This window comes from Chiloscyllium punctatum, chromosome 6, assembly GCF_047496795.1.
Source record: "Chiloscyllium punctatum isolate Juve2018m chromosome 6, sChiPun1.3, whole genome shotgun sequence".
Taxonomy (NCBI): domain Eukaryota; kingdom Metazoa; phylum Chordata; class Chondrichthyes; order Orectolobiformes; family Hemiscylliidae; genus Chiloscyllium; species Chiloscyllium punctatum.
Window position 1 is genome coordinate 38,812,663 of NC_092744.1, and position 144,179 is coordinate 38,956,841.

Sequence of the window (144,179 nt, forward strand, 5' to 3'; positions counted from 1 at the left end):
TCTTGGTCCACCGGGGACACTCTGAAGACTGACAGAATAAGGGTACCCAACAAAAAAAAATTAGCATTTTTGCTGTGAATTAGGACTATATTCTGTTGGCTTCGAGTGGTCCTTGGGGACTCAGAGGTGCAGGAACCTGCCGGAGGGTCTCTCCAATCCAAGATCCAAAGGCTAAGGGTAAACTGCTGCTGAAGGAGACGTGGAGAATTGATCGAGAAAACTGCGCAGTGGGTAAGGGGTGAGTAAGAATAAAAAGTAGCAAAAATTCCACATGGTGTATGTAAGACCCTATAGACAGATAGGGCAGAAATATAAGACCCTATAAATAGATAGGGCAGAAATATAAGACCCTATAGATAAATAGGGCAGAATAAAGAAGGGGAAGTTGTTTTATAAGACTCTATAGATATATAGGGCAGAATAAAGAAAGGGAAATTGTTTAATAAGACCCTATAGATAGATAGGGCAGAACAAGTAAGGGGAAATTGTTTTACTGGAAGCGCTGATAGACCTGCTTAGAAAGCTGGCAAATTGGTAGTGGAAAATAGCAGAGAATAGTCATAGTGTTATAGTGTTATTAGACTGTTAAATGTTTTAGATAAGGCCTGTAGGATAATTAGACTTTTGGAAATGAACAAAGAGTCTGTTTAAGTAAGGCTCTGGCTGACAGTAATTGATTTACAGCAGAGTTTTTGGCTGTTAGCTGCAAACCTCTGTGTGTGTGAGAGAGGGAGAGAGTTTATAGTTTCATCATTGTGATCCGATTTGTATGCATAATTGTTTGTTGGTGGTTAAATGTTTGTGTTTTGTTTCCCTGGAGCTCAGGATCCAGGAGTATTTTGATTTTATCTTGCACTATAAGAATTTAAGACAGTTTTTTTTTGAGAGAGAAATTTCTCAAGAAACCGTTAGTGATTGATGCATTTGAAGGTGCAGTGTTAGATTAGTTTAGGCTGAATGAATGAGAATAGGTTGTTTGTATTAACTAGCTGCAATTGAGGACATTTAGAAATTGATAGATTGGTAAGGGACAATTGCAAGTTATCAAGTTAGGAATTGCTTATATTATTGAACAAAGCACTATCGGACTTTAATGGTATGAGGAAGTGATTTATGAGAGCAAAGATAATACATTAGTTGGACTGAAATATATTGTAGGATGGATAAAGGGAATGCAATTGAGATACTGAGTAAGAAATTTCCAGTGGCAAGAAATGATATTGTAAAAATTTCTAAGAAATGGGAAAAAGAACGAAGGATTTATTGACTAAATGGCCAAAAGAAGGTACCTTTGATATACATATGTGCAATGAGATGGAAGGACTAATTAAGAACTATAAGCCGGAAGATAACTCTAAAAATAGAAACCAAAAAAGGGATCAGGAGATGGAAATACTGAAACTTTTCAGGAAATAGAGTGAGGAACTGAAGGTAGCTTGTCAGACACCTGTGGTGACTAGGAAAGCTGCAAAAGAACAAGCTGAGCAGTTACGGGAAACAGAAAAGCAGGAATCGCCTCCCCCCCCCCCCCCACCATACCCAGATGTGGAGGAGTTGAATAGACCTCCTCCCTACTCAAATGAAGAGGCATTGAAGCAATGTCCAGTAATAAAGGGAACAGTAGAAATAGAGGGACAGTTAGGATGGGATAGAAGTGCGGAAGACAAAAATGAACTGAGGGAAAGAAGGGAAAGAAGAGAAAGAGAGAAAAGGGACAGGCGGGAGCAAATAGAAGCCATACAATGAGAACAAGAAATATGAGATTAGTGTGCTGCGTGGGCTAAGGGATCAAAAAGCAATTGAGGAATACTCATTGCGACATGAAAGAAGGGCTGAAAAGAAAAGCAGTGAAAGTGACAGAGAGCAAGCAGAAAGGGATGATGAGAAACAAGGAAAGAAAAAGGCCCCAGTACCTAAAGAATGGGAGGAATTAGAAATAGCATTGGACTAAGAGCCCGAGGGGCATTTATTGAGAAGTAGTGTCAGTAAAGGGGAAAAGGGCCAAAACGGAAGGATGCTACCACTCCTTATAAAAGGGGAGAAACCCACAATACATTCCTTGGGGAACTCTGGATCAGGAAGGGCTGAAGAATGCGCTCCCAGTTTACATGAGGGAGTGGGAAAGTGGATCAGGGCTTTTGAAGACAAAACCACAGTGCAATTGCTGGCTATAGGAGACATGAAGGCACTGCTGGTGAGGTTGGTAGGGCTCCTGAAGTTAAAAGAAATAATGGTCCGAGCCCATTTGAAAAATGTGGCAGACAATCCAATGATTGATGGGGTCGGGTTTGATTGAGTGAGACAGAATGTATGGCAGGCCTTAAGAGACTGTTATCCACCCAAAATGGACCCCCAGGCTCTGGGAGAGGATCCACTGGGAGAAAGTGAAAACCCAGCTGCCTACTTGGAGAAACAATTAAAGAAGAGGAGACTGGAAACAGAGCAAGACATAGAGACTAATCAGTTGCTGACCACAATGTTCCAAAATTCCATCATTGAGGCAATGCCCTCCCAAGTCAGGTCAAGGTTGGAGGAAGTGGTGGGTCTGATATCATCGATGAGCCGCCAGGAATTTAGAGACCATGTAGCTCATGCAGTTGAAAGTTTTCGAAAAGACAAAGAGAAACGTTCTGAACAACAGGAGGAGGTGCAAAGGAAGCTGGCGCAAATGCAGCTCGAAGAGCTTAAAAAGAAAGAAAAAAGAGAAGGCTAAAAAGGTGTTGCCAGTAAGAACCGACACAGTAATCAACACTGGCGTGAACCAAGTGCTGGCTCAAGGGGGGTCCTATCAGGTAGTCAGACAGGGGACAGAAAGTCCCATGCCAGCAATGGAGGTTTTTAGAGAAGCTTTCCCGCAGGTGATGTATCTGGGGCAGGGCAGATTTAAACAACAGCCTAAACAGAACTGGGGTCCCCAAGGACAGGGACGTAGGAATGAGGGACTAAGATACATGATAAATAATCAGGCTCAAGGGGGGCCAGAAATGATATGTTCGGGATGCCCTGAGAACCTGGGTGGGAAGGGGCACTACCCTGTAGTAGCATGGGAGGCTGATCAAAAACCAGTAATACAAATTAATATAGAAGGGCCTCAGATACAGGTGGTGATAGATACTGGAGCTACATACACTTGTGTACAGCCGCGGAATGCCTCTCACTTTCCCACGTCAAACAAATTTGTTAAAACTGTAGGTTTCTCAGGGAAATCATAGTTAACCCGATTTACAGCTCTAGTAAGATTAGAAATGGAGATAGTTCTGCCAATATTAGTATCTAAAGAGACGCCAATTAACTTGTTAGGTAGGGATGCTTTACTACAGTCAGAGGTAAGATTGGAGTGCACACAGCAGGGCTTGGTCATAGAAAAGGCCAATACACAATTAGTGATGCAAGAAGTTAAAGATGTTAATGTTTATTGGATAGGGGATATAGCAAGTGATAATCAAGACATTTAGGGGATGTGGGAAGCAGAAGTGTTGATGATATTGACTTAAGCAAGACCACCTAAGTCTGAGCTGCACTGTAAAGTGATATTTGATGAGTTTCAGGATGAGGTGTTAGAGAGGCAGTGGCAGCAGGAACTCACTATTCCATAACATTTGAGAAGTAAAGCAATAGTATTAGGGGAGCAGGGAGTGATCCTGCAAATACATGGCTTTGAAAAGGTGGATGCTAGAAAATTGTTTCTGTTAGGCGAGGAGACTAGGACCCATGGACACAGCCTTAGAATTAGAGGGGGTCATTTCAGAATGGAAATGCGGAGACATTTCTTCAGCCAGAGAGTGGTGGGCCTGTGGAATTCATTGCCACGGAGTGCAGTGGAAGCCGGGACGCTAAATGTCTTCAAGGCCGAGATTGATAGGTTCTTGTTGTCTAGAGGAATTAAGGGCTACGGGGAGAACGTTGGCAAGTGGAGCTGAAATGCGCATCAGCCATGATTGAATGGCAGAGTGGACTCGATGGGCCGAATGGCCTTCCTTCCACTCCTATGTCTTATGGTCTTAAATAGAGAGAAATGCGTTCCTGGAAAAGTGGTATAGAGTACCAGGCGCCGCACCACATGTAACCTTACTGGTAAATAAGGGATATCAATCTAAAGATTTAGGACCTATGGCCAGGCATGTAGAAACAGTCAGGGAATGGCATATCCTCATGACAGGGGTTTGTGAATCCAGGGATGGCAGCTATATTAAAATCCTACCATGCTGCAACTTTAAAGGTATCCGAAGGAAGTCAAGGTAACACCCCAGTGGAGCATGCCAGTGACAGTGGAGGAAGGTGATCAATATGGTAATGATCAATTGGATACCTTACCAGCTACTTTATGGTCATAGCATGATACGGATCTGGGGAGAGTGAAATCAGTTAGCCCAGTGGAAATAAGGTTGAAACCAGGAGCTGGGACAGTAGTGAAATTTCTGACAAATGAAGTTATCCCAAGGTTTGGTATACCGTCAGAAATTAGTTCAGACAATGGGTCTGCCTTCATTCAGAAAGTAGTTAAGTTGGTGCTGCAGTCTTTGAGAATCAAACAGAGGTTTGGGTGCATGTATCACCCCGTCACAGGGTTTGGTGGAAAGGATTAATGGGATATTGAAAGCCAAATTAAACAAGATCTGCGCAAGCACCAACCTTAATTGGGTTGATGTGCTGCTGCTGGCACTAATGAGTTATCGCATGCAGACTAATCACATGACCAACCTAACACTGCATGAGATGCTCACAGGTAGACCTATGCCAGTACCCAGGTGGAGAGGCCCATTTGAAGGGCCTAGCTTGGAGCGGTTAAACTTAGAACTTTAGCAATATATTCAGCAGCTAACTGTGATACATGAGACTATCCACCTGCAGGAAACACAAAGGATACCGCCACCTGTTAATGAGGAAGGACCGATTACACCTGGGGATTGGGCTTACGTGCGGGTTTTTCGAAGACGCTGAAATGAGCCGAGGAGAGACAGAGACCTTTCGTAGTGACTAAGGCATCACCTACCGCCATCCAAGTGGAAGGACGAGACATATGTTACCACCTTAATCATTGTACTAAAGCTCTCCCACCAGCACAAACTAACTCTAACACAGGTAAGTGGAGCTGAGGACAAGGAACTTAGACACGGGCAGGCCACACAGGAGGCAAGTACCCCTTGGCATGGTTCTGAACAAGGTACAGGTGAAGTTCTTGGGGATACTGATCATCCTAGATATGATTGTGATGGAGATGTGGAGCATAGATCTCCTGGCAGTGGGGATGGGGAAGACATGGGGGATGCCCATGATACCCCCTCTCTGATGCCATGCCTGTATATTCAGACTTGGAGACCATTGGATCATTCAGGCTGGGAGGCAAAGACGTATTAGAAGTGCAGCCCTTGCTGCCCTAACATGGGTACGCACCTATGACAATCACTGGTATCAATGGGCAAACTATACGGCTGTAATGATGGCTAGACAGGACTGTTTCTTGTGTACTAAGGCAACGCCCTCATACTATGTTGTCCCTATGCCTTATAACTTGACCACCCGTACTCAATGGCGTTTGCAGCACTCAAGATGATCTCTTAACCCGGGTGATTCATCAACTTCCAGGCAATCCCATTGCCCCTTTTGGTGCCTCTACTTCAGGTCTCTATGTTCTATCAGCAGGATGACAGGATGGGTAGGCAGCAACTCCAACATTGGTGTGGTCCACCAGTAAGACTAACTACACATTCCCCTTGGCTGCTTTCAGGATACAGGAAGGGTTGAGTTTTGAATGCTTTAAGCGAAATGGCTCCACACCAGTAGGCTATTTTAAGGGTCTTTGTGGGAATATGATTGAACTCGAGGTGGAAAGCACATTTGGGGCTGATTTAAATTCTCAACGCATTCCACCGACAGATACTTGATAGCTGTGTGGTAGGAAAGGAGGGTTACGCCCAAAGCTGCCCGCTGACTGGAGTGGCAGCTATGCCCATGTAATGCTCCTACATGAGATAGTTATATCACCACACACGCAGTTTGACTCTACATCACAGTCAGCTTTGCGCCGAGCTAAGCAATGGTATGTCCCTGATCTGACAATTCGGATTGATAGCATAGGACAGCCAAGAGGTATTCCTAATGAGTTTAAGGCCCGCAATGAGATTGCCACGGGCTGGCAAGCTCTCATCCCAGTAATAGGGGTTAGCAAGAATGCTGAATGGATTAATTACATTTATCACAACCAGCAGAGATTTATCAATTTTACTGACGATGCCCTTGTGGCCTTGGGAGAACAATTGGATGCGACTACCAAAATGACATGGCAAAACAGAGTGGATACTGGCAGATAAAGGCCAGGTTTGTGTGATGTTTGGGGAACATTAGCTCTGGGGGATCTTTTACTGAAGCACTGGATAAACTAAACCTAACAACATTAGCTCTGGGGGATCTTTTACTGAAGCAATGGAAAAACTAAAGAATCTAAAATGGGAGCTAAAAGCAGGGTTTGGTCATCAGGCTTTTGATTGGCTGAATAATATATTAGGGTCTTGGGGAGCATGGTTTGTCAAGATTGGTCTGATTGTGGGTGCGGTTTTGCTTGTTGTTGCCTTCATTTTTTGTTGTGCTTTATTTTTTATTAAGTCCTTTTTAGTTCGTGTCACTACACGGCAACTTGTGGTCATTTCAACTACCTCAGGAAGGGCTTACTCCTCTGATGGAACCACACTGCTTTATTATTATGATCTAACAACCACCACAGTGCAAGGAACATATCCACGTGGGGACGTCGATGATACTTCTGAAGAACGCACAGTTCCTAGATTGTGAGGAATCTTGAGTCTTTTTTCCATTCTGGTTATTGGAGGGCAGGTTTTTGGCCCAAGGGACCCAGGAATGGAGGAAGAACCCTTTAAGTCTCAGACTCTGAAAATTATTTAGTCCTTGTTGGGACCTATATTGTTTGTATTGGGCACAAGAGAGGCTGAGTTTATTGTCTTCTTTTTCTGGGTGAGACCAGTAGGTCTCAAAGGGGAGGGGAATATGGAAAATAAAGAGCATGAAAGCATGGGAAGGGTTAAAGCATGAAGACCACTAGCAACCTGTGTTCTGTGGAAGGCAGGGGCAGGATGGGATAACCATAGTGGAATGTTCTTACACCAATTAGCAGAGTAAGGTTAAGGCTGAAAGGTCACCATGGCAAGATGAGATAACACAAGTAATAAAGCAAGTTTCTCTGTTAAGTGTTATTATGACAGGATTGGGACTGTAAATATTTGCGACATGACGTTATAATATCTATTTAATAGTTAGTAGCTTCAGCTTGAGACAGGAGACTATTGTAATAGATGGAATAGCTAAATATCTATCATGACAGGTTAGTCTGGAATGAAAGATCACTGTAGCAGAAGTGATAATAAATATCCAACTGTGGCATTAGAATAACGTTAAGTAGAATGTACAACTAAAGAGATAATGGGAACTAACATCACTGGTTTATTGTGTAGCTAGAGTGAGGTACTTTGATTAATATAGTTGGACATGCTGATAAGCTAACAGAAACATGATTAAAAAAATATAAAAGTCCACAGACCCTGAGGTTCGTGGGCATTCGAGAATCAGCTTTCTCACTGGCATGGTTTTTTGTTTGCAAATAAAAGACCTTTTTCTTGCAGAACTCTGTGTCTCCTGGTGGTTCTCTATATTTTTTCCACAACAACCTGCTGTGTTTTTCCAGCACCACACTCTTGACTCTGACCTCCAGCTTCTGCAGATCTCATTTTCTCCCAATGAAATCAATCGGTATGTAATTATCACGTTAATTTTTAGGGAACCAGATAGAAGTTTTGAAAGAGTAAACTAGATGGTCTATGCTCTTCTCCTGTCCAAAATGTTATTGTGTTACAATTTTCTGGAACTCCCTTCTTAGCAGCACTGCTGGAGTCCCTACACCCCAAAGACTGCAGCAGTTCAAGAAGGCAGGTCAGTACCGCCTTCTCCCGGGCAATTAGGGAGGGACAATAAATGCTGGCCAAATCAGTGATGCTCACATGTGGTGAATGCATTAAAACATTACCTTGGCCTAAAATTCCAATTTAAATTTGGCAATCAGATGAATTTGTATACTAAAACCTACTGTGGAGACTTTCTTTCACATTTCTAAATTCACATTGTTACTGTCGCTGTAACTTAAGTGCCATCTCAAATTTGGATACGCATATTGAATAAGTGAGTCCATCCCATCCCGGACTGAACTTTCAAAGGACAAGATGATTAGGACCTGTTGTGGGCCAGATTTGAAAATCACAGTCTAAGAGTGAACTTGAGATCCTTATCCCACAAAGGCAGTTTGGATTTTCAAAGGGCTGGCAAGCAATGGGGTTTTGCAGGCAAAGGCCAACTAATACTTCCTTAACCTCTTTGAGGAGCTTGTTAATAGGCCAACGCAGTTCAGAATAGAACTTTCTGTTTAATTTCAGTGACTATGAACAGTTCGGTGTACATTAGAGTACACATGTCAGGTTCACTACAGGGTCAATAGAGATAGTTTATCTGTCTTTGATTTTTCCTGTGCTTTTTTAAAGTGCTGGGATATACCTGTGCTTGTGCTAGAACTTCTCTGTTCCAGTTCAGCCCAGTGGATGATGCTGACATTCATCTGTTCTCTTCAGCAATGTAAAAACAACAACTCCCAATATAGTTACTGCTTGGGGCAGACAGGCATCTTCCATTCATTGGAGGGGCTTGGTGTTGCTGAGCTTGGCCCCCTTGCCAAACTAACCATTTGAATTCATAAACAGCATTGTGTGAGTTACCCTATTGAAGTGTGAGGCTCAATTCTAGACTTGCAACTCTCAAAGTCTGTGGAGTGCCTGAGTGACCCAAAACATTCAACCCATTATATCCTTCTAAAGTCTTAATGTATCTTTTGCCTCCAAGGCCTGTTGTGCTAAGGCTGTTATAAAGACCCCAGGTCAGAGCAACTGGGGAAATAGAATTTAGTCAATTAAATAAATCTGGAATAATGGACTATTATATGTAATGGTGGTCAAGAAACATATTATAATTGTTGTTAAAAAAATTCATCTGGATAATTTATGACTTTGATGGAAGGAAGTCTTCCAACCTTATTTGGTCTGACTTATGTCTGATTCCAGGCACATAAAAATATTCTGAATTTCTCACTGAAATAATCTAGGAAGTTGTTCAGTTTTACCAAGTGGAACAAGCAGTGGTTCACTTCTTTGGCTCTCTTCGTATGTGGCTACACCATATCTGCCTTGACCCTCAGTAATCAAGTAACAAGCGTCAATGCATGCTGAGATTCCATGTGTTCTGGTGTTGCAAGTTGTTACTAACCACTCCCTTCACTTGAACTGTGCAATACCACCTGACCCTCATGGATAACTTTATGCAGAAAATCTTCTTTGACCATAAGTCCATCAGGCAGTGTAATGTCACTGATATCCTGTGGGAAAAGTAGGTAGCAGATCTTGTAAGTTGATTCCCTGAGCAGACTGTCAAAGTCATTTGACAGAATGCCTCATTATCAGAACTTTTAAACAAACAGGAGATGTAACTTCATTGGCGGTGAGAAGGAACATTCCTGTCAGGTCCTTCCTGCTTGCCCGGTGTCTTATGCTCTCTCTCTCTCTCTCTCTCTCTCTCTGAACATTGATTGCAAGACAGCTGAAGTGGACAACAGACTGGCACCCAACTCTTTCTGGAATATACCTTTGCAAAACAGATCTGGAAAGTGGCTTTCATTGAGGTACATTCTGAATGTCTCCAATACTGTGGTGTTCTGTGCTCTACTGATTGATCCCAGGGATCACACCAAGATAAACATCAATGGAATCCACAGAACCTTCAATATAGTGATAAATGCTCTTTGGTCTGCCTAAAACCTACACACTGAGAAACTGGAAACCATGTAAAGTCTCTCAGGCTGCATGGTTGACATGAAATTAATATTGTAAATTTAAACTGTAATTGTAAGTGTACTGATGCAGCTCAGGGTCCCACTTAGAAACTTGTTTTCCTTTGCACTTTATGCAAAGTCAAGAATTGTCACGTGATAGACTTTTATAAATTTTATGAATAAAGTGTGTTTTATAAAAAAAAGACAGCTCACCACCACCTTCTCCATGACAACTAGGGATGGGCAATAAATACCAGCAACCTCAGTGTCCGGGAAAGATGATATTTTAAAAACAGCTCTGTCCAGACTGATGTAATAAAGCAATGCGAGGCTATTCACTTTGGAAGCAAAATCAAAAAGGCAGATTACTACCTGAATGGCTGTACATTGGAAGAGGGGAGTGTACAGCAGGACCTGGGTGTCCTTGTGCACCAGTCACTGAAGGTAAGCATACAGGTACAGCAGGTGGTAAAGAAGGCTAATAGTATGTTGGCCTTCATTGCGAGAGGTTTTAAGTACAGGAGCAGGGATGTGTTGTTGCAGTTATACATGACATTGGTGAGGCCACACCAACAATATTGATTGTAGTTTTGTTTTCCTTTTCTGATGAAGGATGGTCTTGCTCTCAGGAGAGTGCAGTGGAGGTTTACCAGACTGATTCTGCGGATGGCGGGTCTGATGTATGAGGAGAAATTGACAGGTTAGGATTTTTTTTTGCTCGAGTTCAGACAAATGAGAGGGGATCTCATGGATTCTAACAGAACTAGGCAGAGTAGAGGCAGGGAGGATGTTCCAGATGGTGGGTGTGTCCAGAACCAGGGGTCACTATCTGAGGATTCAGGGTAGACCATTTAGGGCAGAGATGAGGAGACATTTCTTTACCAAAAGAGGGTGAGCCTGTGGAATTCATCAGCACAGGAAGTATTTGATGCCAAAACATTGAATGTAATCAAGAGGTGGCTAGATATAGCACTTGGGGCGAATGGGATCAAAGGTTATGGGGAAAAAGCAGGATTAGGTTATCCAGTTGGAGGATGGGCCATGATCGTGATGAATGGTGGAATAAGCTCGAAGGGCCGAATAGCCTCCTCCTACTCCTACCTTTGATGTTTCTATGTTTCTAAATCCTGCAGTGATTGATTGCCTTAATTTTAAAACAACCCAGATCTTGTGTTTTTTTTTAATTTGTGGCCGGAGAGTCACCAAGAGGAGCAGATGAAGTTTTCCACTTTATCTTTCAGCGATGTTTGCATTTTACATTTGAATTTACAATCCAGTCATAGCTTTTACTTAAAAATCAAATAATGTAAACGTTCACACTTATTAGGAGAAGAGTACATTGAAGATTTGATTTAAAATAAATCTGAACACCAAGCACAGGGGTCCTTTCACAAACGTCTTCAGCAATAAGGCCTCAATTCCATAGAGGGCACTACTGCTACATGATGTACTTGCAAACTGCACAGCTTTTCCCTGTGAACTTAGTGATGAATTTAACATCGAGAGAGCTTCAGTCCCAGTGTATTTAATGTAATCGGCTTCAAAGGGTGCTGCAAATGCTAGGCAGCAAAGATTGATTGATGGTGATAGTTTTGTTAGTTTCACTGTAAATCAATTAATATATAGATGGCATAACAGACTGAAGAAAAATAAATCAATTCTACGTCATAACGTGCAGTATTTAACGTTTTAAACACACGTTTGAAATGATGCTCAATTGTAAGCTAACACTTGGATGGATTTGATTACATTATTTGTTGAATTATTAAAGTAAGAATAGTAGTGTCAATAGCCATAATCAATTAATTTTAAAAGGTTATAAATTACCTTGGAGAGCTTTTTTCTGAGTTTCAGAAGTTTAATGTCGATCTAGTGGCAATAAGCTTCAGATGTTCTTTCAGGTAATTTAAAGGTCGAGTGACATCTTTTGATATAGATTTAAAATCTATTTAAATGTTTTACGCAAGCAACATGCAATTAGTTAGTGATATATCAAGGCAAATAACACTCCACCTTCCAAAAAAAACCCACTATTTGTGTTATAAATCACACTTGGATTATGTCAGCATACCAAAGTCAGATTTACGTCATTGCAATCCCATGTTTTTCGAGTATACCGTACACAGAATTCGTAGATGCACTGAGTATCCTCAGAAAGCCTTATACTGCACCTTCAAGCAAGGAAGAAATTCTTCTGTTTACAGAGCATAGACTGTTTCTTGAATCTTCAAATCTCAGGTACCACCTGTATGTAAAATGGTCGCAATGATCTGGATTTGTCTCCGAATTAATTTACAAATAAATTTGAACAGACAGTAAGGGGGCTAATGGGGGCAGCCGCAATGTGAAATAAATCAGGCTGAGAGATGATATCATCTGGTGTCCTTTAGTTGGCAGATGTGATCATAATATGACCAACACCTGCCAGTTCTATAAAAGCCACACTATACCTCAGCCTCGTTACAGTCTTTAATGTCAAATGGAGTTTCCACAATCTCTCTATTACCGAAGAGGAGAGGCAGTGGCATTGTGGTAATGTCCTTGAGTTAGTAATTCAGAACCCCAGGTTAATGTCTCAGGGGTTTGAATCCCCTCATGACAGATCATCATTGTTGTTGATCCTTAACTGTCCTCTCGAGTATATATGATTGCCTTGCCCCGCACCCTGTGAATTTATTTAAAAAGTTAGCTCTTACAACTCAAATTAATTTCCTCCAGTTTGTAAAAATATTTATTTAACATTTAAAAGTAAATTTGTATATAGATTAATTTCCATGTAATATTTCATCATTTATCAGATTCAGTAACCTTACCAATGATAATTTTGGAAGATTTTTCCTTGACTTGTCCATGATTTCTTTGGTAGCAGGGTGATGTAGTTTGATCTCTGTTCCCACCTATCCCTCACAATTCTCTCAAGATCATTGATTCTCTCTTGGCAGTCATTCCTGTGAATTTCAGAGTTACAATCAACTCTTTGAGCAATGATCAACAGCATGAAATGGAGATACTGTAATGGGTGTATATCGATGCAGTTAATTTGTTACACTGAAAAGTTTATTTTTGTCAGCTTTTGATACCTAGTATAAATTTCTATCTCATTCAAGCATGTGTTACTTAATTGTTTCTTGCGTGCCATTTACTACCATTCATCCAATAAAACATTTGATTTGTATACGTGGTGAGCATGGGTACAAGTGTATTTCAATGCGTGTACATATTAAATTTGCACAATATCAACATCTGATTGAATGATTTTAAAACCTGTTTGACAGCGTAAATAAAACCACTGGAGCCAATAATAGAAAAGGATCAACTCAGCAGGAATTGCATCATCCCATAGTTATGATTGTATCACTGTCTGCGCTGCTGTAGTATCTGACATTGTAGCACCAAACGCCACAAATTTAATGTATTTTTAAACCTCCTTATTGTTGCGTCATGTTATTTTTTGTTTTTAAAAATTCTAAATATGATATCAACTAAATTCATATAAGTAATGCTGCCATAGGAAACATCAAAAACTGAACAGACTTTAGAAATTAAACTTAAGTTGAAACCAAAACCAGTGAACTGCACTTACTTGGTGAATGTGTTTACTGTTTACAATATTGTTGCGAGTGTGTTCCATGCACAAATGTGTTCCTTTGAGACAGGCAAGAAGGGGTAAGATAAAGAAACCTTGGATGATGAGAGCGGAGGAGCTTCTCGTCAAAAGAAAGAAGGCAGCTTACGTAAGGTGGAGGAAGCAAGGGTCTTGCTCAGCTCTAGAGGATTACAGGCAGGTGAGGAAGGAGCTCAAAAATGGTCTGAGGAGAGCCAGGAGGGGGCACAAAAAAAGCTTGGCGGGAAGGATTAGGGAGAATCCAAAGGCATTTTACACGTATGTGAGGAATAAAAGAATGATCAAAGAAAGAGTAGGGCCGATCAGGGATAGCATAGGGAACTTGTGTATAGAGTTTGAGGAAGTAGGGGAAGCCCTAAATGAGTTCTTCTGTCTTTACTGAAGAAAAGGACCTTGTAGTGAATGAAACCATTGAGGAGCAGGTAAGCATACTGGGACAGATAGAGATTGAGGAAGCTGATGTGTTGAAAATTTTGACAAACATTAAGATTGACAAGTCACCAGGGCCAGACCAGATTTGTCCTTGGCTGCTTTGGGAAGCGAGAAATGTGATTGCTTCGCCACTTGCAAAGATCTTTGCATCCTCGCCCTTCACCAGAGTCGTACCTGAGGACTGGAGGGAGGCAAATGTAATTCCTCTCTTCAAGAAAGGAAATAGGGAAATCCCCAGCAATTACAGACCAGTCAGTCTCACATCTGTCATCTGCAAGGTGTTAGAAAGGATTCTGAGGGATAGGATTTATGACCATCTGGAAGAGCATGGCTTGATTAAAAGCAGTCAGCACAGCTTTGTGAGGGGCAGGTCATGCCTCGCAAATCTTATTGAGTTCTTTGAGGATGTTACTAGACAAGTTGATGAGTGGTGGATGTTGTGTATATTGACTCAAGTAAGCCATTTGATAAGGTTCCCCATGGTAGGCTCATTCAGAAGGTCAGGAGGAATAGGATACAGGGAAATTTAGCTGTCTGCATACAGAATTGGCTGGTCGACAGAAGACAGTGAGTTATAGTGGAAGGAAAATATTTTGCCTGGAAGTCAGTGGTGAGTGGTGTTCTACAGGGCTCTGTTCTTGGGCCTCTACTCTTTTTAATTTTTGTTAATGACTTGGATGAGGAGATTTAAGGATGGGGTTAGCAAGTTTGCAGACGACACAAAGGTTGGAAGTGTCTTTGACAGTATAGAGGACTGTTGTAGGCTACAGCTTGACATTGACAAGATGCAAAGATGGGCTGAGAGGTGGCAGATGAAGTTCAACCTGGATAAATGCGAAGTGATGCATTTTGGAAGGTCGAACTTGAGTACAGGATTAAAGACAGGATTCTTGGCAGTGTGGAGGAACAGCAGGATCTTAGTGTGCAGGTACATAGATCTCTTAAAATTGCCACCCAGGTGGACAGGGTTGTTAAGAAAGCATATGGTGTTTTGGCTTTCATTAACAGGGGGATTGAGTTTAAGAGCCATGAGATCTTGTTGCAACTCTATAAAACTTTGGTTAGACTGCACTTGGAATACTGTGTCCAGTTCTGGTTGCCCTATTATAGGAAAGAAGTGGATGTTTTGGAGATGGTTCAGAGGAGGTTTACCAGGATGCTGCCTGGAATGGAGGGCTTATCTTATGAAGAGAAGTTGACTGAGCTTGGACATTTTTCATTGGAAAAAAGAAGGAAGAGAGGGGACCTAATTGAGGTGTACAAGATAATGAGAGGCATGGATAGAGTTGATAGCCAGAAACAGGGCAGAAATTGTTAACAGTTTTAAGCTGTTTGGTGGAAAGTATAGAGGGGATGTTAGAGGTGGGTTCTTTACGCAGAGAGTTGTGAGAACATGGAATGTGTTGCCAGCAGCAGTTGTGGAAGCAAGGTCATTGGGGATATTTAGGAGACTACTGGACATGCATATGGTCACAGAAATTTGAGAGTTCGTACATTAGGTTTACCTTACATGAGGATCAATAGTCGGCACAACATCGTGGGCTGAAGGGCCTGTTCTGTACTGTACTGTTCTCTGTTCTATATTAATTGAAAGCATTGTTTAAAAACTCTTGACAATCCTGTTTAAATAAGAATTAATAGAAAGTTTGCAAAAATTATTGTAAATGGGCCCTAATTTAACAAACAAATTTTTAGTTAGTGATTTGTTTCTTATTGGTTTACAGTTGGGAACTTTAGTCATGGGCTGTTTTTGAAAAACATTTATACCCCCTGTATATGGCATGAGTGTATCACCAGCTAGGTTGTACTCATCCCTAATCACCCAGAGGGCAGTTAAGAGTCAGCCACATTTCTGTAGGTCTGGAGTCACACGTGTGCCAGACTGGGTAAGGATGGCAGTTTCCTTACCTAAACAGCATTTGTGATTCAGATAGGCTTTTTCCCCCAACAATGGTTCCATGATCATAATTAAATTCTATGCTTCCAGATTTTTGTGAATTGAAATTCCACCATCTGAGATTGGGATTTGAATGCAGGTCCCACGTATACTATGTGGGTTTCTGGATTAATATCTAATGATAATACCACGAGGCCATCACCTCTCTTATTTTTGCAGTCCATTAAAATATAGGCATTTTCACAGCACAAATCCAACAATCAGAATCAAGATTTGGAGATATCAGTGTTGGACTGGGGTGTACAAAGTTAAAAATCACACAACACCAGGTCATAGTCCAACAGGTTTAATTGGAAGTACTAGCTTTCAGAATGCTGCTCCACAACCACCTGGTGAAGGAGCAGTGCTCCAAAAACTAGTGCTTCCAATTAAATCTCTTGGATTATAACCTGGTGTTGCATGATTTTTAAATTCGAATCAAACGGCGTTGATATTGAGTAATCATTTGTAAATATGAAGTGAGGTTACCACTATACTTTTACTTGGACAGCAGTTCTAAATTTTTGAAGGAATTGTTAGGGAATACATAGCCGACTATCTCTGTTGGTTACATTAATGAGCAACCAATCAGCAGTGGGTGTTCCATGCCGGGCCAGTTTCTGACAGCATTTTATTTAGTATTAAAGTAAGGTGCAGTGGTATTTCTCAGATGGGCATTTAAGCCACTAAAGGAACTGGTGTGCCTGGTCAGATGATGAAGAGATTATTTATTCAGTGTTGCAAATGAAGCGGCTGCCTGCTCAAGGAACTTAAACCAATAAAAAACACTATATCTTCAATTTATTCGGTTTTCCATTTTGCTACAGATTATTCTGCATCCTTTTGCCATGTGTCAGTACAACACAAATAATGTATTTTCTCCATCTGCATGGTGGATTATGTATTCACTGAAAATGCAATGGATATTTAAGTGGGAGGATAAAAAGGCAGGGCTTTGGCATAACTATCTCCTTCCTAAATTCCGATGTTCATCCATTAGGAAGATCAAGAGATTTTTTTTGCCTGTGCTGAATTATCTCACCTTACTAGGACTGTGCCCCAGGTAAAGAAGGAGAAATACCAAAAACTTTCCATTTTGGAAAAGTGCCAGATGATAACTGATAAATGCAGAACTGTATTTGAAATTATTGTCTTAAGGAGAGGAGGGAAAATCTAGCAGTGAAATGCAGTGGAAAATCAATTGTATTTGTTGATATGTGTTGCGTGTATGGGTTACGGTATTCACATTAAAAAGAATATTACAATGAAGTGAAAACAACAAATGCTGGAGATCACAGCGGGTCAGACTGCATCCATGGAAAGAGTGCAAGCTAATGTTTTGAGACTAGATGATTCTTCATCAAGTACAATTAAGTGCCCTAGATTTCCTCTCTCACATGCTTACAGAAAGAAAACAATCTGGGTGGTAATTGAGGCAGCTCTGGCTTCTTGCCTGTTTTTGTTCATCTGAATTTTCTTTGTGTTCGAGACTGTCAGTATATATTTGTTAGAAATGAAGGAAATAAATATGGTATTTCCTCACCATATGCTGGGTGCAAGGGATGGCTGTGGGAAAGGGACACTTATGATTTAAAGTCCTTTTTCCTGTTGTAAACATCACTCTGCTTTAAAATCAGGTTTTTTTTCCTTATTTTTGAAACTGGTGACATAGTCAACCTGCTTACCTTGCCATGAGGTGTGCTGTGCAGTTTCCACACCTGAGGCCAGTGCAGTAGCTCCTGTCCAAAATAAATACATCCTCCTTCCCTAGAATCTAGGCTCAAATATCATGTGTACAGAAGTCAGTTCTCACTGAGGAGTTGTAGCAGAGAATAAATTGGATGCCTGACATTCATCAGCTGGCGCAGGAACTAGCAGGAACCCAATGGAGTAAAGCTAACCTTGTTTATTTTTTGGAATCCACATGACAGTAGATATGAGGCTGCAAAAAGGCAAAACTCTAAGCTATTGTGATATCAAAAACAATGTGGATTATTATATTCTATTTGCAAGGTACAGTGCAGGTCCAGCATTGAATAGTCACCTCTGCTTGATGTGAGAGTGGACCTCTAGATGTTTAGACTGGTCACAATAGAGCAGTACAGAAATTGACATACTGGCGATTTCTACAAGAGGTTAAAACAGTTCTTGTTTGTAATCCATCATCTTGGGGAATATGATGTTAATTGCATTCTGTATTTCATTTCACATGCAAATCCCTTCACAAGAGGTCAGAGCTAATTCCATTCTTGACAATGAAAACATGGGACTCTGACTTTTTGGAGGTGAATATTGGTCAAACTATTAATGTATTTTTTAAAATTCATTTTAAAGCTTTTTTTTTGAGACGGTAGAAGCATTAAGCTATGAATTAACACGATTAACGCAGTGGCCAAAGAAACTTCGTAAGAGCTTGTTAATGCAATCATACGGCTCAATGCTGACAATTATGTTTAAATACAGCTGGATTAATGATGAAAGAGCTTTCACTTTCAACACCACAAAAGTATTGGATAAACTCAAAAGGTCAGGCAGCATCTTTAAAGAGAGAGCGAAGTAGTTAACATTTCGAATATGACTTCTTCAGAGTGTTTATTTTTGTGGTGTCAGACTGTATTTGAGTAACATTCTGCTTCAGGCAATTTTACTGCTGGAACTAGGATCGGTGATAAAAGAGCACAGCTTGAATGCAAGCTTGAGGTTCTGCTAAACTAGAATATTAAGAAGAAACATCTTAACACGACAAAAGAGTGAATAGTAATGTTGCAACAATCTAGGGAGTCCTGGCCACTTCTCGGATGCCACTTTTTCGCTGGGCTTAAAGCGCTCACATCAGAGTCTCCTCTATCTCACTAAAGTGAACCCCTTGGATTCAGTATCCTGGGGTGAAAGGTTTCTGCTGTTGTTACGCGCGGTGAGCCTCTAATCGAGGTTAAGGTTCCACCGCACCTTAAGGAAGTGTTCTATATTCCCCAAATCCCACCAGGAGGCGTTCGAGCACAAAAACGCTGCTGATTTTGAAACTGCAATGTTATGAAGTTGAATAGTTTTTTTTGTCAGCTGTGCTGTGTAAGATAGTCATGGTCATTCAGACTTCTGTTGATTGAATCTGTGCCTGACAGTGGCTTGATTTGGTGCAAACCTAAGAGAGCAGTGATAAATAGCAGCATGGTGGCTCAGTGGGCAACACTGCGGCCTCACAGTGACCCAGGTTCGATTCCAACCTCTGGGAGTTTGTACAGGTTTCCACCCACAGTCCAAAGATGTGCAGATTAGGTGGATTGGCCATGTTAAATTGTCCATAGTGTCCAGGGATGTGCAGGCTAGCTAGATTCGCCATAGGAAATGTAGGGTGACAGGGATGGGTCTGGGTGAGATGCTCTTCGGAGGGTCGGTGTAGACTTATGGGGCGGACTGGCCTGCTTACACTTATAGGAATTCTACAAAATACATTGTAAATAACACGACCCAGGGTGACCACTGGGGCTGTATGTCTCCAACGGACAGGGCAACTGGCTTTTTCAGGGCAAAAGTGAGGACTGCAGATCAGAGTATAGACTAGAATGGTGCTGGAAAAGCACAGCAGGTGAAGCAGCTTCCGAGGAGCAGGAGAATCGACGTTTCGGGCAAAAGCCCTTCATCTGGCTTTTTCAATCGATGGCAGTAATTCAACTCCACACTGCATTAAAGTGCAGCGCCCCTTCCCACATACACTCGGACGGGGAAAAAAGGTTCTATATAATAGTTGGAGGGGGGAGGTTTCTGAGCTCCTCGGCATATCGAATCTTAAACAAAACCGTGCAGGCTGAAATGTCAGAGTTAGATGATGAGTCCTTGCCGATGGGCTCGCTGTGTAGTTTCAGCAGGCCGCCGATAGGGGCTGACTGTCTGTCAGTCGCTGCTTTGTCCAATCCCAGCACAGTGCAGAAGGAGAGAGCTCCCCAGCACCACCGCCCATGAAAGATCACACTGACAGCCTCGGCTGATTCAAGAGTTCGCCGCACCGCTACGTAAAGTGGCGTTTGGTACGTGTCGAACCGATTGTACAAGAGCCAGAACAGACCCAACAGGAGGCGATTGCACCCTCCGTTCATTGCCACTCTTTCAGACCCCGACGCTGCGCATTCATTGCCGGGAAAGCGTTGTGTTCTGATCCTGCGAGTTTCAATTTCCATGAGGTACTGTGGAAATGTTTCCAGTCTGGAACAAGGGTTAATTTTTCACCTAAAAGCGCCGATTATGGGGTGTATAGGCTCCAAAACAACTATTGGTAAGCTTTGCTTTCTTATTGTGGCCAAGAGCAGGGTGTACTCCTGATGCAGTAAATCATGAGCAAAGGGCTTGTAGGCAGCTGCTCCTCGGTTGGGGAAGAGCAGCCGAGCTGGGTCCTGGCTGCAGCCTAGGGTTAAGCGGATCGCTCTGCACGGTTAATGTTCACTGACACGATTGGACACGAGGCTGGGCTTCTAGAAGCAGTATGTTGTTTGTTTGGTGTACATCTTGTTAAACAACCGCACACCGTGAACTGCATGAACCCGCGCGCATTTTAAGTGGTCACTCTAAGTCTGGCTTTGCACGGAATCAATTGGCACGCAAGCCAAATTTCCATTCTCTCAGAGCCTGCGAGTTCTTCCCTGCCCTCCTGCAACGCTGGCGATGGGGTCAGAGTTGCTTTAATTTTAATAAGCACCTCTGAAACAATTTGTCTCAAATCAACCGTTTGCAAGCTTCCATTTCTCAGCAACTGCTTGACCTGGGTCGGCGGTAGCAATGTTCAAATCCGAGAGCGCCCATATTTCAGCATCAGACTGACCACATGGACAGCGAGGGCAAGGCTGTCTTTGACTTTGTTTACCGAAGCTGGGGTTGAAGAAGCGGCGGGATGTCTATCGTCTGAAATACTTCGGCGCAAATCATAGATTGAGAGTCTGGAAGCACGCTGGTGAAAATGAACGAGAGAAAGGGAGCAGGTTCTGCCAACAGGACGGAGTGAAGCCCGTCTCATTTAAATGTTTAAATATCGCTTGCAGTTTCAAAGAAGCATGTCACATTACAGGGTGAGATCATCTTACCCGATCAAGTGTACTTCACATCCCAGCAGTGTTTACACTTGCTTTCTCAAGAAAGGTGCGAGCTAGTAGTAAGATTGTCTGTCTGTGTGCACGATGCTGTGCAATATTGTGATCTGAAGTCAACCCTGGCGTCTGCGGCTAATTTGAGAGGGAATTAGGTGCGGCGGACAAATGAACTTTATCGAACCATCGGTTCCCGGGACTGAACTAGGAATAGCAGGTCAGCCAACCGTGGAGAGAATTGGCGACGGCTACAGCCAGCGACATGTTTCCTTTGGGCGTGGCACATTTTGAAGCGGCTTCACATCTTCCATGGCCGGCACATCTCACAGTGCCCATACCCCCTCCCACACACACACACAGCCGTGCACAGACGCCGCGGATTGGAGAATGATCCAATACAGGCCCGCATCTCTCAGCTTGGCCCAAGCTGACGTTCCTACAAAGGCTAGGCGGAGAATCCCTACGGCGTGGAAGCAGGCCCTTCGGCCCATTGAGTCCAGACCGACCCTCTGAAGAAAATCTCATCCAGAACCACCCCCCCCCCCCCGAGCAAACTCCGCACAGTCACCCAAGGCTGGGATTGAACCCGGGTGTCTGGCACTGAGAGGCAGTTTAGCTAACCATGAGCTACCCAGATGTGGAGCCAAACAAATCCAAATCAATGAAGCCTTGATCAACACATGATAATATATTCTGCCATCGGGAGATGTCTTCACACTAGCTCCGAGTTGTCCAGACTCCTCTTCCTGGCTTGTTCCGTTGCTAATGGCGTTTCTATTTTGTTTTCTTAAAATGTTGTTTCTCACGCATTTAGACCAAGTTAGCTCAATTTTGATACAGCTGTGTGAAAACAATCTAGATTTTTCATCGCCCAGCCTGTGAGATGTTTGCTGTGGGTTACTAGCATAGATTAGGCAGTAAATCACTGAGCTTTAAATGTTGTAGATTTTCCTCACGTTCTGTACGGATAATTCCGGTTTAATCTCAGAATACAGCGGGCAGTAAGAAGCGGCCATTTTCTCTCCAGGGAGCGTTAAGAATTGACATCCATAAAGAGTACGGTTGCCATGAAAACTGCTCACACATAGTTACACCGGAGGCACTCGACCGCCCTTTGTTAGATGGATAAGATCCTGAGGGAATACTTTGGATGCGTCGCTTCGTATTTGTGTGTGTGTGTGTGTGTGGGGGGGGGGGGGGGGGGGTTCTCTTTTGTCTAATTCTGAGAATTGCAGGTTGATTAAGATTGCAGCCAGGAGACGTTGTTATTTGAAGTTCCTACTTTTAATGAAAAGATGTCACCTATGGAACTGCAATCATTTCATTGATAGGATTGAAGAGCCTTCAGACAGCCCAGCGGTGCCGAAAGGACAGCAAATGCTTGACTTTTCCAGATCAACTCATATTCAGTGATCGGAACAAAGCTGTGTGTGTGTGGAAGTGGGTGTGTGCAGGTTAATTTTTCTTGCATCGGTAAATGCCCACGTATAGCTTTTACATTCATAGCTTCTCTGTGTTTTCCCGCCTCCTTTTTGTGTCTGAATAAACCTCAGCTGGTCTTACAGCTGCATGGGGTAAAAACAATGACTGCAGATGCTGGAAAGCAAATCCAACGGATGCTGCCTGAACTGCTGTGCACTTCCAGCACCACTAATCCAGCTGCATGGTCTGAAATGCTCGCCTTGAGGAGTCGCCTGTTCGCTTCCCACTCTCACCTGAACTTCCATCTGCGTGCAGCCAGTGTGTGTCGTGTTGAGGTCTGGGGAGGCAGGCAGTATCATACAGGCCTTTGAGGGACTGTGCCACTGACTTCGGCAAGTGGAAGAATACCTGTTGGTCAGCTTGTATAATTGCGTTGTTGTAGTGACAGATTACAGGAAAGATTTGCTGAAATGACGTGATTGTAAAGGAAAGGATGGTAATAACGCGGAAATATTTGCACGTTGTTAATCAGTAAGAGGAAGATCGGCAGAACATGGTATTATCCAACGCCGAACTTCACCCAAATGTTCTTTTTCTGTTTAACTTTCCGGGGATACGCTTTAACTAGATACAAAGCGTATCTCGGACCAGTAGCCAGATAGAAGGACGATGCCCTGTTTGCGCTATTGACCAGTTAGGAGTCTTTCAGAAATAAGAAAAGTTCAAGCATGGGAGAAAGCAGTGGGTCATTCTGAAATTCTCCCATTTTGGCATTTAGTTGTATCGGAGCAGTTGCATTATGTGTCTCTGTGACACATCAGCCATTCTGATAGAAGAAGCTTCTTCGGGACATCTGTTTCAAAGTTGTTTTTCACTAAATCCCTTCGATGTGGGTTGGCCCTACTTTCCTGATCTACTTTGAGAAAATGTCCTGCCTGTAAATCGCGCAGATAAAGAACGGGCGAGTACTTCCACTGACAAGTAACAAAACGGAGAAAATTCATTTCAATCGATCTGTCTTTCCCAGTGTAATTATGGTGTTGGCATAATCGTTTATTGTAATCGCTCAGGTCAGTCTATTCAATGACAAACATGGGCCTGTTTGTGTTTGACTTATAGAGTATGTTAATCTGGATCGGCGTGGTCTTTTACAAGCGCAAGGTGGTAAAGTGCAGCTGTGCAGAAATTATCTTCATTACAGACAATGCTCCCTCCACATCTTTCACTGACACATTTCCAATTAGAAATGGCGGGGTATGGTGACGGGAGCTGACAAACAATCGATATCTGATTTCTACCTTTACACAGGTTAGGGAAAAAAAACACTTCGGAGGTGTTCCCTTTTAGCGACAGCCTGATTTGTTTAGGTTTGCAAAGTTATAAACATACATCTAATAACAAAGACAGTGTTTATTCGACCATGTTAATTGTCTCACATGACGAGATGAGCAGGAGCAATGCAGTTATTCTTGCTATTTTAGAAACAGGAAAAACAAACCTCAGGCCAGAGGTGTGTTGGAGGAGAGCTGACGGCCCGTGATTAATTATTAAACATTACCTGCGTAACTCCGACCATGTCAATGTGCTCAAAGTGTTGTTTTCAGCCCATTGTGTGGACCCGTTGGAAATTTCAATGAGACGTTACTCTGAGTATCCAGAGTCTGCGTGTTGAGATTGCTTGCTGTGCACCTTGCTTCCTTGATACACTGCCTGTGTGGCAGTTGCAAATAAAATTGCAAATCGATTGGTTTCCTTGGCAACCTGCATTGCCGTGTTCCAGCATTGTGCTAATCTGCCCTGAATCGCAGCACGCTATTGTGTTTTGGAGAGAGCAAGTCAGCAGGGCTGTTTACACCGGCGCACATAAGGCAGAGGAAGATGCTGCGATATCTACCACTGTTTTACAAACACATTGATTCAAATACATCGAATTAATTTGCAAGATACAGGGACTGGAGCAACAAGGCAGTGCTGCTTTCTTAAGTTTGTTTTGAAAACACGTATGTATTTAATCTGTTAAAACATCGAATTTGGAACTTGCTTGGTATTAATCATGGCATGTGGCTTTAATGTTGTGTCAAATTCGGAAGATTCGGGGACCCCCCCACCCCGAAACAACTAGTTGTATATTTCACCTTTGCTAAACACCGATTTTCTCAGTTTCCTGGATGAATGTAGTGTTGCATTCTGTCTTCCACAGTGGCAGTTGATACTACCTTACGCGTGGAGTGGAAGGAAGTGAAGTCAGCGGCAGCTCTCTTACCATTGGGAAACACTACGACTTCTCTAGTACGAAGGCTAGCACACCAGACATCAGTAGAGAGCCCGGAAACTGCTGAGGTGCTGCTTTTTTTTCTTTTGGGGTGTACAATTCTAGAGCAAAAGAAGTAACAATACAGCCGTACAGATTTTAAATTTTTGCCTGACAAATCATAATTTCTCTATAGTCTCTATTGTGGAGGAACTGGAGGAATCAGATGCTTAAATCATTTGAAAAGTTTTTGGAAAGCTTAATTTAAATGTTAAAATTCTAAATAATTGACATCAATCTTTTAGCTAAAAGAGATTTCCTTTTGAAGTATTTTCTAGTTTGACTTTTCTGTTAGGATGCATGGACTGGCAGTTGAACGATAAAATGGATGGTCGTGGATTCTAATTTTGGAATGGAAGACCATCTTTTCAGAATTTTCTATTTATTAATTTAAAGGCATCTCTCTGGATATCAGCAGCCAATCATTATGAGCGTATTTTGAAATACTGAGCCAGTCTGACTAAACTTTCACCTTGTATAGTGAAAAATGTAGACACTGTGTCAAACACAATAATATGTAAAAAGCATGGCAGCAGGGTTTCTCATACAGTTTTACTAGTTGGTTCAGATTATGGCTAATTGAATAACTGGAGATAAATGAACATACTTATCGCAATGTTACTAATAAACCTAATTTTCTAACACTGATATACACATAGTTTGTGAGTTTTATCCATTTAAAAAAAATTCTGAATGTTGCTGTTCTAGAGGTGTCTAATTTTGAGTTTCATAATTGTTCTATGATCTCAATATTTAGATCTAGAAATGCAAATTCATGTGACTAACATCTAACAGATGCGCTGATAATAATCAACATAATAACCTATTATGCAAACTCCCAACATCTCACTCATATGTTCCATTAAGGCTAATTCTTGTTGCCATCCTGTACCTCAGCATTGTTTTTTGTTGAATCAATGTATAATTGATCTTATTCTAAGAGACCAAGCCCAGAACATTTTGGTTTTCTTTGTTTTTCTGTGTAACCCATTATTTACTGTGACACTTCTTTTGTGAATAGAAAAGCCTTCCTGTGTCCTTAGAACTTCAGAGAGTACCTCAGCTAACTTCGGTAATTATTTCAGTTCTAGGTAGCTGTTCTTAATATAGTTTCTATTTATCTTTCCATTTTATAAGTCCAATAGATATCTATAAAGAAGAGACAATTTTCAGCAGGGATTCTTGATTCCTTTGGTAACATACTGATTTGAAGTTACTTTTCATTCTCTCTTAATGCAGTTACTGATCTGCCTAAAATGAATTTTTTTTTACGAGTACATTCTCGACAATTCTTGAAATTCCCAACAAAATCAAGAATTTTGTGTCTGTGTTGATTGAAGAATACCTTGAAAAGGGCGCACATTCTCATTTTCGGGTTTCATCGTTGGCAGACAAGGCAATTCGAGGCACCACCGAACCAATCATAACAATGGCTCAGAAATTGTAGTGGCAAGCGGACAAATGGCACCTGTTTTAATGTGCTTGAGGCCTTAAGGCATAGGAGCAAAAGCAGGCCATTCAATCCATTGAGTTTGTTCTGCCTTTCAATTGATATTTTGGTTGATCTGATAATCTTCAACCCACTTTCTTGTAATATCGCCATATTCCTGATTTTTTTTGACTGATGAAATATCTGTTTTCCTCAGTCTTGAATATTCTTTCTGATCCAGCTTTGACAGCTCTTTGTGGCAAAGGATTCTACAGATTCACTGTCCTCTGAGAGAATAAATTTCTCCTCATTTCCATCTTAAATTTGCAACCCCTACTTAATGATATTTTGCAGGGCTGGTTGCTGCAAGTGCAGGATGGCAATAGTATAGTGTCTGGGATCCAGGAAAGCAAATTTATTTCCATAATCAACAAGATTGAAGGATTATGAAATTAACAGCATAAAGTCTGAACAAGAAAGTGTGAGAATGGTAAATTCAAAGGTACATGGAGTAAAACAACTGGTTGAATTCAAAGAGAACAGAAGAGGCAGAAATGTTTTTTTTAAAGAATTAATAATAAAAATTCTAGCAACAATTAAAACCAGAAAGTAAAAGACTCTGCATATGTAATAGTTCATTTTCAGTGCTCGAAGAGTTGATCTGCAGGAATTAACACGCATCACATTATTAAACTTGTACTTGAAATAAACTTGGCATAAAAATTAAAGGAATTCCATAATATTCAATGCATTTGATTGGAGACTTGGCAGGGTGATGATTTTTCTTGTGATCAAAAGGCACAGCCAGAATAGCTGTGCCATTTGAACCTCAATACGGAGAGCACAATAACTTTGCAGTTAAAGTTGCTATTCTTGACTCATTGTATTTTAGCCCCTCTTCATAAAGCTACTTGAACTGCTGGGTCAAAATGTGACAATTATCAACTTCCTACACCAACTCCAGTGGTTGCATTCAACAAAATTGTTGATTTTTATGCAAAGATAACTTGAGTTAATGTTCTTTTTCACTCTTTGCCAATAAATTTGTGGACTGAATTGACTTCCCATTATAGAATTAGACTAAGTGTCATTCCATTGTGATTATAAAATGAGTTGGAAATATGTTACATTGGTTTATCTCCCCAAGAAGTGATGGTGAGAAATGAACCCCTCTTAGAGTCATTTCTTCTATCTAATGAGCTTTTTTTGTTTAGTTAGAATCAATTGAGCTGAATGAAGAAATGTTTCTTCTTACAATATTAATATCTTTAATTTCTTTATTGTATTTCATGACCAGTTATCAAACTTTAACATTAGAGACAATATGGAATGGTGGGAAAGTGGAAATACTTAACTTTTTTTAATTAACAATTTCTAATAAGGCACAGCAAATAAAAGATGATAAAGGCAATGAGCTGGAAATCTACATAGCAGTAATGTTTTAGTACTTATTGTTTTACATTTTAAAATTTTATTCATGCAATAATACATAACATCATTGGTGTAACTTTGCAGAGTGTGAGGTGATGAGTTTAAAATTGCTCAAGGCGTACAAATTCTTGGAAATGACAGAACTGTAAGAAAGGGTGAATATCTCATATTTCAGCTGGCCATATTAAAAAGACACAATATAATAAAGAAAATCATGGAACCTTTCTCATTGTATTGGACCGTGATATTAACATATCTGCATTACGTGGTTCCTATAAAAATCTATCTGAGATTTAGAAATATCTTGAAAGCCGAGGGGAGTTGGGACTCATGTGGAAAACAGATCCTTTGGGACTGAAAAGATGATTCTTGCAAATGAGCTGCAGAATAAACAAGCGCAGAATGTGTTTAAATGTTGGTGGATTGCATGCAGATGTTAGATTGCAGCACCTTTTAGATTTTTAAAAATAAATTTGTTATCTCTGTAAAATTCAGCTATATTAGAACCGATGATCATGAATGTCTACGGAAAGGAATACATTTTGAATGCATTGCTTTTAATATTCTAAGTGCAGCTTTGATTTAGAAAATCTATAAATTGGATCTATTTTTATATGAAGTCAAGAAATTACTTGTTAGATAACTTGAGGAACAATAATGAAGAAATAAAAATTAAACAGCAATGGAAAAAGTGTTGAATGCATCATCCAGCTAGCTCAGTAATTTACCGTTAAGATATTTCCTCCTCTGAAGTCTGATCACTGTTTGCTTATGATTCGACAGGTCTGGTCCCTTGCACAAATGTTGAACTGAAACACTGGACATTTGTAGGCTGTTTGATCATGATCCCTCATTAGAGTTGAAATCGGATAAGTTCCATGCCCCTCTCACCTGATATACTAGTGTACCATTTCCATAAATAGTCACCGAATACCTTTATTTTAACACATCGTTCTTATCTCTGGTCCGAATCAGGAACAAGTTCTGATTTAGGGTTGCACCAGTTGTCTCTAGCTAAGATCAACTAATTTAGCAGACTGAGATCTATATTATTCAGTTTCATATTGGATAGTACATTTACCCATTGGTTTTGTACTGAGCTGACAAGATTGTAGCATTTTTTCTATGCAGTAGAACTGTTCTGCTATTCATTGCTTAGCCAGTGGGTGGCTCCTTAAACAACAATTTGTGGAGCATCGCAACTGCAACACATTTTACACTAATGCTGGATTATGTCTTACAACATTAGGATTTAGACAAGGTGCTTTTTAAACAGTGCTCGTACCTTCCCTTTCAGTTTTACATTTCAAAAAAGAAGCCAGGGCTAATAAGTAGATGCAATTCACAATTAAATGTCTGAATGGTAAGATCAGAAGACAAGAAAATATAGGAGCAGATTTAGGCCATTTGACCCATAGAGTCTGCTCCATCATTTGATCATGGCTGATATGTTTCTCAATCCCATTCTCCCATCTTTTCCCCCTTCCCACTGCCTTTAAACCCCTTACTATTCAAGAGCCTATCTACCTCTGACTTAAATACACTCCATGAGTTGGGCTCCACAGCTTTCTATGGCAATGAGTTTCATAGAATAGCTACCCTCTGGCTGAAGAGGTTTCTCCTCATCTCAGTTCTAAAGAGTCTCCCTTCACTCTGAGGCTATGCCCTCGAGTGATAGTCTCTCCTACTATTGGAAACACCTTCTTCACATTCATTCTAACCAGGGACCTCAGTATTCCATAAGTTTCACTGAGATTCTTCCTCATTCTTCTAAACTCCATTGAGTACTGTCCGAGAGTCCTGAACTGCTCCTCATATGACAAGCTCTTCATCCCTGGGATCATTCTTGTAAACCTCTCCTGCACTCCCTCCAAGGCCAGCTCATCCTTCCTTAGATACAGGGCCCAAAACTGCTCGCAGTATTCTAAATGTCATCTGATTAGAGCCTTACACAGCCTCAGCAGTGCTTTCCTGCCCTTGCATTCTAGTCCTCGCAAAATGAATGTTAACATTCATTTGCCTTCCTAACTGCCACCTGAACTCGTATTCTAAATCTTAAGGCAATCTTGAACTAGGACTTCTAATGCTTCAGATTTCTGAATCCTTTCCTTGGTTAGAAAATAGACTAAGCCTCTATTCTTCCTACCAAATTGCATAACCCAAAACTTTCCCAGATCTTCCATTTCTTTGCCATCTCCGAAGTCTGTCCAAGCCCTCCTGCAGCCTCCCCACTTCCAAAACACAACCTATCCTTCCCCTATCTTTGTGTCATCTGCAAACTGATCAGTGAGGCTCTCAGTTTCTTTGATCAGATCATTAGTCTTTATCATGAACGGTCCTAACACTGATCACTGTGAACTCCACTAGCCACCAACTGCCATCCTGACAAAGACCCCTTTATTTTAGATCAGTGTTGTGCTGGAAAAGCACAGCAAGTCAGGCAGCATCCGAGGAGCAGGAAAATGGATGTTTTGGGCAAAAGCCCTTCATCAGGAATAGACTGTATTCCATTAGGAATAGTGTATTCCTGATGAAGGGCTTTTGCCCGATTGGTCGATTTTCCTGCTTCTCGGATGCTGCCGGACCTGCTGTGCTTTTCCAGCACCATGCTGATCTAAACTCTGGTTTTCACTATCTGCAGCCCTCACCTTTGCCTAGTTGATTTCAACCTTACTGCGAATCCTCTTGCAAGGCTGCCTGTATTCCTGATGAAGGGCTTTTGCCCAATATGTCGATTTTCCTGCTTCTCGGATGCTGCCGGACCTGATGTGCTTTTCCAGCACCACGCTGATCAAATTCTGGTTTTCACTATCTGCAGCCCTCACCTTTGCCTAGTTGATTTCAACCTTACTGCGAATCCTCTTGCAAAGATGCCTCTATTCCCGATGAAGGGCTTTTGCCCGAAACGTCGATTTTCCTGCTCCTCAGATGCTGCGTGACCTGCTGTGCTTTTCCAGCACCACTCCAATCTAAACTCTGGTTTCCAGCATCTGCAATCATCACTTTTGACTAAAGACCCTTCATCCCCACTATTTGCCTTTTGCCAGGCAGCCAATCCTCTATCCATGCCAGTACCTTGCTCCTAATACCATGGGCCCTTATCTTATTTAGCAGCCTCCTGTGTGGTACCTTGCCAAAAGCCATCTAGAAATCCAAATAGAGACATTGAGATGTACAGCATGGAAACAGACCCTTCGGTCCAACCCGTCCATGCCGACCAGATATCCCAAGCCAATCTCGTCCCACCTGCCAGCACCCAGCCCATATCCCTTCAAACCCTTCCTATTCATGTACCCAACCAGATGCCTTTTAAACGTTGCAATCGTACTAGCCTCCACTACTTCCTCTGGCAGCTCATTCCATACATGTACCATCCTCTGCGTGAAACAGTTTCCCCTCAGGTCACTTTTATATCTTTCCTCACTCACCCTAAACCTATACCCTCTCGTTCTGGACTCCCCCACCCCTTGGGAAGTGACTTTGTCTATTTATCCTATCTATGCCCCTCATGTTTTTATCAACCTCTGTAAGGTAACTCCTCAGCCTCTGATACTCCAGGGAAAACAGCCACACCCTATTCAGCCTCTCCCTATAGGTCAAATCCTCCAACCCTGGCAACCTCATTGTAAATCTTTTCTGAACCCTTTCAACTTTCACAACATCCTTCCAATAGGAAGGAGACCAGAATTGCACAGAATATTGCAAAAGTGGCCTAACCAATGTCTTGTACAGCCACAACATGAACTCCTGACTCCTGTACTCAATATTCTGACCACAAAGGAAAGCATACCAAATGCCTTCTTCACTATCCTATGTATCTGCAATTCCACTTTCAAGGAGCTATGAACCTGTACCCCAAGGTCTCTTTGTTCAGCGACACTCCCTAGGACCTTGGTGTATAAGTCTTGCTAAGATTTTCTTTCCCAAAATGCAGCACCTCACTTTTATCTAAATTTAAACTCCATCTGCTACTTCTCAGCCCATTGGTCCATCTAATCAAGATCTCATTGTAATCTGAGGTAACCTTCTTCACTGTCCACTACACCTCCAATTTTGGTGTCACCTGCAAACTTACTGACTATACCTCTTATGCTCACTTCCAAAGCATTTATATAAATGATGAAAAATAGTGGACCCAGCACGGATCCTTGTGGCACCCCACTGGTCACAGGCCTCCAGTCTGAAACCCTCTGTGTTCTACCTTTGAGCCAGTTTTGTATCCGAGTGGCTAGTTCTCCCTGTATTCCATGAGATCTAACCTTGCTTACCAGTCTCCCATAGGGAACCTTGTCAAACGCCTTACTAACGTCCATATAGATCACGTCCACAGTTCTGCCATCATCAATCCTCTTTGTTACTTTTTCAAAAAACTAAATCAAGTTTGTGAAACATGATTTCCCATGCACAAAGTCATGTTCACTCTCCCTTATTGGTCCTTGCCTTTCCAAATACATGTGCATCCTGTCCCTCAGGATTCCCTCCAACAACTTGCCCACTACTGTCGTCAGGCTCAGTGGTCTATAGTACCCTGGCTTGTCCTTACCACCTTTCTTAAACAGTGGCACCATGTTAGCCAACCTCCAGTCTTCTGGCACCTCATCTGTGACTATCAATGATACAAATATCTCAACAAGGGGCCCAGCAATCACTTCCCTAGCTTCCCACAGAATTCTAGGGTACACTTGATCAGGTCCTGGGGATTTATCCACTTTTATGCATTTCAAGCACTTACTCCTCTGTAATATGGACATTTTTCAAAATGTCATCATCTATTTCCTCAAATTCTATATCTTCCATGTCCTTTTCCACAGTAAACACTGATGCAAAATACTTGTTTAGTATCTCCCCCATCTCCTGTGGCTCTACACAAAGGCCACCTTGCTGATCTTTGAAGGGCCCTATTCTCTCCCTAGTGACCCTTGTGTCCTTAATGTATTTGTAAAAACCCTTTGGATTCTCTTTAACTCTATTTGCCAAAGCTATCTCATGTCCCCTTTTTGCCCTCCTGATTTCCCTCTTAAGTATACTCCTACTGATTTTATACTGTTCGATGGAGTAATTTAGAGTCATAGAGTCATAGAGATGTACAGCATGGAAACAGACATAGAACTAAAACATAGAACATTACAGCGCAGTACAGGCCCTTCGGCCCTTGATGTTGCGCCGCCCTGTCATACTAATCTGAAGTCCATCCCACCTACACTATTCCATGTACATCCATATGCCTGTCCAATGACGACTTAAATGCATGTAAACTTGGCGAATCTACTACTGTTGCAGGCAAAGCATTCCATACCCTTACTACTCTCTGAGTAAAGAAACTACCTCTGACATCTGTCTTCTACCTATCTCCCCTCATTTTAAAGTTGTGTCCCCTCGTGCTTGCTGTCCCCATACTTGGAAAAAGGCTCTCCCTGTCCACCCTATCTAACCCTCTGATTATCTTGTATGTCTCTATTAAGTCACCTCTCAACCTTCTTCTCTCTAACGAGAACAGCCTCGAGGCCCTCAGCCTTTGCTCGTAAGACATTCCTTCCATACTGGGCAACATCCTAGTAAATCTCCTCTGCACCCTTTCCAAAGCTTCCACATCCTTCTTGTAATGCGGTGACCAGAACTGTACACAATACTCCAAGTGTGGCCATATCAGAGCTTTGTACAGCTGCAGCATAACCTCCTGGTTCCGGAACTCAATCCCTCTATTAATAAAGGCCAAAACACTGTATGCCTTCTTAACAACCCTGTCAATCTGGGTGGCAACTTTCAGGGATCTGTGTACATGAACACCGAGATCTCTGCTCATCTGCACTCCCAAGAATATTACCATTAGCCCAGTACTTTTCATTTCGATTACTCTGTCCAAAGTGTGTCACCTCACACTTGTCCACATTAAACTCCATTTGCCACCTATCAGCCCAGCTCTGCATCCTATCTATGTCTCTCTGCAACCTGCTACATCCTTCGTCACTATCCACAACTCCACCGACCTTAGTGTCGTCTGCAAATTTACTAAGCCACCCTTCTACGCCTTATAAAAATGATGAACAGCAGTGGACCCAACACTGACCCTTGCGATATGAACATGTTCCATCAACTACAACCCTCTGTTTTCTTTCAGCAAGCCAATTACTGATCCAAACTGCTATGTCTCCCACAGTCCTATTCCTCCGCATTTTATATAATAGCCTACTGTAGGGAACCTTATCGAATGCCTTGCTGAAATCCAGATACACCACATCAACTGGTTTACTCTCACGACCTGTTTGGTCACTTTGTCAAAAAACTCAATAAGATTCGTTAGGCATGACCTACCCTTCACAAAACCATGCTGACTGTCCCTGATCAGATTATTCTTTTCTAGATGGTTATAAATCCTATCTCTTATAAACAACTGAAGTGAGTCCCACTGGTCTGTAATTACCAGGGTTGTCTCTACTACCCTTTTTGAACAAGAGAACCACATTTGCTATCCTCCAGTCCTCAGGCACTATTTTTGTAGACAATGATGATTTGAAGATCAATGCCAAAGGCTCGGCAATCTCTTCCTTTGCTTCCCAGAGGATCCTAGGATAGATCCCATCCGGCCCAGGGGACTTGTCTATTTTCACACTCTGCAGTATTTCTAATACCTCTTCCTTGTGAACCTCAATCTCTTCTAGTCTAGATGCAAGTATCTCTGTATCTTCCTCGCCAATATTTTCATTTTCTATAGTGAACACTGTCGAAAAATATTTGTTTAGTGCTTCCTCTATCTCCTCTGACTCTACACACAACTTCCTACTAATATCCTTGATTGACCCTAATTTAACTCTAGTCATTCTTTTATTCCTGACATACCTATGGAAAGCCTTAGGGTTAACCCTGATCCTAACTGCCAACCCTTCGGTCCAACCCGTCCATGCCGACCAGATATCCCAACCCAATCTCGTCCCACCTGCCAGCACCCGGCCCATATCCCTCCAAACCCTTCCTATTCATCTACCCATCCAAATGCCTCTTAAATGTTACAATTGGATCAGCCTCCACCACATCCTCTGGCAGCTCATTCCATACACATACCACCCTTTGCGTGAAAAAGTTGGCCCTTAGGTCTCTTTTATATCTTTCGCCTCTCACTCTAAACCTATGCCCTCTAGTTCTTGACTCCTCCACCCCAGGGAAAAGACTTTGCCTATTTATCCAATCCATGCCCCTCATAATTTTGTAAACCTCTATAAGGTCACCCCTTAGCCTCCGACGCTCCAGGGAAAACAGTCCCAGCCTGTTCAGCCTCTTCCTGTAGCTCAGATCCTCCAACTCTGGCAACATCCTTGTAAATCTTTTCTGAACCCTTTCAAGTTTCACAACATCTTTCCGATAGGAAGGAGACCAGAATTGCACACAATATACCAACAGACCCCTAACCAATGTCCTGTACAGCCGCAGTATGATCTCCCAACTCTTGTACTCAGTACCCTGACCAATAAAAGAAAGCATGCCAAATACCTTCTTCACTATCCTATCTACCTGCGACTCCACTTTCAAGGAGCTATGAACCTGCAGTCCAAGGTCTCTTTGTTCAGCACACTCCCTAGGACCTTACCATTAAATGTATAAGTCCTGCTAAGATTTGCTTTCCCAAAATGCAGCACCTCTCATTTATCTGAATTAAACTCCATCTGCCACTTCTCAGCCCATTGGCCCATCTGGTCCAGATCCTGTTGTAATCTGAGGTAACCCTCTTCGCTGTCCACTATGCCTCCAATTTTGGTGTCATCTGCAAACTTACTAACTGTACCTTAAGCTCGCATCCAAATCATCTATGTAAATGACAAAAAGTAGAGGGCCCAGCACCGATCATTATGGCACTCCACTGGTCACAGGCCTCCAGTCTGAAAAACAACCCTCCACCACCACCCTCTGTCTTTTACCTTTGAGCCAGTTCACTATATGTAAATAGTTTATTCTATTTTATCTTTATTGCTTTTGCATAAGAAACTTTTATTTTATTTTTAAACCTGAATCTGCAGCATTGCATGTTATATTTCAGTAAAAGGCCGCCTTGTTAAAAAAGACAAAAAAAAGACAAAATATGATCTGTCAAGCCAGATTTAAATAATAATATTAGTTTACAGCATAACAATATCACCTCTAATTCAACCAAAATAACCATAACTTTTGTAATCACAGAGTGAAACTTTTCATCCCTTGTAACATGCTATCTGTACCCTTAGAAGGATAACTTTTCTGCAATGTGATGTCCTTTCTATCATTGTCCACTGTATCTGGCAGAGGCCTGACCAGTGACTTATAAAGTTCTAGCCTTATGTTTATAGTTATATTATATTCCTCGTTTATAAATCCAAATATCTTAAATTATTTTGTGCATATGGACGCAATGACTCCCTGAACATGAACCCTTTGCTGATCAAATTGTGCTGGTTTTAATCATAAAACTTCTAATTTTCAATCATAAAATCGTAAGTCAAAATGTTACAAATTGATTTTTAGTTCTCTTCCATGCATGGTCCCAGCCAACGCCCCCCCCCCCACCCCATTGTGTTTTCTAGCTTGAGCTACTTGCTGTGCTGTTGCCACAAGAAAAAAGTGCAAAGATTTTGTCCTTCATTTCTCAAATATCTTGGGAGTATGTTTTGGATAATGGTTTTGAAAGATCTTGAAGCATTGAAAAAATAACAAGTGGTAGGTTTGATAGTTAGATTGCAAAGGAGTGATGAGATAGAAGAGGAGGCCAGACAGCCTAGAAATGTAAAGAGTATTGGATAGAAATAACTTGCACTAGTTCCTGTCCTGGGTAGAAGTCTTGCAGGAACAGAATCAGTTATCTCATCCAGACAGAAGCCCAAGTTTACAAGGAAGCCTCTGTTGAGGTGTATCAACTGTCAGTGAAGGCATGTAGAAAATTCAACTGCATGCATGACCATTGATACTGAAGATTATCTCTGTAATGGACAGTTTCGGGCACCTTTAGGAAATATAACAAGAACCAAGTACTTTACCTTAGCGCTATTCATGAAAGAAGAGTTTGAAAACGTGTATTGTTGTGCAACTGTTTATAGTTAAGCAAAAAATAATCACAATAAACAGCAGAACAAGGTTATCTTTGCTCTTTTCTTCCAAACACCCTTTACATTATGATTGGGTATCCTTCCTTTTTCTGTATACATGCAGTCTCCGATTAACACAATTTGAATCAATGTAGTTTCACCTTATCATGTTTTTTTACTTTACTATCCATCATTCCAATAGCGCGTGCCTGATTCCCAATTATGCAGTTCTTTCTCCACCCCAGCAGCTTGGAGGGATAAATTAGTACGTAAATTCAGCATTCCTACGCAAGTTCTTGTTTGTTCAGCTTATTTTGACTGTTGCCTGCCTGTGACAGCTCCATATATCATGGATCCTAAGCATTCTAGTTGTAAGAGAAAAGGAATGTGGCTAAGAAAAACAGGAAGTAAAACCATAGAGTAGTTGGTTAGATGTGCTGTCTAGACTTGAACATGATGTGTGAACATGGATGTCCAAAGAGCTTTGGATCTCACTGATTTGACTTTGGACACACACAGTTTGATGTAATGCTGAGAAATTAGAGCGAGTCGCAGAAATGTAACTCAGTTAAGTGTGATTCAAAAAATCGTGTACATCCTAAGCAGTGAAGAATTTGGAAAAACTTTTGGGACACTGTTTTGAACAGGAAAATCAAAGTAATGTACTGCTTGTATTCAGGTTAGTTGACTCAACATTGGATGTTGTTCATGAGCAAGGACACTCAATCGTCCACGTTCAGAGCAGCATAAGAGCAATCTGGTGCCCTGTAATGTTTAATTTCCAGAACTGTGGATGATTTGTATGATGATCCACAGCTCTCTACCTCCAGATAAGCAATCTTATACATGAGACAAGAAACATTTAAAAATTTTTCATTTTGCATATTGTCATGTCTATTTTGGAGGTTTATATTGACCTTGTGCTTCCATTCTATACTTCTTTGACATTCCAAGAATGTAACCCAAACATTTACATGGGTTTCTATGGGAATGCGTGTTTCAAATAACACTGTTTCACTCAATGCAGTGATTTTAAGGAACATAACCATCATGCTCAACAGATGCTGCCAAATCTGCTCTGTTTTTCCAGTAATCTCTGCTAGAAAAACAGAGCAGTTTTGGCAGCATCTGTTGAGAGAAAAACAAAGTTAATGTTTTGAGTTCAGCAACTCTTTATCAGTCCTGAGCATCGTAGGACTTTGTGTTGAACATAACGATCACATTAATTGACAGTTGCCTATGTTTATCTGGGCAGATTTGCTATCTGTGATTGCTGTTTAGTTTCTGTTGCATATCACCTTTCTTGGCTTTGACTTTAGCTAGCTGGATTAATCTGCAAGTTTTACAGCCAACTTCTTTGTGATGTTGTGGATATTGGTTGGACACACATTTTGGTGTCAATTATGACGTCAAAATCGTGAAACGTCTGATTCACCTCCAAAGTTTCCTGGGCAAAGTTATGGTGTTGGTATCAGAGAATTTAGTGAGGGATGAAGACAATGGTTTCCATCTTCCTAATATTTAATTGGAGGAAATTCCTATTCATCCAGTACTGACGTTGGACAAGGAGCCCTGATAATTTGGAGATAGTGGATGAATTGAGAGAGGTGCTGAGTTGGGGACCATCACTGCAACTGTGAAAACTGATGCTGGATTTCAGATCAAATATTGCAGAGAAACAGCAGGTAGGATGAGAAATAGTCTGTGCTAAGGATAGATCTCAAGGGACAACAAAACTAATGGTGAAGATATGGAAGAAGAAACTACCCCTTCCTCTGCATGCAATTAGATAAATAGGAATGGAAGTAGTCCCAGCCAGTTTGATGATGCTGGAAAGGTGATAGTCAAGGATGGACGGTGTGATCATCCATATGTTAAAAGCTGAAGAGAGTTAGAGAAAGATAAGGAGAACTAGGAGAAAGTGAGGACTGCAGATGCTGGAGACTAGAGTTGAAGAATGTGATGCTGGAAAAACACAGCAGGCCAGGCAGCATCCAAGGAGCAGGAGAATCGACGTTTCGGGCATAAGCTTCAGGATTCGTGAAGAAGGGCTTATGCCCGAAACGTCGATTCTCCTGCTCCTCGGATGCTGCACGGCCTGCTGTGTTTTTCCAGCATCACATTTTTCAACCAAGGATAAGGAGAAGTAAGTTATCTATCACTGTCATTTGTGACTTTAATACAAGCTGTTTTGGTGTTGTGGCAGCAGTGGAAACCAATTGGAGGGATTCAAATCACCAGTTCTGTGAATACTTCTTTTTGGTGATCAACAACACTTCAGTTGCGCAAATAAAACTGCGTCATTATTATTCTTAAATATGTTGAGCAATAACTTGAAAAAGAAACAATTCTATTCTCTTGCTGTATTAGTTGTGCTTGTTCAGACATACTTTTATGCTTGTGATTATGTACGTTATTTTTAGTGAAAACTTAAAGTGTGACCCAGCTGCCAAATTTCAAACATACTTTAGGTATGGTTTCCTGACTAAGCCCAATGCAGGAACTCTCTACCATAATAGATGTAACTCATGGTAATAGGTCCCACAAATACAACCAAATAAACTAATGAAATCTGAATCAGTAATTCTTTGTCTTAAGGAAAACATATCAGTGCCAATGTTACATGCAAATTTCAACAGGAACATATTTATCAAAGTGTTTGATATGGCCAGAGGGTAAAGTTTACTCCAAATAATGTCATGCAATTTAAGCCTCTTGTTGAGTCATGGAGGTATACAACATAGAAACAGGCCCTTCAGCCATCAAACACCAAACTACACTAGTATCAAGATTAGAGTGGTGCTGGAAAAGCACAGAAGGTCAGGCAGGATCTGAGGAGCAGGAAAATCGATGTTTTGGGCAAAAGCCCTTCATCAGGAATGCTACCTGACCTGCTGTGCTTTTCCAGCATGACTCTAATCTTGACTCTAATCTCCAGCATCTGCAGTACCCAGTCTGACCACCAAACTACACTAATCTCATTTACCTGAAATGGACAATAGACAATATTCTCTGGCATTTTAAGTGTACGTCCTGGCGTTTCCAAAATATTGTGAGAGTACCTGCCTCGACAACGGTCTCAGACAGTGTGTTCCATATTTCTTCCACCCTCTGGATGAACCATTTTTCCTCCGATCCCCTCTAAACCACTTACTCCTCCCCTCCTGTCTGTTATGGGGAAAAGATTCTTATGATCCACGCAAATTTTTGATTGGTAAGAGGTTAGATTTGAAAATGAAATGGACTAGCTGTAATCATTTCAGTTGTGACAGCTTATATTTTACCTGTCAGAATTAATTCAATCTAAGCCAGTCATCTTAATAAGAAAAATTTGAATACAATGGCCTACATAATTCTATAATCAATATAGAAAACCTTGGTCATTCTTGTAATTAGATGTAATGCATTTCCTGATGACAGACAGAAGCAATTCAGACCAATGTAATATATTTCTCCAGTTAAAGATTTAGCTGCAATTTTAACATTATTTCATTAATTTTGGCATTTTCCCTGTTGAAAGCTGGTGTAAAGATAAGGTGTAGATGTTTGATAAGGAGCAAATGGTGGTTTGTGGTGAGGTTGCGCATGCTTATCTCTCTTGCCATTGATGCATGAGTTGGGATTCAGAACAGGTGAGATTCACAGTGGATGGAAAGTGAGATTTCCCCACTTAGTGGGAAGAAATTACACCCTGTGGAGCTGCTGGCTAATATGTTGCCTGTCAGAAGAAAAAGAATGGAAAACCTACAAGCTCAAGAATGGTAATGGCCGTAGTGATGGCTGCAATTGAAGAGACTAAGAAATCTTGGTCAACGTAACTTCTAATGTACTCAACCAATGCAAAGTAGCAATCAGTGGAGCAAATGACATGTTGAGCTCCTTTACAAAACTTAAAACTACAATATATCAAAAGTCATACATTGGTGAAAATACTCCTCAAATCACTGTGTGTTATCCAGAGGCACTCAATTCTGGAAGGCAGTTCCAAAAAGAGCCTTAAAGCTGATCTCTGCTGTACAGAGAAAGTTTGGAGACACTTAGATGTTCATTGCTGATGGACAAATGAGAGGTTATTTTATAAAAGTATGTAAGATAATAAATTACATGTTAAAACAGCCAAATATAGAATATTGGGTAGCATTTTCAGGGCCAGCCCAGAAGTTTTAGCAGGAGAACCTAATTGGTAGGAAGACAAATGCTGTGTTTTCCAACAGTGGGTTACTGTTTGGTTATTGAGTTCTCAGCCTTTCTAACTGACTCAGGAATCTGTTTTGCATTTGTTGGCATGCCATGAATACTGATTACCAGCCCAACTCATGGGAATTACATTCACATCTTGTTAAACAAAAGTTGGAAACCAGTCTGTTCACAAACCTGACTATGTATAAGAGGCATGTATCTGGAGGGGTGGACTGTTTTATCCAAGCTCCAGTGAATATATATTTCTTCCATTACTTGACTCCTACTTTACCAATCCATTTCTTTGTTCACATACTCACTGAGTAAGAGGTTTAATGTCACCAGCTCAAACAGCTCACAGCCTCCATGCGTTCTGAGGAAGGAGCTGAAACGTTAACCATGATTTCTCTCCTCAGATGCTGCCAGACCAGCTTTTCTAGCAATCTCTGTTCCCGTCAGAATGCGATCTGGCTTGTGGTTCCTGAACGCCTACAGTACACGGGGTGAAGCCTCTCCATGCCAACCAGCTCATGAGTAGTCCCTGGTTCTTTGCTGCTTTTCTTGTCAATAAATGATTGCAAGTGGAAGGACTGAAAGCTGGATGGACCCATTAATCTGTCCAAGCAAAAGCGCCACAGTGACTGACACGAGCAAACCTGAGGGGGCAGGCACAAGGAAGCTGAGTAGAAGGTGAGCTGGGTGGAATGGCACAGGAAGAATGGAAATTGAGCTGCATGATTATTGGGAGTACTTGAAGGATCCCGGGTAATAGAGGGAACATTTTGAGATGCAGAGGGGAAAGTAAGTGTAGGGTGTAGGGATCCAGGAAGGGTGGGAACCAAATTTTGAAGAGGAGCTATTCACTTACGCTAGGGAGGGGAAAACACTGATGAGCTAAATAAAAGGGGTATAAGTATAAGGCTGTGCATGGGGATCTGAATGATGGTGGATAGCAGACAAATGAAAAGCAGGAATGCCCAGGGAGATAACAGAAAAGCCGATAATCATGGGAAGATTGAAGAAGGAGAGAGAGAACACTAAATGAAAGGAGAAGACCATTTAGAATGGTAGCAGGATAAGTATAATCCACAGGGTGTGGGAGAGGCTGAATGGCTCAAAGGGAACGTTTACAGTTGCATTCTTATCCTAAGTCTGTTTTCAAAGTAATGTGGCTTAGACAATGTGTAGTGCAAATGGGAGGAGTCCCAGAATTGTTTGCACAGTGTAAACACCCATCTGAGGGATTTGAGACACAAACTGCATCAACCAGTCAGATTTCTGAACAGGAAGGGTTTTCCCTCCCTCAGTATCCAACTCATTTGTGAATCACAAGCAATTCTTACAGTATATGTCCCCTACTAACTAGGGAGTAATCACATTGCTTGCAATTCCCAGATTCCTCAAGTATTTACAGCCCTCATCCCACATCATCTTTGGCACCTCTGTGATAAGGGAAACTTGGTGAATGACCTCATTGTGAAACACTCTGACTGATTGCAAATAAGGCCACAATGCTGCCATGCATCCATTATAGATAGGCAGGAGGCTGGAAGAACACAGCAAGGCAGGCAGCATCAACAGGTGCAGAACTTGACATTTTGGGGTCATTGTTGAACGGACAATTGATCTTCTAACATAATACATCCAATACCTGGACCACTCAGGAGGAGCTCTGCAGTTCTTGGTGGACAGGATCTCCAAGGATGTTTGCTACGCCCTGCATAGCCTGGCTCTACGATGTGGTGGGAACTTGGAAGAGGGGGATTTGGAACAGCACTCTGTCTCCTCAGACGAGGAAGAGGGGTGTCTGACAGAGGTTAAGGGAGCTAATGCTGAGGATCCTGAAGAAACTAGGACTGTAATGCAACAAAGGAGACAGACCTGAGAGAACCTTACAGCAACTACAGTTGAGGGCTTTACATTAACATATGTGGACATGCTATAAATCAGTTATAGTGTAGAGGCATTCCTGCCCTCAAGGAAATGTTTGATTTGGAACTTTAAAACAATAAGCTGCTTTGTTTGGAATAAGTTGTAAATTAATTTGTTCCCTTGGCACCAGTAACCTCCAATTCAGTTTTCCGGACAGAGCATCAGTGTGGAGTTATGCAGGATTACACGGGGCCTGTACTCAAACTTCATTTGCAAGAAGCAGTCATCTATCACTAAAGCTTGGAGGGGCTAAACAACACTGATTGCACTATCTCAAACCTAACCATCCAGCTTAAGTTGTCACTTGTCAGAGATTCTGTTCCTCCCAGAGGTCAGCAGTGAATGAGAGGCTTAGTGCAGTTCACCTTGCTAGGCATGATGAGAATGTGAGCTTCTCAGGTAATTAGTCTGCAATGAACATATGAAGAGTCAAAAGTTCTATCTGATTGAAAGTAATCACAGGATTATTGTATAAAGTACACATTACAAGTGTAATGTTGTACAGAAAGTTAATATCCATGCACCCAGAGTGATTCTGGTGGTCTGTGTCCAAAGGTAGGGATACTACCACTCTGCAACAAGATCCTCTATATCTTTCACTGGATATTTTCTAATCTATTTGGGATGTTATTACACACCTCTGGAGGAGGTGGGTCTGGAACCTGCATCCCCTAGTCCAGAGGTAGGGATACCACTGCTGCACCATAAGCTACACCTTTGCTTATAACTAACTAATTAGGTACAACTTCTATTTGCCTTATTACCTTTAAAGCTTAGGTATTCAGCAACCTACCTACAGATTTTGATACTAGCGGTACTCATCAGAATCTGTTTCCTGAGCTTATTTGAGAAATGTTACACATTGAGATGATTGTCTCTGTGTTGGTGGACAACGGCCTTGATATGCATCCCCCGTTGAGCATAAGAGATATAGTTAGTAAGTTTGCAGATGACATCAAAATTGGAGGCGTAGTGGACAGTGAAGAAGATTACCTCAGATTACAATGGGATCTTGATCTGATGGGCCAATGGGCTGAGAAGTGACAAATGGAGTTTAATTTAGATAAATGTGAGATACTGCATTTTGGGAAAGCAAATCTCAGCAGGACTTATACACTTAATGGTAAAGTCCTGGTGAGTGTTGCTGAACCTTGAAGCACAGGTTCATACCTCCTTGAAAGTGGATTTGCAGGTAGATAGGATAGTGAAGAAGGCGTTTGGTATGCTATCCTTTATTGATCAGAGTATTGAGTATAGGAGTTGGGAGGTCAAGTTGCGGCTGTACAGGACATTGGTTAGGCCACTATTGGAATATTGCGTGCAATTCTGGTCTCCTTCCCATCGGAAAGATGTTGTGAAACTTGAAAGGGCTCAGAAAAGATTTACAAGGATGTTGCCAAGGTTGGAGGATTTGAGTTGTAGGGAGAGGTTGAATAGGCTGGGGTTGTTTTCCCTGGAGCGTCAGAGGCTGCAGGGTGACCTTATAAAATCATGAGGGGCATGGATAGGATAAATAGACAAATTCTTTTCCTTGGGGTTTGGGAGTCCAGAGCTAGAGGGCATAGGTTTAGGGTGCGAGGGGAAAGCCATAAAAGAGACCTAAGGGCAACGTCTTCATGCAGAGGGTGGTACGTGTATGGAATGAGCTGCCAGACGAATTGGTGAGGCTAGTACATTTAAAAGGCATCTGGATGGGTATATGAATAGGAAGGGTTTGACGGGTGTAGGCCATGTGCTGGCAGATGGGTCTAGATTGGATTGGGATATCTGATCAGCATGGACAAGTTGGATCCAAGGTCTGTTTCCATGCTGTACATCTCTATGACTCTGTGACTGTACCTCCTCAGAGATATGCTTAGAGAGAACTGGGACTCTTCTTCATTGGGTCATAGTTTAGAAGTTGGATCCAGAGGTTGCATAGAAAAACACAAAGATTTGTTTGTGTCATGAGCTGGCACTGTTACCCTAATTTTAATGAGATGTTGCTGCTTGACATGCTTGTGTGGCTAGCTATTCGGTGTCTTTCGCATGAGATGGCTGTGGCTACCTCATCTCCCTTCTATCACTGGCACATTGCACTTGCTAACCTATCTGTTTGGCAGCTTCTTAGAGTCATAGAGATGTATAGCATGGAAACAGACCCTTCGGTCCATCCTGTCCATGCCGACCAGATATCCCAACCCAATCTAGTCCCACCTGCCAGCATCCGGTTCATATTCCTCCAAACCCTTCCTATTCATATACCCATCCAAATTCCTCTTAAATGTTGCAATTGTACCAGCCTCCACCACATCCTCTGGCAGCTCATTCCATACACGTACTGTACGCGTGAAAAAGTTGCCCATTATGTCTCTTTTATATCTTTCCCCTCTCACCCTAAACCTATGGCCTCTAGTTCTGGACTCCCTGACCCCAGGGAAAATTATGCCCCTCATAATTTTGTAAACCTTTATAAGATCACCCCTCAGCCTCTGACGCTCCAGGGAAAACAACCCCAGCCTATTCAGCCTCCCCATCGTAGCTCAGATCCTCCAACCCTGGCAACATCCTTGTAAATCTTTTCTGAGCCCTTTCAAGTTTCACAACATCTTTCCGATAGGAAGGAGACCAGAATTGCACGCAATATTCCAATAGTGGCCTAACCAATGTCCTGTATAGCTGCAACTTGACCTCCTAACTCCTGTACTCAGTACTCTGATCAATAAAGGAAAGCATACCAAACGCCTTCTTCACTATCCTATCTATCTGCGACTCCACTTTCAAGGAGGTATGAACCTGCACTCCAAGGTCTCTTTGTTTAGCAACACTCCCTAGGACCTTACCATTAAGTGTATAAGTCCGGCTAAGGTGATCAGCAAATGGCATCCTTGACACCCTGTGGGAAATGGAGAGGGTGGATCCTGTCAGGTTGTTCCCGGAGCAGACTGTAAAAGTTATTTGGCAGAATGCCTCATCATCAGAATTTTCCAACAACCACAAAGACTTGGCTGGAGGTGAGATCCTTCATCTCTATCCGGACTCTCTGCACCACCGCATGTTGCCCTCGAAGCAACTATGGGGGTGGGGGTAGAAATTGTCACACATCTCCTGCTGGAATATCAAACAACAATGAGAATACAGCAAGGAAATAGAGTACTTGGTGTTGTGGTGAAATGTTAAAAATCTCTCTCTCGGTGTCGGCAAAACAAAAGTACCGATCGTTGACTTCAGGAAGAATAGAGGAGGACACACCCCCATCTACATCAACAGACCTGTGGTTGAAAGGGTTGAAGGCATCAAGTTTCTTGGAATGATGATAACCAACAACCTGTCTGGCACCTCCCATGTAGATGGGATGGTCAAGAAGGCACAACAGCGTCTCTTCTTCCTCAAGCAGCTCAGGAATTTCAACATGTCCACAAGGACTCTCACCAACTTTTACAGACGCACCATAGAAAGCACACTATCTGGTTGCATAATGTCTTGGCACAACAACTGCTCTGCCCAGGACAGTAAGAAACAACAGAAAGTAGTGCACACAGCCCAGACACCATGGAAGTCAACCTTCCTACCATGAACTCCATTTACACTTCTCACTGCCATGGAAAGGCTGTATACATCCTGCCCAGTAATACTCTCTTCCAACCTCTTCTGTCGGGCAGAAGATACAGAAGCTTGAACACAGCACCAACAAGTTCAAGAACAGCTTCTTTCCTGCTGTTATTAGACTGCTGAATGGATCTGTTGAATTTCAAATTTAATGTTAACCTTGCTCTTGTGCATCTCCTGTGCACTGTAACCTTGTATGCCTAACTCTGTCGAAGCACCCTATGATCTGTATTGTCCTTGTTTGTTACGATCTACCTGTACTGCTTGCAAACAAAACTTTTCACTGTACTTAGGTATCTGTGACAACAATAAGTCGAATCAAATCAAAAAGGTATGTGCCTTTGCAAAGGAAGTCTGGAGAGAAATTCAGTGATTGTTGTCAAGGTTCATCTCAAGCAGCTCTGTGATGCAGGACTCTGTGTCGTACAGTCTATTCTCTGGGAGGCACACAGAGACAAACATTGACTGCACCTGGAGGACCATCCATATGGTGAAATATACTCTTTGGTCTGCCTGAAACTTGTTGGTCTTCCAGAGCAAGGAGTTGACCTTGACCGAGTTTTGCAGACTGGCCCACCAAGATCCCGGATGACACGCTGAGGGATGCATTAAAGCTTGGGGCAGCTGCCGCCAAGGCACAGTGGGGAAAGACTGTTGTCTAAGGTCTTTCTGCTGGAGTTAATTGCGGGTCCATTCAGTTATCGGATCGCTCAAGTGCCTCAATTATATGTAAATATAGTCTTGTACAAGTAAGGAATGCCTTGGGTTTGTTTGTTGGATAGAATCAAACCCCAATGTTTACTTGTTTCTTTATATGCTGCTGTACAGAACAGAACTGCATTTGTGAGTATGTTAAAAAAACAAGTTGGTTTGGAGTTCATACCAGTAAGGAACTTTAAGGCTGATGTTAAGAACTGGTTCTTCATAGAAACAATGATCAATATATGGAATAAGCTTCTGAACAGTCAGTCATTTAGGCTAAGCAAAGATGCTCTTGCATAAATTATCCCATTTTTATTTTAGGACGAAACTGATTGCATTTACATAAGAAAGAGAAATTAGCATAATGCTATTTTTAAGTAGCCTCTTGACAGGAGTAGCTGAGGCAGATGGTGGCCCTGTTTCAGTAGTGACCCTCTGTATTTTTATGCAGGATTTTTTTTGGACTGTCCCATATCTGTTTCCACCACCTCCACTGCTGCACTAGCTGCTGGTCACAACTGCCTGTTGTCTTGCAGCAATTTGAGTTTGGGGTCACAGAGGCAGGAAGGCTAAAATAGGTGCATGTAATCCCCCTCAAAAAAGTAATACTTGCACCATGTCATTGCTTCTGAGCGTATCCCATGCACGCTCATGATCTGAGTGAGCAGACCTCAAAGCAACAAAAAGGGTGGTGGTGACTTGTGTAACCTTATCATTAGGTTACATTCTGATATTTTCTTTGTGCTGTGCACCACAGACCATGCTCATAAACAAGCTCTTTCACCCTGCAGACTGGTGTATAATTTTATATACACCATTCCTAGTAATGTAGTATTGCCTCAGGATTGAACAGAATCCTTGTATTATACTTGCGCTTTGGAAATAGAGTAAGAATTCCATCAGATAATATTGTAGGCTGTGAAGTACAGGATAGGTTTATAAAAACAATCAGCTAAATAGCAGGAAACATGGTTCACTTTCCATTTTCTGTACGGAACTTTGAGTTTGAGCACCCTCCTTCAGTGGAAAACCAATGATGGGTTTAACACCTGATCTGCAATGAGTGGCAATAAGAAGTGGCATGAATGGGAATAATTCATACAACATATATCAATTTTTTAAAATTGTAAACTCCATCAAAACACAAAAACACCTAATTTTAGCTTTGGATAATGTGGGGTTTGATGAGGTAAGGTATGAGATAGAAGTGTATCTCCTGCTTCAGAAATAAAAGCTATTTTAACTTCTGTGCCTCATTTAATACCCTCAACTGATATTTAACTTCTGCAGGAAGCAGCAGAAAAACATGATCCAAAGGTCAGTCACTGGTAAACAGTTGGTGATAGAAATGGATCAGATCATGAGATGGAGGAGAAGTATAGCATTTGGCCCATCCAGTCTGCTCTGCTCAATGAGATTATGACTGATCTGATAAGCCTTAACTCTACATTTCTCCCTTTTCTCAATACCCTTGATTCCCTTATTGATTAAAAATCTATCTACCTTTGCCTTGAATATTCTCAATGACACAGCCTTTGCAATCCTCTGTGGTAAAGAGTTCCACAGATTCACTATCTTCTGAAGGAAGAAATTACTGCTCATCTCTGTCCTAACTGGGAAACCCCTTGCCCTGAGATTACAGCCCCAGTCTTAGAGTCTCCCACAAGGGGAAACAGCTTGTAGAATTATAAGCACTGATCCTTCAGTCCAAGTCACCCATGCTACCTAGGTATATTAAACATAACTAGCCCCATTTGCCTGCGTTTGGTCCATATCCCTCCAAATCTTTCCTATTCATTTAACTGTCCAAATGTCTTTTAAATGTTGTAATTGTACCTGTCTCTACCATTTCCTTTAGTAGCTCATTCCATACACACATTACTATCTGTGTGAAAAAGTTGCTCCTCGGGTCCCTTTTAAATCTTTCCCCTCTTACCTTAAATCCATGCCCTCTAGTTTTGGACTCTCCTACCCTTGGGAAAAAATACCTTAGTTTTACTCCTTATTCATGCCCGTCATGGTTTTATAAATCTGTGTAAGGTCACTCCTTGGCCTCGTTGCTGCAGGAAAGAAGTCCCAGCCTATCCAGTCTCCTCTAACTCAAATATTTCAGTCCCGGCAACATCCTTGTAAATGTTCTTGGAACCTTTACTAGTTTAACAATATCCTTCCTACAACAGGGAGACCAGAGTTATATGCAGTATTCCAAAAGTGGCCTCAGGTGCAACATAATGTCCTATCTCCAGTGCTTTGACCAATGAAGGCAAACGTGCGAAACGCCACCTTCACCATCCAATCTTCATGCGGTGTCACTTTCAAGAAATTATGTACTTGTACCCCTTGGTGCCTCTGTTCAAAAACACTGCCCAGGGCCCCGCCATTAACTGTAAGTCCTGCCCTGGTTTGCCTTCCCAAAATGCAACACCTCACATTAAACTCAATCTGTCACTTCTTGGCTTATTGACCCATTTGATCAAGACCTGCTCCTACTCTTAGATAATCTTCTTCACTGTCCACTATGCCACCAATTTTGGTACCATCCACAAACTTACTAAAAAAAAACTTTTATATTCTCATCCAAGTTGTTGAGATGAATGATAAACAACAGTGGGCCCAAAACCGATCCTTGTGGCACACTGCTGGTCACAGGCCTCCATTTCGAATAAGGATGTTATGAAACTTGAAAGGGTTCAGATCTAGATTTCCACTGAAGATTTAGATTTCCTACAGTGTGGAAACAGGCCCTTCGGCCCAACAAGTCCACACCGATCCTCCAAAGAGCAACCAACCAGACCCATTTCCCTCTGACTAATGTGCCTAACACTATGGGCAATTTAGCATGGCCAATTCACCTGGCCTGCACATCTTTGGACTGTGGGAGGAAACCAGATCACCCGGAGGAATCCCACGCAGAGACAGGGAGAATGTGTAAACTCCACACAGGCAGTCACCCGAGGCTGGAATCGAACCTGGAACCCTGGTGTTATGAGGCAGCAGTGCTAACCACTGAGCCACCGTGCCGCCCAGAGCAGATTTACAAGGATGTTGACAGGATTGGAAGGTTTGAGCTATAGGGAGAGGCTGAATAGACTGGGGTTGTTTTCCCTGGAGCATTGGAGGCTGAGGGGTAACCTTATAGAGGTTTATAACATCATGAGGGGCATGGATAGGGTAAATAGACAAGGTCTTTTCCCTGGGTTGGGGAGTCCAGAACTAGAGGTTGAGGGTGAGAGGGGGAAGATTTCAAAGGGACCTAAGGAGCAACTTTTTCACGCAGAGGGTGGTGCATGTATGGAATGAGCTGCTAGAGGATGTGGTGGAGGCTGGTACAATTACAACATTTAAAAGGCATCTGGATGGGCATATGTATAGGGAGGGTTTTAAGGGACATGGGCCAAGTGCTGGCAAATGGGACTAGATTCTTTTCAAATATCTGCTTGGCGTGGTTGAATTGGACCGAAGGGTCTGTTTCCGTGCTGTACATCTCTATGACTCTATAACAACATTGTATCACAATCTCTGTCTTCTATCATTGAGCCAATTTTGAATCCAGTTTGCCTGGACCCCATATGATCTAACCAGTCTACCATACAGAACTTGAAGGCCTTGCTAAAGTCCATGTAGATAATGCCTCCCACTCTACCTTCATCTATCTTCTTCTCAGCATCTACTTTATCAAGCACCTAAGAATCTTATAGGTATTTTAAATCAACCTGTTCCAAAGTGTAATGTCACATCTCTGGAACAGGTAGAGATGAACTTGAGTTGAGCTCGGAGGACACTACCACTGCACCACAAGAGCCCCCTAAGAATCTTTTACATTATGGTAAGGTTACAGCTCATTCATCTGAAGGAATGTGGCCCTTGGACTGATGCAGGAAGTTGAGAGTTATCAACAATGTAGGCATCATGAAAGCCTAAAAGGTGCCTCATACAGTCTTCCAAGATATGAATGTGATGATCACAGATGAGTTGGACATTGATTGGATAGAAACCTTCCCTGATACTGGAGTTAATGATATAATGATATGTGTGGTGAGCAGAACCAAAAGCAATATGCTAATTGTGATCTGATCTGAACTTGTTCAGCAGAAGAGCTCTCTGCTTTTATACTTAATGCTACTATTTCTAAACCTGAAGATCCACATGCTTTTCTACACAATCTCTCAATATGTTCTGTCGTCTTCATTGACTGATGCACATGTAACTCCAGAACTCTCTGTTCATTCACACTCTTTAGAACTGTGCCATTTTGTTCACGTTAATTGTCCATGTTCCTTCTACTAAAATACTCACCCTTCCCCATATTAAATTCAGTCTGTTCTTTTCTTTCTCATTCTGTGAGCCTGTTGCAGGTGATTCGTATCATTCTCACTATTTAGTGGCATTGGCAAATTTTGAACTTTGACTCTCTCTTCCAAAATGTAATTCATTTAGATAGGGCAAAGGATCAATAGTCCTATCATTGACAGTTGGGGAACACCATGGTTTATCAAGATTCAGTCTCAAAAATTGCCATTTGCTATGACATTTTTTGTCATTAAGACAAGTTTTTAAAAATCCATTTTGACATTACTATCCAATTCCATGAACCTCTATTTTACTAGTCAGCCTTTTATGTAGGGGTACTTTGTCAATTGCTTTCTTAAAATCCACATAAATAAGATCTACCATAATTTCTTCTCCTTTATTCTCTGTTACTTCATCAAGTATCAAATGAAATTAGTTAAGCATGATCGGCCTTTTACAATTCGTGTTGGTTATTCTGAATTCTGTCTCCAAGTGCTTGTTGGGTTTCTTCCTGAACATTGTTTCTAAAGTCTTACACCACTGATGTTAACTAACTATGCTGTAGTTGTTATGACAGTCCTCAGGCACTTTCTTGAATATGGATGTTGCATTGTCCACACTCCATCCTCACGTCTCTCCCCATATCCTCAATATTATAACATAGTCAGGAAGTAAGGACTTCTTAGTTGCAAACTTCTTAGTTCAATTTTTACATCAGTGTAAGCACATGATTAGAGTTGTAAACCATTTGCCAAATTTCTAGACTGAAAAAGAGTCCTACCAAGCCCACTTGGTCCTCATGTAAAGTTGTACCCCATCCCAATTAACTCAATCAACCATCAAGATGATTTCAATTCAAAAGTATGGTGTTATAATCAAAAGCAAAATATTCATTCAGTTTGTCTCCCTTTTGCATCAAAATGGATAAAATGAAAAATTGAACAAATGGCATCAGAATATACTGCTGAGAATACATTCATATTCATGGCTTATGCAAGACACATGGGGTTTTGTCCTGCTGGCTGCCTAGCAATCCTTTTTGGAATTGATTTATGTTTCACAAACCTAGGAAGTCAAAAGGAACAAGACCTCCAACTCTGTAGCAAGACTGCAAGCCTCTCTCTCCTCTGCTCTTGACTGAAGTACACAGGAAACTGATAAAAACTGGGAATCTCAGGATTTTAGTGACCTTGCAAACCCTGAAAAGCTGAACTGTGGCTACTTTCAAAAAGCATGGGATCAATTTAATTTCCATCTGAACAGAAGCTTGATTGAAAGAATTTTCATCAGTCTATTTTTGTTAGCATTTCAATTTCATCAACAAGAAAATTGTGACAACTCATCAAAGTCTATCTTTTATTTTTCAGACCATTGGCCAATAAAGGTCTTTTGCCCTTTTAAAAATATAATTTCTGCAGCATCTTTCGTTGCCTTTGTGTTTTGACTGTGTGTGTGTGTTAGAATCAAAAAGATATATAGTTCTAATTCCTAATTTTGTTTGGCTGTTAATCAGTTTTCCTACTTGCCTTTAAAAGTGAGATTTGTTCTAATGAACTAAAAAAAATGCATTTGTGATAAAGTGGCCTGGAAGCAGTCTCTTTTACTGAGTAATATTACAACAGGGAGACAGTCGGCATTTTGGTGATTAAATGAAACCATTTATGAGTGGTGTGATTTACAGTGCACTCCTTCTGCTAGAGACATAACACTCCTAAATTCCTTCCAATATCTTTTCTTTTATTTGTCATTCCCTTACTTCAGCAGAAGATGTTGTAACCTTAACGGATTCATTCCATGGGAATGGGTGGCTCACTGTGTTCAAGTGACTAAAATTCATGTGTGAGAGTGGCAGTGCGCATTGTCTCCTGCAATGGGAATACCTCTGCCAAGCCTTCTCCTACCTTCACATAAATTTGACACATTCATTTTTAGCAGGGAGGTAGGCTTGGAGGTAGGCTTGGGTTTATCAAGTTTTGACCAGATATAAAATGGTGGTTTACACTACAACTTTAATTTAATATATACAAGAAATTCATATGATTGCACTTCAGCTAAGGTGAACTATTAAAACTAAAAGCATAAACATGTTCTCTGAACATGCACAGAACCTTGAGATTTAATTAAAGCTCATCAATTTCTCAGCTGTGCTTGTGTATATTTTTTAGAAAATCAGAATACAGTCAGGCAAAGTCAACATGGCTTTGAGAAAGGGAAATTGTACTTAACAAATTTAAGCGATCTATTTGAGGATATAACATGGAAGGTGGATAAAGAAGAACCAGTAGATGCAGTGTATTTGGATTTCCAATATATTAAACAAAATGTCACATATAAATTAAGAGCCCTGTTCTGATGTTATGGATGATACTTTAGCACGGAAAAAGGATAGGCCAAGTAACAGGAAACAGAGTTAGAATAAATGAATAAACACATGTTCAGAATGGTAGAGTAGTGTCAGAGGGATCACTGCTGAGGCCTCTACTGTTTATAATCTAAAGTAATGACTTGAATGAAGGGAGCAATTGTGTTGTCAAATTTGCTGATGTAATTGAGGTGGGTAGGAAATAGAGTCCACAACGGGGCAGGATAGTGGAAGCTGGATCATTTAATTTGTTCAAGGCTGAGTTAGACCTATTTTTGATTGGTGAATGAATTGAGAGATATGGGGGACCATTAGGAAAATGTATTAAAGCCACAATCAGATCAGCCATGGTGGAGCATGCTTGAGGGGTCAAATGGCCTACTCTTGTTCCTATTCATTTATTATGTTCTTATATTGTAAACTATAGCCACTTATTATTATGCTCTGTGCACCATGTTCAACAGATAAATATAGTTAGAGTCAGGAATGGGAGGTAAGTGAATGGAGTAGAATGGATTATTTGATGTTAGAGTCAAGTACTCATTTATAGTACATGGTAGATAACATTTTATGATAGATATGATTACCTCTGTGCGGCAATAGTCTAATGGTCCTGTGATGATGGCTTTAGTCAGGATAATGGTATGATTGGTTAGGTCTGGGAAGATGGTAGCTTCAATGAAGATGAAAACATTTGTATATAATTAGATTACTTACAGTGTGGAAACAGGCCCTTCAGCCCAATAAGTCCACACTGACCCATTTACCCAACACTATGGGCAATTTCGCACGGCCAATTCACCTAACCTGCACATTTTTGGACTGTGGGAGGAAACCCATGCAGAACACAGGGAGAATGTACAAACTCCACACAGTTAGTCGCCTGAGGCAGGAATTGAACCCCTGTGAGGCAGCAGTGCAACCACTGTGCCACTGTGCCACCCATAATGGGTGTCAAGAAATATGCAAGGTTGTATACTATATACTTTTTATTCAAATCTTTCTATTAATGGATAGTGCTTTGAGTATAATTACTCAAAATGTAATAAAATGTAATAGTTTCTTTGATAAATCTGTATTGATTATGATATTTTACCGAACTGATCTTACTAGCACTGTTACAAATGAATGACTATGCATGCACACAGATCTGTATGTTATCTGTATTTCCTACATATATTTCTTGTTCTGAGGAAACATTTATGAGGAAATAATCTGACATTGACAGTGTTAGTTACTCTTGCAGGTTAGACTAGATTCCCTACAGTGTGGAAACAGGCCCTTCTGCCCAACCAGTCCACACTGACCCTATGAAAAGTAACCCACCCAGACCCATTTATCTCTGACTAATGCACCTTACACTATGGGAAATTTAGCATGGCCAATTCACCTGACCTGCGCATCTTTGGACTGTGGGAGGAAACCGGAGCACCCGGAGGAAACCCACGCAGACACAGGGAGAATGTGCAAACTCCACACAGACAGTTGCCCGAGGCTGGAAATTGTTAAAGGTTACACAGTACTGAGACATACTTAATAAATGGATAGCTAAAAATCTAAAATGATAAAGTAAAACTCCCTTGCGCACTTCACAAGTCAAGTGAATAACTTAAATAGAGGTAAAAAATCAAACTTTCATTTTCAACTTAAATTGATTCAGTAGCGAGCATTGAAGAAAGAGTGTTCATGAAATGTCCGATTTGTGCTATTACTTTTGGATACTTCACCTTAAAAAGGAAATCTCTGCATCCTCAGACCATCACATATGAATGATTTCAGTTGAGCCAACATCTTTTATTAGTAGTAAAACTTGATATCGTCAGTTATACAAAAAGAATTAAAAGCAAATTAAATAAATTACTAGGTCTTCTGAAGTGATTTGCTTTAGAGGTAAAGCAAATTAAACTGATGTATATTATGTATATAAACTTATGTTTTTACTGATAAAGTATTGACAGCATTATTCAGATGGCAGATTCAGTATTGAGGGGTCATAGATTATCCTTTATTTTTGCAGGTAAATGTTGAAGACACTATTGAAATGTTACCGAAATCAAGACGCGCACTTACAATCCAGGAGATTGCTGCACTTGCAAGATCATCTTTGCATGGTTTGTGTGCATTCCTAATAACTAAGGATGATCATTTGTGTCAACTCACTCTTAGGAGTTGGATGATCTAAAATTTAAATTCACTAAAGTGTGAACGCTTGGACAAATATGAGTGGGTTTCCTAAATAATTTGTATATGCGGTACTCCTACTCCTATGTAAAATATATTCTCAGTGATTGTAGAAATACTCAAAATCATGGTGTGGGACTACAGCAGGGGAACAAGTAGAGATATAAGCTCTAGTGAATGCAGGAAACAGGAATGCATCTCTTTCAGCTCGCTGCTTCCATCAACTGCAATAATTAGACTCTTGGAATTGAATACAAATCCAATGCTACATCTTCAGGCTATCTAGACATTTCTAAACTCTGGCCAAGTAAAGATATCTGATATTGCCCTCGAATGTCAAACTAGCTCTTATTACATTAGTAAACTATTATAATATTCAGGTCATTTACTAATCATTAGCTTACCATGAAAACCACATAGAATTGAAATTTTAAAAAAGGTACATTTTGTGATGCAATGTAAACTAATTTGACACACCATTAAAAGAATGTAAATCTATCAAGTGACAGGTTAATTTTCCCTAGTTCCAGAAACTAGCTTCTAATTGCCTTCAGGGATAATGTGAACAACAAAAAATAGAATTGGAGCTTTTGGGTGGGTAAGAACCATTTGGCCTCTGAATCACACTCCATTTAGATGCAAAGTAGCTATCAATGTCACTTATCCATCCATTAGTCAAACTTTAAAAAATGTATTTAGCCAGAGAAAGAAATTACTTACAATGGCAATTTTATTTTGATCTCTAAAAAGATCAGCTGAAAAACTATCCTCCTCAAAATGACCTCAGCAATAGACAGATAAAACCGGATTACGTGGCCTTAAAGAGGCACAGCATATACAGACAGTAGCAGTAAACTACGTAATGTTCATTAATAAATATGAACTAAAGTAAGTAAAGTTGGAAATTACAAACACAGATTGCCTTGCGGGATTGTGATTGTGGGTATACTGGAAATCTGACTTAAGGAAGGGCAGATCTGGGTATTAAATATTCCTAGTTAAAACGTGTTCAGAAAGATATAGAGAGAAGGAGAGATGATGTCTTTGGTATTGAGGCATTGGACAAAGAGGATCTTTCAGAAGGTTCAGGGACAAAATTCATTTTGTTCAAAGTAAGGAATAATTACGAATAATTGCGTAACATTTCGACCAGCAGCTACAGGGAAGGGTATAGAGGAATTAATCTGCAAAGAAGTTGCAGAGAGGTGTAAACATCTCTGTGTAGTTATAATGGGGGACGTTAATTACCCACTTATAAACTCAGACAGTGGTATGTAAGGATCATTGAAGGACAAGCATTCCTGTAATGTGTTCTTGAGAATTTTTGACAGCAGTTAGAATCCAGTCTTAAAAGAAAGGAGGCACTGCATCCTTGGGAATGAGGTGGGTCAAGTAACTGAACTGACAATGGAATAACATTTAAGGGGCAGTGATGGTTGTATCCTAAGGTTTAGGATAGTAGTGGAAAATGACATTGTTCAACCCAGAGTAAAAGTTATCAACTGGTGGAAAGGGGACTTCAATTCGTCAAGGACAGTTAGGCCAGAGAACCTGAAAGCGAAGGTTGGCAGGAAAAATAACTGAACATTGAGTCACTTACAAAGAGGAGATGGGTTGGGCACAGTCAAGATATATTCCTTGAAAAGGGAAAGGTGGGGCAAACAAATCCAGACCTCACTGAATGGCAAATGGAGATAAAAACTAAGTAAAATAGGTAAAAGTGTGATCATGACAGATTCCAGTAGTAAATGCAGTTAAGAACTTAGGTGAATACTGAGGTTCAGAACAGAGGTGATAAAGTAAAAAGACTGCCAGTTAACATCGAAGAAAATCCCAAAGACTTCTGTAGGAACATTGATAGTAAAGGAATGGTTAAAGGAGGAATAAGATGGTCTAGGCCCCAAAAATGGAAACCACACACATAAACAAGAGACATGGCTGAGATGTTAAATGAATATTTTGCAGCTTTCTTTACCTAAAAGGCAGATGCTGCTCAGACCATGGTGACTGAGAAAGAAACCCAGTCCCAAGAAAGGTTTAAAATGATAAGAAGGAGGTAGTGGATAGGCATTTGGTACTTAAAGTTGTAAAGACACAGGGGACAGAATGAGATGCATCCAAGAATAGCTTCTTGTTCTAAAAAGCTTGTAAGATACTCTCAGCAAGTACAGACCAGTCACTTTTAAATTCAGTGGTGGGGAAATTTCTAGAAACAATTATTTGGGAGAGAATTAATAGTCACATTAAAAATATGTGTTGATTAGATGAGTCAGCATGGATTAGTTAAGGGAAAACCATATTTAACTAAACTGCCAGAGTTTACAGTAACAATGAGAAGGAAAGGCAATTTAATGTGGTGTATGTGAATTTCCAAAAGGCATTTGATATAATGCCATAACAAACTTGTGAGGAAATTTACGGGTCGTGGGATTAAAAAGGACAGTCACAATGTGGATACACAGTTAGCTGCGGAATAGCAAACAGAGTGATGGTTAATGGGTATTTTTCAGGCTGGAGAAAGACTTGCAGTAGAGTTCCCTAGGGTCAATATTGAAACCCTTGCCTTTTCTGATGTATATAAACGTTCTTGACCTCGATGGTCAGGCGACAATTTCAAAGTTTGTGGATAACACAAAACTTGGGAGAATTGTAAACTTTGAGAATGACATTTTGATGGAGCGGGCAGTTTGGTAGTAAACCAAATTCAATGCAGAGAAGTGAGGGGTGATAGACTTTGCTACAAAGGAAATGGAGAGACAGTGTAAAATAAAGAATTATAAAGGTGTGCAGAAGCAAGACACCTGGGTGTATATGTACATAACTCATTAAATGTGGAAGTAGAGGCATAGAAAGCTATTATTAAAGCATACAGCATTCTAGGCTTCATTAATAGGGACAGAGTACAAGAATAGGGAAGTTATGATGAACTTTTAAAAAGTGCTGGTTAGACCTCAGCAGGGGTAATGTGTGCAGTTCTGGACTCCAATCGATAGGAAGATTGTGAATCTATTGGAGACAATGTGGAGGGGTTTATGAGAATAATTCTAGGGATGAGATTCTTCAGTTATGAAGAAAGACTGGAGATGTACAGCTTCCCAGGAGAGAAGGCTGATGAGAGATGTGATGGAAATTTATAAAATCATGAGGGTTGTGGACAGAATAGATTGGAAGAAACCTCTTGCTTGTAAATGGATTGACAAAGGACAGAGTTTTAAATGTTTTGCAAAGAAAGGTGAGAGAAACCTCTTTTCACACAGTGACTATAAGGTGTGAATGCACTGACTATAAGGTGTGGTGGAAGCAGTAGAAGGTATTAGATGATTATTTCAGTAGAAACAACGTGCAGCATTACAGAGAACAGCAGGAGCTCTACACTATGTTAAAGTGCTCAGAGAGCTGGTGTACATGAGGGGTTGAATAGCTTCCTTCTGCAACATAACAGTTCTGTGATGCTGTGAAATTGCTTTACGTGTTCTATTATAACTCTAACCTGGTATGTAAATACCTCCTAAAACCCCAAAATTCTGAATGTTAAACATTTAGTTGAGGGCGAGATGCTTAGGCAGCATTCTGTTATAATCTTTATAAGGTATTACCATGTTTGTATTTGGGTTTTAGACATAAAAGGTACATTGAACAATATTCTATAGCCTTCTGTTTATAGTGAAGCCAAGATTAAGGGAGCTCAGCTGAGTCATTGACTTTCCCTATGGTTTACAACAGCATCTGTTGCACTGTAGTCCTGATTTGGAAACTGGCTTCACTTCCTTATTATTATGCTTCCTAACTCCTCTGTGTACAGTTCATCCAATGATAGATAGTAGCTGAGCATTTAAATTACCAACGAAATGTATGCTTTCAACAAATTTTCCAAACAGGAAGCAAAAGCCAACTCAAAGCAGAAAGACATACAATGCCCTTCACAATCTCTCAATATCCCAAAGGATTTTACTGTGCAACCGTTGACATGCCTTTGAAGTTTAGATTCCCTACAGTGTGGAAACAGGCCCTTTTGGCCTGACCTGTCCACACCATCCCTCCAAAGAGTAACCTACCCAGACCCATTTTCCCTCTGACTAATGTACCTAACACCATGGGCAATTTAGCATGGCCAATTCACCTGACCTGCACATCTTTGGACTGTGGGAGGAAACCAGAGCAGACACAGGGAGAATGTGCAAACTCCACACAGCCAGTTGCTGGAATTGAACCTGGGACCCTGGTGCTTTGAGGTAGAAGTGCCGCCCAGTGTAATCATTGTAATGAATGCATTCTCTAGCGTGAGAGAATAAAGATGATTGATTAATAAAGTTGAATAGTTAATTTGGAATCTGTGCTGATCACTTCACCATTCTTATACACATCAGCTTCAGACATAACTCAAGTTGTGTATACTTTCAAAATTCATTTGATTTTACTTTACCCTAATAATTTAGGTTTGACTTTTTAATTGATTTATGGGATGTGGGTGTCACTGGCTGGATCAGCATTTATTATCCATCCCTAGTTGCCCTTGAGAAGGCAGTGGTGAGCTGCCTTCTTGAACCATTGTTATGCATTTGGTATAGGTAGACCCACAATGCCATTAGGAAGGCAGCTCCAGAATTTTGACCCAGCAACACTGAAAGATTGATGAAATATTTACAGGTTTGGATGGTCACTAACCTGGAGGAGAACTTCCAGCAGATGACATTCCCACGTACCTGCTGCCTTTGTCTGTCCAAATGGAAGTGGTCATGGGTTTGGAAGGTGCTGTCTTGGGAGCCTTGGAAGTTCTGTTGTGGACTGTATTTCTGAAACAACTTTTACAGTGAAATTGTTGATTTGTTCAAAATGATTTTATTTTCTACATGTCCCTTCTTCTGAACCAATGTCCTTTCTTTTATTCAGGTTTCTCCCAAGTCGTAAAAGACCATGTAACTAAACCTACTGCCATGGCTCAGGGTCGAGTTGCTCACCTCATAGAATGGAAGGGCTGGTGTAAGCCCATGGAATCTCCAATGACTCTGGAGATTGATTTCAATTCCTACTCAGACTTAAGTGAAGGTGAACAGGAAGCAAGATTTGCAGCAGGTAGATCAACTTTTAAATTCAGCCATTGAATGTACATATTATTTATTCAGCTACCTGATCTGTAAAATACATGTTGAAAAAAATCTGTTTGATCCTTTGTAGTAAAACGTGATGTACAGTTGTGAATGTCATGGATTTGATAAGTACCTTCTAAATTTTCTATTTTCCTGAAGACATCAGCTGACCTTTTCGAATTGACTTAAACATTTAGGTGGGATCTCAATTTAATTCAAAGGAATGCATTTTTAACAATGCAGCAGTTGCTCAGTACTACACGAAGCGTAGTAAACTCTGGTGCTCTTTATCAATAGCATTTTGTTTTTCATTTGCACTGCACAATTGAATTATATTTGGAAAGTTATGAATACAACGCAAAATAATCCCCTAAAATACCTCTGTCCCCACAATAGTCTTAGCGTAATGGGTAGTTCTATGGTAGGAGGTAGAGGTTTAAGATTCCTTGATGTGTTCTAGCTCTAGAAACATTTGGTGAAACCAATTATGCTCCCTTTAAATTGAATGGACTGATGGAGCTGTACCAAAGAGAATAACCCGGGTGAAGCACTCGAAGAGTTTATGGGTATCAATTATGGAGGAGTCAGTCAACCTTTATAGAACTCCTGTTTTCCATTTTGCTCGAGTAGAAATCATTTAAGCTGGGGAAGCTTGTGCAATCTCTGGAGGCAAGTTTGGTGGCTGGAGGGAAAGTGACACGTTCTCCACTTCCACCATGATGCTGTGGCTTTCCCACCTTGTAGCCAATCGAGACATTACGTGGCTAATTAATGCCACCTTAAACCCTTCATCCTACCACTATTGGTATTAACCCAGAGGGGAGCTTGCAATGCAGGAAGTATGATAAGCAAACCCATGTGGATTACATGCAGGTTTCTGGAGAGGTCCCTCATTTAAAGGCACTCAGTGTCTGATCAAGTGACCCAACCATCTCCCCTGCAGCACCTCAGCCACCATCATTTACCACTGGCCTGGAATCCAGCAATGATCTTAGGTACTGGTGGGTATCATGCAGATAGCAGCCATGATTGACTAGCTGCTGCTCGTGGGTATGATTTCCATCTTTGGTCCTTGATACTGGCTAAGGCTACTGCTGGTTTGTCAAGTGCCTGATTATTATATGATGAGTCATCTGCAAAAGAAGTGACACATGGTTCTTGCCAGTTCTTTAGCCAGCAGCCAAGGATCTGGTTACTTCCACAAAATTTTGCCCAGTAACCTGAGTATCATCATAACACTTTTCATGAGAGTGGACTTCTCCAGATAGCTTAGCTTTTGGATGAGAGCATTGCTCAGTGTAGTAATCAATTATAAAGACAGAATAGGTAATCCACACTAAATAATCTAATTTCATCTCAGACAACAATTGCAGATTACAGAAACAAAAACTGAAATTACTGGACAAACTCAGCTGGTCAGGCAGCATCTGCAGAGAGATGTTTCAGGTCTCCAGCATCCACAGTTCATTGTTTTATTTTACTGGAGATTATGTGACTGACCTCAGTTTTAAATAGGGATAGATTAGTCAAGCAATACTTTTCTCTTCATCAAATAATACTTTTCTCTTCAAGTAACTCTTGATAGAAAGTGTAGCATATGAACATCAGACGAGGACCAGACCAAGCCTAAATATGCTGTTTTCAATTATTGTGGAGCTTGTTGACTCTTATTGTCTCCCTAATGCATAAAACACTTGGTTCAGTGAGAGATTTTGGGGTTTCTTTGGAATCAGACCTCGGTTGACATGAGCAACCTCAGGAGGATGAAAGAAAAAATATTCAAATTTGTGTTTCAGCTTTTAAACACATAACAAGTGGTCACTAGACTTTGAACTGAACCTTACATTGTTAAGGTAAACACATAAAATAGATTTTGAGAGTGCTTGGATACAAAACCATTACCATCATAAGGAAGAATATAGAATCAGCATATTCTATTTTGCAACAAGTATTTTTCTGCTGTATATTGGGCTGTGATTTGTTTTATTGCCTCATTACAAATGAATAGAATTGATATAAATTTACTCACCTGATTAACTGGTTGTTCTCTTGTATATTAAAGACAGTCTGAACATCAGTTAGGTTCTCTTACAAACTGTATATAGTGGTATCAATTCAGAAAACCAGTTTATTGGGAAGATTTGTGTTAAACAATTATTAATCATTAAAGATGAGGGTTAGTGTCTTGTAACGTTTCAGAGGAATACCTAAATACCAATTACTTTTCGTTTGACAGTGATTGAGTATCATATACAAAATGCCTGTTGGTTTTTGAACGTACTGTAATTAATGCCTATAATTTAAATTTTCTATTTGAACACATTTTGGATTTGATCAAATCCCTTATGATGTGAAGCCCCATGGAACTCACTTCTCCCTTCTTTAGATATGTTCTAGCCTGATCGGGTGATGGATGGCTAAACCAAATAAGCACCCTTCAGAATTGAGGGAGCAAAAATGGGGGACACACCAGGGGAGATAACCAGAATGGGAGGGAGTGAGGGTTTTTCTTGGGACAAGGGCATCAATTGTGAGGTGAGGGTACACCTCTGTTAGATCTCCTTTTAGCCTTTTTGGCCCCAGTAGATTTCATCTCATCATAAGAATGTTTTTTCCTTTTTTTTGTAAATATTAATTTGGTATGTCAGATTTTTAAATATCTGCTTAATTTTTAAGAAGATTTTTAAAGATATTTTTAACATGCTTTCCGTTTTATAACACTATAAATACATTCAAAAATAATCTAGGACCAATGCAGAGTTTGTGTTGTGCAACATCAGATTCACTACTGTATATATTTATAGAACATAGAACATAGAAAAATACAGCGCAGTACAGGCCCTTCGGCCCTCGATGTTGCGCCGACCGAAGCCTACCTAACCTACACTAGCCCAATAACCTCCATATGCTTATCCAATGCCCGCTTGAATGACCATAAAGAGGGAGAGTCCATCACTGATAGTGGCAGGGCATTCCATGAACTCACAACCCGCTGAGTAAAGAATCTACCCCTAACATCTGTCCTATACCAACCTCCCCTTAATTTAAAGCTGTGTCCCCTAGTAACAGCTGACTCCATACGCGGAAAAAGGTTCTCACTGTCAACCCTATCTAAACCCCTAATGATCTTGTACACCTCTATCAAGTCACCCCTAAACCTTCTTTTCTCCAATGAGAACATCCCCAAGTGCCTCAGCCTCTCCTCATACGATCTTCCTACCATGCCAGGCAACATCCTGGTAAACCTCCTCTGCACCCGTTCCAGTGCCACCACATCCTTCCTATAGTATGGCGATCAAAACTGCACACAATATCCAGATGCGGCCGCACCAGAGTCTTATACAACTGCAACATGACCTCAGGACTCCGGAACTCAATTCCTCTACCAATAAAGCCCATATGCCTTCTTCACAGCACTATTTACCTGGGTGGCAACTTTCAGAGATCTGTGTACATGGACACCAAGATCCCTCTGCTCATCCACACTACCAAGTAGCCTACCATTAGCCCAGTAATCCATCTTCTTGTTACCCCTACCAAAGTGAATGACTTCACACTTAGCTACATTGAATTCCATTTGCCACCTTTCTGCCCAGCTCTGCAACTTATCTATATCCCGCTGTAACCTGCCACATCCTTCTTCGCTGTCCACCACTCCCCCGACTTTCGTATCATCCGCAAACTTGCTCACCCAGCCTTCAAGTCCCTCCTCCAGGTCATTTATAAAAATGACAAACAGCAATGGTCCCAAAACAGATCCTTGTGGAACACCGCTAGTAACTGCACTCCAAGATGAACCTTTACCATCAACTACTACCCTCTGTCTCCTTCCAGCCAGCCAATTCCTAATCCAAACCTCTAATGCACCCTCAATGCCATACCTCCGTAATTTTTGCAGTAGCCTACCATGGGGTACCTTATCGAATGCCTTGCTAAAATCCATATACACCGCATCTACTGCTTTACCCTCGTCCACTTCCTTAGTCACCTTCTCAAAGAACTCAATAAGGTTTGTGAGGCACGACCTGCCCTTCACAAAACCATGCTGACTATCCTTGATCACATTATTCCTATCCAGATGTTCATAAATCCTATCCCTTACAATTCTCTCTAAGACTTTGCCCGTAACAGAAGTGAGACTCACTGGCCTATAGTTACTAGGGCTGTCCCTACTCCCCTTCTTGAACAAGGGGACCACATTTGCTATCCTCCAGTCCTCTGGCACTATTCCTGTAGACGACGACAACATAAAAATCAAGAGGCATCTCCTCCGCTATCTCCTCCCTAGCTTCCCAGAGGATCCTAGGATAAATGCCATCAGGCCCAGGGGAATTATCTATTTTCACCTTTTCCAGTATTCCCCAGACCTCTTCCCTACGTACCTCAAGGCCATCCATTCTAATCACTTGTGACTCAATATTCATATCAGCAACAATGTCCTGTTCCTGAGTGAATACTGACGAAAAGTATTGATTTAGTGTCTCTCCAATCTCCTCCGCCTCCACGCACAACTTCCCACTACTATCCTTGACTGGACCGATACCTACCCTAGTCATCCGTTTATTCCTGACATACCTATAGAAAGCCTTAGGGTTTTCCCTAATCCTACCAACCAAGGACTTTTCATGTCCCCTTCTCGCTGCTCTTAGCTCTCTCTTCAGATCCTTCCTGGCTACCTTATAACTCTCAATCGCCCCAACTGAACCTTCACGCCTCATCTTTACATAGGCCGCCCTCTTCCCTTTAACAAGGGATTCCAATTCCTTATTAAACCACGGCTCCCTCACAAGACCCTTTCCTCCCTGCCTGACTGGTACATACTTATCAAGGACACCCAATAGCTGCTCCTTGAACAAGCTCCACATATCATTTGTGTCCTTCCCTTGAAGCCTATTTTTCCAATCCACACATCCTAAGTCATGCCTCACCGCATCATAATTTCCCTGCCCCCAGCTATAACTCCTGATCTGCAGTGCATACTTATCCCTCTCCATCACTAGAGTAAAAGTCACCGAGTTGTGTTCACTGTCCCCGAAATGCTCACCTACCTCCAAGTCTAACACCTGGCCTGGTTCATTACCTAGAACCAAATCCAGTATGGCCTCACCTCTTGTTGGCCTGTCTACATATTGTGTCAGGAAACCCTCCTGCACACATTGGGCAAACACCGATCCATCTAACAAACTTGAGCTGTAGCTTTCCCAGTCAATATCTGGGAAGTTAAAGTCCCCCATAACAACCACCCTATTACTTTCACTCTTCTCCTGAATCATCCTTGCAATACTTTCCTCTACGTCTCTCGGACTATTAGGAGACCTGTAGAAAACTCCTAACAGGGTGACCTCACCTTTCCTATTTCTAACCTCAGCCCAAACTACCTCAGATGGCAAGTCTTCCTCCATCGTCCTTTCCACCGCTGTAATACCATCCTTGACAAGCAATGCCACACCTCCCCCTCTTATAGCCCCACCTCTGACCCTACTAAAACATTTAAACCCTGGAATCTGCAATAGCCATTCCTGTCCCTGTTCTACCCACGTCTCTGTAATGGCCACAACATCGAAGTCCCAGGTACCAACCCACGCTGCAAGTTCTCCTACCTTATTTCTTATACTTCTGGCATTGAAGTATACACACTTCAAGCCACCTTCCTGTTTACCGGCATCCTCCTTCGAGATCGATGCCTTGTTCCTAACCTCCCTACACTCAAGGTCCTGTACTTTATATTAAAGAATATAGAAATTTGTTTGAATACATAAAGAAAATAGATTACTATTGTAAATGAAGATAGTTGACTTTTCACATTGCTGCAAATTTATTTCCACCCATGGCACTTGGTGCACATTTTAAATTGACAATCCATTTATTAATAACGCATTTGAGCAATTACAATTGGTAATATCGCATTGTCACTGAGCTACTAACAGAAACATCACCATTTCAATTAGTCTTCTTTACATATGTTCTTAAAAACAGATAACGTCCCCTCAAAAATGTTTTGTAATATTAGGGAATGGGTTGGAATTCAAGGATGAATATCATACAGTTTTACAGATCTCGGGAAAGCTTTAATTTGGTAGCACACACAGGTATTTACTGATTTCTGTTCACTCCATGTTTTTAAATAGAATATTTGCATTTCAGGTGTGGCAGAACAATTTGAGATTGCAGAGGCTAAGCTCAAAGCGTGGTCATCTGTCGACGGCGATGATTCAAATGATGACTCATATGATGAAGATTTTGTACCAACTAGTGACAGCACCCTGCCAGCTGGTAATGGTCCCTTTCAAACCACCTTTGCTCTGTTATCATTGTATTCTTTGTCACTATTATGCATCTATACTGAATTATATGATAGTGGTGCTGCGATAGAAGTACACTGTTCTTTGTTATTGTCCTAAGTTTTCATGATTCTCCTTACATATATTACCTTGTGTCCATTCAAGTATAAATGAAGCATAAGCAGTATGGAGCCAATTAAACTATTATCATAATTCAAAATATGTTTGTGAATAACAGCATCTGTACTTGCATGAATAATATTTTGTGTTCTGTCTCTGTTTTTCTTGGTCTATATTTCCACCATTTGATTGAAGTTCTGAAACTTTTCAAGGATCAATTACTGTTCCTGCGATTTTTGTAACTTCACATGTCATCTCACAGTTTATATCTTCCTCCAACATCTCCTTCCTCGTCCTATCTCAAAGGGCTCATTTTATGTAAAACCAAAATACTATAGATGCAAGAAATCGGATATAAAAACATGAAGTGCTGGAAAAGCTCAGCAGGTCTGGCAGCGTCAAGGTTTTGAGTTCGATATGACCTCTTCAGAACATGTATTGTTACATGGCTGCTTGTCACAGCATGATGTAGAAGCATGATTAGGTTCCCTACAGTGTGGAAACAGGTGCTTCAGCCCGACAAGTCCACACCGACCCTCCGAAGTGTAACCCACCCAGACACATTTCTCCTCTGACTAATGCACCTAACACTACGGGCAATTTAGCATGGCCAATTCACCTAACCTGCATGTCTTTAGACTGTGGGAGGAAACCGGAGCACCCGGAGGAAACCCACACAGACACAGAGAGAATGTGCAGACCCCACACAGTTGCCCAAGGCTGTAATCAAACCTGGGACTCTGGTGCTATAAGGCAGCAGTGTTAACCACTGCACCACTGTGCTGCCCCACATTTCATGTGTGACCCTTGACAACGACTGTAGGTAGGCTATCATGGCGGATCATTCTGGATCATTCGTCTCCTTGCTTAGCATCTATGTACAAGCACTTCCAGTAGAGGGTCATTTTATAATATAAGGAGAAAGAACCTGACCAATTTTCTTGACTTTAATATGGGCATTTGAAGTCAGATGCATCATCTCTGTCATAGGTTTTTAAACTCTATTCTGGTCTCTTAGGGAATCAAGGAGTATGGGAATCAGGTTGAGGTATGGAGTTGAAGTCTAGGATCAGAGCTGAAAATATGTTGCTGGAAAAGTGCAGCAGGTCAGGCAGGATCCAAGGAGCAGGAGAATCGACGTTTCGGGCATGAGCCCTTCAGCTCTGATCTCCAGCATCTGCAATCCTCACTTTCTCCTAGAAGTCTAGGATCATCCATGATTAGATTGAGTAATGGAGCAGTCTTGATGGCAAGATGGTCTAATCCAGTTCTGGTGTTTTTATTCTGTGATTGCTGAAAAAGGCTTACAAGTTGTTTGTGACATAATCTTCACCAGTCTTTGGCCCTCAATCCATGAAATCCACCTGGAATGTCTCTATTGATACCCTGTGAAACTGAAAAGACGTTTATAATTTGGCTGGTACACCTTAGAAAATTGTGGCCTCAAACAGTAAAACAAGAAATCATGGTACCAAATATTTAGTTCTAAGAAGGCAAAAACTTTGGGGAACTTCTTAGGGAATTGTTTTGATAGGAAAAGGAAAAAAAATATTTTAAATAATTTATTACCTTTTTTAGAATGTATCGTCTGTCCCATTCAGATTTTATCTTTAGAACATGCGATGAAATACTGTATGTGAATGCAATACATCTCTACCTACTGTGAATGACTTTTGCCCAACAATCAAGACACTGTAGGACTATAATATCCAATCATATCACTGTATTTTTGAACTGCAATTATCTTATTGTTTCAGATGCAGCTGGACAGTACCCACAAGTGAATTACTCGAGAGATATGCTGCATGGCCATTTGTGCAAACTCACAGTGAGACAGGCATCATGTGAGCAGGAAAGTGATTCCTCCCAAACTGTCTCCCCAGAGACCCTTTGTTCAAGTCTGTGCAGTCTGGAAGATCACCCTTTGCTTAAAATGGAGCTGGGGTCCCCCACCGAATTAGCCACAAAACTGTTTGGTCAGATCAGTGCAATGACTGGTCATAGGGACATGATCTCTCAGCTGCAACCAAACAGCAACACTGAATGTGCCTTTAGGAACCTTATCTGTGAGGACTCCTCTTATTCTGTGTCTTATGCTGAATCTTGTTTTACTCCGGAGGAAGATGACTTGTCATGTCAAGATTACAAAACCATCTGTAAGAAGGAGGACGGCGAGTATGAGGGACGTAGAAAAGTATCAGACGTTGCTTCCTCAGGTGTAGTATCTCTGGATGAGGATGATGCAGAAGATCAATGAATTCTTTGTGACCCTGGCATGTGTTTCTCCCTTTGATACTGGTCTTGAGGCGTCCAAACAATCGGTCTGTATTTTGTAAAAGACTGTAAAAATAACCTTTGCACAAATAATTGCCTGAGGTTTGATGCAAAGGTTCAAGCACTTCACAGGTTTGCATGCTATGAAGTGCCGAAAGGAACTGTTTGCTGAAATGTTCTTAGCACGGTACGTAGCTCAAGCTTTGAGAATCTTTCATACTGATCTTTAAATTACTTGCTCTGTTATTTTTCATGCTGGAAAGCATTCTCCAGTCACAATGGCATGGCTATGTCTTGTGCTAAAATGGCCAAATTATAATCTTCGTACAAGATTAAGCAGCTGCTGGAATGTTCTTAAAAACAGACGACATGTCTTTTTAAAAATATTTCACATAAGAGGTATTTGCTTTTAACCTTCTAGTTTTATACCATTCAACATATTATAGTCAGATGATAAATTAATTTTCAATGGTCTAATGAAAAACATGCAAATGTCTAAATCTTTTAAATTCCCACAGTTGAATCCTCTAATTTTGGATAAAATAGTTTCCACTGATGCAGTAAAGGAAAAGTGCATTATGGTTCAAATTTTATATTTTTGTATTTGTGTCTGCATCTTGTGAGGTATTGCTGTAAATTGGATTGCACGGGGCTTCAGTGCTGTTGCTGTAGGATATTTCTTTGTTATCACTGTGTGATATAGTCTATAAACAAAGAATACTGTGGTATTTCTGACTTTCATTGTCATATTGTTTAAATTGCAAGTGTTTTAACATATAATCAAGAATAATACAGCCAATATCCCACTCAAATAAAAATCACATGTGAGTGCCTGAAATACTGTTTGATGTGGCACGTTCAAAACATAAATCTCTTTTTTAAAAAAAAGTGAATCCTGTATGGAAGTGCGCGAATTTGATGACTATATTGGCCAATTTAATAATGATACATGGATGCAATCTTTTTTTTCTTTTCAATTCTATTCAGAAAGGTAGACTGTTAAGGTACCCAGGGCTGCCATTACTTTCTGGCTAGGTGCTTCAGATCATGCACTCACATGTGAGGAAGTTGTTAATTGATGAAGGTTCATCGCCAATGGCTTTCTTTTTTGTGTTGCTGTTTTCCTGGCATGATAATGGTCTGGCAGTGCAAAAAACAGTTTCCATGCAATGTTTTATTGGCTGTAGCTGTTTTCCTGAAAAATTATGAGCAATTCATTTGCTTCAGATTGCCCATAACTATGACTTTGTTACATCTCATAAGCAACAGTTATGTTTGACTGGGTCTGGCTTTTCATTTGTACTTAGATGCTGGATATGATTTATAAATGCTCTTTATTTTCCCAAGAAACATCACCTACCTTGAATGCCTACTGAAATGTTTTTGGGCTTGATGTAGCCCTGACTGTACAGCATTAATATTCAGTGCTCACACCCCTCCTCCGGAAGCCTCCCCAGAATACTGAAGTGGCCTGATTGCTTATGCTTTAACAGCATCTCAGGAGAGTTAAGAGAGTGTTTTGTTTCCCCACCCAGTAAAACAAAGACAACCCGAGTAACAATTGTTACAGACCAAAATTGGGAAATGAAGCTCTATAATTGGAAAAGCTGCAAGATCCGTCATTCTTTGGCTGTAAGCGTTTGATCATATTGCCTGATTGTTTTGGATGTACTTGAGTCTGCAACTAAGTAATTGCTAGTCTTTGTTATACTTCTATTTTCGAACTGAATTATAGAGAGGGTGAAAGTGGATCATCTTTTTGATTAAGCGCAGGGCTATTTTGCTACAACTGGGGTTCTAATAAACCTTGCTGAATAAAGCGCTCCAAATTATTTTCCACATAGGCGTTAACAGAGGTTGCAGTTCTCTCCGTTACTAATTGTGCAAAGGTTTTGTAGCACTAAAAATTTTAGAATTTCCCAGTTAAATGGAAGATGCCACTGTGAATGTTCCTATGAAATCTACTTGCACTCATCTATTTTGTAATATTGTAAATGTAGTATGTGATACTGTTCCTTAGAATATAACTTGTGTCTTCTTTTGTCTATCATTTCCTTTGTTATAGCAACAATTAAGAATTCCAAATAAACTATCAGTAATGTTTCTTTGTTTGCTTCAAACAGCTTGTTGACTTTTCTTCATGGTTCTTTCAGTGTTTGGTAGATTTTGAACTTCATGAACCTATCACTTAAGTCTAATTAAATGCAATTGTTCTTAATATGGAATTTAAATTACTTTATGTTTCTTCATGCAAATAATGGTAACTGTCTAATTTCTGCTGTCACTGCATTGAAAAAAGTAAGATTTAGTAAGAAGTATTTCCTCTTGTCTTGAGAAAGTCTGAAAAAATAAGGTTTTGGGAATAATTCTACTCAAACATGAAATATGATATTAATGGTGGTCTCTTAAAAAAATCATTGTAACAGTATAATTTTTGAAATAAGAGCAAAAATACAAACTGGAAAGATCAATAAAGAAAATCTATGCATACCACCTGTGGAATGTACACGCACAGTGTTGGTGAACCTATATTTGAACTCTCCTATTCATTGGATTCAGGGAGAGAATTCATGTGGAAGGACTGGTCCATCTGAAACTACTCGGACAACTGCTGGTCTAGAACTGCATGGAGAGGAAACAAATGGAAGGGTGAAAGCCATGTTTATTAATCACACACAAAAACATTTCCCCAATTAGGGATTTCACAATAAGTATTACTGCTACCCTATCCTCGCTTTTATTTTAATAGAATAATTATGCAATGTGAATGTTCAATTCTATGTTAGAAGGCAGACTCAATGATTATTATTTAAAATAGGCACTGACCATGAATACAGTATCAGAAACAAATTTAATTTCAGGAACAAAAGCTATCTAATTTCCTTCTTTCAGTCAGTATATTTCTAACAATATTTCAAACTTAAACAGATGTCCTTATAAAATGTGTTATTTAATATCTCACTTCGTATTTCTTTATTGGCTCTAGCTATATTAAATAATAAGGGACCTCAAATCACAAAAAGATAAATTTCTATTATCAAATAATGTTTAATCCCTTCTTATTTGTGATGCGATTTAAGATGATCTTTTTCCTCTGTCTTATTGGTTTACTTCTTACATCTATCCATTCACTGAATTACTAAATCGACTTCAAATGTTTTAAATACAGAAAATCTGAAAACACTTCAGTAATGTGTTCTATTAATCATATTACCTAATTAATCAAAAGCAATCAAATTAATTTTAAAAGCATTACTTGGCTTCTGAAAGGAAGTGGCCTTTCAGAAGCAGAGCTTTGCTTTGGAAGGAATATTAGAATTGGTGATGAATGGAAGGTAAGTGTTTGAACATCCAAAACATTTGATTTACTAATTTGCAATAGCAAAATAAAAACTTGAATGTTTGCAGTTCTGGTAGCAAGAACCTATTTATTTTCACATAAGCATCAACACCCAGGCTTAGTTCACACTCAATGTTATTTACATTGAGGCTTTTTCGACCAACCTCTGGCTTAAAGAACTAAAGCCAATGAAAAGAGAATAAACTGATGTTTGTTCTAAACTGCTTGCTGCTTTTATACACTGAGAATGTTAACTGCCCTGCATTAGTAACAAATTGGAATGGAGTTCTTTTGTAGCATGAATGCTGGCTCAACCCAAACATTTATGCTGTTATAAGAAGTAATTAACTTGATATGGAGATAGATGTTTCCTAGCATGCTGGGATTTAAGAATAACCATTGACAAATTAGACTAATTGGGCAATCCAAGAGGATGTTTGTGTAATTGAAGAAGCAATTTAGGCTCTCTGATGATTTTATGTTTGCATCTTTTTAGACTTTGAAAAAGTAGATGTACTCAATATAGTAGTTACAGATTTTCTTACAAACATCCTTAGGATAAATCACTTGATAAGGTTAACTCAAAAGCATCTTGGAAGTTCAGAGAAAAGCCAAAATTTACAAAATAAATCTTATATCTATATTTAAAACAATACTCTTTTTGTCAAACTGGTTGAAATCAGTGAATAGAATCCATTTAGGAACTGTGCATTCTATTATACCTGATGGAATATATGACCACTTGCAGTGCAGTATCACCATATCTCAAAAGCAAAATCTTTGTTTGCACACTAATTGTCATTATAGAGCTGAAGGTGCAGACATTGTGGATAATTAAATACGATGTATCACGTAAATGTATTAAGGAGAGATTATTTTGAAGTGAATGTCTTTTACTTTTCTGCCAATGGTTTCTCCACACATGCATTGATTTTGGTTCCATTTTTCTCATGCAGTCCTTTGGTTTGACATCTTGCAGTAGCACAGATTTAGCTTTCATGTGTACTCTGTTACATACCAATTTCTAAACCTTCACTTTCCAAGACCATTGCTGTGCCATCCACTTGCTGATTGCTATCATACCAAGTGTGAACCATTATCTCTTCTAGTTAAATAAGCATAAGACTGCTTTCAACTACCTCTGAATGTACTGTTTCCCTACTGTATATTACAAATCAATCTCTCTTATCTTTGATTCAATGTAGTATTTAATGGTAATTGATCTGTATTTGATTATTCTAGCCTGTTCCCCAATCTATGTAATTCTGCTTGATTGTTTAAGCCTGTGATTGATTCCACACATAAAAAGATGATTCTGGGGAAGTCATGGGGCTTACACTGAAGGTTTTCTGTATGATGAAACCTATAAATTCAAAGATATGTTAAAGTTCTGTAAATAAACTGTTTGGATTTAGAACTGGAATCATTCTACATTGCTGTAAGATAAATCCGAGAAATAAGATATTTAGCTACTGGGAAAATATTAGAAGCACATTCGTTTTTGGAGCGCCGCTCCTTCGTCAGGTGATGAATCACCTGATGAAGGAGTGTCGCTCCAAAAGCTAGTGTGCTTCCAATTAAACCTGTTGGACTATAACCTGGTGTTGTGTGATTTTTAACTTTGTACACCCCAGTCCAACACCGGCACCTCCAAATCAGGAAAATATTGATAATAGGTAGACATAATATACACTCACCTTCAAATATTTTTAAGCAATACGGTAGGTGTAATTTCCCAGTACTTTTAAAATGTTTTTGACTATTCCTCCCCTCCGCAATAGACTAATGAATACAATCAGAGAATATGGAGAGGTGTAGGAGGGAATTCGAGAGGTTGGAGGCTAAGTACCTGATGGTATGACCACCCTGGTGAAGTGATTAAAATCTGAAATCAAGAAGCCAGAATTAGGTGCCCTCTCATGGTTCAGATGAACTGGGACTAGGAGGCCTGGTTTCAAATCCCACCTGCTCCAGAGGTGTGCAACAACATTTCTGAACAGGTTGAGTAGAAAAATAAGCTAAATTAAAAAGAAAGCCAGAATTAAACAACTGCTGATAGACCTGAAGTTTGCTGGACTGGGCAGATGTTACAGCCATGTCGCAAGTTGAACCATCCTGTTCCTTCATTCTTACAGCCAGTCACTGCTTGCCAATCCACATTGAACTCAGTGAAGCAACAAATTAGTTTTAAGAACCTCAGCCTTGTTTGCATAACTATCCTTGGTCCCATCCTTCTCTTTCTTTCCAATAAGACCATAAGACTTGGGAGCAGAAATTAGGCCATTCAGCCCATCGAATTTGCACCACCATTCAATCCTGGCTGATAACTTTCTCAACCCCATTCTCCCACTTTCTCCCTATAACCCTTGATCCCCTTGACAATCAAGTACCTATCTATGTTTGTCTTAAATTCAATGATCTGGCCTCCTCAGCCTTTTATGACAGAATCCATAGATTCACCACTCTCTGGCTGAAGCAGTTTCTTCTTATTTAGAATGGAGATAAGAAGAAATGTCTCATTCATTGAATATTACCAAGATTAGTTTTTTTTTATTCATAATCCTCAGAATGTAGTTATCTTGGCAACTCATATTTACTTTTGCTTCATATTTACTCTAAATTATAAACTGATTATTTTGTCACATCTGAAAGCAAGCAGGAGAAAGTGGCCTTGTTGATAACTCAAAGATGGAAGGGATACAGGGTGAGGTTTGTGTTGGGAAGCAATTTCCTTTGCTCCTATAATTTACCTTCTCCTTGCTGGGCAGCCAGTAATTGGCCATCACCAATACCTGATTGAATGAATAGAGACTGTCAGTACAGGAGCAAATGGACCCCTTTGTTTCTGCTCCATCTCCTTCACGCTGAGAGATTGAGTCCAGTCCACTCAATGTGTAAATTCTCTGATTATCTCTTGCTATTTTGAGGTTGTATTTGTGTTGCCAACTCTGAGTTGGAGGCATTCCTAAACATTCAGTCAGGTTGTGTCTATCTGACCATTTAACATTGCAAATATTATTGTACTTTCCAAAGCTTGGGTTTCTTGTGGTCAAAAATCTTTTGGTAAATTTACTGAGATGAATAACTGCATGAGGATTTTGACAAGGTACAACCCTCTTTACATTCCTTAGCTATTGTCTAACGGTAGTTTTAAAAATATCTGTGCATAGAAATGATATGCATGCTGTCACTCAAAGTCAGGAATCCAAACATATAGAGACAGGAGAAGGTAGAAGAAAATAAACCAGCAAACTAAAGAGTCGTAAGTAATGAAAATGCAGAAAGCAGGAAACAGAATTTTTAAAATACATTCATGTGAACATTTTTAGCTGGTAGGTAAAAAGCCCAAGAGAGGAGGAGGACTTAATTTTCGAACAATCCATTAGAAAACAATTTGATAGAAATGATTATAATATCGTTAGTTTTAAGGCAGCTATGGAAAAGCAAGTTAGATTAGAAATAAATTAGATTTTCTGAAATTGAGAAATTTCACAAACTTGAGATGTGGTTTAATTAAAGCAAACTGGAACTGGCCACTTGAAGGTAAATTAGTGTGAGACATTCAAAGAGGGGATAGTGAGAGTTCAACACAGGTACGTTTCCTGAAAAAACATGGGATTAAGTCCAGAACCACTTGGATATCAAGTATTTTAAAGCAGAGAATAAAAATGGGAAGTGTTTATGATAAATGCGGAGGGCTCAATATTGCAGATAACCTTGCGTATGAAGAGTGTAAAGTGAAATTGAAAAAAAGAAATTATGAAAACAAAGACATGAAGTCCTTTGGCAGGATCAAGAAAAAAAAAGTCTTTTTTTTGTCATATATAAAAAGCAAGGGGATAACTAAAGAAAGTGTGGGACCAATTCCGGATCTCAAGGGTAGCCTGCATGCGATGTTGGAAGAATTTGATTCTTAATGAATACCTACATCTGTTGTCACAAAAACATGTGAAAATACACACATTGCAATCATGGTAAAATGAAATAGAATTGATATAGAACAGAAAGGTTAGGACATGTCAATATCTTTGAAAGGGGATAATTACCAAGGCTCACATGAAATACATAAGAGTCTGTTAAGAGAAGCAAGAGAAGACCGAGTGGAATCTCTGTCCATTGTTTCTCAATCACTCTAGCTACATGCATGATGCCAGAATATTGGAGGATAAACATTAGACTGTGGAATGACAGGTCGGTCAGACTGACATTGATAGTGGGAAAATTATTGGAAAGTTTTCTGAAGGGCAGGGATAAATGTTCACTTACAATGACAGCATAGATTTATTGAGAGACAGCTCTGTCTGACCAACAGAAATGACTCTCCTTGTTCCCACATGTTTCACAGTAAATTGGCCAGAGTGCAAATTTGCCTGTAAGATCTGAGCTTTAAAGAATTTAAAAACATGGTGTTTTAAACTACCCAATTAGACAGAGTGTTATCATCCAGTCTTAGCATTTGTCTCTGTTGCCTATATGGCTCTCTAACTCATTTTCTGAAGCTAAGTCAGTGCTTGTAATAGCATCATGCTGGTACACAGTGTTTGAAAGATTTGCACAGTTGTTGTGTTATGAATGTGACAGTACCTTTGCCAAAGACCTTCGAGGTACATTTGCAGCTTTGCACAGAAGAAACTGTATTTAAAATTGCCTGTTTTATTTTGATAGCATACCAGAGATACAGTTCCATGATTGATCACAATGTACTGGTAGAAGTGTGGTACTACCATGGCCTTATGGTGATACCAATTTATTATAATGGTACTGCTATAATTTTAGGCTGAAAGATAAGACTGAGTGGTATGCAATTTAAAAAAAAATGTTCAAAACGAAATGGAGATCTGTCAGTTTGTGGAAGAGAGAAGAATAATCTTCGGTTAATGATACGTAGACCCTTTATCAGGAGTCATCAGGCTGGATGAAGCATTTCCATTTGATACATTGTCCTTACACAGATTTACAGCATTTCCATTTGAATATCTTTTGCAGTTTTTGTCTTTAATTTTGATATACCAAACTCAATTTTTATCAAATTTAGTGACCACATTGGCCAATGTTTTTAAACAAAATTATCCCCTTACTAGCTATAAATAACTATATTGACAAAATACGTTAAATAAATAAGTTAACTTGAGACCTACCATAATTTCTTTTAGCCCTTGTTTTATCGCTTTTTAAAATTTGTATTAAAACTTAACTTTTTAAGATGATAGGTTAATTCCACTCAAATTATAATATCGTTGCATACTCATTTTAAAATTATTTCACACAACAATAAACATGTGAATTATATCCCTGATGTCCAATCAAAACATTACAGGCAATTTTAAATACAGCTTGAAGGATATTTTCATCTGCTGTGCACACCTTCAAATGTACCACCTTAGTTCTGGCAAAGATCCTGTCACATCCATAAGACAAGAACTGGGCAAATGTTTCAAAAACTGCATAGCAGCATGATGCTATTACAAACACTGATTTAACTTCAGACAATAAATATGGTCAAATATTAATAATTGACATCACAAATAAAACAAATGTAGACCAAGCATATGGCGAATTTGCTTTGATTAATTTCAGTTGGGAATTTCTCTCAATAACATTGTTTTCATTTTATGGTTTAACTCTCCCATCCATATCTTAGTTACACTGCATTGGCAATAGAGCCCTCTTCTGGTGAAAAATAGAATGTTTCAACACAGGTTTCTTAGATCAAAGAGTGCTGGCGTTAGGATTCTGCTCTCAGTTAAATGATTAAAATGCTTATTTTCAAATGAGCTGTGGTTTATTTTATAATGAAAAATACATTGAGAAAATGTGTACTCGAGAGGGTATGGAGGAGATTCACCAGGATGTCACTTGGGCTGGAGCTATTCAGCTATGAAAAGAGACTGGACAGGCTGGGAAGTTCTGAGGAAGTGTTACTGGACTCAAAACATTAACTGACTTTTCTTCACAGATGATGCCAGACCTACTGAGCTTCTTCAGCAGCTTCTGTTTTTGTTCTGGATAGGCTGGGGTTGTTGATTTCATTTTTTTTATTTCTTGAGAGCAGAGAAAGCTGAGGGGAGATCTGATTGAGATGTAAATATTTCTGAGGGGTAGACAGGTGAAAAAAAAACTTTTCCTATTTTAGTAGAGGGGTCAATCACCAGGGAGCACAGTTTTCAAATCTCCAGCATAGCAGTTCGTTGTTTTGTTATAATGGCTCAGTTTGAAAGTAAGGAGAAAGAGTTTTAGAGGGGATTTCAGAAAAAAAGTCACCCAGATGGTGATGGGTACCTGGACCTTGCTATCTAAAAGGGTGATAGAGGCAGGAAGCTCAAGACGTTTAATAAATATTTAGATGAGTCCTTGAAACACTATAGCATACAAGTGCTGGAAAATGGAATAAGAATAGATGGGTCCCTGATGTCTGGTGTAGGCAAGATGAGATCACATTACTTTACTATGTTGTAAAAACTCGATGACTCTGACTTGATTGTTATTACACTGATAATTATGGAGTTTTCTTTTTTGTGAGGACAAAAATGATCATATAAGGACCTCTGAAAAATCAATTCAGCTATATTGAACGGAAAGTGAGTATGTGCAATGGACACAAAACATTCATTTATTTTACAAAGTTTTATTAAGCAGCAAGTATACATCTATTCAACAAATCAAGCAAGCCACTGAGTAGTGAGTAGTAGTTCCTTTGATGATAAGTAGATGTAATTTCCAGTGGACTGACAGATTTTGGAAGGTGATAGCAATTATTTAATGAGGCAAGTAAAACATAACTAAACCTATTTCAGCAAAGTGAGTGGAACTAGTGTCTAAATATTTTGTTAACAATCTGTCATATGTCATCAGAATTTTGGTTCCTTTTGTGGGAAATTAAACATTTGTATGTGCAAATACTCATAACTGTAAACTTTCAGTTATAGCATTTAATTTAAAAAAATCTTCAATGCAATTAAATAACATAAATGAACAGAGAGGAACATTTCATTTGTGCAGACATACACATACCAATGATGTCAAACCCTAAGAAATAGTGCAAAATGCATAAAATGTCAGATAATTGGTGCACTTACAAAAAAACTATTGCTTTCTTAATCTAGCTTATTTCCTTTTGAGCATATTTATCAATCCATGTTCTTACATCTTGTTAGATTTTGGCTTCCATGAAAGTGATTTCATAGTTTGTTTGGAGAGGACAGTGAGAATATTGTTTTTTTGTTGTAGTAATGCTGAACTCTTTAGAGGGTTTATTGAGTTGGAATATTACTGTGTTACTGTATTATTACTGTGCTGTCACTGTAATAATACAGTATTACTGTATTATAATATAGTAATTATTACATTACTATATAATATTACTATTATATAGTACTTGTCACTGGAAAATTGTTTATATCTTAACTTTTGAGCTACTGATATGTAATCTCTACAATCATCTTCTTTATTTCAATCTTAATTTCCTCATATATTTCACATGTTATAAACCATATATGTGGTAAACACTATCAATATACCTTATTTCTTGGAACTGATTTTGACTTGGAACTGATGGTGTAAGTATTTGTAATGAGAAGATTAACTGAAAAATTGGAATATTTTTTATGTAAACACTTACATAAACAACCGTGTAAATCATGGTTATTCTTGAACATAAGAACAAGAAGCAGGAGTAGGCAATTCAGCTGCTCCACCATTTAATATGATCATGGTTGATCTCATTGCAGTCCCAACTCCACTTTCCTGCTTTCTACATGTGAAGCTTTAGCTCTTTGCTTATTAAAAATCTGTCTATCTCCTCCTCAAATTTATTCAGTGTCCCAGATCCACTGCACTTTGGGAAGTGCCTAGAAATTGCCCCACAAGAAGAAATATCTGTTAAACATCGACCTGTCGATTCCCTTTAGCATCTTACTTACCTCAATTTGATCACCTCTCACCTTTCTAAACTCGGGCAGGTACAGGTTTAAACTACTTAATCTCTCTAGAAGACAAGCATTTATCTCTGGAATTAATCAAATGAACCATTACTGAACTGCCTCCAATTTAGTTATGTCTTTCCTTGGGTAAGGGACCCAAAACGGTATGCAGTACTCCGGGTGTGGCCTTGTACAGTTGCAACAACACTTGCCTACTTTTATACTCCATTCCTTTTGCAACATACGCCAAAATTCCATTTTCTGTTCTTGTTACCTGCCGTACCTGCATCCTACCTTTCTGCAACACATGTATGAGGAGATCCAGATCTCTGCACCAAAGCATTTTGCAGTTTCTCTCCATTTAGAAAACAAGTTGTCATTTTATTCTTTTTCACAAAGTGAACAAAGTCAACGACTCAATGTTTTATTTGAAACTGTTCTTGTGTGCCTTTTCTGTTCAGTAACTATAATTTCTGTGACCTTTTGTTTGCTCTATTTTACACTCCAGGATAGTGATTTCTGACTTGCTGACTTGGTTCTTTCACCTTCATTACCTGTTGGTATCTTGAGCCCAAATAGATTGTGGGTTGCAAGCACGTGCTTTGTGTTGCCGGCTTCCTCTGCACACTGTCAGGACTAAATAGCATTGTTATGAGGATGTGATGGTTAAGACCAGTGAATACATGCTCACATGATACCTCCGACTCCAAACCACCATCTTCTGTTGTCTGCTTCATGCACCACAGCCCCATCGTATGCCCATCTCGAATGGTTCTGAGGGCTTGCACCTAATAGCCAAACAGCCTACTTCACCATCCCATACCTTCCAATACCGCCAGCATCGCACCCACCTCTTGTTGTATTCACATACCTTCAGACACTCAATTATAGCTCACCCCTCACCCATATCATGGGACAAGGTGAGACATAATAGCAGAGCAGAACTGGTGTGAGCTGAGGATACCTGATTCCTCTAAGTCCTACAATGAGATGATTCTTAGCATCATGGGGCTACCACGAATGAGCTCAAAATATCTGACAGCACTGAGAACATTGAGGATGACAGCCTTTCAGTCCTTTTCAACACCCAAATACCCTCACATTCACACTCTGATAAGATGGATACACTGCAAATAGTGTGACCATGGTCAGTCTTTCCTTATTCCACCCTGTCCCATTCCTTCTACTACCTGTATCCTTCTGAGTTCCTGCTTTTGACCAGCCAAGAACTGCTGCCTGTCTAGCCACAGCAATCTGAGGAGCAAGAAAGAGAGAGAAACGGCACAGCACTAATGAAGTCTCATCACTTGATCTGCCAGTTGGAGCCACCAATTCAGGTAATGGCATAGCAAGCGCCCCCATCTAGAGGCTACTATAGACTTGGGATCATCATGTGCTGGGACATCCAAGCATGGAGCCAGGCTGGTGGGGGCCGGGGAGGGGAGGGGGTGTGGCATGGGGAGGTTTTGGAGGGGGGGGGGGGGGAGGTGTGGGTTATGGGGGAGGGGGTGGTGGTGGTTGGTGGAATGGATGATTTGTTTTCCAGTTCTGAGAGACAAGATCACAGAGGAGTTCTGTAGTAGATGACTCTGATGAGGTCACTATGAGGCCGCATACGGGAGAGAATTGTGTACACATACCAAGGAGCTGGCTGGTTACATTGGTTGACCTGGAAGATAGCTGCTGTTAACATGAAAGCACAAGGAAGAGTCTGCCTGCAGTTAGGCAGAAGTCATTGTTCAGAGTTTATACACAATGCTACCTTTGCTCGATATTCTGTCAGGTTGTAGACCCAGAGACACTGTCGATGCTGTTCCCCAAGATTTTGCAGCTCTTGTATTGACAGTTCTCAGTCATCCTAGGAAGGATGCAGTGAAACTATTTGAGAAATCTAGGAACTCATCATAAAGTTTGCAAAAATGCTCCAGATTATCAATGACAATAGATACATATATTACAGTGCAACCTGCAAGGAATTTCACGAAGAAAAGGGTGCATACAGGACAGTCCTTGCGTATTGAAAGTTGTGTATGCCTGGTATCCAGCTGGTTGGTGTAACATCAGGATATGCAGTTTGGACCACACAGATCCAGGTGATGTCAATCACTCATTAATTCATAAGGGTCAGACTGCAAGATGAACCCCAAATCGATTAGATTAGATTCCCTACAGTGTGGAAACAGGCCCTTCAGCCCAACAAGTCCACACCGACCCATCAAAGAGCAACCCACCCTGACTAATGCACCTAACACTACGGGCAATTTAGCACGGCCAATTCACCTAACCTATACATCTTTGGACTGTGGGAGGAAACCGGAGCACCCGGAGGAAACCTATGCAGACACAGGGAGAATGTGCAAACTCCACACAGACAGTTGCCTGAGGTGGGAATTGAACTCGGGTCCCTGGCACTGTGAAGCAGCAGTGCTAACCACTGAGCCATCGTGCCTTCAACTCTCCAATATTAAAAACTTTATCTATTTTTAAAAATACTTTCGATATTAACTTGTTTAACATTATTAACCACATTTACCTGTTGAGCTGCTGTTGATAAGTCAACCTTCATCCCAGGAAACAGTCTAGTGAATCACTTTTGAGCCGCCTCCAATACCAGTACATCTTTGTTAAATACAGGAATGAAAACTATACATGGTACTCCAGGTATGGCCTCACCAACACTCTTTACAATTGAAGCAAGTCTTTTCTATTTTCAACATCCAAGTCCCCAGCAATAAAGGCTAAAATTCCATGTGACTTTTTAATTACATAGAGTCATAGAGATGTACAGCATGGAAACAGACCCTTCGGTCCAACCTTTCCACGCCAACATTTTCATTTTCTATAGTGAACACTTGTTGAAAAATATTTATTTAGTGCTTCCCCTATCTCCTCTGACTCTACACACAACTTCCCACTATTATCCTTGATTGGCCCTAATTTAACTCTCGTCATTCTTTTATTCCTGACATACCTATGGAAAGCCTTAGGGTTAACCCTGATCCTATCCGCCAACCCTTCGGTCCAACCCGTCCATGCCGACCAGATATCCCAACCCAATCTAGTCCCACCTGCTAGCACCCGGCCTATATCCCTCCAAACCCTTCCTATTCATCTACCCATCCAAATGCCTCTTAAATGCTGCAATTGTACCAGCCTCCACCACATCCTCTGGCAGCTCATTCCATACACGTACCACCCTCTGCATGAAAAAGTTGCTCCTTAGGTCTCTTTTATATCTTTCCACTCTCGCCCTAAACCTATGCCCCCTAGTTCTGGACTCCCCCACCCCAGGGAAAAGACTTTGCCTGTTTATCCTATCCATGCCCCTCATAATTTTGTAAACCTCTATAAGGACACCCCTTAGCCTCCAACACCCCAGGGAAAACAGCCCCAGCCTGTTCGGCCTCTACCTGTCGCTTAGATCCTCCAACCCTGGCGACATCCTTGTAAATCTTTTCTGAACCCTTTCAAGTTTCACAACATCTTTCCGATAGGAAGGAGACCAGAATTGCACGCAATATTCCAACAATAACCAATGTCCTGTACAGCCGCAGTATGATCTCCCAACTCTTGTACTCAATACTCTGACCAATAAAGGAAAGCATACCAAATGCCTTCTTCACTATCCTATCTACCTGCGACTCCACTTTCAAGAAGCTATGAACCTGCACTCCAAGGCCTCTTTGTTCAGCTACACTCCCTAGGACCTTACCATTAAATGTATAAGTCCTGCTAAGATTTGTTTTCCCAAAATGCAGCCCATCGCATTTATCTGAATTAAACTCCATCTGCCACTTCTCAGCTCATTGGCCCATCTGATCAAGATCCTGTTGTAATCTGAGGTAACCCTCTTTGCTGTCTACTACACCTCCAATTTTGGTGTCATCTGCAAACTTACTAACTGTACCTCTTATGTTTGCATCCAAATCATTTATGTAAATGACAAAAAGTAGAGGGCCCAGCACCGATCCTTATGGCACTCCACTGGTCACAGGCCTCCAGTCTGAAAAACAACCCTCCACCACCAGCCTCTGTCTTCTACCTTTGAGCCAGTTCTGTATCCAAATGGCTAGTTCTCCCTGTATTCCATGCGATCTAACCTTGCTAATCAGTCTCCCATGGGGAACCTTGTCGAAAGCCTTACTGAAGTCCATATAGATCACATCGACTGCTCTGCCCTCATCAATCCTCTTTGTTACTACTTCAAAAAACTCAAATAAGTTTGTGAGACATGATTTCCCATGCATAAAGCCATGTCAACTCTCCCTAATCAGTCCTTGCCTTTCCAAATACATGTACATCCTGTCTCTCAGGATTCCCTCCAACAACTTGCCCACCACCGAGGTCAGGCTCACCGATCTATAGTTCCCTGGCTTGTCTTTACCGCCCTTCTTAGACAGTGGCACCACGTTTGCCAACTTCCAGTCTTCTGGCACCTCACCTGTGACTATTGATGATACAAATGTCTCAGCAAGAGGCCCAGCAATCACTTCTCTAGCTTCCCACAGAGTTCTCGGGTACACCAGATCAGGTCCTGGGGATTTATCCACCTTTAACCATTTCAAGACATCTAGCACTTCCTCCTCTGTAAGCTGGACATTTTGCAAGATGTCACCATCTATTTCCCTACAGGCTATATCTTCCATGTCCTTCTCCACAGTAAATACTGATGCAAAAAACTAGTTTAGTATCTCCCCCATCTCCTGCGGCTCCACACAAAGGCCACCTTGCTGATCTTTGAGGGACCCTATTCTCTCCCTAGTTACCCTTTTGTCCTTAATATATTTGTAAACACCCTCTGGATTCTCCTTAATTCTATTTGCCAAAGCTATCTCATTTCCCCTTTTTGCTCTCCTGATTTCCCTCTTAAGTATACTCCTACTTTCTTTATACTCTTCTAAGGATTCACTCGATCTATCCTGTCTGTACCTGACATATGCTTCCTTCTTTTTCTTAACTAAACCCTCAATTTCTTTAGTCATCCAGCATTCCCTACACCTACCAGCCTTCCCTTTCACCCTGACAGGAATATACTTTCTCTGGATTCTTGTTATCTCATTTCTGAAGGCTTCCCATTTTCCAGCCGTCCCTTTTCCTGCGAACATCTGCCTCCAATCAGCTTTCAAAAGTTCTTGCCTAATACCGTCAAAATTGGCCTTTCTTCAATTTTGAACTTCGACTTTTAGTTACAGCTCTATGCTAATTTATGGTTCATAAACAGGAAAACCCAGATCCCTCTGTGTGCACCCTTTTTCGAGTCTCTCTCCATTTAAATAAAAGTCTGCCTTTTGATTCTTCCTACAAAATTCTGTTGACCAGGTTTTAGCCCATGCACTAAACCTATCTGTATCCCTTTCCAGATTCGTCCTATTACTGTCGATCTGTGGCAGAAGAAGTGGTTGTTTGAGGATGTGGTGCCAATTGAGTGGGTTGCTTGCTCTTGGATGGGTGTCAACATTCCTGAATATTGTTGGAGCGAGATGTATCCAAACATTGGGGGGTGGGGGTGGGGGGGTGGGGGAGTGGGGGAGGTGGTATTTCATAAGACCCCTGACCAGTGCCTGTGCATAGCAGGGAGACAGGAGGTGAGTTACTCGCTGCAGGATTCCTAGCCTCTGACCTGTTCTTGTATTCACAGTATCTATGACTAGACCAGAAGTGTTTCTGGTTAATGATAACCACAAGACATTGAATGTAGGATATTCAGTGATAGTAACACCATTGAATGTCAAGACTTGATGGTTCGATTCTTTCTTGTTCGAAATGGTCCCTGTCTAAACTGAATGTTACTTGCCACTTCAGTTCAAGCCTATATATTATAGAGATCTTGCTGCAGTTAGGCATGGACTGTTTCAACGTCTGAGGAGTCACAAATAATAATGAAGCTTGTGGAATCATCAGCTAACATCTCTAATTCCGACCTTGATGATGGAGGATAAGTCACTGATGAAGCAGCTGAAGCTACTTGGGCCTAGGATATAACCCTGAGGACCTCCTGCAGATATTGTCCTGCAGCTGAGACGACTGATTTACAACAACCATATTCCCTTTGTATTAAGTATGACTGTCCAGCAGAGACTTTTCCTCGCCAGATTGTTATCCATTCCATTGTCTGTCCAAATGTTCTTCTCTCTCTTTGGGATCAATCCTCACCTATCGTTTACTCCTTCACCCCTCTCCTCACCCTATCGTCTGCATGTAAATCAACATTTTCCACCTACTATCTGAGAAAGGGTTACCAGAACCAAAGCGCTAACTCTGATTTCTCTCCACAAATGTTGCCAGACCTAATGAGCTTTCCCAGCATATCCTGTTTTTGTTTGATTTATAGTATCCACAGTCATTGCGGTTTTTATTTAGAGATATTTCCTTATTAATTTTTATTGTCTTTAGTTTTGCTGAGGCTCCTTGAGGTTGGTCAAACGAAGCCTTGATATCAAAGGTGGTCACTGTCACTTCATCTCTGGAATTCAGCTCTTTTGTTCATGTTTGAACCAAGGCTGTAATGACGTTAGAAGCTGAGTGACTCTAGCAGAACCCAAACTGAGTTGCAGTGAGCAAGTTATTGTTAAATGCTGCTTAAGGGCCCTACTGCTGACTCCTTCCATCACATTACTGATGTTTGAGGGTCAACTGATGGGTAGCAATTGGCTGGGCTGGAGTTTTCCTACTTATTATGTTCAGGAATAACCTGTTAGAAATCATACAATCACCTGATGAAGGAGCAGCACTCCGAAAGCTGGTGCTTCCAAATAAACCTGTTGCACCATACCCTGGTGTTGTGTGATTTCTAACTTTGTACACCCCAGTTCAACACCAACATCTCCAAATCAGCAATAATCTGGGCATTTTTCCACTCTGCTGGATGCAGCATTGTACCTGTGGTGAAACAGCTTGGCTAGGGTTGTGGCAAGTTCTGGAACATAAGACTTCAGTACATTGCTGGAATTTGTTCAGGCCCATAGCCTTTGTAGTATCTGGTGCCTTCAGTCAGGTTTTGATATTGTATGGAATGAATCAAATTGGCTGAAGACTGGCATGTATAGCTGGGGACCTCCAGATGAGGCAAAGTTGGATCATTTTCTCAACATGTCTGACTGGAGATAGTGGCAAATATTTCATTCTTGTGTTTAGTACTGACATGCTGAGTTCTCCCATTACAGAGGATGGGGATATTTATCAAGCTGCCTCCTTCAGTGAGTTATTTGATTATACACCAACATGCATGAGCAGTTGCAGTCGGACTGCACAGCTTAGGTAAGATCTATTAGTTGTGGAATCACTTGCTGTTAAAGCTGTTTGGCATACAAATGCCCTGTAAAAACATGGCTGCCAAATGCCTGCATATGCTGTTTTGTCACCAGGTTGACATCTCATCCTTTGGTATGATGTCCCAAAGAAGCATCACTGGATCCGAAACAACAACTCTGCTTTCTTTTGACAGACGCTGCCAGATCTGCTGAGTTTTTCCAGCAATTTCTGCTTTGATTCACTTTTAGGTTTGCCTGATGCTACTCCTGGCATGTCCACCTGCAGTCTTCATTGAACTAGGTTTGATCTCCTGGCTCAGTGGTAAGAGTTGATTTGAGATATGTGAGATCATGAGGTTGTAAATTACGATTGAGTCCAATTCTACTGCTGCTGATGGCACACAGCATCACATAGATTCCTTCTCTTGAGTTGCTAGATCTCATTTCATGATAGTGCCATACAACACAATAGACGGTATCCTTTATGTCAAGAGGAGACTTTGTCTCCATAAGGACTGTGTCACTTCTATGATTCTGTAATGCACAGATGCATCTGTAGAAGGTAGACGGGTGAGAAAAAGTTCAAATATGTTCTTCCCTCTTGTTGGCTGATATGTTTTTCAAGCCCATTCTCCTGCCTTCTCCCCACAACCAGTGATCCCTTTACTAATAAAGAATCTATCTATCTTTGTCTTAAATAGACTCAATGACTTGACTTCCACAGTCTTCTGCAGCAATAAAGTCAATAGATTATCCACCCTCTGGCTCATGTATTCAGTTCCAAAGGGTTGTTCCTTTACTCCGAGGTTGTGCCCTCGGGTCCAAGTCCCTTCTCTTAGTGGAAAAATCTTCTCCACATCCACTCTATCCAGACCTGTCAGCATTCTGTCAGTTTCAATGAGATTCTCCCCCATCCTTCTAAATTCCATCAAGTACACACGGTCCTCAGCTGCTCCTCATATGACAAGCCCTTCACTCCTAGGCTCATTCTTGCAAATCTCCTTTGGACCCCCTCCAATGCCAGGACATCCTTCCTTAGATACAGAGCCTAAAACTGCTCCCAATATTCCAAATGCAGTCTGACCAGAGCCTTATATAACCTCAGCTGTATACCTCTGTTCTAATATTCTTGCCCTCTTGAAATGAATGCTAATATTGAACTTGCCTTCCTGGCAACTGAACATTCAAGTTTACCTTAAAAGAATCCTGAACATGAACTGTCAAGTCCCTTTGTGTTTCAGATTTCCAAAGCCTTTCTCCTTTACCACATTTACTTAAAGATTTAAAGTTTATTTAAAGGTGGGGGTTGGGGAGTTATTCAACGATCAGCTGTCTGTTACTTTGTTTGGCACAATATTCCTCTTTTGTTTTAAAAAGAAACCTCCGACTCAACTTGAGAAAGGGAGATTCAATAGAGAGGTAAAAGCAGCACACACATATGAAATAATAGTAATGTTTGAAATATTTATTTTGGGAAGTGCAATATATCAACATCAATAAACCATGTGGATGGATTGTACATTTACTTTTTGTCACTTAGTGACAAAAGTACATTTCTCATATAGGGTTCTGGTCTGGTTGAGTTAATGAGATAAAGTAGATGTACAAACGTCTGCAGCAAGAGTCCTGTCAAAATAGTAAAGTAATGGTGACTCATTATTTCCAACTATTGAATTCTGCATGTTAGAAAACTTGGACATTTATTTGCATATGACCTGATGTAACCTTAATTTGATTAGAGATCTAAGTACTTTATTTCCTCCCGTGCAACTTATTTTGCTGCAAAGACTTAGAAAGAAAGCAATTACAAAACAAAAACAAAGATTAATGAGCACTAATAATGCATTAAATTTTTCAATATTACTTAGCCGTTCTGTTAATTTTTAAATTTTGTATATCATACAATTTCTCAATGCCCTGCTATTTGATACAATGGTACACACTAGTTATGTTTGTATTGTGATCATATACTTTAATTTCAGCATTTATGATATACTTGAGGAACTTTGTACACCCAGCTCCTTTCAACACTGAGCAATATTCCAAGTTCTTCTATTGCAACAAAACCTCACCCCTCACAAAAGTCTCATCTCACAAAAATATATAAATTCTAATTTTCCTCAACTTTTATTTTGAAAGTGAAATTAATAGTTTTTGATTATGGTTCCTCTATAGAAATGTTTGTGGACTGCTCTTTCAACGGCATTTTGCTGATGACAGAAAAAGCTGCCTTATCTTACATTCCATGAGCACCATTCATTTTTCTTTGTTATCATAACTGACTTGTATCATTATGCTTATTTGTATTGGAGGCTATTAATAGTTTCTATATATGGAAACGACCAAAGAATTACTATTGTGTGTTCCTTCTTCAGCTTCATAATGCGAAGGATTGTAAATGTCTGACTTGACGTTCCTATCCTGCTGATTGTCCATACTCAGACTCTGCATTTGTAGCACTGCATTAGAAACAATGTCATCCCTTAGTTCTTCCTCCACTTTCAGATCTGAGCATTACAGCAACTACAGGCGACAATCCTCAGGCGATCCCTGCTTCGACCAATACCTACATGCAGCACGGAGTTTATTTGAAGATGAAGTGGAAAAATCATCATCCTTCAGGAATGGTCACTTTTCAAGACCAAGGAATGAGTCTTTTGGATGCACAGGTTTGGCTTTTAATATCTCTACTTTCCTTTTGGATTTTGATTTCAGTGGTAATGTAATTTTTTTTCAGATCACTAGCTCTTGCTTTGTAACACAACTGAATTAAAACTATTTAATTTTAAAGAATTATTAATTGAAAATAAATTCTACCTCCAATTGCCTTATCTATCAAAATATCATTACTCTAGGAGGAAGCACCTAACTACCAATTTTTACCATATGGCAAAAATGGATTCTTTAAATTTCACAGCTTTCCAAGTAATGTTTAAATGAACAGTATTAATCATGACTAAAAGGGTTATATTGCAGCAAGTAATTAGTTTATTATTTATTTTTACTCCTTATTTTACGTAAATTCAAAGTATCTGGGGAGTAAATTGCATCAGAGGCACCATAGGTAGAATTTTCCTATTTCCAGTTGATATGTGGTCAGGTGAGCTTCGTTGTTCAACGACTCTCCTTGAGCGGTCTTCCACACTTCATCCTTAATTTTGCAATGGGGGTTTTTGGGCACATTTCTCAAGGAATTGCATAGTTGATGAGGGATGGGCATTGCCATTGCTGGGACTTCCAACCCACAAGCCCTTGGTGCAATATTTCAAGCTGGACTTGTCACTATGGTGCTAGAGCTTCCACACTGAGGAAGAAAGCTCGTTGCCCACTTCACAGACAGGGACCTGAAGGCATTGGTGGATGAAATGGTGTAGGGGAGAGCAGTCCTTTTTAAGCTGACCAGCACAGGAGGTCACACCATGAGATCCAGCCAGCGTAAACTCAAATAGCAGTCCCTAGTCGGTGCTATGTCCTGAGTGAAGTAGGATGCCTAACAGCACAAGACAAAGTTTAAGATTCTTTTGTAACTGCAGGGTAACTGCATCATCTTCTCTCTGCTACCTTGCACTCAACAGGGTCAGAGTTCTCACTAGTGCTGCCAGTGCACATGCACCTCAGCAAGGCTCAGGGACTACAACTCTCACTGTTGCAGGCATAATGTCCATTCAAAGATTCACACCCACCTCACCCTTCCAAACTGCAAACCCTCCAAACTGCTCTCTGTGCTTCCTACTCACTCAGTGGAGACACCTCACCACCTCTCCTGTTTCTGTATCACCATTAACTATTCTTCCATCCCCTTCAAGTGAATGTAATCTCTTCTGAGGAAGGGTCACTTGACCTAACATGTTAACTCTGATTTCTCTCCACAGATGTTGCCAGACCTGCTGAGCGTTTCCAGCAATTTCTGTTTTGGTACTTAATCCCTTCCTTTGTCTCATTTCATAAGTCCCACGACCAGGTCAAGAGCAGTGGGGGCGGGTAGAGTCACTAACATCAAGCTCCCTGTTGTCTACAAGGAGAATGTTCTGGATTTAGCTGGAGATCAGCACAACTATCTATGGTGATGAGAGACCTCAACGGCCAATCAGCTTCATTGTGCTGTGTTGCTCTCTCATTCATAACTCATCTGCACAAGTGTCTGTCCTTCTTCTATATAGGCACTAGCAACACCCAGTGAAGCTCTGCAAAGGAGATAGGGCCAGATGCCTTCCACTTCACCTCTATCTCTGAGGAGGAACCTGCTAAATCCTCAAAGCAGGCATTGACAAGACTTTCACCTGCCCCCTCCACCAGCTTGAAGACTTTCACCCTGGAAGGTACTGTTTCCAGGTTAGATTTGGGAGCACAGTCTGGTTAGCACATCACTGATATGTCTCTGCAGCTGGTTTGAGGAGGAAACACCCTGGGTCCCTGACACTCTCTGAAGATTGCCAGCGACCAGGTACCTGCCCAGCTTTTGGCACGAGGTGAGCCCCCAGACTTTTCCATTAAGGGCGCCGTCAGAATGCACATACAGAGACAGGAATATCGGGCAGGTTTGTCAGAGACACTCGGTAAAGAAGATTAAAGGAAGAAGGAGTCCACCAAAGTTACAAGTCTGGAGCTGGCTCCAGCATGTGTACATTTGACTGCCTCTGTGGGCAGGAGACTCAGGTCCATTATTCTGTCTGCCAGATACATATACAGGCCTGCATTCTATCATTCCAGTCATAGGTGCTCAGAATCAATGGCAAGGCAAGAGGGGCGATGGACTTTAACGCCACTTTGGGTTCCCCTTCCTTTTGGGGAGAAAGCATGGTGCCAATAGGTACTCAAAGGCTGGAAGAGTAATGCACAGGCCACTCAGGAGCTTCTGCTTAGGGGACGCCAGAGAATCCACCTTTCCCCTCATCTCATGCCAAAGGCTGAAGATGAGGAGGGTACGCTTAATTCAGGGCAGGACATTCTTTAACAGGTCTGGGCTAGCACCTAGACGTAGTTAGATGATGAAGGAGAAACCTAGGGGGTAGAAGTGCAACATCACTATAAATATCCTTTCACCTTGGAAACATATCTTCACTTACACTGTTAAAAAGTCTACAGTCTCTTTAATTTTTGCTGTTAGACATGATTAAGCAACATGATTATGCGAGCCTTATCTTCATCCTCATCTAGTCATCTGACCTACACTTTATTGGCTTCAGTTCCTTAGATCCTTAGGCAGCTATTCCAAACCCACAACTCCACTTTCATCTAGAAGGACAAGGGCAACAGATATATGGGAACACCATCACCTGCAAGTTCCCCTCCAAGCCACTCACCATCCTGAATTGGAAATATATCACCATTCCTTCACTGCCGCTGGATCAAAATCCTGGAAATCCCTCCCTCGGGGCATTGTGGTTCATAGAATCATAGGGCCAACCTACAGCATATGGACTGCAGCATTTCAAGGCAGCAGCTCACCATTATCCTCTCAGAGGGAAACTAGCAACCAGCCTGTGATGTTCATAACCCATTGAATGAATCAAGTAAAATAGTTGTGAAGGGCGCTGCATGCCACAATGATGTGGGACACCTTTGCTATACAGCAAGGATCTGCCAGGATGGTGCAGACATCAAAACCTCATCTTGAGGATGCCTATGGTCTATTCCACTATAGTTTTGGTTGAAGCATGAACAGCATTGTAACCTTGTGTGTTAGTCTGGAGGAGTTTTAAAAGGGTCATGTAGCATGTTTTGGAGGGGGTAACACTTGCCTCTCAGCATCCATCCTTATACAGATCAAGGTCCTTGGAGTGACTCAGGACTCTTTTGCATTCTCTAGTATGTATGCACTATGGCAGCTCCAAAAATACCTGGCAGAACTTGGTTTTGATGGCCCCACATAATTTGAACCTTGATGGAGGAAAAGCCTTTTCTGTTGACAAACTTTGCAGGTTGGTAATAGGGTGCTCTCCAAACAATGTGGGTGTGGGCAGTCACACCCTGTGTCAGGGGATAGCTAACAATTGTGGAGAATTCCACAGTCTGGGCTCCTGCATTCTCCATGTCACAGGGGAAGGATATGAATAGCTGTGCTTTGGAAAAAGAAATGGCTTCCATAGCATCCTAGATGCATTCATGGATTGAGGTTTGTGAGATGTCATACAGATCCTCAACTGTTGAAGCAAATGTCAGTGAGGCCTGTAGATCCAGGATCACAACATGCAGTTCCACCTGCTTGAAGGATCTTCATCTGCTGTTTCTCCTCTGGAGGCTGTGCTAACAGACACAGGGGAATTGTGTTCTTGCAGGTGAAGCAATAATCACTGTCTCCTTCTACGTTGTCTTGACAGTTTTACCAAGGCCATTGTAGCAATGGCGTCGTCCGTGCGAAACCTGTGACTAGATAATCTGTGTGCAATGTCAGAAAGATAATGTGGTTTTTGATGAAATAACTCCTGTGTGCTCTCATCCATCACAATGAAGCCTCATATTATGCCCTCAGTGTGGCACAGAGGCTCTCCAAAGATGTCATTGACATTCCCTACTAAAGGGCTATGAGGCACATGACCTTGTCAAGTTGTAACTTGCATTTCCCAAAGTTTTCATGCAGCATTGCAAGTGGAGCTCTATCACTAAGCTGTCATAGCTCCCCCTCTTCACTCCCAAAATAAACAAGCTCCTTTCTGCATCATAGATCATATCCTGAAATACTTATAGTTCAGTATATGAATCTGACAGCTACAAAGTGTTGTTCTCCAGTGCTTGTTGTAGAATATGGTTGTCAAATGAGTTTTTCAGTTTCCACTTTTAAGTGCGTTGTTCTTATTACAGTTCTTTTGCTAGCAAGTCAAGAAGTCAATTTGTGCACACAATGCAATGATCATAATTGCTTGAAGCTGTAAATTTTAATATACATTCCTGGACAATGAACAACCTGTGGATACAATGCATATTAAAGCCAGATGAGTGGCGTGTCTGAATCAGTGAAGGTATGTTTAATGCAAGTGTCCCTCGAAGAGGCTCTAACACAGAAAGTTTTAATCTGGTTCTGAATAAAAACGTAGTAATTTAACTTGCTCACTTTGCACACGTTGTCAGCCATTTAGTGCAGTTAGGATTTGCTCTGATGTGGCAAAGTTCAACTTCATTTCAATGAGAATGATATACAGGCTCCATCTGTAGCATACAAATTCCACACAACCTCTCTCCCTGCATCCACCACCTCTTCTTGTCTCCTTGTGTTGCTGTTCTTCATCTATTCATCTCCAATGAATTACCAATCAGCCTCACCCAATTTCTGTTGCATCTCTTTACATAAGTACTCATGCAACCCATTTTCACTCAGAGTCCATGACTTTGGAGATTCCCATGTCCTGTTTGTTGTACACCTCCTGCACAATATGGAGAACACAGTCCCCTCCCATTCACTAAGGTTCCACCTTACTATCTCCAATTGCTTCCTATCAGTGTCTCCATTCCCTCAGTGATTATATGCAATGAAGCTCATTGCCAGACTTCAGCTGTCCAATTCCTATAAGACTTCATGGACTGATCCCTGACAATTTCAATCGGCAGCACAGTGGCTCAGTGGTTAGCACTGCTGCTTCACAGTGCCAGGGACACAGGTTTGATTCCCACCTTGGGCGACTATCTGTGTGGAGCTTGCACATTCTCCCCATGTCTGCATGGGTTTCCTCCCACAATTCCTATAAGACTTCATGGACTGATCCCTGACAATTTCAATGGGCGCCACGGTGGCACAGTGGTTAGCACTACTGCCTCACAGCGCCAGAGACCTGGGTTCAATTCCCGCCTCAGGACTGTGTGGAGTTTGCACGTTCTCCCCGTGTCTGCGTGGGTTTCCTCCGGGTGCTCCGGTTTCCTCCCACAGTCCAAAGATGTGTAGGTCAGGTGAATTGGCCATGCTAAATTGCCCGTGGTGTTAGGTAAGGGGTAGATGTAGATGTAGGGGTATGGGTGGGTTACGCTTCGGCAGGGCGGTGTGGACTTGGGCCGAAGGGCCTGTTTCCACACTGTAAGTAATCTAATCGAATCAAATCTAATCTAATCCAAAGATGTGTAGGTCAGGTGAATTGACCATGCTAAATCGCCCATAGTGATACATGCTTTAGTCAGGGGTAAATATAGGGTTGGGGAATGGGTCTAGGTGTGTTACTCTTCGGAGGGTCAGTGTAGACTTGTTGAGCCGAAGGGCCTGTTTGCATATGGTATGGAATCTAATCTAATTATTGACCAATATTCCAGAACTGATGATGGCCCAATCCCCAGACCACAACTACACGAATCAGAAGAGTTTCATGTATGATGTGATGGCTTGACTGATACTAGTCTTCCTTATCCCATTAAGACCGGCTCCCCTCCCATCTTCTTTGACTTTCGCACTGCATATGTTTCAAGCAAATCGTGATCTATTTGCTACGCAAACTGTTGACACATTACTGCAGGTGTTGTGCTAATGTAGCATGGTGCCGCACAGCAACATGTCCATCACCATTGACTGTTAGTGCTCTCCACCTACCTCTCCCTCTGTTTTACAGAGAGGAGTATTTGGTGAAGAGCCGAGTGACTGGTAGCCTGTAACTGAGTACTACAGACCCTGTGTGTGGTAAAAATAATGAGAGTCACAGGCAGCCTGCAATTCAGTGTTAACGTCAGTGAATGTCTAAAAAAGCGTTGTGAAGCATCGAGGCTAGCCACTTCCAAATAAGCAGTAAACAGCAGGAGTGCTAACAAAGCTAAGTTCCAGGATCCTGTGCAGGTGCATGTGACTCCTTGCACAATACGAATTGATGGAAGCACACACATCACAGGTATCCCTGCGTTCCAAAATAAGGTCCTTAAGGTCTGAACAGGTGTGAATGTTTGATCAAAGCAGACATGCAATAATGAGTCTGATGGTTTTCTTATTTGAAAAATATATATTATGTATTTATAGGTGATTTTTTAAACAATATATATTTTATTGAAAAATAGATTTTTTAAATATTACAACAAATACAAAACAATACAATACAAAGAAAGAACACAAGAAAAGTAAAAAACTCAACCCATTGCACAAATGTATAATAATATATAGAAAATATATATTAAAATAAACCAACTAACTATTTAACTAAATAAATAATAACAACAAACTAATAGATAGTAATAACTCAACTCAGCCAAACAAGACAGTCATATGTTCGCAGTTCCTCCTCCCTGGATATTGGGCTCGTAAAACACGATCTTTATGGTTATATAAAAGCCCTTGTTAGTGTGGCAAATAAATCTGTGTCCAGGAGGGCTGCCATTTTATAAAAATTCTCAGTTTTGTGGAGTACCATACTTGTGAGAAAATCCAAGGGAATATGCTCCATAACAATCTTCCATCAACCTGACAGGCCCGGGGTTGGGGGATTCGGGGGGTGGTGTGTGGATGGTGGGGTGCGGTATTAGAGTCCCAATCTAGCAAGACATTCGTTCTTGTGCAGAAAGTAAGGATGTTGAAATGTTTTTTTCTTATGCGCATCTGCAGGGAATGTACTGGGCAGGCCAAGAAGAGGAGAGATCAGGTCCTTCTCCACCATTACACCCAAAATTCTCTCCATTGCACCTGCCACAGCACTCCTGTATGTTTGAAGCCTCTCACAGGACAAGAGACAATGGGTAAGAGTGCCCGTACAGACCTTGCACTTGGGATATGTTAAAGATACTCCTGGTTTAAATTTTGACAAAGGGTCTGGAGCCAAGTGGACCATGTGGAGAATCTTCAACTGTAAAGCATGGGCCCTATTGCAAATTGATATCTTTCTTGTGTTATCCCAAATATCTTCCCATGCCTCTGAGGAGACCTCAATTTCTATCTCTTTCTCCCACCCCTGCAGAGTCGATTGAACTCATATGAGGGGGCACCCCCACTTGATGATATAAAGTGCAGACAGAAAGTGTACTTAGCAAGATTTGAAAAGATTTGTAGCTCAGGTTGAGGTTCTGGATGTAGGTTTGCTCGCTGAGCTGGAAGGTTCATTTCCAGACATTCCGTTACCCTACTAGATAATATCTTCAGTGGTCCTCTGGGCGAAGCACTGCTGATAATTCCTGCTTTCTAGTTATGTGTTTGGGTTTCTTTGGCTTGGTGATGTCATTTCTTGTGGTGATGTCACTTCCTGTTCCTTTTCTCAGGGGATGGTAAATGGTGTCTAACTTGATGTGTTTGTTGATCGACTTCCGGTTGGAATGCCATGCTTTAGATTAGATTAGATTACTTACAGTGTGGAAACAGGCCCTTCTGCCCAACAAGTCCATACCGCCCCGCCGAAGCGCAACCCACCCATACCCCTACATCTACCCCTTACCTAACACTACGGGCAATTTAGCATGGCCAATTCACCTGACCTGCACATCTTTGGAGTGTGGGAGGAAACCGGAGCACCCGGAGGAAACCCACGCAGACACAGGGAGAATGTGCAAACTCCACACAGAGAGTCGCCTGAGGCGGGAATTGAACCCGGGTCTCTGGCGCTGTGAGGGAGCAGTGCTAACCACTATGCCACCGTGCTGCTTCTAGGAATTCTCATGTGGTCTCTGTTTGGCTTGTCCTAGGATGGATGTGTTGTCCCAGTTGAAGTGATGTCCTTCCTTATCTGCATGTAAGGATACTAGTGAGAGGGGGTCATGTCATTTTGTGACTAGTTGATGTTCATGTATCCTGGTGGCTAGTTTTCTGCCTGTTTGTTCAATGTAGTATTTGTTACAGTTCTTGCACAGCCTTTTGTAAATGACCTTAGTTTTGCCTGTTGTCTGTATAGGGTCTTTCAAGTTCATTAGCTGCTGCTTTAGTGTGTTGGAGGGTTTGTCAGCTGCAATGATGCCAAGGGGTCTGAGTAGTTTAGCAGTCATTTCCGGGATGTCTTTGATATAGGGAAGAGTGGCTAGGGTTTCTGGGTGTGTTTTGTCTGCTGGTTTGTGTTTGTTGCTGAGAAATTGGCGGACTGTGTTCATTGGGTTTAGATCAGAGTGGTGCTGGAAACGCACAGCAGGTCAGTCAGCATCCGAGGAGAAGGAAAATCGATGTTTTGGGCAAAAGCCCTTCATCAGGAATGTGTTCATTGGGTACCCATTCTTTTTAAATACACGGTTTAAGTGATTTTCCTCTGCTCTGCGCAGTTCTTCTGTGCTGCAGTATGTGTTAGCTCGTTGAAAGACCCTATATAGACAACAAGCAAAACTAATGTAATTTACAAAATACCATGCAAGAACTGTAACAAACACTACACTGGACAAACAGGCAGAAAACTAGCCATCAGGATACATGAACATCAACTAACCACAAAATGACATGACCCTCTCTCACTAGTATCCTTACATACAGATAAGGAAGGCCACCACTTTGACTAGGACAACACATCCATCCCAGGACAAGTCAAACGGACATGCATGAGAATTCCTAGAAGTATGGCATTCCAACTCGGAACTCTATCAACAAACACATCGAGTTAGACCCCATCTACCATCCCCTGAGAAAAAGAACAGGAAATGACATCACCACAGGAAATGAAATCACGACAAGAAATGACATCACCAACCCAAAGAAGACCAAACATATAAATAGAAAGCAGGAATTATCAGCAGTGCTTCACCCGGAAGCCCACTGAAGATGTTACCTAGTATGGTGACGAAACATCTAGAAATGAACCTTCCAGCTCAGCGAGCAAACCTACATCCAGAACCTCAACCTGAGCTACAAATCTTCTCAAAACCCGCTAAGACCTATGGGCGCAATATGCTGAAAATGGGAAACGAATGCCATCCGACAGAGTGCCACTTGCGAAAAGCTGTAACTTCCTGCACGAACGCTGAAGAAAACAGGTACAACCTAAATGTCTTAAACGCAAACCTCCCCTTAACACCCCACTGCTAAAGGAATAGCAGAGCAAAACAGCTGCAGAATGCTTAGAGAAATGATTAATGATGCTCACAATAATACAACTGGAAAATTTTGCACCAAAAATCTTTACTTACTCATGCAACAGACCATGCATGGTCAGACACAGTACAACAAGCCATAGATATTAGACAGCGACAAACACAGAAAATGAAAAAAACTAGACCTACAGAAAAAAACTAGACAAATTTAAACAAAGTAACAACACTGACAACACAGAGGCACGGATAAAAAACTTATCTGACCGACCCTTAATAGACACTGAAAAAGCCATCTTAGTAAGAGGATTAAATTACAACTGCCTGGATATGGACAAGAAAGATTTCTTAGCAGCATTACAAACAACACTAAAAGACAACAAACTCACAGAAGAAACCCAGCAAACTATTAGACAGGTAGTCGCACCAACAATAAACAGAAAAAAGGAAGGAAACACACTCAATACACAAGAAAGGAAAGCACTGGAAAGACTAAAAAAAGATAAAAACATTGTTATCCTACCTGCAGACAAAGGACACTTGACAGTCATTCTAAATTGAAGAGACTACGTTGAAAAAGTGAACGCACTATTACAGATATCAACACTTACCAACAAGTGGCGACAGACCCGACCCCACAACTAGAGAACCGGATCACAGCCCTACTCAAAAACTTCAGAAATCTGGAGAACACACCACACCAACACACCACACTTCCACGGATTATCCAAAATTCACAAACCAGGAGTCCCCCCTCAGACCTATAGTCTCACTACTTGGAACACTAACTTACAGATTGACCAAGGAGCTACACCAAAGACTAAAACACTTAGTAGAAGACTCACGCCACTCCATCCACTCCACCCAAAAATTGCTGAAGACCATCAAAGACACTAAGATAGAAGAGGATGAAATAATAGTCTTCTTTGATGTAACAGTCCTGTTTACATCAATCAACATTAACCTGGCCAAGGCAACACTGACTACACTATTAGAAGACCCAAAGACATATACAGCAAACACTACTAACTTCATCAGCAAGGACAGCATCGTCAAGCAGTGGACCTATGCCTTACCTCACACTTCACCTTCAACAACAAAATCTACAGACAAACCAATGGAACACCCATGGAATCTCCGATATCAGGGTTCTCAGTAGAGGCAGTAATGCAGAGACTCAAACAAACAGCTCTGCCAACCATTCAAACTTTGGGTCTGCTACGTGGATGACACTTTTGTCATCACGAAACGAAACAAATTAGAGGAAACTTTCAAGACCATCAATAATACTCTTACTGGCGTAAAGTTCACTAAAGAGGAGGAAAACAACAACAAACTGCCATTCCTAGATGTCACAGTAGACTGAACAGCCAACTTCAAACCAGTGTCTAAAGGAAAACAACACACACAGAACAAATATTGAACTACAGAAGCAATCATCCCAACACCCACAAATGAAGCTGCATTAGGGCATTATTTCAAGAACCTACACACACTGCAGCACAGAGGAACTATGCAGAGCAGAGGAAAGTCATCTATACAGTGTATTCAAAAAGAAAGGGTACCAATGAACACAGTCTGCCAATTTCTCAGCAACAAACCCAAACAAACAGACAAAACACATCCAGAAACCCTAGCCACTCTCCCCTACATCAAAAACATCTCGGAAATGACTGCTAAACTACTCAGACCTCTTGGCATCATGGTAACTCACAAACCCACCAACACACTAAAACTTCAGCTAATGAACTTGAAAGACCTTATACAGACAATGAGTAAAACTAATGTCATTTACAAAATACCATGCAAGAACTGTATCAAATACTACATTGAACAAGCAGGCAGAAAACTAGTCACAGGATACATGAACATCAAATAGCCACAAAACGACATGACCCTCTCTCACTAGTATCCTTACATACCAATAAGGAAGGACACTATTTCGACTTGGACAACACATCCATCCTAGGACAAGCCAAGCAGAGACATGCACGAGAATTCCTAGAAGCACAGCATTCCAACTCGGAACTCTATCAACAAAAATATCGAGTTAGACCCCATCTACCACCCCCCTGAGAAAAAGAACAGGAAATGACATCACCACAAGAAATGACATCACTAACCCAAAGAAACCCAAACATATAAATAGAAAGCAGGAATTATCAGCAGTGCTTTGCTCGGAGGCCTATTGAAGATGTTACCTAGTATGGCGATGAAACGTCTGGAAATGAACCTTCCAGCTCAGCGAGCAAGCCTACACACAGAAAGTGTACTCTTAGCACTGAGCACCTCCCTCTCTATGTTGGATTTGTAGGGATCAGTCAAACGAGTAGTCTTTATTTGAATAAAATCCTTAACTTGAAAAAAACGAAAGAGGTCCCTATTAGATAGCTCGTATTTCCATGCTAACTGGCCAAAGAACATCAATGTGTCTCCCTTAAATAAATTGCCCATGCAAGACACACCCCAAGCTGCTCAATGTTTAAATCCTGAATCTATCATCAATAGTTGAAAACCCAGCACACCCACTATAGGTGTAAGAGAAGATGGTTTGCCAATATTGTTTTCCCTCTGCTGAATTGCCCTCCATGCTTTAACAGTATTGATAACCATTGGTTTATGACAATATTCCCAAATTGTCCAAAAACAGCAAGCTAGTAAGGGGGCACCTTGCCTGGGAGGTTTCAATATCTAACCATATTGAAAGAGGGTTCCCACAGGCCCAATCACTCATGTAGGATAAAAGCAAGCTTACTCTGTAGCTTTTAACATCTGGAAGAACCACTCCCCCCCCCCCAAAGTCTGTGAGGCAATTGCAGTTCAGCTAATTTAATAAGTGGCTGCTTATGATGCCAAATAAAAGAGCTGAACCAGCCGTTCAGTCTCTTGAACATTTGCTTATCAAAAATCAGGGGGAGCATTCGTATAGGGTATAACAAACAGGGGAGAATATTCTCCTGAATAAATGCTACCCAACCTAACCATGAGACTGGATGTGCCTCCCATCTTTGAAGGTCTTGTTTGATTTTATCAAAAAATTGAACAGAAGTAGCTTTGAACAGCCGATTGGGGACTGGAGTAATGAATATGCCCAAATACACAAAACTCACCTGTGACCGTTTAAATGGGAATCGAGATTTGCCCTCACCATACAAGGTAACATCTTCAATGGGCCTCCGAGCAAAGCACTGCTGATAATTCCTGCTTTCTATTTATATGTTTGGGTTTCTTTGGGTTGGTGATGTCATTTCTTGTGGTGATGTAAGACCACCCACAGGCATAGCGTCTGATTTTGCAAGATTAATCTTGTACCCTGAAAAGGCGCCAAATGCACTGATGCATTGTATCAGACGAGGCACCAAAACTGCTGGATTTGACAAAAAAGTTAGGACATCGTCCACAAACAACGAAATCTTATATAATTTTGACCCCACTTCTGGAGCTGATATATTAGGATCCCTACAATTGGCCTCTGCCAATGGTTCAATCACCAATGTAAAATGCAATGGTGAAAGGGGATAGCCCTGCCGACTGCCCCTAAAAAATGTTAAAATTGCTGGATCATACCCATTGGCGATGACTGCAGTGAGAGGGTCACTGTAGAGAACCTTTACCCATGTTATAAAAACTTTACCCAAGCCAAACTGCTCCAGAGTATAGAAAAGGTACGGCCACTCAACTTGGTCAAATGCCTTCTCTGCATGTAGAGAAATCACCAATCTCTGTATTGACTGTTGTTGTAATGCTTGAATTACATGAAGCAGCTTCTAATATTATTGGAGGATCTGCGGCCCTTTATGAAGCTTTTCTGGTTCTCTTTAACAATAGAAGGTAACACAGCCTTCAGCTTTAATGCAAGAGTCTTCAAGAGGATTTTAAAGTCCACATTTATGTGTGAAATGAGCCTGTACAAAGCACAATCCTCCAGGACCTTCTCTTTTTTCAGCATAAGTGAAATATTGGCCTCTCACAGAGATGCTGGGAGACAATCATGGTTGTATAGTCATTAAACATGTTAAGCATCATATGTTTATAAATTTCGTATAGAATTTGCTGGGAAGTCCATCAGGCTTGGGGAGTCCAGAACTAGAGGGCATAGGTTTAGGATGAGAGGGGAAAGATATAAAAGTGACCTAAGGGGCAGCTTTTTCATGCAGAGGGTGGTACATGTATGAAATGAGCTGCCAGAGGATGTGGTGGAGGCTGGTACAATTGCAACATTTAAGAGGCATTTGGATGGGTATATGAATAGGAAGGGTTTGGAGGGATATGGGCTGGGTGCTGGCAGGTGGGACTAAATTGGGTTGGGATATCTGGTTGGCATGGACGGGTTGGACCGAAGGGTCTGTTTCCATGCTGTACATCTCTATGACTCTATGACTCTATGACCGGGCGCCTTTCCATTCTGAAGCTGCTGCACAGTCTCCTCCACCTCTTGCTCTGATAAGGGGGTATTGAGAAAAGACTCTTGTTCCGGGGTCACGCCAGGGAGATCCAGATCCTTTAAAAAAAAACTCCACTTTGGCCCGCCCCTCCTCATAACCTTCAGACTGGTATAACTTAGAGTAAAATCTCTGGAATTCCACATTAATCTTCTTGGAGTCACATGTTAGGTTCCCAGCCCTTTCCCTATTTGCCGTAATGGCTTGAGGGGCATTACCAGGTGAGACATGCTAAGTATTTGCATTGCCTGTCACCATGCTCAAATAATATTTGCTTTGCAAAAGTAAGCGCTTTTTTTGCTATCTCCGTGAGCACAGAATTCAATGCAGACCACAACGCCATAATCCTCTGTGGCTTGGCCAAGGAGGGTCTGTCAAAGTAAGCCTTCTCGGTGTCCTTCAATTGTACTTCGAGGTCACGTTGCTGTTCACCCTTCTGTCGCTTCCTACTGGCAGAGTAGGAAATAACTAACTCCCTGGCATAGGCTTTGGCAGTTTCCCAGAGGATGGATGGGCTACTAACTGAGCCTGAGTTAATGTCTAGGAACGCCCAAAATTCCCAAGAGAAGTACTCCACAAACATACTCTCCTTGAGGATAAAGGGATCCATTTGCCAGTACAGTTAGATGATCCTTTATCCGAAATGCTCAGGACTAGCTGATTTTTGTAATATGTAATTTTTTGGTTTTCAGAATAAGTGACAGTTTAATGGTGAAATTTTAAAAAATCTTTGTGGAGGAGCAGACTTCTAAGTTAGAGCAGGACAGTTGGTGCTTGGCCACACCCCCTCACATCACATCTGAATGACACGCATCGAGTGGGTGTCGACTTGGGTTAACTGTTTGCACACCAAACAACCTTGTTAATGAGAAAAAACTTCACAAAACAACCTCCGGATTTCAGAGCTTTTTGGTTTTTGGATGTTTGGATAAAGGCTCTTCTACCTGTACCTCAAACCAACTGTAACATCCTTAATCTTAACCAACAGATACACTGGAGCATGATCGGAGATAGTAATATTGCCAATCATACAAGATGCTACCAAGTCCAGGGTTGACACGGGAGTCAGAAAACAAATCAATCCTGGTGTGACATCTGTATGGATCGGTAAAAAACTTAAAATCCCTGCCTGTAGGGTGGAGACACCTCCAGATATCCACAGTCCACACACAGATCCATTAATTGTTTAGTTTGTACAGAGAGTATTAGGGGGCCTTTGGGCAACATGTCTGCTGTGGGATCCATGAGACAGTTAAAGATTCCCCCTATGATGATAGGCAGGGACTGGAGACTGATCAGTTTAGAGAGCGCATCTACCAAAAATTTGAGGGATGGGCTGGAAGACAATAACCATTTAAAACATCATATTCTTCCCTGTTTGTCAGGGCTTTAAGAATTACAAACCTCCCGTGTGTGTCTTTAACACACTCTAGTAACTTAAATGGGAGATTCCTCCTAACCTATAAAGTCACTCCCCCACTTCTGGTATTCAAAGATGAAAAGTAAACCCGATCAAAGCCGTTCTGCTGTAGTTTCAAATGCTCCCTATTATCCAAGTGTGTCTCCTGTAACAAACTGAAACCATTATATTTAACAAACCTACAAAGCTATCAAAGATTATATACAACAAAAACCAAAAACAATCCAACAAAGCCAACAGCGCTGAATGGGGGAACTCACCCCCTACCCAAAGGGGGCAACTACCCATCTCAAAACCCAATTTCCTATTCTGCTGCCAAGACTACAGCCGGGCATTTAAATACCTGAACCAGTAACGAGGCACCTAGCCATCCCAACCATTTTCCCTCCTCCTGGCTAGAGCCGCACTGCAAACACAAGCAGAAAAGAAAGAAAATACACCATGGAACACCAAGGTGAGTAAAGAAAATTTTTACAGAAGAAAGGGATAAATACCCCACCCATCCTTGGCATAACTTAACTTAGAAATTGTAAGTAAACATCTCAACCACCACCAGACATAGTTTAAGCCAGATTATTACCAATAATAAAAGGAAAATACAGCCCCAACCGGACTTCCTGTTTTTCAAAGAAAAAAAAGACATACCCAAACAACACTATTATTTGTACATACCAAATTGTTCAGATTAGGTTAATTTGTCTACAAAGTCTCTTGCCTTCTCTGATGTATCAAAGAGTTGTACAGATCCTTCTAAGGTGATCTGAAGCACCGCTGGATATCTGAGAGAGTACCGGATCGCAAGTTCCCTCAGACTTCTCTTGACACCGCCATAGGATTTTCTTTTCTAGATCACCGCTGCTGAGAAGTCCTGGAAGAACATGATCTTAGAACCCTTGTAAATTTGGGCCTTTGGATCCTTCCCCTGGATTCTGGAAGTTTCCACGATTCTCTCCTTGTCTCTATAATGATGAAACCGCACCAGGAGAGGATGAGGACATTGACCCAGATCTGACCTCCGCATCGCGACCTAGTGAGCCTTCTTGATCTTTAAGCCTCTCATTCCAGCCTCCAAGTTAAGGAATTTCTGCAACCAGTCCCCATTAAATTCCGCCGGCCGCTCACCTTCCTTACCCTCCAACAGACCAACGATCCGAATAGATTTTCTCTCACCCCTGTTCTCAAGATCATCCACTTGGTCATGCAAATTATGGACCTGCATCTCCAGGGCTCAGATCCTATCCTTGGAGGAACCGGTATCAGCTTCCACCACTGTGACTCTGTGTTCAACCTCATCAGTCCTCTTTTCCAGGTCTCCCAACTACTGTTCTTGCTTCCGCAGCATGATAGAGATTGGGGCCAGCTTCTTGGGGTACCGAGGGCTGCCAGGAAGGGTGAGTTTTCCCGCATTAAAAGGGACTTACCTCGGGAGTAAGGCCTCCATTTGCTGAGAGGTGCAAGGAAGGAGAGAAGGACTTCTGGGAAGTCATATATTTGTGTGGTTGCGTTACCTGAAACACTACTCGGGTAGTGTCTCCCACCCTTCCTCCTCCTCTAACCAAAAAAAAGGTTCTGTGCGCCAGATTGGTAAGGTAACGAGTTTATTTTTTATTCCTTATTTTTTCAACAGTCTCTTTGGGAATAGTGGGAATGGAGGTGAGGGCAGTTGAATGTTCCTCCTGCAGAATGTGGGAGGTGAGGGTCACCACTAGTGTCCCTGCTGACTACATCTGCGGGAAGTGCACCCAACTCCAGCTCCTCGGAAACCGCGTTAGGGAACTGGAGCTGGAGCTGGATGAACTTTGGATTATTCGGGAGGCAGAGGGAGTTATTAAGAGGGGTTACAGAGAGGTAGTCACTCCGAAAGTACAAGAAAAGGGCAGATGGGTTCCAGTCAGGGGACAGAAAGGGAACTGGCAGGCAGTGCAGAGATCCTCTGTAGCCATTCCCCTCAACAATAAGTATACCGTTTTGGATACTGTTGGGGGGGACGACTTACCAGGGGAAAGCAGTGGGGTACAGGGGTCTGGCACAGAGTCTGTCCCTGCTGCTCAGAGGGAGGGTGGAAGGGAAGCAGAGCAATAGTTATTGGGGACTCCACAGTTAGGGGGACAGATAGGAGGTTCTGTGGGGACAAGAGAGACTCACGGTTGGTGTGTTGCCTCCCAGGTGCCAGGGTTCGTGATGTCTCTGATTGTGTTTTTGGGATCCTTAAGGGGGAGGGGAAGCAGCCCCAAGGCACCAATGACATAGGTAGAAAGAGAGATGGGGATTTAAGGCCGAAATTCAGGGAGCTAGGATGGAAGCTTAGAGCTAGGATGAACAGAGTTGTTGTCTCTGGTTTGTTGCCCGTGCCACGTGCTAGTGAGGCAAGGAATAGGGAGAGAGAGGAGTTGAACACATGGCTGCAGGGATTGTGCACGAGGGAGGGTTTTGGATTCTTAGATAATTGGAGCTCTTTCTGGGGTAGGTGGGACCTCTACAAGCAGGATGGTTCTCATGTGAGCCAGAGGGGTACCAATATCCTGGGGGTGAAATTCGCTAAGGTTATTGGGGTGGGTTTAAATGAATCTAGCAGGGGGATGGGAAACAAAATTGTAGTTCGAGGAGAGTAGGGAGGTCCAAAATCAAGTTTCAGGGGTGCAAGATGGCACCGGCAAGCAAGAAGTTGGTTTGAAGTGTGTCTACTTCAAAGCCAGGAGCATCCAGAATAAGGTGGGTGAACTTGCAGCATGGATTAGTACCTGGGACTTTGATGTTGTGGCCATTTTGGAGACCTGGATAGAGCAGGGACAGGAATGGTTGTTGCAGGTTCCAGGATTTAGATGTTTCAGTAAGAACAGAGAAGATAGTAAAAGTGGGGTGTGTGTGTGTGTGTGTGTGTGTGTGTGGGGCATTGTTGGTCAAGGACAGTATTACAGTTGCAGAAAGGATGTTTGGGGACTCGTCAACTGAGGTAGTATGGGCTAAGGTTAGAAACAGGAAAGGAGAGGTCACCCTATTGGGGGTTTTCTATAGGCGTCCGAATAATTCTAGAGATGTAGAGGAAACGATAGCAAAGATGATTCTCAATAGGAGTGAGAGAGACAGGGTAGTTGTCATGGGGGACTTCACCTTTCCAAATATTGACTGGGAACACTATAGTACAAGTACTGTACATGGGCCAGATTTTGTCCAGTGTGTGCAGGAGGGCTTCCTGACACAGTATGTAGACAGGCCAACAAGGGGCGAAGCCATATTAGATTTAGTACTGGGTAATGAGCCCGGCCAGGTGTTAGACTTGGAAGTAGGTGAGCACTTTGGTGATAGCGATCACAATTCTGTTATGTTTACTTTAGTGATAGAAAGGGATAGGTGTATACCACTGGGCAAGAGTTACAGCTGGGGGAAAGGCAATGTGATTAGGCAAGATTTAGGAAGCATAGGACGGGGAAGGAAATTGCAGGGGATTGGCACATTAAAAATGTGGAGCTTATTCAAGGAAAAGCTCCTGTGTGTCCTAGATAAGTATGTACCTATCAGGCAGGGAGGAAGCTGTAGAGCACGGGAGCTGTGGTTTACGAATGAAGTGGAATCTCTGGTCAAGAGGAAGAAGAAGGCTTATGTTAGGATGAGATGTGAAGGCTCAGTTAGGGTGCTTGAGGGATACAAGGTAGCCAGGAAAGACCTAAAGATAGAGCTCAGAAGAGCCAGGAAGAAACATGAGAAGTTGTTGGCAGATAAGATCAGGGTAAACCCTAAGGCTTTCTATAGGTATTTAAGGAATAAAAGAATGTCGAGAGTAAGACGAGGGCCAATCAAGGATAGTAGTGGGAAGTTGTGTGTGGAGTCAGAGGAGATAGGGGAAGCACTTAATGAATATTTTTTGACAGTATTCACTCTAGAAAACGACAATGTTGTCGAAGAGAATACTGAGATACAGGCTATTAGACTAGGTGTGATTGAGGTTCACAAGGAAGAGGTATTAGAAATCTTGCAGAGTGTGAAAATAGGTAAGTCCCCTGGGCTGGATGGGATTTATCCTAGGATCCTCTGGGAAGCCAGGGAGGAGGTTGCCAAGCCTTTGGCATTGATCTTTAAATCGTCATTGACTACAGGAATAGTGCCAGAAGACTGGAGGATAGCAAATGTGGTTCCCCTGTGCGTGAAGGGGAATAGAGACACTCCAGGTAATTATAGACCAGTGAGCCTTACTTCAGTTGTTGGTAAAGTGTTGGAAAAGGTTATAAGAGACAGGATTTATAATCACCTAGAAAAGAATAATTTCATTAGGGACAGTCAGCACGGTTTTGTGAAGGGTAGGTCGTGCCTCACAAACATTATTGAGTTCTTTGAGAAGGTGACCAAACAGGTAGATGAGAGTAAACCAGTTGATGTGGTATATATGGATTTCAGCAAGGCGTCTGATAAGGTTCACCACAGTAGGCTATTGTACAAATTGCGGAAGAATGGGATTGTGGGAGATATAGCAGTTTGGATCAGTAATTGGCTTGCTGAAAGAAGACAGAGGTGGTGGTTGATGGGAAATGTTCATCCTGGAGTCCAGTTACCAGTGGTGTACTGAAAGGGTCGGTGTTGGCTCCACTGCTGTTCGTCATTTTTATAAACGAACTGGATGAGGGCGTAGAAGGGTGGGTTAGTAAGTTTGCAGACGACACTAAGGTCGGTGGAGTTGTGGGTAGTGACGAAGGATGTTGTAGGTTACAGGGAGACATTGATAGCAGAGAGATCTTGGTGTCCAGGTACACAGATCCTTGAAAGTTGCCACCCAGGTTGACAGGGCTATTAAGAAGGCGTACAGTATTTTAGCTTTTATTAATAGAGGGATCGAGTTCCAGAACCATGAGGTTATGCTACAGCTGTACAAAACTCTGGAGCAGCCGCATGTGGGGTAGTGTGTACAGTTTTGGTCACCGCATTATAAGAAGGATGTGGAAGCTTTGGAAAGGGTGCAGAGGAGATTTACTAGGATGTTGCCTGGTATGGAGGGAAGGTCTTACGAGGAAAGGCTGAGGGACTTGAGGCTGTTTTCGTTAGAGAGAAGAAGGTTGAGAGGTGACTTAATAGAGACATATAAGATAATCAGAGGGTTAGATAGGGTGGACAGGGAGAGCCTTTTTCCAAGTATGGTGATGGCGAGTACGAGGGGACATAGCTTTAAATTGAGGGGTGATAGATATAGGACAGATGTCAGAGGTAGTCTCTTTACTTAGAGAGTAGTAAGGGTATAGAATGCTTTGCCTGCAACGGTAGTAGATTCGCCAACTTTAAGTACATTTAAGTCATCATTGGACAAGCATATGGACGTACATGGAATAGTGTAGGTTAGATGAGCTTCAGATTGGTATGACAGGTCGGTGCAACATCGAGGGCCGAAGGGCCTGTACTGTGCTGTAATGTTCTATGTTCTCTATCTGCTTACCCAACATCTCACGAGATTTTGTGAGCTCCTTCACCAGGGCCTGGTAGGTAATTGAATCCAAGGATCCTGCAGGCTGGGCTGCAGGCCCGGCCTTGGATGCTCCTCCTCCCTTCTTCGGTATCTCTGGATGTTGAAAGCTCAGGTAAGTTGATTTTTCACAGTTTCTTGGGACTCCACGACCTTTCCAGAGTCCCAGGCTATCTCAATAGTCCGGGTTGGGCAGTTAGAATTTCATCCCGCTTGTGCTGTGATGCAGAGCTCTGCAACGTGATCCTCTTGGATTCCCCCGCCCCCCGCCCATAGATGAATTTTTTAATGAATAAAAAGTTATAAATCAGTTCTAGACAGTCTTTGCAGACAGGAAAAAAACAAACAAAACATTGGAAATTTGGTATTTTCAGAGCTTCTTTACAGTTGCAAAAACAAAGGTATTTTCTAGTTATGCAGGAAATTAGACCTGCTGAGGCATCAAGAGAGTCTGACAACTGACTGGACCCTCATTATACTTTAGCAGGAAGACCTTAGATGGCAATCTTTCTCCACTGGTAGCAGCTGCTTCAAGCTTTGGTGATGAGTTCAGTGTTTTGCCAATGCTGACTTACACTCACAAAGGATTAAGGAGGATCGTGACAATGGAACGTGCAGGGAGTTAGTTGTGAAGGGAGTTAGTTGTGAAGAATCCTTTGCATGATGATGACACCGAATATCAAATGAGCTGCAGCTACCAGCTCTGATTTTACATGTCTCCGGCATTTCTGCTGTCCAGTCTTACAGTAAAGGAGATGAGAATTGGAAGTGGGTATACATAAAGTGAATTATACTTTAATGCGATGTGAATTCTTGGAAATATGATAATCATTGATCAGTAGCAAGATTCTAAAATTGCCATTATTAAGATTGAGGGGAAAATTTTTCTCCATGTCGAGAAATTAATTTTTTTTTGTTTTTATTATTTTCCCACCTTTCTTACTATCATTCACACTATTCAGTAGAGGGGAAAATTCTATTCTGAGTGTATAAATTTGTGATTTGGTGGAAGATTTTATGTACGTAAAATTGTTTAGTTTACATAAGATTCCAAAAATGTCAGTGACTACTCAAAATTATTTTCCAGGAATGTAAAACAAGTTTTAATTATAACATAAGCTGTTAAGTCTCTCATTGTAGCCTTTGTAACCAGAAGGATTGATTATTCCATTGACAACTCAGGGCCATCTTTCCTTTGCTGTACATTCAGTCATCTGGATGCTATAAGATATGAGCACTAGAGTTTTTCACACAGCACTCCTATGTTGTCTCACATGCATTGACTCCCTGTCAAGCAACATGTTGACTTTTCACATTCCTGCATGGTCCTACCTTATCAATCTCTAATCTCCTCCGGTTGTTCAGCCTTCCCAAGATATTTTCATTCTTCTAACGGGGCATGGTGATCTAGTGGTGCTGTCACTGAAATAGAAATGCAGAGATCTGGAAACATCTCCTGGGGTCACTTGTCCAAACTCACCATTGTGGCTCATGGAACTGACATTGAAAGCTAGCTTCTGTAATGATGCCATAAAACTATCATAGATTGTTAGAATGCCGTTTAGAAGGGAAGTCTACCATCTTTGCCTAATTTGCCCTACATGTGATTCCAGACCTACTGCAACATGATTGGTTCTTGCTGGTCTTCTAAAATGGCTTAGTGAGTTAATCCATTGTGTTAAAACCACAACAGATAAGTTAAAAAGGAGTAACAAGGACAGACCATCTGGCACCAATATGGAAGCGGGTTATTAAATTCAGGCAGTTGTCTGTGTGGAGTTTTCACATTCTCCCCGTGTCTGCGTGTGTTTCCTCCGGGTGCTCTGGTTTCCTCCCACAGTCCAAAGATGTGCAGATTAGGGTGAATTGGCCATGGGAAAATTGTCCCATAGTGTTAGGTGCATCATTTGGAGGGAAGTGGGTCTGGGTAAGTTACTCTTCGGAGGGTTGGCATGGACTGGTTGGGCCGAAGGGCCTGTTTCCACACTGTAGGGAATCTAATCTAAACTGCCACACTCAGCCCTGTCAACCTGACAAAATCTTTTTTAGTAACAGGTAGATTGGTGAAGGCAAGGTACAGTAGGTTCTTTCCTCTTGTTGGTTTCTGCAGTACTTGCCATGGGCTCAGTGGGGAATACATGTCCTGTAGGATTGGTCAACATAGTAGTGCTACTGAGCCATTCTTGGTGATAGACATTGAATTCTTGTGCCCAGAGTTCTTTCTGTGTCCTTGCTATCCTTGTCTAACTGGTTTTCAACATGGAGCACCAATTCAGCTGCTGAGGGAGGATGCTTGGTGGTAAACAACAGCAGGTTTTCTTGTTTGTGATTGACCTGATGCTGAGAGACATTGAGATCTCCTGCATGACTGTATACCACAGCACCATTCCTTTTTGGTGAGTCTGTCTTTGGGTGGAACAGGACACACCAGGGATAGTGATGATGTTGTTTGCAACGTTGTCTATAAAATTCATGATTCCGTGACTGTGACTTTGTCAGATGCTTGACTGGTCTGTGGGGCAACTTTTTTTTATTATTAATGGTGTGAGTTCCATCTGTTAGTGAACTAGGTCAAGAACATTCACTCTGTTAACTCTGTTCTTTTTCTCTCCACAGATGTTGCCAGATCTGCTGAGTATTTCCAGGATTTTTGGTATTTTGTCCTTCCCTTTCCCTCTTTGCATTTCACTTCTTTTTTTAAATGCCACAGCTCCAGTATCTGGTCGTCCAGGAAGTCTTGGCAATGTCAGAACAGTTGGGGATATTTATCAAGTTACAGCTGATGTCAGTCAGTTTGATCCGGAAGAAGTTATTGTTACAATGATCAATTACCATGTTGTCATCAAAGCAGAAAAGGTCCAGATGATTACACTTTTTATATTATGCTGATTAAACTTGTACAAGTCATACGTTTTTATATGTATTTATAGATTGTGTAGTTATATATGGATATGCATAAATTACAAGTAAACTTTTAAAAATAGCAGCTTCCATAAGGTTGAAAATCCTTTTTGTTTACATACACAATCAGCTGATTATTTTGCATAATATGAGAAAACATTATACCTTCTAAATGTAGAACTTTATTGTAGTTATGGTATATAAAAGAACAAAATTAGCATCAATACAATCTGTAGCATAAAGACTTTTTGAATGCTACAAATTAGAATGAGTGAATTGAGAGATGCCTATTTATGACTGGAGCACTGAAATGAAGGGCTTATAAATTGCAAGAAACAAAGGACACTTCATAAAAAAGATAGAAAGAGTAAAAAGTACATTGCTTATGATTTGAACTTTGATGTCCTGAAATTGGTGTTTGTAATGAGTTCATGTTCACAGCTGATGAAACTTCACCACAGTAGGAGCACATGCGAGCCAGTCAGTCCATTGAAACTTGCACTGCAAAGCTATTCAGACCTCACCTCCACTTTCTATTCATCCCTCCCCTCCCCCCCTAAAAAAAAACTCTATTTCCTTTGTGACTACAACCTCGAACTTGGCCTTTCAAAATAATGTAATAACCTGCTTCCATTGGGCTCTGTGGAAGGAAATTCTGAAGACCAATGATGGCATAACGAGGTTTACATAAAGCGTCCCAGGGAGATACTGAGGAAAGAGATCAATCTAAGACTGGTACAGTTGAGAAAAGAAGTGAGTCAAACAGTCAGGGCAGGCAGGGACAAAGTAGAGAACAAGGTAGGACTTATAAATTAAACTGTATTTATTTCAACTCAGGAGGGCTAACAGGGAAAGCAGATGAACTCAGAGCATGGTTAGGAGCACGAGACTGGGATATCATAGCAATTACAGAAACATGGCTCAGGGATGGAAAGGACAGGCAGCCTAATGTTCAAGGATACCAATGTTATAGGAAGAATAGAAAGGGAGGCAAGAGAGGAGGGGAGTGTTGTTTTTGATAAGGGAGACCATTACAACTGTACTGAAGGGAGGATATTCCCGGAGATACATTCGGGGAAGTTATTTGGGTGGAACTGAGAAATAAGAAAGGGATGGTCGTCTTACTGGGATTGTATTACAGACCCCCTAATAGTCAACGGGAAATTGAGAAACAAATTTGTAAGGAGATCTCACCTATCTGTAAGAATACAGTGTGGTTATTTTAACTTTCCAAACATAGACTGGGACTGCCATAGTGTTAAGGGTTTAGATGGAGAGGAATTTGTTAAGCGTGTACAAGAAAATTTTCTGTCAGTATGTGAATGTACCTACTAGAGAAGGTGCAAAACTTGACCTACTCTTGGGGAATAAGGCAGGGCAAGTGACTGAGGTGTCAGTGGGGGAGCACTTTGGGGCCAGCGACCTTAATTCTATTAGCTTTAAAATACTGATGGAAAAGGATAGACAGATCTAAAGTTGAAGTTCTAAAGTGGAGGAAGGCTAATTTTGACGGTATTAGGCAAGAACTTTCAAAAGCAGATTGGGGGTAGATGTTCACAGGTAAGGAGATGGCTGGAAAATGGGAAGCCTTCCAAAATGAAATAACGAGAGTCCAGAGACAGTATATTCTTGTCAAAGTGAAAGGAAAGGCTGGTAGGTATAGGGAATGTGGGATGACTAGAGAAATTGAGGGCTTCATTAAGAAAAAGAAGGAAGCATCTGTCAGGTATAAACAGGAGAGATCGAATGAATCCTGAGTGTAAAGGCAGTAGGAGTATACTTCAGAGGATAATCAGGAAGGCAAAATGGGGACATGAGATAGCTTTGGCAAATAGGGTTAAAGAGAATCCAAAGGGTTTTTACAAATACTTTAAGGACAAAAGGGCAACAAGGGAGCGAATACGGCCCCTCCAAGATCAGCAAGGCAGCCTTTGTTTGGAGCTGCAGGAGATGGGGGAGATTCTAAATGAGTATTTTGCATCAGTGTTTACTGTAGATAAGTACATGGAAGATTCAGAATCTGGGAAAATAGATGGTGACATCTTGAAAAATGTCTGTATTACAGAGGAGAAAGTGCTGGATGTCTTGAAATGCATAAAAGGTGAATAAATTCCCAAGACCTGATCAGGTGTATCCTAGAACTCCGTGGGAAGCTAGGGAAGTGATGGCTGGGATATTTATATCAACGATAGTCACAGGTGAGGTGCCAGAAGACTGGAGATTGGCTAACGTTGGTACCATTATTTAAGAAATACTGGTAAATGCAAGCCAGGGAACTATAGACCAGTGAGCCTGATGTCAATGGTGGGCAAGTTGTTGGAGGGAATCCTGGGGGACAGGATTTACACGTATTTTGAAAGGCAAGGACTAATTAGGGATAGTCAACATGTTTTTGTGCATGGGAAATCATGTCTCACAAACTTGATTGAGTTTTTTGAAGAATTAACAAAGAAGATTGATGATGGGTAGAGTGGTGGACATGATCTAGATTACTTCAGTAAGGCTTTTGCCAAGGTTCCCCATGGGAGTCTGGTTAGCAAGGTTAGTTCTCATGGAATACAAGGAGAACTAGCCATTTGACTCAGAACTGGCTCAAAGGTAGAAGACAGAGGGTGGTGATGGATGATTGTTTTTCAGACTGGAGGTCTGTGACCAGTGGATTGCCACAAGGATTGGTGCTGGGATCTTGATCAGATGGGCCAATGGGCTGAGGAGTGGCAGATGGAGTTTAATTTAGATAAATGCATGGTGCTGCATTTTGGGAAAGCAAATCTTAGTAGGACTTATACACTTAATGGTACGGTCCAAGGGAATGTTACTGAACAAAGAGATCTTGGAGTGCAGGTTCATAGTTCCTTGAAAGTAGAGTCACAGGTAGATAGGATAGTGAAGAAGGCATTTGGTATGCTCTTTTATTGGTCAGAGCATTGAGTACAAGAGTTGGGAGGTCATGTTGCGGCTGTATTGGACATTGGTTAGGACACTGTTGGAATATTGTGTGAATTCTGGTCCTCTTCCTATCAGAAGGATGTTGTGAAAGGGTTCAGAAAAGACTTACAAGGATGTTGTCAGGGTTGGAGGATGTCAGCTATAGGGAGAGGCTGACTAGGCTGGGGTTGTTTTCCCTGGAGCGTCGGAGGCTGAGGGGTGATCTTAGAGATTTATAAAATCATGAGGGCCATGGATAGGATAAATAGACAAGGCGTCTTCCCTGTGGTGGAGGAGTCCAGAACTAGAAGGCATAGGTTGAAGGTGAGAGGGGAAAGATATAAAAGGGACCCAAGGGGCAACGTTTGCATGCAGAGGGTGGTATGTGTATGGAATGGGTTGCCAGAAGAAGTGGTAGAGGCTAGTACAATTCCAAAATTTAAAAGAATCTGGATGGGTCTTTGAACATGAATGATTTAGAGGGATATGGGCCAAGTGCTGGCAAGTGCTGGCAAATGGGACTAGAATAGGTTGGGATATCTGGTCAGCATGGACGAGTTGGACCAAAGGGTCTATTTATTTCTGTGCTATACATCTCTATGACTCTATGAGGATATACTGATCATCTGACACAATGGAGAGAAAACACCAGTCTAGAAAGAACATCTAGAGAGATCTTAGACTCGAAAGCTGCAGTTGATGATTCCCTACTATGTGCAGATGTAAATAAAATGTCACAGCATATGAGAAGCTGAAGAACTTTAGGGATAAAGGGCGAACAATCTTCGGGACAGACCAAGATACTCCAGGCCAGGATCTCAGGGTTAAGGTAGCAGCATTAGTTTAAAGCACAAGATAAAGCAATAATGATCCTCTGAAATAAAAGAAAAATTCTCTTTATCTTTCCCTTAAATGGGAGGCCCTTATTTTAAAAGGATTCCTTCTATTTCTAAATTCCCTTGTGAGATGGAGTCTCTCCAGAATTTTTTGTCTTTCTAAATTCCAATAAATATTGGCCAATCTGCTTTCCAGAAAAGGCAACCTCTTTACCTCAGGAATCAGCCTATTGAACCTTCCCTCAACAGCTTCCAATTCAGGTTAAATCCCTATCTGTACACTGTGCTTGGGATGCACTCTCATCAATTTCCTGTGCTGTTGGGCAGGGCTTCCACACTTTTCTACTCCATTCCCTAAGTAATAAACATCAGTATTCTATTTGTCTGCTAACTTTTTGTGATTCACCTACAAGGATATCTGGATCTCTCTGCACTCTCTCTTCATTTAAATAATAGTCCTTTCTTTTCCTACAAAAACAAAGTACTACTTATGCTGGAGAAATGAAGTAAAAACAAAGTGCTGGAGAAACTCAACAGGTCTGGCATCATCTATAAGGAGAGAAACAAAGTTAATGTTTCAAGCCCAATTTAGTCTGAATATATCTCCCTGTGGAGATATATTGGGACTAAAGAACTGAAGAAGGCTGGAAAAGTGATAGTTATTATGCTGTTACAAAAGGTGGGGAGGCACAGAGGATGAGCAAGTGGAATAGCTAGTGTGTGCCTGTTGTGCTATTGGTGGCACAGGAAGGCTACAGATGAACAGGGGGTGTCAATACCAGAAAACAGGTCAATTTTGCTGAAAGAAAACCTATCCAAACACAACACAGGGGTTGGGGGTAATTGTGGCAAGGGACTAATGAGGATTGATGGTAGGTCAGGAAAAGCAAGTGTAATCAAAATGGAGGACAGAGGTCAGGGATTGAAGCTGTTGAACTTTAAGCGGAATTCTGAAAGCTGTAAGGTGCTTAAGTGTAACAGCTAAAAACATAAACGTTAACATGAATGCAAGTTGGTATCTTAAAATGGCAAGTGACTTGAAGGTCAGAATCATTCTTATGGACAGAGTGAGATGTTCCACAAAGCAGTCAGCCAGTCTGCTTTTGGTCCCACCAATGGAGAGGATATTGTATTGTGACCAGCAACTACAACAGACTACATTGGAAGTTATACAAGTACATTGCTGCTTTCCATGGAAGGTGTATTTGGGGCTTCAGACCCTGTGTTGATAATAGGGCAAATGTTATATCTATCCCATTGTATAGGAAGGTGCCAAGGGGGCTGAAGAGTTGTTTGGAGTGACAGAAGAGTCAGCTAATCTGTTATAAGGAAGTAGAGGGAATATAGATGGAAACTATTTTACAGCCTTCAGGACTCAACACCAAATTAGATTAGATTACTTACAGTGTGCAAACAGGCCCCTCGGCGCAACAAGTCCACACTGACCCGCTGAAGCGCAACCCATCCAGACCCATTCCTCTACATTTACCCCTTCACCTAACACTACGGGCAATTTAGCATGGCCAATTCACCTAACTTGCACATGTTTGGACTGTGGGAGGAAACCGGAGCACCCGGAGGAAACCCACGCAGACACAGGGAGAATGTGCAAACTCCACACATTTCCCTGAGGCGGGAAATGAACCCGGGTCTCTGGCACTGTGAGGCAGCAGTGCTAATCACTGTGCCACCCAGTTCTCTGTTCACTATTTGATTACATCTTTCCCAGGTCTTGTTTGCATGATTTTACTCTCACTTATTTGCTGCCATTAACTTCGCCTCTTCATCCATGTAGCTATTACCAATGGGACTTCATAGAATCATTGAATGCCTACAGTATGGAAACAGGTCATTTGGCCCAACAAGTCCACATTAACCCTCCAAAGATATCCCACCCAGACCCATTCCCCTACCCTATTACTGTACATGTCCTCTGACTAATGTACCTAACCTACACATCCCATAATACTGTGGGCAATTTATCATGGCACATCTTGTGACAGTGGGAGGAAACTGGAGCACCCGGAAGAAACCCATGCAGACAAGGGAAGAACGTGCAAACACCTACACAGACAGTTGCCTGAGGCTGGAATTGGACCAGAATCCCAGGCACTGTGAGGCAGAAGTGCTAACCACTGAGCCACTGTGCTGCCCTCCTCTTCCTCCTGACTTCATTTGCCTTTTTCTGTTGGCACCCTCTCAAATTGCTCCACTTGTGCCTGCCCCACTCCATTTCTCAATGGCTTAAAAACTATTCCTTTCCAGTCCCTTCAGTTTCAAAGAACATTTGTGTTGGATTCAATACGTTAATTTTATTTCTACTTCCACAGATGCTGCCAGACTATTGAGTTTCTCCAGCACATTTGGCATAAAAAAGAAAGATTAAAATAAAAGCAAAATGGACCTCATATTTTCCCATATTGATCCATCTGTCAAATTTTAGCTTACTCACTTAATCTATCTATATGCCATTGATTACACTTGATAGTCTAAACATTATTATTTGTGCATCACAAAGCTGTACAAAGAAAAATGAACCTTGACAACAAAAATGTCATTTAATTAGACTTGAGAGTAAAGCTTGATACAACTTTGAGGGGCAACACTTTCGTTGATCCATGGTTCAAAATCAATTCAGTTTAATATTAATTTCACACTAAGCCAAATGATAAACTTGATTTGGCGACGCCAGTATTGGACTGGGGTGTACAAAGTTAAAAATCACACAACACCAGGTTATAATCCAACAGGTTTATTTGGAAGCACTAGCTTTCAGAGCAAAGGAGCAGTGCTTGAAAGCTAGTGCTTCCAAATAAACCTCTTGGACTATAACCTGGTGTTGTGTGATTGTTAACAAAGTGATAAACTGTTATTCTCATGTAGACAAACAACATTATCCTAAACAAACTTAAAACATCAAAATGAATGTTAATGATTATTACATAAAATTATCATTTGTTAAAATAAACATGTTTGTGGCTTGTTACCTCACAAGCTGACTACATTTGTTTTTCTTGAATACAGGTGGCTGAAGATGGAACAATTCTAAACACTTTCACTCATAAGAGTCAGTTCCCTGAAGATATGGACCCAATGTCTGTCAGCTGTTCACTGACTGATGTTGGCATTCTGATCATCAATATTAGAAGGAATCAACTAAATCAAGCAGAATCACCTCAGCCAGTTTATCGAAATGAAGTTAAGCTGTAGATGTAGATGCCTTGGCTTTGTAGCTCTCTATTTACCCATGCTGCCTCATCAACATTAATTAAAACAACGATGAATATTTATATACAACTTTGCACAGATCTTATTTTAGAAATTTCACAATGCTCCTGAGGATGTGCACTCAATTCAGCAGATACAGGCATTTTTTTTTCTGTGGTAGAAAATAATGGATTCTAAAAGCTAATTGCACTTTGAATGTTGTAATTTTGATAATGTTGCTTGGGAAGTTACTGAGAGCTGTGTACTGTTTATGCCTTTTAATAATTACATTTACAATCAAATAAGTTAAACTCCACAGTTTCATTTCAATTCCCTTCTCTACTGTAGATTTATTTTAAACATATCTAAAATCAATGTGGCAAAAAATGATCAAAGTCATACTCAGAAAATGATTCAGCAGTCTGATGGTAATGGGATAAGGTCCCTGCCTTGAACCAGTATTGCTTGTATTTTGAATTTATGGAGCATGGAGAGAGCATAGTTATAGTTATGATATGTGTTCACAATCCATCAGTAATTGGATACTGGAGTTTCCCAGCAATGAAAGTAGATTTCTGAAACTGCTATGATTCTGGTTCTCTAACAGATAATTTCATGTTCGCAGGCTGTTTAATTTTATTGCAGATGTCGAGAAATGTACTTTTCCAATTTTATTAGGAACAGATTAACATTGGCCATACTCAATAGGGAAAAATATATTGATGGCAATATGTTCAGCCATTAGAAATTTAGTAACAATGAAAGAAAGCACAATGCAGCATAGAAAGAAATCACCATTTCCTAAGTGAGGACACATTTTGAAGGTGGCTGTGTTATATCTTGCACGAAGTGAAGATGAAAAGTGACTGTAATGAGGTCAGCCAGATGGAAACCATAGAAGATGAGTTCCCCGACTGAGGCTGTTACTTTTGTTCAATCAGGGAGCCCTGGATATCAGACATAAAGTCATAGTCACAGAGTTGTACTGCACAGAAACAGACCCTTCAGTCCAACTCATCCATGCCGACCAGATATCCTGAACTAACCTAGTCCCATTTGCCACCACTTGACCCATATCCCTCTGAACGCTTCCTATTCATATACTTAGCCAAATATCTTTTTAACTGTTGTAATTGTACCAGTCTCCATTACTTGCCCTAGCAACTCCTTCCAAACATGAACCACCCTCTATGTGAAAAAGTTGCCCCTTAGGTTCCTTTTAAATATTTCCCTTCTCACCCTTAACCTCTGCCCTCTAGTTCTGAACTCTCCAACCCAGTGAAAAGACCTTGTCTATTTATCCTATCGATGCCCTCATGATTTTATAAACCTCGATAAGGTCACCCCTCAGCCTCCAACACTCCAGGGAAAACAGCCCATGCCTATCCAGCCTCTTGCTATACCTCAAAACTTCCACCTTAGCTATTCTCCAATCCACCACTTTACAGTGATTCAAAGCCACAGATATAACCCTTTTGTATGAAATCTTTAGATTTGATAGAATTGCTTCTCTCCATTTCTGTGAGTTGTGACAGCTTTCTTACATGGAATTTCTCAATCTTTTAATGATCTGCAGATTTCCAAATAAATACTGATCTGGAAGTATATCATAAGCTAAACGTTTCCCTCAAAGTAGCTGTGCTTTCTTCTTAATTGTCTTGTACTGCTTTTTAGGAGAGAAACTATTGTCACATCCCCTTTAAATCTGCCTGAAAAGCCTTCTGGGCTTTTCAAAGTTAAAATCAATAATTGATTATTCTAAACCAAAACCAAGCACTACCTTTCAGTGTTCACTCTCCCACCAAACTGTCCCCTGTCATTAACACCACTAAATCAATAATCTTCCATTAATACTCCAGGGGTTTTGCAGTTATCTGCTCTGTGACACATAATGAATTATCCATGATGTTTAAGAAAGGACTCTCTAAATTTTTTAAAGACCCTTAACAAACATAACTAACCATATGGTTTGAAATCCAAACTATGAAAATACTATATAAATATATAAATATTTATTAAATGTATTAAAAATCACAAACTTTTCATCACAGAAGTTGTATGTTGAATATAATTGATAGTGATTAAACCTTTTCAGGTTAGTTTGTGACCATGCCTTCCAAAGGTTTTCCCACTGTGGCTCATTTTGAGGCTCGAAAATTGTTATGATCCACAGTGAGATGGGGCTCCATTAGAGAACAGCATAGTTGTTATAATTTGGTCAGGTCTCCATGGTGATCATTGCTGCTTCAGAGCTCACAGTTCCAGAATATCAGCTTGTGACCCCACATGGGGTTCTGACCCTATTCATAAGCTTCTGTTTAGGAATTCTTGGGATTTGCACCATTTACTTTGAGAGGTGTTTCACCTTTAAACAAAATAGCAAGAGTTGAGAATGCTAAGCACATTGAAGCATTAACACATATCATTTAACATTGCAAGTAGAATAAATTATAAAGTGGGAAGAAGAAATCCCTCATCAACAATGATGTCAAATTATAGCCAAGTGGGTAAAGTCACCATTGCAACTTGCATTCATATCATATATCATCTTTCCTATTCTCTCATGTTAAAGTGCTTCTGAGTTAATTACCACTTTTAATAAGTGTAATACTGATAAACATAACAGCTTTCGTGGATAAGATGTGGGTGTGAATAATGATTATGTGGTGTTAATATTTTTTAAAAATACCAGGGAATTCAAATACATCACTCCAGTTATGCTTGGGAAAACATTTACTGATACCAAGAAGTAGAATAAGACTTTTTGTCTCATTCAGCAGAACTGATCAATCCAATAGCCTCGATAAAACTGAATACACTACACAGTTCCCAACCAGCTGTGAAATAAACACACAAAAGATTTGATATGGTATTCTCTGAAAGATCATTGACAATCGGCTATGTTCTTCCACTTGACTGCCAAGGAAAATGGGTTTTTGTTTAGTATAATGCCAGATGCCCTTAGAGCTTTAGGAAATATATGTTTTACAATTTATGTTTTCCCTCAGATTGTTAATTTTATATTCACAGATAACAAGATGACATGATATGAACAGCTGATGGAGCACAGATGAAACTTCCTGTATTACTGAAAACTTGGGTTCCAAGGGACAATAATAGAGCAATCTAGATCACTTCCAGAGGAATGTCAACTCTGGAATAGACAGGCAAAGATGTGTAATCAATGTTCCCACACAAAACATCACCTTTCTTGGAACATAACAACCAGTCTTGATAAAGGACCTTTCATAGAAAGGATACTGTTAGAAAGCAACTGCTTGGACAGCCCCAATGTACCTTTTAGATCCAGCAAGGGACACATCTCTTGCAACTGTTGTCATTTCATTTTATTGCTTCATCCTATCCATCTATCTTTCTTACTGCAGGAACTGGCTGCTGAATGGAAACAAAATTAGGCATCACCATGGCATACAATAAAGTGTTGCTATCTACTCCTGATCCCATAGTTCAGAGTCTGTGTTAAGACAACTATGCTGATTAAATTTCTGATCTAATGGAAGCCAGCAGAGAAAAGGAAATCTCACCAACCTTACCTTGAATGTTTCTATACTTTGCCAAATACCTTCTTGACTCAACTACTAACAAAAATTAATCAAGTCAAAGACTTGGGGAGGGGGGAGATATATGGAAAAAATATCCTGTAAATGTAATAGAAGAAAATAATCTAAGTAACTCATTTGATAATGTAGCATAAATGTTAATGACAGGAAGAAAGTCTTGGGAAGTGGTGCTGTATAAGGATTCTAGGACACTGAAGCAACCTTGCAATGATGTCATGGAGCAGCTCCTCTAGGCATAAAAAGCACATTATAGGTGGAGTCAGTTAAATTGGCAGAGAGAAACACATGCAGAGCATATCGAGTAAACCAACTAGCCTTTGGCGATAGAGTTTATCAAATAGTCTTTCAATAATATATATTTGGCATATCTCTGATAATCATGAATTGTAGCACTTAATCTTAGCATTCAATAAACAATGTTATAAAGATGCTCTAGTCCAATGACAGTTTGTCTTGAACCAAAACTCTTGGATGGGGGTAGAAAGATATTTAACAAAAGACTGACTGACTGTCTCTCTGTCTTAACTCAGCCATTCCACAAAGTTCTGCTGACTGTTTACCTTGTGCTCCTCCTTCTGCCTTCTGCTTTAAATGCTGTTGACTGATTGTCTGGATCTAATGCTCCATTTCATCATTCCACTGCGGATATCTCAACAAGATTGTTTCATATTCAAATCCAGAACTAATTGCAAACTGGCTGAAAGGTTTGTGTGCAAACCGTGATCCATTTCTTGACCCAATCACTTACTGATTTCATGTATAGTGATCATTTCCTAATAACTGCCAAAGCCGTGATAATATGGAACTTTTTCATCTCAATCCACCGAGGAGAAAATAGTCAACAGCAATAACATAAACCATTTTCCAAACATAAGTTGATTTTTTTCCCTTTTGTTCCAGTGGGACATTAACTACTTGGCCAGTACTAGTTTCACAATCAGCACTGATGTTCTTCGTCATCCAGAGTGAGCTCTGGGCCCACTCCTCAGATGACTCAGCCCTCGCTCAGTCACTCGGTAATCTCCTGAAGTCCTAAATATCTTGTTGAAGTGAAGGTGCATGACAGCCTTTCATCAAGTCATCTACAATTGTGAAATGCTGTTGATGCTCAAAATGGGTCTTCATGGGAAACCTGCTGGACCTTTGGTTTGGCCAATCTTTGACAGATTCTCTCTGTCTTTCATTTGTTCCTGTGGTATTTGATTGAACTTATTTTAGTTGCTGACCAGTGTCGCCTGTGACCAGAGTATAGAATTCAATTTCACCAACAAATTCTTTGCCATTCATTATAAGGCTGTCTACAGTGAAAAGTATACAAAATTGCCATTCTCTGGTGCCATGTTGATTGCCAGAATAAAACAGACAGAAATTATTTTTAAAGAAGAGCCAAATGCCCAGATATTAAAATCTGAGGTCTTTTGTCCATAACAGTGCTTGGAATGCTCAGCCCCAGCCTGGAGTCTAGGTCAGCCTGCAAGTCTCACATCAATCACCACGAGGAGCTGCATTTTTGTTGTCGTTGATGACGCTGCTACCTCTGATCACTGGGAGGAATTTTGCTGTTGCCACCACCTCCAAACGCTGGGAGGAGACATGTTGTTGCTGCCACTAATGCCACCGCACCCAAATGCTGGGGTCACCGGGACACTGCTGCCCTGTGGGAAAATCCAGAACCTATTATATAACATCACAATAGCACCTAGAATAGGAAATGATCCCTATGACACACATACACTGTCGGATTATGAGCACAATAACTCTTCACCGGTTTGAGTCAAAGAAACTGATTGCTCATTCAGCCTGAAATGTCTGCGCACAAAAATGCACTTAACACATTCAGAAATGATTTAATGTTTTCTCTCATGAAAGCCAGTTGGAGTTTTGCTTTGAATGCATGAAATGTTTTCTGTAGTAATTAAAAAATTGACAATATTGTTTGGAAGACTTTGGATGGGATCATTTTCTCCTCCAACTACCTAATTTAAACTGAATAGAAGGAATAACGAGTTGACAGGTAAACCTGGTAAGCTTGTAAGCTGAAGCACTAGGAGATAATGCCGGTAGCTCTCCTAAGGCAACCTCCCAATTCGCTTAAGTATCATTAAGCAATATTGCCAAACTGTTTTGTCAGTGTGTATTAGAGTTAGCACTGATTACATCTCACAGCTGCAGATAAGAGAGCCTCAGTTTTGAATATATTTACATTTGCTTCAAACACATTTGCAGTTGATGTTACAAAGGCAATGATGGTTATGTGGTGAACACAACTTGATTAAATAAAACAAAGAAGTGTGGATGCTGCAGATCTAAAACAAGAAGAGAAATTTGTGGGGAAATTCAGCAGGTCTGGTAGGATCTGTGGGGAAAAAGCAGAGTTAACATCATGAGTCCATTGATCCTCTGTCAGAACAGAATTATCCATTTAAGAATATGGAAAACAGCAACAGTAATTGGCCAAATGGACCACTGAACCTGCTTTGGAATTTAACACTATCACAACTGATCTCCCACCTCAACTCAACTTTCCCGGACCTCCATATCCCCAAATCCTTGAAAGATCAAAATTTATCTATTTCAGCCATGAATATACTCAACAATCTACAACCTGCTGGGTAGAGAAGTCCAAAGAATCTCAACCCTCAGTGTGAAGAAATTTGTCATAATTTCAGTCCCAAATGTTTGAGCCCATATCCTGAGGTCACATTCTAGATTCTTCCATCAGGACAACAACCTTTCAATACCCATAGTGGCAAATGCCTTTAGAATCCTATACGCTTTTTCAGATCACCTCTCACTTTTCTAAACTATGACGTGTATCAGGCTGATTTATTTGATGCTTCCTCATAGGCCAACTCGCTCACACTGAGAGTCTTCATTGTCTCCATAATAAATGTGGCTTCCTTTAGGTATGGAGCCCAACACAGAACACAGCCTCTCCAGTTGTCATCTCACTAAAACCCGACATAACTGTACCATGGCTTTGTTTACATTTGTATGTCAGGTTCCTTGCAGTAAAAGTTCATATGTTATTTGCCTTTCTAATAGCTTGCTGTACTTAAATCTTAATTTTTGTATTCCTTTGTACTAGTCTATCCAAGGCTCTCCAAACATCAACATCAAAAATTTTAATGGCTTTTTAAAAAAAACATTTCTATGCTTATTATCAGATTAAATAATTTCTCATTTCACTACATCATAGTCTATCTAGCATCTTGTTATCAACTCATGAACGATGTCTATACTTCTTAGTGTCTTCATCACAGCTTACACTCTCAATAAGCTTTGGATTATCAGTAACTTTGGATACATTATCATCATCTAAGTAACCAATATACATTGTAAATATCAGAGGCTTATTACTGATCATTATAGCATTCCATTCATTACAACCAGCCAACTTGAAAATGTCTGATTTACCCAGCACTCTGCTTCCTCCCTGTTAACTAACCTTCCAGCCACATTAATACAGTACCCCAAAACCTTCTCAAATTTCTTTTGGAAATCCACATATACTACAGCAAATGATGCTCTAGCAGTTACATACTCAAATAACAGTAATATATTTATTAAGCATATTTCCCTTTTTTAAAAAACTATTGATTCTCTTTGATTTTAGGATTTTATAGCAACAAAACTCTTAATGGATTTTTCAGACAACAGACATCAAGCTAACGAACCAGCAGTTCTGTTTTCTCTTTTCTTCCTTTCTATTAATTGTTACATTTATTATTATTCAATTCATTGGCAACATTCTAGAATCCAGGGAATTTTGGAAAATTATGACCAGTGCACTCTCTCCAACCCTATCTCTTTTAGAATCCCAAGACGTAGGCAGTCAGATCTTTGAGTTTTTTTTTTGTCTTGAGTTTCTGGGGCAAATTCTTACTGGTGAGATCATTTAATGTTTCGTTTACAAGCTTACCATGCGTGAATTTTCTGAATGCTTGCTTCCTCCCCATCCATCTATGTACCTGTGATTTACATGATGCTTCACTCACTGTGGCTAATTGACTTTCCATTGCTGCTTGGAGCATTGTCTACTGGAGGCCTTCTTCCCAATATTTTAGCTTTTATGTGGGAATTCACTTTGCAGTTTGATTAGACTAGATTACTTACAATGTGGAAACAGGCCCTTCGGCCCAACAAGTCCACACCAACCCTCCAAAGAGCAACCCACCCAGACCCACTCCCCTACATTTACCCCTTTTACATTTACCTAACACTACAGGCAATTCAGCATGGTCAATTCACCTAACCTGCACATTTTTGGACTGTGGGAGGAAACTGGAGCACCCGGAAGAAACCCACGTAGACACAGGGAGAATGTGCAAACTCACACATACAGTTGCCTGAGATGGGAATTGAACTCAGGTCTCTGGCGCTGTGAGGCAGCAGTGCTAACCACTGTGCCACCGTGCCACCCGTGATCCCTAGATAGTTCTGAAGTCCATCATTTGCTGCTTCCTGTTGCTTCTGAGCTTCTCCTCAGATATTTTTCTCACTTCTGCAGTCAAAGTACTGATCTGGCCTTATCCTTTAGAAAGATGGAAGGGTTCTGATTGAAATGTATAACATTCTAACAGGGCTGGTCAGACTATATATAGGGAGGATGTTTTCGCTGGCTGGGGCAGTCTAGAACTTGAGGTCACATTCTCAGGATATGGGGTAGGTCACTTAGGAATGAGATGAGGAAACATTTCTTCACCCAAAGATTAGTGAACCTATCGAATTCTCCACCCCAGAAGCCGTGGAGCCCAAGTTACTGAATGTATTCAAGAAAGAGATTGACAAATGTTTAGATCTTAAAGCATCAAGAGGTATAGGGAGAAAATAGGAAAATGGCATTAAGTTAGAGGATGAGACATAAAATAAGGAGTTCAATTCTAAAGGCAGTACAGGAGCAGAGGGATTTGAATACATATGAGCACAGATCATTGAAAGTGGTAGGACAGCTGGAGACAGCAGTAAATATATTATATGGGTGTAAATTAGAAGAGCAAGGCGCTGAAGTTGAACTTGTACACTTGTTGAACCTCACCTGGAGTATTGTGCACAGTTGAGGGTGTCATGTTATAAGAAAGATGCCAATACAATGTCAGTTTACCAGAATGGTTCCAGGTATGAAAATCTTCAGCTCTCAGGATAGATTGAAGAAGTTGGGACTGTTCTCCCTGGAAAGGAGGATGCTAAGACAAAATCAGATTGAGGTTTTAAAAATCTTGGGCAGGGAGAAACTGTTTTGGTTTGTAAAAGAAACAAGAATGAGAGGGCATAGATTTAAAGTGATGTCAACACAAAGAAAGGGTAATATAAGAAGAAACTTTTTCACACAATATTGAATGTACTGCCTGAAAATGTGGTGGAGGCAGGTTCAGTTGAGGCTCTCAAGAAAGCCTTGGGTTTTCTTTTGGACAACAATGGTTTGCAGAGATATGGGGAAAAGGCAGGGGGTTATGCAGGCACAATACACAGAATAGCCTCCTTCTGCACTGCAATAATTTTGTGATCATATTGAATGGTGGAGCAGGCTCAAAGGGCTAAATGTCCTACTCTTGCTCCTGTTTTATGTTTCCATCCTTCACCCATAACACTTTATTGTCTTCACTTCAGACATTCCTTGCCACTGGTTGCATTTATCCGGTCACTGCTGCTAGCATGTAGAGGGATGATGTCTACATTCACCTGAGTGAATACTATCAAGCACTATTAACCACAACTATTTACAAGGCATGGTAGGAGAGAAAATGTACACATCCAAGCGCTAGTTCCATGTGATCTGAGTTCACCACGACACAGCTCCTTTCACACATGCTCAATCGATATTCTCAGGGTACAGGTGCTCCACAGAAAACTGCTTTGGTGATCATTGCAGTTGCCTTCCATGCCTCTTGTATTTGTTGCTGTCCAGGTCAGGGCAACATAGAAAGTTATTGAAACTATTGTGTTCAGAACCAGTGCTTAAAAGGACTACTACAGACAGCCATCAAAAATGATTGGTTTTAAAATGACTTTCTTGAATGTGGAGTCATGAGAACATGCACTCATCCTTCAGCCCATATTATAACCATGGCTTTCTGCCAGTCACTGCCTTACGCTATCTCAATTATTTCCACCCATCCTGTTGTATTGATTCAAGTCTGTATTTCTTCCCTTATCTGACTAACATTTGCAGTATGATGGACAGGCAGACAATTTGTGGTGATACTGCCATTGCCTTCATCAGAGATTTTCATTATGCAAATACTAGGTTTCTTTTATTATAATAAGTCAAAACTAGGAATTATTTATCCAGATTGATTTATTACACTTCAAATTGCTTTGGTTTTTACTTCTTCATATCTCTTGGCTGAACTGTACTTTCTTCAATCTGCCTCACCCCTTTAGTCACGGATACAGAGATCTGTCTAGTAAACCGACAGTGAGGTAGAGAGGTGTCCTATGACGCCATCAGCACTTTATATGTGAAGAATTTTGAGGTAAGGTAAGAGATTTGTTTTTATAAATAGAGCAAAAACATTTCACAGAACTTTAGAAGTCTGAGCACTTTGTACAATAATAACCAGCAGAATTATTTAAAATAAACCAGAAATATCCAAGTAGTAAATAAATCTTTCACAGGTAGTCTTTGAGTTCTTGGTTGTGTGTTCCAACTTCTATAGTAAATTCCGCACTCCCTTTTCTTGTTGCTAACCGTTTGGACAATATGTCCACCAGTGAGTGATTGTTTCTCTTTGTTATCAACGAAACATGCACATATTATTGCTCCAGTTGTAATGATCAAACATGAACAAGGAATAATGTGATAGTTTAACACAGTCCCACAGAATATGGATCATTAAAAATCCTAGTCTGAATTTAAAATAAAAATATTTCTAAATACATGCACTTATTTGTAAATGGATTGAATTGTGAATCATCTTAAAATGTATAAATTCATAACATTATATCCCTTAATGATCTAATTGATGGATGAATAACAATGAATTATTTATTTCATAATCATTACAAACTATTGTGAAAATATCAGCAGAATTTTTGGTTCTGTTGGCTAAACCCTACATTAAAAATCTGATGAATAAAGCTCTATTTGAAATATTGTCCTGTACTATCATTTGGAATATATAACCTACAGAAAAGTTAATCTTGTCCCATTGAATTAAATAATCTACACAGCATCAAGTACAAATGTCCTGCATCAGAAGCATGAACCTTTACAAATGATTCGAGTGGGTTTGGCAGTTATTAAGCAGTACTAAAAGCAGAAATGCATAAACTATGCAAATAAAAAAAAGCAGACCAAATCATGTGCAAATTGTGTTAATGCATCACATGTTTTGCCAAGAAAAATTTACTGAGCATTTCATCCAGAAAAATTTGCACAGTGTTAAGAAGTGGAAAATCTTTCTATAGGGACAGCAGCCAAGACATTTGAAGGGCTGTAGCAGTGTGACTCTTAGATTGATACACTGCCCCCAAAACCTGGGTGAATAATCCTGCTTCGAGTACATTGGGCCAAACAAAATTGAGTATGCTTTCTGTTGACTTGGTGTTAGGTGAGAGTGTACCAGCATTAAAGTGATACTTTGATTTTCTCTTCTTCCAAAAGTTCACAGGAGAGGTAGCACTCAAGCAGAAACAAAAACGACTAATCCTGTGTGCAAGCTTATCTTCCTGCAGCCTTGAATGGGGCTTTTACAACAGGGTTCATGGCTACAGTTTGTAAAGCTGTTGGAATTTTATCAAAGAGACTTCATATGCCCTTGAAGGAGACACTTCAGCAGCTTTGAGACTGGATGTCTGGCTGCTAACTGCAGCATTTCAGTCTGAGCTGCAGCCGGCTATGCTGGCTGGCTCACTTATAGGCAACATCGTTGATGCTGGTGAACTGACTGGCATGGAACAGGCACCCTGATATAGAGTATCAGCATCCTTAATAGCCCTTTGGAGAATGAAGTTAAGGAATGAACTAGAAGCCCATTTCAACAGCAGTCTGAAAGTAGAGGCAACAATAATGGGCGGCACAGTGGCTCAGTGGTTAGCACTGCTGCCTCACAGCACCAGAGTCCCAGGTTCAATTCCAGCCTTGGGCAACTGTCTGTGTGGAGTTTGCACATTCTCCCTGTGTCTGCGTGGGTTTCCTCTCACAGTCCAAAGATGTGCAGGTCAGGTGAATTGGCCATGCTAAATTGCCCATAGTGTTAGGTGCATTAGTCAGAGGGAAATGGGTGGGTGGGTTACTCTTCAGAGGGTTGGTGTGGACTGGTTGGGCTGAAGGGCCTGTTTCCACACTGTAGGGAATCTAATCCATTAGTCTGAGTTTCCATAACAGTACAGCAATAAGCATCCAAACTTCAATGGCATCAAAAACTGTCATGATTTGTACTAAATATTTTAATACTGTTTCATGTAATATTTCTTTGCTTTCAATAGTGACTGCAAGAATCACTAAAAACTTATATAAAGCTCTGAAGATGAGTCATACTGGCCTCAAATCATGGACTCTTTTTCTCTCTCCCAGAGACATTCCAGACCTGTTGCATTTCTCCAGCACTTTCAGTTTTATTTCAAATCTTCAAAATCCACCGTGCTTTTATGTAAAGCTCATGATGCATTGTACTAAGTACTGTACTAGTGATAATAACCAATCTTAAATTGGGTTATTTCAAAATTAATTGGCAATGAACAAATAAATTCAATGTTTTTAAGCAAGAAAATCTACAACGATGTATATTGGTTAAAATTTATTATTTCTTATAGTTTCAAGATAAACAAATTATTTTTAAATAAACACTGACATTTTTGTTAAACTCTGAACTCACTCTAATATACAGATATTATTTTACTGAATTCTGGATCGGAAAATATAATCAGAACATTCATAGCACAAAACAAAATTAAAGACAAAACTTTGATCAATTACAAGTTGTAGTTTAAGTGCACAACTATCCTTGATACCAAAAGTAAAGTTAATTGAATTAATTCCATACATGGAACTGTTCGGCAAAATTTGCCGTACAAAACAATTATTGCACAAGTGGTGATTCTGAGGCTAATATTACCAACATGGAGTACCCATGTAACTTTATAATTAAGAAAAGCTGCACAAGACCTGAATAAACACAGCTTCTGTTTTAGAGCACTGATCCATATTACACAGAAAAGATATGCACAATTTAAATTACTGTAATATTAAAATGCAATCCAATTATTACATCTTAACTAAATTCCTCCAACTTTTGAAGTCATTTGTTATTTGGTATTTAGAAGATTGTTAAAAATACAGTTAAACTTTTTTTTTTAAAAAGAGTTGCCTTCATTTTCGAACCACGTTTTTGTTCCATGCTTACAAAGGACTATGAGAACTTTTTCTTGGCATGCAAGTACAACAGGTATTTCATACAAACTAAAGGGGAACTGGTCAAATAATTCATAATGCTTGACTTAGAATCCTTGCACGAACCCTGCAAGCTGGAAAGCTCATCACAATATTTATCACAAGTTTCATAAAGGTTATCACAATTTGCAGATTTGCAGTTGATTTTTTGATTTTAGCTACCAGTCCAAAGGGAAATTACATAAGACTCTAGAATATTTGCAACACTTGATTCATATCCATTATTCACTTATGTTTAGCAAGCTTAGCAGAGTTTACATAACTTGCATCTTTTACCTTCCTTATCAATAATCTAATTTTTCAAAATATTATTGCCACACTTTCATAAATCATTTGTTCGGTTTATTACAATACTCAGCTCTCCTGTATATAAATTATACTTGGAAGATATAATGTCATTTATCGGAGGAATTCTAAAGGACAGTTGCAGAAAATCCAACTATGTAATAATGTTACATTGACTCACATTTAAGTATGCGATGGTCCTGTGTAATCATAAAGAACAGAGTTCAAAAACTAACCTCAGTAAGAAATAAATGACATTGCAGAAGTAGAAATTTGTATTGTGAGAGCATTAAAAACCATAAGGTAACCACTATTTAAGATGGAATAATTTGAAACTCCGTGATGGCTGTAAGATCATCCAAGGTAATCTTTTGTATTTGAGCCTTGCTTTTAGCACCACTCACCAAATGCTTCCTTTGAAATAAATATTAATTTTAAGAAAGACTTAAATGAAATAATTGCTACACCACTGTCTGTATTGGCACAAAGCAATTCAAAGCTAAAGGCTGAATCTTGAAAAATGAATTCTATTGATGACATGATTTGAGGTGAACAATAAGAGCAGCAGATATCTTAACAGATGGGCTCTCTGGTCAGTAGTAAAACCAATTCAATATAATTCCAGAATGCATGTTCATACAACTTAGTTTGAAGCAATTTGATTTTGAAATGTAATAATATCTCATGCAGTAAAAAGTTTAATATGTAATAAGAACCTGTGAAAATATCAGTAAAACCAAACCTGAAACCGGGCCAAAATTCCCAGGAATAAAGTCTACCTACTGAGTTTATGTTGTGTTTCTAAGTGCAAACTGTAAGTATTAAAAGGGCAGACTTGTACCCAGGAACTAGCAATTAATAAGATGGTGGCAGTGCAACAGTTTGGAAACTTACTTTGCACATCTATTTGTGACTTGAAGCTTACCTAATTATTCAACAGTAATTGTGTTTCCTATTGGCTAAAAAGTTGAAATAGCAAAGTATAGTAGTTAGCTGTCAGTTTGACAAAGATGTAGTGAAAGTAACAACTGAGTAAGAATGCAAAAATAAAGCAGTAATATTAGCAATTTTTATACGAAGAAGAAAAAGTGAACTAAATCACATTCAAGTTTGGATCAGTTTCTACTGTGGAATGACAGTTACCTCCTAATTTAATGTGATCATGCAAAATGTATTCAGTTGTCAAAGGAATCGGGCAAATAGCCAAAGAAAGATTAATAATTCACGAGGTATCATGGATAAGCCAAGCACTAAAGATTCTGCTTAGGAATGCCTTTCTAATGACATTGATATAAAAAATAAGTATATAGGCAAAGAGCAGCAAAAAGCAAAAATTAATAATAGGAAGAAAGAAACAAAAGATACAAAAATCTGCAGTCCATAATTGATTCAGTGTGCACAAATATTATTTAATGAACACAGAAGAAGAAGAAAAAAAAGCATAATACCAAATTACTGAAACTGAACTAATAAGAAGAATTGAATCAGTAAATAACACACAATATATTAAATTTTCATCCTCATTCACAAGGCGTGTGTATTTCATCTATTCTTAGTGTCCGTGCTTAATTGGATAGATTTGTATGATATAGTTATTTTCTTACATTTAAAGTAAAATTACCATTTCACAGTATGTAAGATATTTATATAACACACCATATTTGATAATTAGATAACTAATTTGTATTTATTTCACTTAATATGCTAATTTATTACAAATATATTATTAAGGCCTGAATAGGTACCTTGGTTTTCTCAATGTCTTTAAAATCAGATTCATTTCTGTAACTTTATTTGAGTAGTATTTCCCGTAATCACTTTATATATGACCATTCCAAATCTAAATTATGTCAAGACTATCTATTACATTTATTTTTTGTCACAATAGTCTATAATAGATATTTAAGCAATGAAGATCTTTTTTATGGAATAAAAAGTGAATACAAATCTAAATAGTTAAATAGTTTTTAGATAGAACTGTATTTCAGCTATAATGGACAGAAATGGAATGAAAAGATTTTCAATGCACAGAAAGTACTCAGTAGTCAGCCAAGAGTAGAAAGAAATATAAGATGTAAAGTCCATTTCAAAGAAATACAGACAAATGGACACATCGGTAAATGAAGGATTATAGCATAAGATCCAACATATTGATCTACATCATACATTCTGTAAAGAAAAAGGTGCATTTTTCAATGAAGAGCAGTAAATGCCTCACATGTCTGGATTGTGTATAGAATTTTTTATTAAAATGTGAATTTATGTATTAATTGTAAGCTTTATGTTTTAATTGTAGATTGTACATTTATAAGAAAGTACAGACTAAATGCTAATTCGTGTAATCATATTATTAGAAGGGCAACACGAGTTAGAAACATAGAAGGGAGGATGTCCTCAAACAAATTTGGGGAAAAAAACCTCCAAAAAAATTAACAAATTGCTTGGATATGAGAAACAGCAATACAGTGTAGTTGTCTATTCAAGCTGTATCTTATTTTTTTGCAGCATTGTCTGAGAAACTGCACAACTATTCAAAGATTGCAGTGGAGCCCTTTGTCTCCACTGGTAAATCATGCTTGCAATAAATGAAATGCTCTTGCAGAACCCATATGTTGCCACCTATGATTGTTAGTTCACATGCTAAAGACACAAGTGAACATTTATCTTACCCTCCCATCTCATAGAGTAATTTGTTAAAATTATCAATGGCAAGAAGTCACCTTTTACATCCTCACTTAATCATTAGAATACAGAGGTAACATTATACTAATTCTAAATTGAAAATTACAGTGTTAATTTTCGGCTCTTAAACTCCCTATTAAACAAACAAACATTTGAGTTCATTAACTTTTGTAATTTGGAAAAGAAGGCAGGCATTAATCTATGACATTAATCTAGGATGGTGGGGTTTCTGCATTATATTTTTTTCCACTGTATAGACAGGATAAAGGCACATTGGAAGTTGGCTTCTAGCAAAGTATAGAGCTCCTTGACTCTTCCCAAAAGGGCTTCTTTTAGGCAAAAATAATCATCATTACTTCCATCAAAACCTTCTTATTGACTTTGCTATTGTTTTGCTTTGTATTAAAAAATTACTTCAATCAAATTTTGAGTGACTGGACAGTGTCTTTCACAGATGTGTATGCATACATGCTCAAAGCTTGGGAGGCATGTTAATTCATTACCCCCATCAGCATGAGAGGAACTCTTGGAAGTGAGATAGGCAGTAGGTTAACTACAGCAAGTTTCCTCTTTCAGTGTAAATCATTATTAGATCATGTGTGGACTGAGATAAGTCATTTAACAATGTCGTTACTCATACTTCCCTATTCTTGAATCTTTCTGCTGGGAGATTTGCCTTGTTGAATTTATCCTCAGACTTCAACATTTATATCAGTGACAAGAAAGGATTTTGTTTTGGAATGAAGACTCTAGCTGGTCAAATGTAGTTCAGTTTATTTGTGAATCTGAATTCTGATGTTCACCAAAGTACTGGCTCATCCATGTCTGTATGTCTATGAAGGCTTGTTTCAGTCAACTAACAGCTGTTATCTTTATAATTATCTTGAATGTACATACATTGAACTAATCTTTTTTGTTTGTAAATTCAACTGTTTTCGGTGTATCATTTCACTTGCAACTATATTTAACATTTAGAATTTCCTTCAACAAAAAGGCCCAGATATTGCAGTCAGAGACAAAGTAACAACACTTGCTGCTTAATGTGAAGAAAGTTGCCCTCAAAATTCTAGCAAGCTTTGTGCTTTGAATTTTCTCATTATGAATCTGGAATCAAGGTAAAGGGCTCTCCAGCCATCCAACAGCAGTGATGTGATCCAACAGTTGAGCAGTCAATCACATTGGAGTATTCAAACAGCGGAAAGCAGGAAGTAAAATGCACTATATTTTCAATGTTTACAATTTACAAATGGCAAATTAGATGACTGGGACAAACATATAGAATTAAAGTTAAAACTGAAATATCACTAACAAATTTCTTTTTAAAAAGAGGCTAAAAATTGCACTTTATCATTATTGAGACATTTGATGTTACACTAACATAAAATTAATTGTTCAGTGATAATGTAGCTGTTCAGCATTATTTATAAACACTATTAAAGATCCAGTTACATTATATCCAACAAGGTGCGAATTTTCTAGAGATTTCTACAGCACAACTAACAGCTTAAAACAGGAGGTTTTCATCAGTTCAGTGATTTCTATTGGTTCACAGTCTGTGGAGACATCAACAGCATATCCTTGAATCATGAACAGCAACTTCTGGATCCCAACATTTAACTGCACACATGCAGGCTCCCAAAGCTGCAATTTAAGGTGAGTAATGACAGCAAAACTGACTGTTTCCCTAATTATGAATGCAAAACCCAAGCCAGGACAGTACAGTATCTATTTATCATGCAGAATATACCAGTGGTGCATACTTGCGGAAAAATAATCACAGCAAGGAAAAGGACATAGGTTTCTTTTTCTCGAAGACTTGGTCCCCTTATGGAAATAATAGCTCACTTGCTCTGACAAGAATTCAAGTGGTGGGAGAAAGCCAATACTTTAGACATAAATGAAATTGGACTAACATTCAAATTGAAAGGCTTTGATTTACATTAGGAATTCATATGTAATTTATCCTGTGTTAATTTTTGATCAGAAGCTGTATTGCTTATAATAAGATACAGTAGCCTATAACTCCTTCACTGGATACACAAGTTATGAGGTATTAACATTGAAACAGACCTGCTGCAGTGACTGTGGAATAATTTTCATTGAAATAGGCATTCTAACTAGTGCAGAAGTTATAATGGGAATATTTTAGCATGGGTAGCAGCTTTGCCAAACTACTAGCTGCTGTTCAAACAGCAACCTGATTCAATTTCATTAGTAGAATTTACAACTGGTAGGCAAAAAAAAAGACCATATGTATAAAACCTTTGAAAAAAAAACTTCCTTACATTATTAGTCAGAGGGCTCTGTATGTTACATAGCTATGAATAGAATAATAATATTTCTTGAAAATTAGCTGAGTGCAGTCAAACAATACTCTGGACCAGACTGGTGCGCAGTTTCTATGCAAAACAAATTGCACATTAATACAGCTCATCCTATGGACTTATTTCACTGGCACACTAGAATGTTTGGGTCAGACACAAGAATTGGCCCCATACATCATTTCAACACAGCATATTCCCACAGTTCACTTCAAATGTCCAAGTGAAATGCTGAAAATTCATTTCAAAAGAAATTTGAGTGCATCACCCCAGACGATACAAGCTTATTGCATAAACACTGGACAAACCATGTTTTGATATTTTCAGGACATAAACTGCTGAGAAATAAGTCCACATATTAATTCCTACTGGACGTGAAATCATTTTGTTAACTATCAAACACAAAGACTCAATACAATTACTTTCAGACTTTAGCTTATCAATTAATAGATTAGGTTTCATTCTAGTTTGAAAAAAAGATATTCATTAACATATGCTGACGGGAAAAAAACTCCAGAAACTTGCCAACAAGACGTACAATCAGTGCTTTTAAGTCTATCAACTTGAAATTAGTCTATTGTTTAGAAGTGCATCACAATTCCCAACACTTCTGACAACAGCTAAAAGAAAGATTTCATTTCCTCATCCAAAATCAAGTGCATTAAATGTGAATAGTGCAGTTATTTTGAGGCAATTTGTTCCCTGCAAGGCTTGTTCAGTGTGATTTGTCATCTGTGTCTGACGGACTGGATTCACGAGGAAGTGTAAGGCTCTCCCTTCTGTCCCACAGCTTGTGAATCTCTGTGGTATCTGACTCACTGCTGCTATTGCCACTTTCCCTGAAACTAGCCAATGGTGGACGCATCTTCACCCCTTTTGATGTGACTGATCCTTCGATGGCCTTTCTCAGCTGAAATAAATTGAAGCAAAGAGAGAATTGAAAGAGATTTAAAAAAAAACACAATCACCTACTCTACAAGCAGGATGAGTTAATGCAAATGGACACATTTTTACTAAATATTAAGAACATTAGAAATGAAAATAGGAGTAGCAGCCATTTGTGACTTATGAATTTGTTTCTATTTGAGTACCACTTGCTTGTTAATACAGGGTAACATTTTTAATTGTTACCTTTTGATGCCATCCTTTGTGCAGTGAAAGGTTGAGTTCAGTGTGCACAGTATGCTAATACATGCCTTGAAACATAAAGGCTGCATGCCAGAAGCCTGCATTTGGAAAATTAAACCTCACGCCCATTTTATTAGCTTAAGAAATACGTTGAGCATTGTTGCATGAATTAAATGTTCCAGTGTTTAGTTCATTAGTCTCTTAATAACTGCCTTGTGATGCAATTTCTGAGATACTAGTGACACCTGTGCTCCACATGGAGGTATTTTAGGCTACAAGTTTTGGTGCCATTGTAAATCATAATTCTTAATACCTCAGGGACATTCTACAATTAAGTTTACTTCATAAAAAGTAACTCATGTATCATATATTATAATTCCTTTCACATCCTTCAAATGTATGAACAGTAATAAAATTTGACTCTTTTCCATAGATATTTCATTGTCAATTTGGCATTTGCATGGAAGCGTGAACATTTTTCTTTTCTAATAGGCCAACACCATAAAAAAACTATTTTTGTTAATTGAAATACTCTCAAAGAAATCTGAGATGGCTCAGCTTGGGTCACTGAACATTAAAAATTCAGCTTAGCACCCATACCTCTTCATGGTGAACTAATAACACCAAGCATCAATCTTTCCCAATTATCCTGGATTGGAGTCACAGGGAAGTGTAAAGACAAGAAATGTCACCTGATTTTTAGTTATGGGGGTTACAATTCAGGGTGTGCCTACACCCAGTTAGAAACAAGGTGGGTAACCCACAAAATTAATCTATGCACCTCAATCCCATGATTGTACAGTGACCCCTGCATAGCCAGGATGCCATGTTTGTGTACACATCCTCTGCCCATATCTGGAGTCCAAGCAGCATTGGAAGGAAATCATGTGCCATCCCTTTTAAAAGGGGACATTCCTATAAAATTACTGTTGGAGGAATGCAAAAAGAGCTGCATAATCATTTTTTTGTCATTCAGGGATCAGGTTTTACACATCAGGAGAAGAGGAGTGAACCTTGGGATGGTAACTCAGGAGACTGGAATGTTGATGCAAAGTATAATTCTGAGACCAAGGCTATCCCAACTTGTTAATTGGCTAGTCCTGGGACAGCTCTCCCAATTTTGGTACAAGTCCCTAATTGTAGTTAGGACAGTATCTGGGTATGTCCTTGTCATTTCCATTGTTTAGGCCAATGTTGGGAGATCAGTCTCTCTGTTTCATGTCTCTGGATAAATAGTTGAGATCCCTGAATTATTAGTCCTGCAACAAATGCACCATGCAGGACCTAATACCCCACTCTGAAGTTGCTTTGTTAAAGATACTAAATAAGTGCTTAATGCTGTATGCTCAATACGTATTAGCACATTGAACCTATTAGACTGCACTTTACAGCCTTCTGGCAGTGAGTTTGCAAGCAGAGGAAGGGTCCATGAATTTCTCGATATATCAACCCAGCAGCCTAGCCCCCTGTCTTGCCACAATATCAAGCAGTGGGAAGAGTGTGTTTAGGGGCATATATCTGTGTACTAATTAAGTCACATAAGTGCCCAACTAACAGCCTGTGTTGACCACCACTGGGATTTACCCAGTGGAAGGAGAGGTCCACACCAAGCATCTAACTTAACAACTTAAACTTACTGTTCTTTAGCAACAAGAATCATAGTATCCCTACAGTGTGGAAACAGGCCAGTTAGCCCAACAAGTCCATACTAACCCTCCAAAGAGTAACCCATCCAGACCCAATCCCCTACCCTATTACACTACATTTTACCCCTGACGAATGCACCTAACTTACACATCCCTGAACACGATGGGCAACATAGAAGAAAGTGATTAGAGTCGAGAGTGTAGTGCTGGAAAAGCTTGCAGCCTCATTCCTGAAGAAGGACTTTTGGCTGAAATGTCGAATCTCCTGCTCCTTGGATGCTGCCTGACCTGCTGTGCTTTTCCAGCACCATACTTTTGACTATGGGCAATTTAGCACAGTCAATTCAGCTAACCTGCACATCTTTGGATTGTGGGAGGAAACCGGAGCACTCAGAGGAAACAAGGGTGTGGTTGTTCCACTCTGTTCTACAAGATAGGATTGTTGGGTAGGCTATCCTTTTGATTTTACCTCCTGTATTTTGTTCCTGCTATCCATTCTACACCTGCTCATTATGAAACAGCTGAGATCAGGCAATGTTGGGTGTTAAGATAGCAATGCTGTACCTGACATTTTCTGACTGAGAATAAAGTTTAAACAGGAATCTTCTCTGCACTTTTTACTGCAATTCTTGAAATTCATATTGCCTATAAAATAACCTACCTCTTTAAGAGCTACCACTCCTATTAGCTTTCCAATGCTGGTTACATAAGCATGGTTCAGTCCCAAGAGAGAGAACATGGTGTGAGTCTGAAAAGAAACAAGCATCTTTGATCAGATAGTTGACTGTAATTCAATATTGCACTTAAACACAGTGATTCAATTATTTGTATTTTAAAACTCTTTGATAAATTTCATTCTCAGTTTTGCAATATTAAAACAATATTAATGTTACATATTCTTTACAGTACAGTATTAATTATTCAATGTCCTATTCACATTGTCAGTAACAGTTGGTACAAAGGTTGTGGTAATATCATTTTGGGAGGAAAAGGAAAATCTTCTTTCATGAGAAAGTAAAACACTTCAGCCAGTATTCCAAAAGATGAAAGACAGACTCTGATGTTTTGGACATATAGTCATTTATTCTGATTAACATAACTAAATTAGGATTAACTCTTACTAATTTTTACTATGAAGAGAAACAGCACACCCTAACTTTATAAATGTTGATTAACTAGCTATGGAATCCCAGCATGATGTGTTCTCATTTTGACTTTCAGCATTTGCACACTTACTTCCTCAAAGAAACATTGATAACTTTACAGGCAACCTACAGTTGGGAAAGCAGAATAACTATGGCACAAAACCATCAGTGCTATGCCCAGTGCCTGCCCACCTACATTGTGATCTTCTAAACAGTGGGTGATGCACAGGGTAGGTCGCCTCCCTGTGGACCAATTGAAGCCCTGAAGTGGGCAATTATTGGCCAATTCCTGGAGATGAACAGAAGTCCCACCTCATTATTGAGAGGCTGTCACCTGAAAAATGAAAGCAGGCCAAGCTGGGGCAAGTGGAGGCAGGCTCTGACCCAACATTTATACTGGGATGAGGGGACCCCGCCCTCAGAGCAAAATCCAGTCCACGGGATGAAATATATATGGGATGACTGACTGTCATTTTCAGGATCTTGTGTTGATTACAAAATAAAAACTAGACCTCAAGTAGAAATTCACAACATTCACAACATTCCACATCAAATGTTAGAATTTTGTAACACTGGTATTCTATAAAGAATACTCACAGCTCTAACTGCTTTCACAGGTATGTGCTACTACTCTTACACAAGTCAGGCTACCCATCCGTCCTCTTCGAGGAAATAAAGTGATGTTGTGTATTTGGATTTTCAAAGGACATCCAGTAAGTTGCCAAATCAAAGGTTCTTACACAAGACAAGAGTACATTGTATCGGGAGTAATATATTAACATAGATAACAAAGAAAGAAAAACAGAAAATATGAAACTCAGAGAGAAACTAC

The 144,179-nt window shown here is 40.5% G+C and overlaps 3 protein-coding genes across 13 annotated transcripts in view; 2 read left to right on the forward strand and 1 right to left on the reverse strand.

The window, feature by feature from the left end:
• Window positions 1-19,812: 19,812 nt before the first annotated feature.
• On the forward strand, window positions 19,813-71,688 carry LOC140478890 (protein FAM131A-like). 9 transcript variants are annotated; one of them, XM_072572486.1, is made up of 6 exons: window positions 19,813-19,898; window positions 24,571-24,710; window positions 55,659-55,752; window positions 60,713-60,895; window positions 67,054-67,182; window positions 69,068-71,688. In XM_072572486.1, the coding sequence occupies exons 3-6, from the start codon at window positions 55,683-55,685 to the stop codon at window positions 69,565-69,567; spliced, it is 882 nt and encodes a 293-aa protein (XP_072428587.1). In that variant the 5' UTR covers window positions 19,813-19,898; window positions 24,571-24,710; window positions 55,659-55,682; the 3' UTR covers window positions 69,568-71,688. The 9 variants fall into 9 exon arrangements, with proteins under 9 accessions (XP_072428587.1, XP_072428585.1, XP_072428583.1 ...); XM_072572484.1 differs by having other exon boundaries at window positions 19,893-20,051; XM_072572482.1 differs by lacking the exon at window positions 19,813-19,898 and adding an exon at window positions 19,916-20,143.
• Window positions 71,689-90,502: 18,814 nt separating this feature from the next.
• LOC140478892 (heat shock protein beta-7-like) lies at window positions 90,503-123,662 on the forward strand. Its single transcript, XM_072572490.1, has 3 exons — window positions 90,503-90,762; window positions 114,004-114,149; window positions 120,983-123,662. The coding sequence occupies exons 1-3, from the start codon at window positions 90,567-90,569 to the stop codon at window positions 121,166-121,168; spliced, it is 528 nt and encodes a 175-aa protein (XP_072428591.1). The 5' UTR covers window positions 90,503-90,566; the 3' UTR covers window positions 121,169-123,662.
• A 9,847-nt stretch (window positions 123,663-133,509) lies between these two features.
• LOC140478893 (chloride channel protein 2-like) overlaps window positions 133,510-144,179 on the reverse strand; it is a 609,305-nt gene continuing 598,635 nt past the window's right edge. For all 3 annotated transcript variants that reach the window (XM_072572491.1, XM_072572492.1, XM_072572493.1), the window contains 2 exons: window positions 142,864-142,950; window positions 133,510-140,338 (listed from right to left, as the gene is read on the reverse strand). In XM_072572491.1, the coding sequence (XP_072428592.1) occupies window positions 140,144-140,338; window positions 142,864-142,950 (282 nt within the window). In that variant the 3' untranslated portion in view covers window positions 133,510-140,143. The remainder of the gene's footprint in view (window positions 140,339-142,863; window positions 142,951-144,179) is intronic.

Bases quoted from the DNA above. Each gene is read 5' to 3' on its own strand.
- LOC140478890 (XM_072572481.1), top strand. From the start codon at position 20,883: ATGTTTAAATATCGCTTGCAGTTTCAAAGAAGCATGTCACATTACAGG. The intron at 21,001-24,570 runs GTGCGAGCTAGT...TGTCTTCCACAG, and splicing joins CACTTGCTTTCTCAAGAAAG to TGGCAGTTGATACTACCTTA. The intron at 67,183-69,067 runs GTAATGGTCCCT...TTATTGTTTCAG, and splicing joins TGACAGCACCCTGCCAGCTG to ATGCAGCTGGACAGTACCCA.
- LOC140478892 (XM_072572490.1), top strand. From the start codon at position 90,567: ATGTCATCCCTTAGTTCTTCCTCCACTTTCAGATCTGAGCATTACAGC. The intron at 90,763-114,003 runs GTTTGGCTTTTA...TAAATGCCACAG, and splicing joins TGAGTCTTTTGGATGCACAG to CTCCAGTATCTGGTCGTCCA. The intron at 114,150-120,982 runs GTCCAGATGATT...TCTTGAATACAG, and splicing joins TTGTCATCAAAGCAGAAAAG to GTGGCTGAAGATGGAACAAT.